We start from the raw sequence: 142,719 nt of genomic DNA, 5'->3' as shown, positions 1-142,719 counted from the left end.
TGAAATGGCAAAGTAGGCATGACAGCTGCCGCCCAAGGAGGCCCTCTCGGTTGCCAAAGCCGTGTTGAGCACCGTTTGATCGCGGAAAACCCCCCCCCCCGTGCCCCGCCCCACGCAAGGGGGAAGAAAAAGTACTGGACTTATTTCACTATGAGAAAGTGCGAGATTGAGAAGAGAAAAGGAGCCATTGAGGGAATGGGTCGAGCAGGTGAGCGGCAGTACACGAGCGCCCCCTGGTGTCCCAGGCTAGCCTATCTCCCGGAGATTCGAACCGGCATCCTTGGAGATTACAGGGTCACAGTCAAACGCTCTGACCTCTAAGCCATCGCCGGGTTCCCGCAAATCCAGTGGCTGGTTTCCCTTGCCCTGTCTTGCGCCAGCGAGGCTTGGATTCTACTAGCGGCTGTGCTGGCATTCAGGATGGAGCCACAGGGTGGCTGCCTTGTCACGTTCATCCTCTCATCTCTGCTGGCCGTCAAGACACCTGGCCCTACTTCAAGCACCCCCTTTTGATGATACGCAACTGCTCTGATCATTGACAATCGGACATTCAATGCCAACTAGGCCAGGTGGGTCAAAGGATACAAACAGGCCTAAATGTTTCTCCTTCAATAGGGATTTCCAAGAGAGAAATATGTACGTGACTTCCATTTGACCCAAAGACATTGCTATCATTTGCTGGCAAGTCAAGATATCATTCCAGGGCCAAAGGCAGGAACCTGCGTGGAAAACCGGACACGCTGGTGTGCAGTGTCCTCTGCAATGTCACCATACAGCATAGCCTTGCCTGCCCTTTTTCTTCCTGGTCACATGGGAACTTCTCATGACTGTGAGGAGCACGGAAGGCCACAAGAGATTCTCACTGGGTTCACAGTGGACCGTGTGTCACGTGCTTACCGTCTTCCCTTGATATCTGTGAACGTGACCCAGTGAAGGAGGGGCACGTCCGTGATTATCCAATACTCACCCTTCTGCTCCTTCATTGCCCCTGCTCCCATGGTCGGGTCAGGATGGTCCTCCAGAGCCTGCGAGAGGGCACCCAAACGCTCCGAATACACGTTTGGACCCAGACACACCTCATTCTTTCTGCAGTGGGTTCAGCAATTTTGCCCTGGGCCTCAAAGGCATAAAGAACCTCCATACCTGCCTCTGGTTTTGATGTCAGTCCTATTTTCGAGAGACTCCGGTGTGTCTACTGCCTCAAAAAGACGTCGGTCCTCCTGCTAGAAAGGGCCACAGGACTCCCTGGTAGCTTCTCACTTCACCTGGAAGCTCTGCATGTCCCATGCGGATGTGACCATTTGAGTCACATGTCTGTCAGGGGCCTGCTTTCCCTAGCACACGGAGTTCTCCTGCCTCTTCGTGGCCTTCTCTCTGGCCAAGAAGCTCCCGATTCTCTAACCTAGGGTGAGAGCAAATGCTATCACCCTAGGTTAGAGAATCGGCTCTCTTCAGAAAAAGGGTCAGATTTACATGATTCACAAAGAATGGCCGACGCACGGCCATGGGCCAGTCCGAGGCCTTCTTGTGGAAAGGGAGCAATTTCTGCAGGTTCACCCCCTCACTTACGACTGCGGAGCCTAGTGGAACGGGACTGTGTGAAATGTGAGGGAGCAGGGCGCGGAGGGTGTGTTTCTCTTGGAATGAGACAGCTCCGCAAAGGTTCCTTTAATTGGCGGCAGGACGAGGGCCTCCCTGAGCGCCAGGCGGGCTGCTAGAGCAGGGGAGCCTGCCTCACATATCCACCGTTCAGAGATTCCAAACTCGTCGAGAACGTCTGAGTCCACGTTGGTGGACTGCTCACTTACCCTTGTCAGTGGTGATGATGAGGGGCCACCTCTTCTGCAAGGTGCGGGGATGCTGGTCGGCGTGTGTTGAGAGAGAGCCTGACAGGTGCAGGACTTCAAAGGAGCGGCGTTTTCTTCCCCCCAATGACAGAGGCGTGAGGACCGTTGCTTGTGGGTTGAAGGCCACTGCGGCAGGCTCTGCAATTCGTTCTTGACCTGTCTTGAATAGGAATTGATTTGCTTCCCTTGTATCGGAATGAAATGGCAAAGTAGGCATGACAGCTGCCGCCCAAGGAGGCCCTCTCGGTTGCCAAAGCCGTGTTGAGCACCGTTTGATCGCGGAAAACCCCCCCCCCCGTGCCCCGCCCCACGCAAGGGGGAAGAAAAAGTACTGGACTTATTTCACTATGAGAAAGTGCGAGATTGAGAAGAGAAAAGGAGCCATTGAGGGAATGGGTCGAGCAGGTGAGCGGCAGTACACGAGCGCCCCCTAGTGTCCCAGGCTAGCCTATCTCCCGGAGATTCGAACCGGCATCCTTGGAGATTACAGGGTCACAGTCAAACGCTCTGACCTCTAAGCCATCGCCGGGTTCCCGCAAATCCAGTGCGCTGGTTTCCCTTGCCCTGTCTTGCGCCAGCGAGGCTTGGATTCTACTAGCGGCTGTGCTGGCATTCAGGATGGAGCCACAGGGTGGCTGCCTTGTCACGTTCATCCTCTCATCTCTGCTGGCCGTCAAGACACCTGGCCCTACTTCAAGCACCCCCTTTTGATGATACGCAACTGCTCTGATCATTGAAAATCGGACATTCAATGCCAACTAGGCCAGGTGGGTCAAAGGATACAAACAGGCCTAAATGTTTCTCCTTCAATAGGGATTTCCAAGAGAGAAATATGTACGTGACTTCCATTTGACCCAAAGACATTGCTATCATTTGCTGGCAAGTCAAGATATCATTCCAGGGCCAAAGGCAGGAACCTGCGTGGAAAACCGGACACGCTGGTGTGCAGTGTCCTCTGCAATGTCACCATACAGCATAGCCTTGCCTGCCCTTTTTCTTCCTGGTCACATGGAAACTTCTCATGACTGTGAGGAGCATGGAAGGCCACAAGAGATTCTCACTGGGTTCGCAGTGCACCGTGTGTCACGTACTTACCGTCTTCCCTTGATATCTGTGAACGTGACCCAGTGAAGGAGGGGCACATCCGTGATTATCCAATACTCACCCTACTGCTCCTTCATTGCCCCCGCTCCCATGGTCGGGTCAGGATGGTCCTCCAGAGCCTGCGAGTTGGCACCCAAACCCTCCGAATACACGTTTGGACCCAGACACACCTCATTCTTTCTGCAATGGGTTCAGCAATTTTGCCCTGGGCCTCAAAGGCATAAAGAACCTCCATACCTGCCTGTGGTTTTGATGTCAGTCCTATTTTCCAGAGACTCCGGAGTGTCTACTGCCTCAAAAAGACGTCGGTCCTCCTGCTAGAAGGGGCCACAGGACTCCCTGGTAGCTTCTCACTTCACCTGGAATCTCTGCATGTCCCATGTGGATGTGACCATTTGAGTCACATGTCTGTCAGGGGCCTGCTTTCCCTAGCACACGGAGTTCTCCTGGCTCTTCGTGGCCTTCTCTCTGGCCAAGAAGCTCCCGATTCTCTAACCTAGGGTGAGAGCAAATGCTATCACCCTAGGTTAGAGAATCGGCTCTCTTCAGAAAAAGGGTCAGATTTACATGATTCACAAAGAATGGCCGGCGCACGGCCATGGGCCAGCCCGAGGCCTTCTTGTGGAAAGGGAGCAATTTCTGCAGGTTCACCCCCTCACTGACGACTGGGGAGCCTAGTGGAACGGGACTGTGTGAAATGTGAGGGAGCAGGGCGCGGAGGGTGTGTTTCTCTTGGAATGAGACAGCTCCGCAAAGGTTCCTTTAATTGGCGGCAGGACGAGGGCCTCCCCGAGCGCCAGGCGGGCTGCTAGAGCAGGGGAGCCTGCCTCACATATCCACCGTTCAGAGATTCCAAACTCGTCGAGAACGGCTGAGTCCACGTTGGTGGACTGCTCACTTACGCTTGTCAGTGGTGATGATGAGGGGCCACCTCTTCTGCAAGGTGCGGGGATGCTGGTCGGCGTGTGTTGAGAGAGAGCCTGACAGGTGCAGGACTTCAAAGGAGCGGCGTTTTCTTCCCCCCAATGACAGAGGCGTGAGGACCGTTGCTTGTGGGTTGAAGGCCACTGCGGCAGGCTCTGCAATTCCTTCTTCACCTGTCTTGAATAGGAATTGATTTGCTTCCCTTGTATCGGAATGAAATGGCAAAGTAGGCATGACAGCTGCCGCCCAAGGAGGCCCTCTCGGATGCCAAAGCCGTGTTGAGCACTGTTTGATCGCGGACACCCCCCCCCCTGCGCCCCGCCCCACGCAAGGGGGAAGAAAAATTACTGGACTTATTTCACTATGAGAGAGAAAGTGCGAGATTGAGAAGAGAAAAGGAGCCATTGAGGGAATGGGTCCAGCAGGTGAGCAGAAGCCCACGAGCGCCCCCTAGTGTCCTGGGCTAGCCTATCTCCCAGAGATTCGAACCGGCATCCTTGCAGATTCCATGATCACAGTCAATGGCTCTGACCTCTAAGCCATCGCCGGGTTCCCGCAAATTCCGTGGCTGGTTTCCCTTGCCCTGTCTTGCACCAGCCAGGCTTGAATTCTACTAGCGGCTGTGCTGGCATTCAGGATGGAGCCACAGGGTGGCTGCCTTGTCACGTTCATCCTCTCATCTCTGCTGGCCGTCAAGGCACCTGTCCCTACTTCAAGCACCCCCTTTTCATGATACTCAACTGCTCTGATCATTGAAAATCGGACATTCAATGCCAACTAGGCCAGGTGGGTCAAAGGATACATACAGGCCTAAATGTTTCTCCTTCAATAGGGATATCCAAGGGAGAAATATGTACGTGACTTCCATTGGACCCAAAGACATTGCTATCATTTGCTGGCAAGTCAAGATATCATTCCAGGGCCAAAGGCAGGAACCTGGTTGGAAAACCCCTGTGATTGAATTCCCTAATTACAATAATATATCTAAAAATGAGCCATTGTTTCCATTAATGGCATGTCCTTTATGGGGGAAACCAAGTGCCATCTAATTGGACTGGAGGCCCGCACCATGGGAGGGACTACATCCCTGATATTGAAAACTTAAAACAGGGGTAGTCATGAGCCCTAGGGGTGTAACATCTACTGCTTTCTGGCTAAAGTATATAGGTTGCTCATCAAACTGCCCAGCAAGCACTTCTCTTAATGTTCATACCCATATATTAATTCTACTCTCACTTTTGGTGTAGAATCTTCTCTTTTCTGACAACAGTAACCTTGGGATGACTCTGAAGGCATCTTGGTGCTGGAAAGAAGTTAGCACAGTGCTCAGTACTGCTATATCTCTATCACACCTTGTAAGGCTCAGGGTCTAATTCAGAAGAGGTGGCAGAAAGAATGTAAGAACCAAAGGAAGGGTAGGACTCCTTACAACGTGCTCCCCCCAGACATAAATGGCCTGGACATCCATGACCTCGCAGGGCCTGACACTACCTACACAAAACCATCATAATAGGAAGAAAAGTTATGACATCAAAATAATATAGAGACTGATATGGGGAGGCGTATGATGGAGAGTGGAGTTTCAAATGGGAATGTAGGGAGAGGGATGGTAATACCATGGGATATCATTTTATAATCATGGAAGTTGTTAACAAATATTTGAAAATAAAATATAACAGAAAGAAAAGTATCCAAGCTGTCTTCCTCAGTGTCTGCTTTCAGGAAATCCAATCCAAGAGCTAAGTAGAGAACTGAAACCAGTCTCTGATTGTCCAGAGATCCACTTGGGGCCGATTTACAACTGGCCATCCAACACAACAGGACCTTCGTAGTGCCGCCTGCCTGATAAGGTCAGCTGCCAACACGCGTCCTGTCTCTCTTACACCCTCACTTCCCTGTGCTGAGCTATCAATTTCATAGTCTCTCTCTCCTCACACTGCCCCCCCCCACATCCCTATCACATTCAAATAACACCTCTTCCAATTTCATTGAGAAATTCGAAATCATCACCTTCGCCTCCTCTCAAAAGGTAGCGCTAGATGCACACACCCTGTGGCATCTTCTGCGCTCACGTCCATGGGGGAAACTGGGTTCCTGGATTCTTGCTCTGGGCCCCCCCCCAAGGCATCCAGGCAACCAGATGGGTGAGCGTGTGACGACAGAAACACTCTGGGGAGAAAGTCGAACAGCTCTCTCAGTTTATTGTCAGTGAAATGGGTCTATAAGCATCTGAGGGTTGTGGGAGGAACCTTAAGGGGATTGGGTGTACCCATTTCATTTCTGATGCCTAATTAGCATATGGGGTCATTCATTCTAGCAAATAGGCAATGTGGGGGGGGGGCAGGTAATCTAGGGTCTCAGGACTGTGTGAAGGCTGATAAGGAGTTTCCTTAGGCAAGTGGCCAAAGTTGCAGGGCTATGTGCAGAGCCTGAGTTCAGGTGTGCTGAGCTTGGAGAGGGAGTGGCCTTCTGTCGCCTGGGGGATCCTCGGCCATGCCTGGCAGCTCAGGCCCGTCTCTTGATGGTTCCAGCCTGGGCCTGGCAGTGCCCGACAGGAATGACCTGGTTCTTATCACGGCCAGCTCTCCCAGCAAACCTCTCCCCACTGGCCGGCTCAGAGGCTCCATTCAGCTACTGCTGATATTCCCTTAAACACCTCCCTCACCCTCGCGTGGTTCCCCAGACACTTCTGACCTCTTGACTAGTCCCAACCTTCTTGAAGGGGAAAGATGTCTCAAACTTTATCACGCTAACCCTAACCCTCACAATTAGCAGGCTCACCTCTAAGAGGCACAGAGAGAAAGTTAGATAGAGTGAGAGAGAATATAGACATGTCAGGCCCTCTGGCCACTACAAATGAACTCCAGATGCATGTACCACTAGGTGCATCTGGCTTTACATGGGTAGCGGGGAATCGAACCCAGGCCGTGAGACTTTGCCAGCAAGCACCTTTAACCACTGACCCATCTCTTCAGCTGCCTCAGGCATTTGCTTTTAATTTTTTAATTTTATTATTTTTTTGTTTTGTTTTTCAAGTTAGGTTCTCATTCTGGTCTGGCTAACCTGGAATTCACTATGTAGTCTCAGGGTGGCCTCGAACTCATGGCGATCCTCCTACCTCTGCCTCCCGAGTGCTGGGATTAAAGGCGTGCGCCACCACGCCTGGCTTTAAAAACTTTTAATATATTTATTTGAGAGAGAGAGAGAGAGAGAGAGAGGCGGGGGGGGGGGCAGGAGGGGACAAGCACCTTTAACCAGTGATCCATCTCTCCACCTGCCTCAGATATTTTTGTTTGTTTGTTTGTTTTTGTTTTTGTTTTTTTTTTTTTTTTTTTCTAAAATATTTTTTTGTTCATTTTTATTTATTTATTTATTTGAGAGTGACAGAGAGAGAGAGAGAAAGAGGCAGATAGATAGAGAGAGAATGGGCGCGCCAGGGCTTCCAGCCTCTGCAAAGGAACTCCAGACGCGTGCGCCCCCTTGTGCATCTGGCTAACGTGGGACCTGGGGAACTGAGCCTCGAACCAGGGTCCTTAGGCTTCACAGGCAAGCGCTTAACCGCTAAGCCATCTCTCCAGCCCTTTTTTTTTTTTTTTTTTTGAGGTAGGGTCTCACTCTGGTCCAGGCTGACCTGGAATTAACTCTGTCATCTCAGGGTGGCCTTGAACTCATGGCAGTCCTCCTACCTCTGCCTCCCAAGTGCTGGGATTAAAGGCGTGTGCCACCACGCGTGGCTAGATATTTTTTTAAAAAAACTTTATTTATTTGAGGGGGGGGCAGAGCGAGGGTGGGGGAGCGACAATGGGCGCGCCAGGGGCATACAGACACTGCAAACAAACTCCAGACGCACACGCTTGTGCATCTGGCTTATGTGGGTCCTGGGGACTCGAACCTAAGTTCTTTGGCTTTGTAGGCAAGTGCCTTAACTGCTCAACCACCTCTCCAGCCCTCAGGTGTTTTTGTTTAAGCTTCTTTCCTAGTCCCCAGAAGATGGAGCCTTGCCATGGGAGGTGTATTTCTGGGGGTGAATCTTGTGGTTGAGGAGTCTAGTGCACCCCCAGGCTTGCAGCTGTCTCTCTGCTGTGGATGTGAGGTGTAATGAGCTAGCTTCCTCTGCCGTGATAAGGGTTTCCCTGAAAGCCTAAAATCAATCCTTTTCTTTCCTCCTATAAGCTGCTTTTGGTCTGGTGTTTCATCCCAGCAATGAGAGGAGCCTAACAGCAACAGTCATCTTTGTGGTTTCATTTTTTTTTTGTTTTTCCAAATTTTTTTTTTAATTTTAAAAAATATTTTATTTAAAGGCCAGGCGTGGTGGCACATGCCTTAATCCCAGCATTCTGGAGGCAGAGGTAGGAGGATGGGCATGAGTTCGAGGCCACCCTGAGACTTCATAGTGAATTCCAGATCAGCCTGAGTTAGAGTGAGACCCTACCTTGAAAAAGTATTTATTTGAGAGATAGAGAGAAAGACAGACAGACAGAGAGAATGGGTGCACTAGGGCCTCCAGCCATTGCCAATGAACTCTAGACACATGCTTCACCACGTGCATCTGGCTTACATGGGTCCTGGGGAATCGAATCTGAGTCCTTTGACTTTTCAGGCAAGCACCTTAACGGCTAAGGCCTCCCTCCAACCCCAACTATTTTTGTTTTTATTTCTTTATTTATGAGAGAGACAGAGAATGGGCAGTCCAGGGCTTCCAGGCACTGCAAACGGAGTCCTGATGCACGCACCACCTCGGGCAGCTGGGTCCTGGGGACTCGAACCTGGGTCCTTAGGCTTCGCAGGTGAGCGCCTTAACCGCTAAGCCATCTCTCCAGCCCGTGGCTTCCTCAACTTCAAGCAGCAGTGAGCAGAAAGTAAGCGTCCTTTCCTTTCTACACACTCCCAGCCTGCTTCCTCTCACATGCTGCCCCTCCCTGGTTGCGCGAGTCCCTCTTTCTCCTCGGCCTCTGTCTGTCTGTGCTGTAGTCCCACAGCCCTCCCTTCCCGTGTTACATAATTAGGCATTCTCAAGCCCGCCCTAGCATTCATATTACACCCCTTGTAGGTGACTCACACAGGTAAAACTTCGGCCCTTGTTTTCCACTGGGTGCTGACAGCGTCTCAAGCACACCTGTGTCTCAGCCCCCAAACCAACTGGCTGCTTCTGCTCCACCCACACTGCTCCAACCTGAGTCTCCTTCAGTCTTTCCTGTTTCTAGTGATTGCGATCACCACCCATCAATCCTATAAGCAGAGAAATGAGCAAGGAAGCACCCCTGTCATGAGCTCTTCACCAAGTACTATTTATTTTATATATATATATATATATATATATATATATATATATATATATATATATATATATTTTAGAGCTGGGCATGCTGGTGCACCCCTTTAATCCCAGCACTCAGGAGGCAGAGGTAGGAGGATCGCCGTGAGTTCGAGGCCACCCTGAGACTACATAGTGAGTTCCAGGTCAGCCTAGGCTAGAGCGAGACCCTATCTTGAAAAGAAGAAGAAGAAAAAGAAGAAGAGGAAGAGGAGGAAGAAGAAACCAAACAATAACAGTTGAAACAGCAACAAAAAGTCCCCCGCCCCCATTAAAATGAGTAGATATTTTGAATAGTCACAAATAAAGGGTGCAATATGATCACCTTATAGGTCTAGCAATTGAATGAGAAGCTCTGAAGCAAAGATCAAAAGTACCAACTGGGGCTGGAGAGATGGCTTAGCAGTTAAGCGCTTGCCTGTGAAGCCTAAGGACCCCAGTTCAAGGCTCAATTCCCCAGGACCCACGTTAGCCAGATGCACAGGGGGCGCACGCGTCTGGAGTTTGTTTGCAGTGGCTGGAGGCCCTGGCGCGCCCATTCTCTCTCTTTCTTTCTCTCTCTCTCAACTACATAAATAAAAATGAATTAAAAAAAAGTAGAAATGGCTCAGTCTGCTCTATGCAGTGTACGGTGGGTGTTGGCATGACAAAAATACCCTAGGCTGAGTGTCTTGACTTATTTTTTTCACAGCTCCAGAGGTTAGGAAGTTCAAAGCTTACCAGTGTTCAGTTCCTTGGTGGCTTGCTCCCCACTCAACACGGTCTTTCCTCTGTCTTTGCGGTGCAGAGGGAAGAGATGGAATGGAAGGAGGAGAGATCTAAACATCCTCACACTGGAGGTTAGGGTTCTAACATGAATCTGGGGAGCAGGGCATGGACATTAAGACGGCAATGTGCACTGCGTTCAGGGTACGCCTTCAGTTTGTGTGGGACAAGCAAAGTCTGGTCTAAACATGGTGGATCTTGAAGGAACTCACACTGGAGAGTGTGGCTGACTTTCCTCTTTGCAACTGCAGCTGAGCAGCTTTTGACATTTCTTTCTTTTCTTTCTTTTTTTGGTTTTTGGAGGTAGGGTCTCAGTCTAGCCCAGGCTGACCTGGAATTCACTATGGAGTGTCTCAGGGTGGCCTTGAACGTGCAGTGGTGATCCTCCTTCCTCTGCCTCCCAGAGCTGGGATTAAAAGTGTGTGTGCCACCATACCCAGCGCTTTTGATATTTCTATTTGTTTGTTTATTTGCATGTGTGGTGGGCGGGGAGCGGCAATGCCAGGGTTTCTTACACTGCAAACTAACACCCACCAATCTGTAAGTGGCTGGGGAAATGAATCAGGATTGAAGCCTTTGCAAAAAAGCCAACAAGATCTTTCTTTTTCTTTTTCTTTCTTTCTTTCTTTATTAATTTATTAATTAATTAATTTATTTATGGGTTTTCAAGGTAGCCCAGGCTGACCTGGAATTCACTATGTAGTCTCACGGCGGCCTCAAACTCACGCATCTGGCTTACATAGGTCCTGGGGAATCACAACTGGGTCCTTTGCCTTTGCAGGCAAGTGCCTTAACCACTAAGCCATCTCTCCAGCCTGTACATTTTCATTTTTCAACACTAAAAAATTTCCATTTATTGACCATTTTCTTTTTTGAGTTGGACTGTTTTTTTTTTTAATTTTTTATTTATTTATTTGAGAGCGACAGACATAGAGAGAAAGACAGATAGAGGGAGAGAGAGAGAATGGGTGCGCCAGGGCTTCCAGCCTCTGCAAACGAACTCCAGACGCGTGCGCCCCCTTGTGCATCTGGCTAACGTGGGACCTGGGGAACCGAGCCTCGAACCGGAGTCCTTAGGCTTCACAGGCAAGCGCTTAACCACTAAGCCATCTCTCCAGCCCTGTTGTTTTTTATTTATTTATTTTTTATTTATTATTTATTTATTTTTTAAATTTTTTTTTAATTTTTTTTTAAATTTATTTATTTGACAGCGACAGACACAGAGAGAAAGACAGATAGAGGGAGAGAGAGAGAATGGGCGCACCAGGGCTTCCAGCCTCTGCAAACGAACTCCAGACGCGTGCGCCCCCTTGTGCATCTGGCTAACGTGGGTCCTGGGGAACCGAGCCTCGAACAGGGGTCCTTAGGCTTCACAGGCAAGCGCTTAACAGCTAAGCCATCTCTCCAGCCCTTTATTTATTTTTTTTGAGGCAAGCTCAACAGACTGGTCTTTTCTTTTATGCAAGAGAGCAAGAACAAAAGAGAATTGGCATTCACCCACTGTAATCAAACTCCAGGTACGTGTGCCACCTTGTGCACTTATGTCCCCTTGTGCATCTGGCTTATGTGGGACCTAGAGAGTTGAACATGGGTCCTTAGGCTTCACAGGCAAACACTTAACCACTAAGCCATCTCTCCAGCCCTCTAAGCCATCTCTTTAACCAGACTTTTGTCCCCAACATTCCTGCCAGTGGTGTGCCCTTCCTGGTATAGACCCTGTGCTCTCTAGACCCCTCACCTGACTTGTTCCTCAATCCCTTCTTCCAGCCTGCCCATCCCCTCAAAGACATGCCTCCCTGCTCACCCAGAAACAGGTTCTAACGTGGCAGCACCCACCTATATCTCTGCCATTCTCTCCATGATGTGTGAGTGCCAGCCTTCAGGAGACTCTCCTGTCTTTCCGTGGGGACTGTCCCTCATCACTAAGGTGGACTTGTGTTTTATAATTACTCTTTTAGGAAAGCTTAGATATTCTTCCTACTGAGCCTCCCTGTTCCTATTTCCTTGCATGGTTTATTGTTCTGGCTGAACCTGAACTGATAGTGAACAGGACTGGCCCCAGTCTAGAAGCTTAGAAGAGTAGATTCGAGGCAGCATCTCACTCTAGTCCTGATCTGTCTTAGGTGGATCCTGGGGAATTGAACCTGGGTCCTTTGGCTTTGCAGGCAAGTGCCTTAACTGCTAAGCCATCCCTCCAGCCTGAAAGAACCTCTTCAAAAGGACAAATAAGGTTACCATTCTCATAGGAGATTAAGGGAGCACTGAGTCCTTTTGCGTATTACTTTCTTCTTATATGAAGTTGCATGTGATACTACGCGACTCTTTGCCAGTGAAGTCACCAGGACCCTAAGCTAACCGCGTGTCGTGTTGTCTCACAGGGTCCAGAATGAACTTTTGTTCCTTTCGCCTTGGCTCCAGGGGCCTCTTGCTGGGCTGGGTCCAAACCTGCCTCTTCTTCCCTTCCTGGCATCACGGGTCACATTGGGAGAACAGCCTTTCCCTTGAAGCTATTGTACATTGTGTTTGACTCAGTGGGGACCTTAAACCTTCTTCCCGTGGTTGAAATGAAGCCCATTTGGTAGCAAGTCAACGTGCGATGTGGATCAAATTCCTCTTGTCAAGTGACATGCTCTGGCTCCAGGCTGACACGCACCTCTTTGTTTCCCAATTGTCACCATGCTTGTGTGCGTGTGTGTGTGTGTGTGTGTCTGTGTCTCTGTGTGTGTGCACCTGTGTACGTGCCTTTTCAGAGCCCATATGCTCACCTGCGGCTGTGGGTTGCTGGCCAGTGGAGGCCGGAGTGGCCAGGGTGTCTCGCTTGGTCGGTTTTTCACCCAGTCATGTTTTGAGCAGGAGTCTCCTTTTACTAATTCCAACGCTTGCAGAGCTCCAAAGATTCTCTGGGTCTCTGATCCCCTGGGGGTGGGGGGCTGAGGTTATAGCAACGGGCAAGGCCTCGACCAACGATTTTTTGTGTCATCTGGAGATTTGAACTTCTGTAGTCCCAGCCCCCCCTCCCCCCAGGCCCTCAAGCTTGCTCAGGAAGCACACATCAACTGCTGAGCCATCTCTCCAGCCTTGCCTGTGGCTTTTAACCTGTAGGATTTTACGTAACAATGATACCGATCTTTTCTCTGGGAATGATAATGATCGTCTCTTCTCCAGAGTGAAACTTCTCGAACCGTACACCACACAGGCTCATTTCAGGTTGATTTCCGGTCTGTCAGCAGCACCAGGGCCCACAGGAAATGGCAGTGAGTGCTTTTTAGCCTTGCTGTCCACAGGATGTTGCAGAGTCTCCACTGATAATTCCTCGAATGGGCCGATGCATCCTTGAAGCATAGCTGTTAGGTAAGGCATGGTAGCTGCCTTATATGCCCATAATCTTAGCTACTCAGGAGACTGGGAGCCAAGGATTGCAGGTTCAAGGCCAACCTGGAGCAACGTACCAAATCTCAAAAGAAAAAATATTCACAAAGGGCTGGAGAGATGGCTTAGCGGTTAAGCGCTTGCCTGTGAAGCCTAAGGACCTCGGTTCGAGGCTCGGTTCCCCAGGTCCCACGTTAGCCAGATGCACAAGGGGCGCACGTGTCTGGAGTTCGTTTGCATTGGCTGGAAGCCCTGGCGCGCCCATTCTCTCTCTCCCTCTATCTGTCTTTCTCTCTATGTCTGTCGCTCTCAAATAAATAAATAAATAATGAACAAAAAAAAATTAAAAAAAAAATATTCACAAAGATGAGGTCTACAGCTCAGTGGTAAAGTAATTGCCTGGTTTACATGAGACCCTCGGTTCAATCTCCAGTACCATAAAAACAAATAATAGTATAATAGATATGTCATTTATATAAGGAAACTGGAGAACAGTATGTTTTCACGTAACTGATGTAGTTCATTTACATATGTTTTGTTTGTTTGGTTGGTTTTGGTTTTGGTTTTTCTGAGGTACAGTCTCACTCTAGCTCAGGCTGACCTGGAATTTACTATGTAGTCTCAGGGTGGCTTTGAACTCATGGTGATCCTCCGACCTTTTCCTCCCGAGTGCTGGGATTAAAAACGTGTGCCACCACACTTGGCTTACATGTGGTCTTTAGACATGAATTCATGAATTAATTGGGATATGTAGCTTTTAACACGCCTTTAATCCCAACACTCAGGAGGCAGAGGTGGGAGGATTTCTGTGAGTTTGAGGCCACTTTGAGACTACATAGTGAATTCCAGGTCAGCCTGAGTCAGAGTGAGACTCTATGTCAACAAAACAAAACAAAACAAAACAAAACAAAAAAATCTATCAATGCTAACTGATGTTATTTTTCATTATAACTATTTTCAAACAGCCCTCTCAAGTCAATAAATAATAAAAAAAAAAATTAAGCTCAAAAAAAAAAAAAAGCAGGAAAAGCACCTGCAGCTATCAGATTACTTCTGGTTTTTATGTTTTTATATGTCCTAAATTTTTTTGGAAGTTTATTTAGTTTAGATGGTTTGATTCACTCATTAATTCAGACCATCTGAAATTGGGTCTGTTACTGATAGGTACTGACTGAACTTTTAGACAACCGCAGCAAAGAATGTGAGGCATTCAGGGAAATACAACCTCATGACTACAACAGCAGTGAGAATGTTTCAAATGTCACTGGAGAGGTGAGTGCAACGTGAAGAGAGGAAGCTGAACGAGGACAAGGCATTCTAAATTTTTCATCTACTTTGACCATCACTGCATAATAACAACATAAAGATCTGTCTGTGGATCAAGGAGAGGTGATCGTTAAGTTCATAGTGGAGGGCTTCAAGGAGCTCAGCTGATAGAACGCTTGCCTAGTATGCATGAAGTCATGGCTTCAATCCTCAGTACTACGTAAAACCATAGCTGTAGTCCTAGCTCTTGGGAGGCAGAGGCAGGAAGATGAGAAGTTAAAGAGGTTATCCTTGACTACATATCAAATTCCAAGGTAGCCGGGCGTGGTGGCGCACGCCTTTGATCCCAGCACTCGGGAGGCAGAGGTAGGAGGATCGCCTTGAGTTCGAGGTCAGCCTGAGACTATATAGTGAATTCCAGATCAGCCTGGGCTAGAGTGAGACCCTACCTCGAAAAACCAAAAATAAAAAATAACAAAATAATTCAAAGATATCTTAGGTTACATGAGACCCTGTCTCAAAATTAAAAAAAAAAAAAAATCAGGGCTGGAGAGATGGCTTAGCTGTTAAGGCATTTGCCTGCAAAGCCACGGGACCTAGGTTTGATTCCTCAGGACTCATGTAAGCCAGTTGCACAAGGTACACATGCATCTGGAGTTTGTTTGCAGTGGCTACCGGCTCTGGTGTGCCCATTCTCTATCTGTCTCTCTTCTCTCCCTCTGCTTGAAAATAAATAATTAAAAATTTCAAACAAACAAACAAAAAAAACAAAGGTTCATGATGGAGAAACCATCCATGTAAGAGGCCATAGACTGAGGGTCACACAAAGCACATTCTGTTTTCTTTGCCTCTGTGACTGAATAAGAGATGGGATGATAAGCCTGAACCCAGTAAAGCTTTACAGAGATGGTGCCATCTAGGAAAACCAGTTTTTATGACAGTAAGTAAACTGGAGGATGTTTGGGTCTGTGGGAGGATTTGAGGTACCCATCTTGTACAGCCTCCACCCATCACCATGGCACCAGTACCCAGGTCTCCAGGATCCATGATGCCTTCGCCGACCTCCAGCAACATGCAGCGCCTTTCATTAGTCAGCCCATACCCCCAGTGGTAACTTTCGCTTAGCAGACACTCACTAATGATTTATTCAATGAACAAAATGATGACATTAGCAATACTAGTCATTTTGACGTTATCAGAATTGGATGACAGCCGTAATACCTATGCAGCTTGACATTGTGTCACTCAGCTGTTTGAGATTGTCCCAAATTTAACGTGTCCAAAACGGAGTTTCTGATCAAAACTCTCAGGTCCATTTACGCAGGTCCTCATTGCTGATTACCCCTCCATCCTTCCTAGTTCCTTGGACTAAGAGTTTGGGGCCCACCTTGGATGGTTATTTCTCTCCTGCTTCAGATGAAATTTGTTCAAAAATAATCCTGTTGGGGCTGGAGAGATGGCTTAGTGGTTAAGGCACTTGCCTGCCAAACCTAAGGACCCATGTTCGAGTCTCCAGATCCCACGTTAGCCAGATCCACCAAGGTGAGGAAGCGCAAGGTTTCACATGACCACTAGAGGGCGCAAGCATCTGGAGTTCCTTTGCAGTGGCTGGAGGCCGTGGCCTGCCCATTCCCTCTCTCTCTGTCTCTTTCTCTCTATCTGTTTCAAATAAAAATAAATTTTAAAATAATAAAAATCCTGTTGGCTCTTCCTGTAGAGTGTCCTCAGAATCTGACCAGGATCATCACCTTCTCTATAGCTGCAATTCAGTTTGCAGCCATGCCTCTGTCTTTATTACCAGTCTTCCACACACTAGACTCCTTCCTTCTAGATTTTTCTACATGCAACCTACCCTTAAACAACCAGAGGTATTCTTTTTTTTAAAATTAATTTGTTTTTTATAACTTTATTATTTATTTATTTATTTGAGAGAGAGAGAGAGAAAGAGGCAGAGAGAGGGAGAGAGACAATGGGCACACCAGGGCCTCCGGCTACTGCAAACAAACTCCAGACACATGCGCCCCCTTATGCATCTGGCTTACATGGGTCCTGGGGAATCAAACCAGGATCCTTTGGATTTGCAAGCAAATGCCTTAACCACTAAGCCATCTCTCTAGCCCTTTTAATTTATTTTTATTTGATACGGACATACTTAGTATGTAAACAGCATATGTTGGTAGCATCCTTTCCCTCCTCCCTGCCCTTTTCCAAAGGGACACTCCTCGTTGCGGATGCAGGTCAACCCCATGGGGATTGTGGGTCATGCATTATGGGGGCAACAATCAGTTATGGGGGAGAGGCAATGTCTCCGGGCCTAATGCCCCAACTTGCGGCTCTAACAATCTTTCCGCTCCCTCTTCCGCACAATTTCCTGAGCCATGCTGGGAGCATTTTAAGTCTACTTCAGTAATGGGCTCTTAGGGGCCAACCGGAGGTATTCTTGGACAACTTAATTCTGCTCAGCATTCCTCTGCCCCTAGCTCAAATAGACTCTTATTTCCCTGACAGGAAGGGCTAAAGCCCCCCCAGAGACACAGGTGTTTATTAGCACCATAACTCAGGACACTCAACAATCAAACAAACAAACAAATAAAAAAAATGACTTGGGCTGGAGACATGGCTTAGTGGTTAAGGTGCTTGCCTGCGAAGCCTAAGGACCCAGGTTCTATTCTCCAGGTCCCACGAAAGCCAGATGCACAAGGTTGCACAGGTGTCTGGAGTTCATTTGCAGTGGCTGGAGGCCCTGGGATGCCCATTCTCTCCCCCACCCCCCGCATTCTTTCCCTCTCTCTAATAAATAAATCTAAAAAATATTCTCCACATGACTGTAACAGCAAACACGTGTCCCATCCACTTGGTGGACTAATATAGTAATGAAATAGAGTGAGGCACTGGCATGTGCTACCAACATTTACATGAAGCACCCAGCATTGGCCAGATTCAGAGACAGAAAGCTCATTAGTGACTACCTAGGGCCCGGTGAGGGGGGGGGGGGTGAGGGGAGGGAGGCCCTGGAGGGGCTGCAATCCGCAGGGAGTGGATGCTCTGTGTCCAGAATGTAGGTTATGGGGGTGACAGAAATATTCTAAATTGACTGTGGCGGTGGTCTGCTTTTCTTTGTGAGTGTATGATACACTGCAAATTGGTGTAGAAATTAGTCTGTGGGTGTAGTTTTGAAAAGGGAGATTTGAGGGCTGGAGAGATGGCTTAGCGGTTAAGGCACTTACCTGTGAAACCTAAGGACATAGCTTTGATTCCCCCAGGACCCACGTACGCCAACTGCACAAGGGGGGCGCACGCATCTGGAGTACGTTTGCAGCGGCTAGAGGCCCTGGCAGCTCCATTCTCTGTCTCTCTCCCTCTTTCTCCTTCTCTTTTTCTTTCAAAGAAATAAATAAATAAAAATTTAAAAAGGAGTACAATAAGAAAAGAAAAAAGGAGAGTTGGATGACAGAAAATAGAGAAATATGAACCCAATAAAAGTGTCATGAAAGGCCCCAGCTTAGGGGCGAGCTTCCCATTTACAAGGAACAGAGAAGGCCAGTGTCCCCAGAGTGTCTGAGTGAGGTAGGGCATCAGCTGCAGAGTTAGATGAGGGACATGCTGTGAAGGGTTTTAAGTTTCATCAGGAAAACAAAAAAAAAAATTCTTCAGGTTTAACAAAACATTAGAAACGCTTTGAAGGGCTGGAGAGATGGCTTAGTGGTTAAGGAGCTTGCCTGCAAAGCCTAAGGACCCACGCTCAACTCTGCAGATCCCACATAAGCCAGATGCACAAGGTGAACCCAAGCACACAAGGTCACACATGTGCATGAGACGGCCTCGTGCACCTGGAGTTCGATTGCCGTGGCTGGAGGCCCTGGTGTGCCAATTTTTTTTCCTCTCTCTCTCTCTCTTTCTCTTTCTTTCTGCCTCTTTATCTTTCCCAAATAAATAAATAAATAATATATTTAAAAAAATAATATGTGGCAGGGCTGGAGGGATGGCTTAGCGGTTAAGGCATTTGCCTGCAAAGCCAAAGGACTCAGGCTCGATTCCCCAGGTCCCACGTTAGCCAGATGCACAAGGGGGCGCACGCGTCTGGAGTTCGTTTGCAGAGGCTGGAGGCCCTGGCGCGCCCATTCTCTCTCTCTCTCTGTCTCTCTCTCTCCCTCTCTGTCTGATAAATAAATAAATAAACAAATAAATAAAAAACACTTAAAAAAATAATATGTGGCTTGACTAGCTGCCGTGGAGAACAGTAAAGACCTGGCAGGCCCGGTGTATAGGAAAATGGCCAGTGTTTGAGTGCTAAGGGCAGAGACTTGCCTCGCAGCATCCCTGAATTCCTGCATCCCACTTTCCACCCGTTTGAGGAAGTGAAAGAGAAACTTTCTGCTGGGTTGAAGAAGATGATGTGTGCAGTCACCCGATGGCTTAGTCTCCTGGGCTCCTTTCACAGTGGTCATGAGCCACAGACACCGACAGTCTCCAAGACCTTGGGGGTGGGGGGCTGTGAAAAGTGCATTCTCCAGAAGGACCATGCTCCTCCCACAGCGTTCTGGGGGGGGGTTTCCCATTGCTTGTCTCTTTCAGCTTCTGGGAGCTCTGTTCCCGGCTACACTGTCCCCGTCTCTGTCTTCATGTGACCTCCCCTGGGTGTCCCCTACCCCCAGTGCTGGGGATAAACTTAGGGCTTGATACATGCTGGTCAAGGGCCCTACTACTGAGCCGAATTCTCAGTTCTCCTCTGCCTCTTGTAAGAACGCGTGGCATGGGAGTTAAAGCCACCAGGTCACCCGGTATGATCTTGTCTAAAAAGTCATAATACTTGGGCTGGAGAGATGGCTTAGCGGTTAAGCGCTTGCCTGTGAAGCCTAAGGACCCCGGTTCGAGGCTCGGTTCCCCAGGTCCCACGTTAGCCAGATGCACAAGGGGGCGCACGCGTCTGGAGTTCGTTTGCAGAGGCTGGAAGCCCTGGCGCACCCATTCTCTCTCTCTCCCTCTATCTGTCTTTCTCTCTGTGTCTGTCTCTCTCAAATAAATAAAAAAAAAAAGTCATAATACTTAATCTAATAGCAACGATAAGGACCTCCGTTTTTTCCAAATAAGGTTGCTCTCAGGTTTTGGCTATTAAGGATGTGAACATATATTATTTTTGGCCTGGATATCCATGGCCTCACAGTGCTTGACACTACCTACACAAGACCATCATAATAGGAGGAAAAGATGATGACATCAAAATAAAACAGAGACTTATTGAGAGGGGGAGGGGATCTGATGGAGAGTGGAGTTCCAAAGGGGAAAGTGGGGGGAGGGAGGGAATTACCATGGGATATTGTCTACAATCATGAGGTTGTCAATAAAACTAAATAAATTGAGCTGGGCGTGGTGGTGCATGTCTTTAATCTCAGCACTCGGGAGGCAGAGGTGGGAGGATTGCCATGAGTTCGAGGCCACCCTGAGACTACATAGTGAGTTCCAGATCAGCCTGAGCTGGAGCAAGACCCTACCTTGCAAAACCAGAAAACAAAAGTATGACTGTGTGTGTGTGCGTGCACACATGCATGTAGTCAGTGTGTGCACAGAGGTAAGTATGCCAGCGGACAGAGTATTATCAGCAGTACAGCTGGTCACATGACCACAGCCATCACTAACGTTACCCAAGAGCAAGATGAGATAACATTTGTTGTAGCATTATCATAACTTAAGTAGGTTGAAACAGTTACTCTCTGTTGAGCAAACATCAAATGTAATAAATGTGAGTAATCGTAAAGACTGGAGCAATTCTTTCTTGCCACTTTTCTCATTTATGCCACACACAGCCATGTTGCATAAGAGTCTTCAACAAGTAGCTGCTGGTGGGCTGGAGAGATGGCTTAGCGGTTAGGCGCTTGCCTGTGAAGCCTAAGGACCCTGGTTCGAGGCTCGATTTCCCAGGACCCACGTTAGCCAGATGCACAAGGGGGCGCACGTGTCTGGAGTTCGTTTGCAGTGGCTGGAGGCCCTGGCGCGCCCATTCTCTCTCTTCCCCTCTCTCTCTCTCTCTCTCTGCCTGTTCTCTGTCTGTTGCTCTCAAATAAATAAAATTGGACAGCAACAAAGTAACAAGAAAAACGTCCCACGTAAGGCAGACATCCGATGTCACACATGTGCACAAGAGGGTGCACATGTCTGGAGTTCAAGTGCAGTGACTGCAGACCCTGGTGTGCCAATTCTCTCTCTCTCGTGTGCATGCAACGGATGCAATCATGACACGTCTGTTATGGGGGAATCAACCCCTCTCTAATTGGACTGGAGGTCCACTCCAGGGGAGGGAATACATCCCTGATACTGAAAACCAACAACAGGGGTAGTCATGAGCCCTAGGGGTGTAATGTCTGCTGCTGTCTGGCTAAGTGTATATACTATGCTCACCAAACTGCCCAGTAAGCACTTCTCTTAATGTTCATACTCTCACTTTTGCTTAGAGAACCTTCTCTTTTCAGATGGCAGTGACCTTGGGATGACTCAGAAGACACCATGGTGCTGAGAAGAAACATCTCTATCACACCTTCCAAGGCTCAGGGTCCATTGTGGGAGAGGTGGTGGAAAGAATGTAAGAGCCAAAGGAAGGGTAGGCCTCCTTACAACATGCTCCTCCAGACACAAAATGGCCTGGATATCTATGACCTCACAGTGCCTGACACTACCTACACAAGACCATCATAAGAGGAGGAAAAGATGATGACATCAAAATAAAAGAGAGACTGATTGAGAGGGGGAGGGGATATGATGGAGAGTGGAGTTGCAAAGGGGAAAGTGTGGGGTGGGGAGAGGAAATTATCATGGGTTATCATGGGTTATTGTGTACAGTTATGGAAGTTGTCAACAAAAAAATAATAAATTGTGCCGGGCGTGGTGGCGCACGCCTTTAATCCCAGCACTTGGGAGGCAGAGGTAGGAGGATCACCATGAGTTCGAGGCCACCCTGAGACTACATAGTAAATTCTAGGTTAGCCTGAGCTAGAGTGAGACCTTACCTCAAAAAACCAATAATAATAATAATGATAATGATAATAAATAAATAAAATTGAAAACTAGAGTTTTGTCTGAAGGACTCATCCTTGCTCTTCTGTGTAATTATTTCATTTTTTCCCCACTTCGTGTGTGTGGCTCCACTGAGCAACACACCCCACGTAGTTAGTTCTTCTAAGCAGTTATTTCCACTCGTGAGCTCTCATGAACGAGGCTGCTGAGAGCTTTTTTGCCTGGGTCTGGAAGTTGGGAGGGCTTGGGGGCATGCTCTGCTATTTGGGTGGGCCTGGCCCTGGGTGGAGGAGCATTGCTGGGCGGCCGAACGGGTGCCGGTTTCCTTTCGGTGAATACTGCTTAAGCGTGGTCCACACCAGCTACGCTCACCTGCACTGCAATTAATCCACGTCTTCGGGCCTTTATGGTTTCAGCCATGCTGATGTGGACAGAGCGCTGTGTCACTGTGACTCCAGTTGGCATTTCCCTAACGAATATTTTGGCGTATGGCTGTGGGTCATGTGCGCATGTTCCGTTGTGAAGTGCCTGGTCAAGACTTTTGCTCCTCTCAAAAAATGCTGGGAAAGGGGCTGGAGAGATGGCTTAGTGGTTAAGCTTCTTGGGTGTGAAGCCTAAGGACCCAGGTTCGATTCCCCAGGACCCACGTAAGCCAGACGCACAAGGTGGCACATGCATCTGGAGTTTGCTGTGGCTGGAGGCCCTGGTGTGCCCATTCTCTCTCTCTCTGTCTCTAATAAATAAATAAATAAATTAGAAAAAAAAATTTTCCTCTAAAAAAAATGCTGGGATGGTACAACCTGCATGAATGTGGCTATGTGTCCATAAGATTTCTTTTTTTCTTTTTCTTTTTGGTTTCTCGAGGTAGGGTCTCACTCTAACCCAGGCTAACCTGGAGTTCACTCCTGTAGTCTCAGGGTGGCCTCAAACTTACTAAGATCCTCCTACCTTTTCTTCCACAGTGCTGGGATCAAAGGCATGCACCACCATGCCCAGTTAGATTTCTGTAAAATTTGAATTTTGCCAGGCATGGGGCTCACTCCTTTCATCCCAGCACTGGGCAGGCAGAGGTAGGAGGATCGTCATGACTTCGAGGCCATTCTGAGACTACAGAGTGAATTCCAGGTCAGTCTAGGCTAAAACGAGACTACCTCAAAACAAATTGAATTTCATATGTATTCCCATCTTATGAAATATTTTCTTCAACTATAGAAAATGTGGGAAAAATAAAAAAAAAAACAAAAAACCACTAAGCCAGGCGTGGTGGCACATGCGTTTAATCTCAGTACTCGGGAAGCAGAGGTAGGAGGATCGCTGTGAGTTCGAGGCCACCCTGAGACTACATAGTGAATTCCAGGTCAGCCTGAGCTAGAGTGAGACCCTACCTTGAAAAACCAAAAACCAAACCAACCAACCAAACAAACAAAAACAAAAAACTAAATCAAAAATTAAACAAGCCACTATTCCTGGTTTACAAGCTGCTCACTGAGCTGTGGCGCTCTAGACGGCTTTGGACCCTCGCCCACAGCTGGGCAAGCTCTGGCGCACTGTGAGGTCAGGGATGCTTGGTTTCATTGTCTCCTCCTGGTTTTCTTTCATCTGCCCTGTCACTGTCTATGGTCCATCTGGGACTGGATTTTCCATGTGGTGTGACGTGAAGTTTGGGACCTTTGCTTCCGTCCACCTAAATTGTCATGTGCCTTAACAAATATATTTTATTTTTACTTATTTATTTGAGAGAGAGAGAGAGAGAGAGAATGGGCGCGCCAGGGCCTCCAGCCACTGCAAACGAACTCCAGACTCGTGTGCGCCCTTGTGCATCTGGCTCACGTGGGTCCTGGGGAATCGAACCTGGGTCCTTTGACTTTGCTGGCAAATGCCTTGACCGCTGAGCCATCTCTCTGGCCCCTCACGTGCCTGTTTTGGATTGGTTAGGCAACCATGATTTTCCTACTCCGTGACCCCTTCCTTAGCGTGGCTATGTTGAATCACGAGTCCCTGCAAGTCATGTTCCTAACAACTTTCTGAAGGCTTATTGCGAAGTGTGAGAGGCTCACAGTGCGAGATTATCGTCTTGCAGAAGAAAGCGACTGAACTTCTGAGGTAGAGTGCAATGAGATCAGTGATGATGTTGTATTTTGCTACGTATTTTCTTGTTTAAAATGAAGTTGCTTGAGGGCTGGAGAGATGGCTTAGCGGTTAAGCGCTTGCCTGTGAAGGCTAAGGACCCCGGTTCAAGGCTCGGTTCCCCAGGTCCCACGTTAGCCAGATGCACAAGGGGGCGCACGCGTCTGGAGTTCGTTTGCAGAGGCTGGAAGCCCTGGCGCGCCCATTCTCTCTCTCTCCCTCTCTCTGTCTTTCTCTCTGTGTCTGTTGCTCTCAAATTAAAAAAAAAAAAAAATTAAAAAAAAAATGAAGTTACTTGAAGAAAGAGATCATGAGGTCTAATTTGGTTATCTTAGTCTTAGGGTGACTTTATTTTTTTGAAGTAGGGTCTTGTTCAAGCTCAGGCTGACCTGGAATTCGCTATGTAGTCTCAGGGTGGCCTCAAACCCATGGCAATCCTCCTACCTCTGCCTCCCGAGTGCTGGGATTAAAGGCATGTGCCACCATGCCCGGCTATTTTTATTTTTAATTTTATTATTATTATTATTATTGGCTTTTCATGGTAGGGTCTTACTTTAGCCCAGGCTGACCTGGAGTCCACTATGTAGTCTCAGGGTGGCCTCAAACTGACTGCAATCCTCCTACCTCTGCCTCCCAAGTGCTGGGATTAAAGGCATGCACCACCACACCTACGGTGACTCCTAACATCACAGAGGTGCTCATGAAAATCTAATGAGCACTAAATGGTCAACACATATATATACATAGATGAGTAAATATACACATAGAATTCAGTGTGCAGAACATGTATGTGTGAGTTCACTGAATGCACCTAAATATGTGTGCTCCTTCGTGCAGACAAAGAATGCTTTCAGGATGGCATGCCTTCCAGTGAGTTGTTGGCCAGGGAGGTCCCTGATGCCCCCAAAACATTATAGGCCATTGCTGAGGCCTTTGGTTTCCCACCAGAAATAGATGATAAGACCCTATTGCTGAAGACTCCACATACTTGGGCTGCAAGGCCACTGAGAAATCCTGCTGGAGCTGAGCTGATAACCTCCTCCATGTAGACCAGCTGACAGAAAGCTGGAAGAAGCCATTGTGCATGCAGTTCAATGGGAGAAAGAGAACTCACCAATGAAGATATGCAACAGTGGACACTGCAAGCCTTGTAATTGGCCAGCCAGGCCAAATGAGCCAACGGGTACAATAGTGGCATGTCTGTCATGGTGGAAACCAACTGCCCTCTGATTGGACTGGAGGCCCACTCCATGGGAGGGAATACATCCCTGATACTGAAAACCTACAACAGGGTTAGTCATGAGCCCTAGGGGTGTAATGTCTGCTGATGTCTGGCTAAATGTATATACTATGCTCATCAAAGGTTTCTTCCAAAATTTTATTAACAACTTCCATAATTATAAAAATACACCATAGTAATACCCTTCCTACCCCATCTTCCCCTTTAAATCTCCATTCTCCATCATATCCCCAAGCACTTCTCTTAATGTTCATACCCATATATTAATGCTACTCTTTCTTTTGGTAGAGAAGCTTCTCTTTTCAGATGACAGTGACCTTGGGATGACTCAGAAGGCACCATGGTGCTGGAAAGAAGTGACTGGAGTGCTCAGCACTGAAATATCTCTATTACACCTTCTGAGGCTCAGGGTCCATTGCGGAAGAGGTGGCGGAAAGAATGTAAGAGCCAAAGGAAGGGTAGGACTCCTTACAACGTGCTCCCTCCAGACACAAAATGGCCTGGATATCCATGACCTCACAGTGCCTGACACTACCTACACAAGACGCTCATCACAGGAGGAAAAGATCATGACATCAAAATAAAAGACTGATTGAGAGGGGAAGGGGACATGATGGAGAGTGGAGTTTCAAAGGGGAAAGTGGGGGGGGGCATTACCATGGGATATTTTTATAATCATGGAAGTTGTTAATAATAAAAATTGAAAAGAAAAAAAAAGAACCCTTTCAGCAACCTGTTCTTCTCTGCGTGCCTCAAAGAGAGCAGTCTGTTGGTTTAGCTTACGGATTAGTCTTGACGTCTCCTGTCTTCCTGGGTTCAAATCCAGCCTTGTCACTTCATAGCCAGTTCGCCTTCAACTAGTTGCTAAGTTCCTGTTGTAAAAACCTCCTTCATATAGTCAGCTAGAATTGAGAAGGGGTTAACGGGCATTACAGTTAGATGGCATAGGCTCCATGAGTATGCATTTGTCTATGTGTCTTCCTTACTGTGATTCCCCTACCCCTGAAGAGTGCTGGCTCATGCGTAATAAATGTCTAGTAAATTACCACTCTCTGGATCATGGACGCCCGCTGAGGGTCATTATCTTACTCTTGTCAGAGAAGTTCTGAATTCCCATCCCAGCCTCTCCCCAGCACCCAACTGGGATTTTTTTCCTCCCCCAGGGAGCCCAAGCACTTTTGTGGCAGGAACACTAGATGGCAGCATGAGTCTCCTTTTGAGTTGGTTTCTTCTTATTTATTTATTTATTTACTTTTTCCAGAGATTCAGCACTCTGCAGCAAGTTTCTCGGCAAGTTTTTTTTCCAGCCGTCCTTAGACCCCTGGTTTTTGGTTACTGGTTTCTTGTTTTTTTTTTTTATTCCCCCACAATGAATATTAATAGTTTGGATGATCAAAAGGTGACCTCCTTGAAGCCCTAATAGCTAGCTAAAGACAGGAGCGTGCCTGCGGGAAGGTGCCAGATGTGACTTCGAGGGACCCTTGAAAGGTATGCTTAAAGTCCTTTCTCTGACGACCACCACCTTGAAAAGGCTTGGCAAGTTACTGATCCAAATCTCTGGTTTCAGAGACATGGAGTGTGACGGGTTTTTTTCTACCGACCTTTTAAGAAAGGACAGAACAGGGCTGGAGAGATGGCTCAGCGGTTAAGGCGCTTGCCTGTGAAGCCTAAGGACCCAGGTTCGATTCTCCAGGTCCCACGTCAGCCAGACGCACATGGTGGTGCATGCATCTGGAGTTTGTTTTCAGTAGCTGGAGGCCCTGGCACACCCATTCTCTCTCCCTCTCTAATAAATAAATAAGTAAATAAATAAAATACTTAAAAAATGAAGAGGCTTCCGGCGGGGTTTCAATACTCTCCCCTCCTCACCTCCATTGCTGAAGCTCAGCAGGTGTCAGTGATGTCTTGACTTTCAACTAGCGCGGATTTATTGACTCTTTATCATGTGTTAGGTCATCTCAACTGTACTATTTCATTTTGCACGCACTCCGAGTCTTCTCCAGAGCCAAAGGAAAATGCACGCCTCGCGGAACAGTTGAGGAAACTTGGGGATCGATGCGGTTACTTGACTTACCTCCAGTCCACTGACAGATCCAAGAGCATCTGACTTCAGATGCCCCACTCCTTCTTGCCTGGCTGGGTCCTGTGGAATCACAAGTTACCAAGTCCAACCTCAAGGCAGCAAGCACCAAAGGTGGGATGTAACAGTTTCAAAGAACTGGATCTATGGGTACTCCTTAGCACCCCCAAACTTACGTGTGTCCTAATTTGTTTTTCACGGCTTAAGACATTTGGCCTCTTTTATTTGGGGGGTGGGTTTCGAGGTATAGTCTCACTTTGGCCCAGGTTAACTGGAATTCACTATGTAGTCTCAGGCTGACCTCAAACTCATGGAGATCCTCCTACCTCTCTGCCTTCCGAGTGCTGGGATTAAAGGCATACACCACCACACCCGGATTTCTGTCTTTTTTTAAAAAAAAACATTTATTTAAAAGAAAGATAGAGAGAGAATGGGCATGCCAGGGCTTCCAGCCACTGCAAACAAACTCCGGATGCATGGGCCACCTTGTGCATCTGGCTTACGTGGGTCCTAAGGAATTGAACCCTGGTCCTTTGGCTCTGCAGGCAAGTGCCTTAACCACTAACCCATCCCTCCAACCCTGGCCTCTGTCTTTTTGAGTACACAATTTTATGTAGAAGGGCTTGAGACTTTTCCTTAAACATTTGTAGAGCCTTTTTAAAATTTTTTGAAGATGATTTAGTAGATGTTAGGGGTAGAAAAAAAGAAGGCTATGGCAATGCAAGCTATTGGTAACGTTGTCATTGTCACATTGAGAAAGTTCCCTTAAAAGGTGTGTATTCCTGCTGATGTGATAGTTTTTTTTTTTTTTGTTGTTGTTGTTGTTTGTTTTTGTTTTTTGAGGCAGGGTCTCACTCTTGCCCAGGGTGACTGGAATTTACTACGGAATCTCAGGGTGGCCTTGAACTCACAGCAATCCTCCTACCTCTGCCTCCGGAGTGGTGGGATTAAAGGCATGTGCCACCACACCGGGATGTTTCTTTTTTTTTTAATTTTTTTTTAAATTATTTATTTATTTGAGAGAGACAGGCACAGAGAGAAAGACAGATAGAGGGAGAGAGAGAGAATGGGCGCGCCGGGGCTTCCAGCCTCTGCAAATGAACTCCAGACGCGTGCGCCCCCTTGTGCATCTGGCTAACGTGGGACCTGGGGAACCGAGCCTCGAACCGAGGTCCTTAGGCTTCACAGGCAAGCGCTTAACCGCTAAGCCATCTCTCCAGCCCGATGTTTTGTTTTTTTGAGGCACGGTCACATTCTAAGCCTAACCCTGCAGCTCACTTGGTATCCCGGGCTGGCCTTGAACTCCTGATGCTCCTCCTACCTCAGCCTCCTGAATGCTGGGATTGTACCTGTGAAATCACCACATCATCGCCTTTTGTTAGTTTTTATAGGATGCGTTGAGTGAGAGAGATGCCATTTTAATGTGTGAGTTTTGATAAGCTATGTTTACCAGCCTTAATTACTTAATTACATCGCTATGACCCAGTTCTGAACTATCAAGTCTATCTCACAGAATTTTATTTGCTGGTAAGGTTGCTCAACTTTCAGGTTTAAAGCCAAAGAGGAGGAGGAATAAAGTAGGTGGTGGTGGTGGTGGGGAAATAAATGGTAAAGCCAAGAATCTTTCGTATTTATCTGTCTGGTTAAGCTGGCTTATCTCTGATGATCTAACCCTTCTCAAGACTGACCATGGCCATATATTTGATGATTCATTTGAGTCAATTTTAATGAACATTTGAGGTATTCTGTTCCCTTGAGAGTTATCCAAATATAATCCTGTTTGCATAGTGCTACATGCATGATTTAGTTATGAAAAATAGCCTGCAAATCCTCGTAAATGAAAGTAGAAAACTCTTCCTTTTAAGCATCCGTTTCTTATCCCTTTAATCTGCTTTTTGGAATCTTAATAAGTTGTTGAGTGTAATCCAGAGAACCTTAAAGTGAAAGAGGCTCCTGGAATTTAGTGCAGCGCAGGTCACAGCCAACAGTCTCCCTCAGTAATTCTTAAAGAAACTCACAATGACAGCGGAGTCATGATGCCATTGAACAATGGAGAAAGGCTGGTTCTTCAAGGTACATCGATTCTTTCACACAAGGCATCTTCCAGCTAGGGGAAAAACAGGCAAGAAATGCAGAGAGCCGTGACTGAAACTCAACTCAGGTACTGTTTGTAGGCCTGGGGATTTTGCTGTTTCTTGAAGGGCAAAAGTTGGCCCACTGTGCAGATTTCTGTGAACTAAGACAGGATGCTAGGCAAAACCTCGGGTGCTCTTGGTGCCGAAGGAGAGAGCGAAGACCAGAGAGGGCGACAGTCTGAAAAAGCTTGCCTTGGCAAACTTACATTAGAATCCCAAGGGCCCGGTTTGGTGACCACAAATTTCAAGAATGATCATAACTATGAAGCAAGTAAAAGACACTGGACCACCCCCTGACTTCCATTTTAGGATGCCATTTATTATGAACTTGGCTGAAAATGGTCTACAAGACCTGTTTTCTTAGATACGTGGGCTTCCTCCCCCCCCCCACCCCGGTGATGGTTGATTGTTTGTGGTCAGCCCCAAAACACTTGCTGTTACCCCATTTCCAAGTTGAGCTGAATTCAGCGGACCCCAACCTTTGAGCTGCCATGAAACTGTAAATATTTTTTAATTCATTTTTTATTTATTTATTTGAGAGTGACAGAGAGAGAGAGGGAAAGAGACAGATAGAGACAGAATGGGCACGCCAGGGCCTCCAGCCACTTCAAATGAACTCCAGACGCGTGTGCCCCCTGGTGCATCTGGCTAACGTGGGTCCTGGGGAATCAAGCCTCGAACCCGGGTCCTTAGGCTTCACAGGCAAGCGCTTAACTGCTAAGCCATCTCTCCAGCCCACTGTTTTCTTTTTTTAATTGTTTTTTCAAGATAGGGTCTCACTCTAGCCCAGGCTGACCTGGAATTCACCATGGAGTCTCAGGGTGGCCTTGAACTCACAGTGATCCTGATACCTCTGCCTCCCAAGGGCTGGGATTAAAGGTGTGTGCCACCAGTTGCTTTTTTATTTTTTAAAGCTCTCTTTCAAATGTCTTATTTACTTATTTGAGAGTGGGGTGTAGATAGAGAGGGAGAGAATGGGCATGCCAGGGACCCCAGCCAGTGCAGATGAACTCCAGACACACGTATCACGTTGTGCATACAGCTTAGGTGGGTCCTGGGGAATCGAACCTGTGTCCTTAGGCTTCACAGGCAAGTGCCTTAATGGCTAAGCCGTCTCTCCAGCCCCAAGACTGATAACTTCATATGGCCAACTGACTAGCTCTTGCTACCTATCAGACCAAAGATAAAGATAAACTCTGTGCAGGAATCAAGAAAGCACCCAGAGAGGAAGTGAAAGTTCACAAAACACCAAGGGTGGAATGGTGTCCGGGTCGGAGAAGGAAGATGTGCATTACGGGAGAGGTGAGAAAGGTAGGAACGTTCAAGGAAGGACCAGTGGTTTGTTGATGGCTGGACATTGTTAGAGGTTGTGGAATCCTCTCACAAGGAGCGTAGGTGACCCATATGGCGTATATCATCACAGAGCTTCACCCATGGCCCTTGAGAATCAGAGACCTTTGGAAGCAATGGACAGTGCGTATTGTGCGGTCAGCCAGGCACAGCGGAGATGTAGGGGAGGTGTGCCAGGGGATGCCCACTCCCATCAGCTAACTCACAGTAATATGCTGGCATTCAAAGGAGAACCTTAGACAGCTTGAAAATGTAGCCCAAGAGCTCTCTTGCTGCTGCTGGTCCAGGGTGGTACAGATCCTCAGGCCAGCTGGACCCTCAGGGCGCTGGCAAGGTGGGAGAAATGCTTACAATCCTCAGTGTGAGTGTGGGGAAACAGAGGCACAGAGAAACAGTCCGCATTCCAGGGTGGGGATGTGGCTCACAGTGCTGAACACACACTCGATGCGGCACAGGGACGGGGCCTGGGTGTTAAGATATAAAGAAAAAGAAAGGAAGGAAGGAAAGAAAGGAGGGAGGAAGGAAAAGAGGAAGGCAGGGAGGAAGGAAGGGAGAAATACTTAGCAGCTAAGGCGTTTGCCTGCAAAACCAAAGGACCCAGTTTCGATTCCCCGGGACCCATTTAAGGCAGATGCACAAGGTGGAGCATGTGCCTGGAATTCGTTAGCAGACACTGGAGGCCCTGGTGCGCCCATTCTCTCTGTCTCTCTGCCTCTTTCTCTCCCTGTCTGTCGCTGTCAAATAAATAAATAAAAAATATTTTAAAAATAAATAAATAAAAATAAACAAAAAAATTATAAAGAGAGAAGGAAAGAAAGTGAAAGAGAAAGAAACAAGAAGGGAGGGAGGAAGGAAGGAAACAAGAAGAGCCATCTTTCCTTGAAAATTGTAAAGATAATACAATTCAGGCTGGAGAGATGTCTTAGTGGTTAAGGCACTTGCCTGAGAAACCTAAGAACCCAGGTTCGATTCCCCAGAACCCACATAAGCCAGCTGCGCATGCACCTGGAGCTCCTTTGCTGTGGCATGCTCTTTTTTTTTTTTTTTTAAAAAAAAGACAATACAATTCACATAAAAATTAAAACTTGGGGGGGGGGCGGGGGAGACTGAAACTTGCAAATAAATTTTAAAACAATGTTCCGGGCGTGGTGGCGCACGCCTTTCATCCCAAAACTCGAAAGGCAGAAGGAAGGGTCGTTGTGAGTTCAAGGCCACCCTGAGGCTATAGAGTGAATTCCAGGTCAGCCTGGGCTAGGACGAGACCTTACCTCCAAAAACAAAAACAGCAACAGAAAAAACAAAACAAAACAAAACAAAACACCCAAGAAAAGGTAGTTTGGCTGTACGTCCCTAACTTTCTTTTTCTTGCCTTATGTAAACCTACAAGAAAAAAAAAAAAAATATATATATATATATTTATGTATGTATAATTTTTTTTTCTCCTTTTGGGACAATGGACCATTCCGAACGCTAGGGGCTCCCTGAGTCTTCTGGTTTGAGAGTTAACTTTTTCCTTTTAGGACTTTTTTTTTTTTTTTTTTTTTGGAAAGGGGAGGGTTGGGCCAATGTGGCCTTCATTATCCCTACGTTTGAGGCCAGCTCCAGGAAGGGGCAGTGCCTCCGGAGCGGGAGGGTGGGGGTGGACGGGTGTGGGTGGGTGTCCCCTGTTGGGTTGGGGAGGGGAGCCCAGCCCTGGAGGTCCCCCTCCTCTCTCCCCCAGTCCCTCCCTCCCTCCCGCCCCCCCCCCCACAATCACCCCACCTCTTGCACTTTAAAAGGAGCTTGGTGGAAGGGCAGCGCTCGCGCAGGCGCGGCGGGCGGAGGCGGGGACCGGGCCCGGGGCTTCGGCGCTGCCCCGAGGAGGAGCTGCGGGGCCCGCGCCGCTCCATTCATTAGCCGGCGGCCGAGCGGAGCGCACGGGCGGAGCGCGCCGGGGCGGGGAGGGCGCGCACGGCCATCCGCGCTTGGGTTTGCGCTGGGCTTCATTTTCATTTCATTTCATTTATTATTATTATTATTTTTTGGACTCTCCTTGCCTCGCTTGGACTTGTGCAAACTTTTGGAGGTTTGCTCGGGGGAGGAGGAAAAAGAAGAGGAAAGAAAGAAAGAAAGAAAGAAAATCCCCCCGTAGGGCACGCGGGGAGCCACGGCGGGGGGTGGTGGTGTGCGACGCCCTCCCCAACCTCCCACCGTCCCGGGATTGCGGCCGGAGCCATGCAGAGCTACAAGTACGACAAGGCGATCGTGCCGGAGAGCAAGAACGGAGGAGGAGGAGGAGGAGGAGGAGGAGGCCCGGCGCTCAGCAACAGCCCGCGCAAGAGCGGCAGCAAGCGGGCGCTGCTCATCTGCCTCGATCTCTTCTGCCTCTTCATGGGTGAGCTCCGCCTGCGCACCCCGGTACCCGCACCCCGCACCCCAACCCTCCATACACCCCCCTCCCCCGGGCCTCCGAGCGCGCGCGGGCCCTGCGTCCGTCCATCCATCTGTCCAGCCATCCGTCCATCCATCCATCCCCCACCACCACATCCACAGCAGCTCCGGGGCGTCCCCCGGGGGCAAAGTCAAGTTTGGCTGTGCGCTCCCGGGGCGGAGACCCTCGGCGGCCAGGGGGGCGGGGTGGGGGTGGGGGGGGCGCGCGACCCCCCACCCCTCCACCCGGGGCTCCGTGCAGCTTGTCAACTCGGCGTCCAGGCCGCGTGGATCGCCGGGGGCCGGTGTGTGGGAGGCGGTTGGGGCTCATCCTCCCCCCCTACCCACCCCACGAGCTGCCCCCTCGGCCAGGGCGGTTTGTAAACATCCAGCCCTTTGCACCGCCGCCGAGCTCCCTGCCTGGCTGCCCCGGAGAGGGTCTGTGTGTGTGTGTGGGGGGGGGTGGTTGCTGCTAGCTGCTGGCCCTGTCAGTTGGAACTCTGCTGGATGTCCCCAGAGCTGCAATAATGCTGTCCTCAGCCTGGCTCTGGCGACTCAAGTCACTCGTGGCTCTGCCGGATGTCCCCCACAGCTGCAACAGACCTGGTCCCCAGCCTGGCTCTGGTAGCCCAGTCGCTTGGGGCTCTACTGGATGTCCCCAGAGCTGTCCCCAGCTTAGCCCTGGTGGCCCGGTCACTCGTGGCTCTGCTGGATGTCCCCAGAGCTGTCCCCAGCTTAGCCCTGGTGGCCCGGTCACTCGTGGCTCTGCCTGATGTCCCCCACAGCTGCAACAGAGCTGGTCCCCAGCCTGAATCTGGTGGCCCAGTTGCTTGGGGCTCTACTGGATGTCCCCAGAGCTGTCCCCAGCCTAGCCCTGGCGGCCCTGTCACTTGTGGCTCTGTTAGATGTCCCCAGAGCTGCAATAATGCTGTCCCCAGCCTAGCCTCGGCGGCCTTATCACTCGGGTGTGGGGGGGTCTCTGCTAGATGTCCCCACAGGTGCAACAGAGCTGTCCCCAGCCTGGCTCTGGTGGCCCGGTCCCTCGTGGCTTTGCGGCGCTGGGACAGGGCTACCCCGAGTTTGGACCTGCCGGCCTTGTCCCTTGTGGCCCTGCCGGACGTCCCTGGGGAGGGACAGTGCAATTCAGGCCTGGCCCTGTGCTCCAAAGCAGGCATTACTTGCTGAGTGCCTACTGTGTGCAGGCGGCAGTGGGCTCCCTCCCTGGTTCAGTGCCCTGCTTCCCTACGAGCCCCTCTCCCCCCCACTGGGAGAGGGAGCCCCCTGGACGGCTGGTTTAATTGCACACTGGCGAAGTGGAGGTGCCCAGGCGGTCAGTGTCTGCTCTGCAGAGCAGCTGGAAGCTGGAGGGAGCTGGACTGGGAGGGAGGATTTATCACTGAACTGGGCGGGAAGAGGGAGAAGTTATTGCCGAATATCCATCGTCTTTCTTAGGCTTGAAGTCAGCGTGGGGTTGTATGTGTGTGTGTGCGCGTGTGCGTAAGTGCGTGTGTTAAGCAACTCTTGGTGTGATGGAAAGGCCACGGAACTTGTCACCAGCACACTGCCGCTCTGCCACTTGCCATTTGACTACCCTCCACCGCCCCTTCTCTCCCCGCCTCCCCCTCTCTTTGGCCTCAGTTTCCACTTCATTTCAGTGAGTGGATTCGAGTAGAGGCTGGGCAAGGCCAGCCCATTAAGGACTCGGATTTGGTCCAGGAGCTGTTCTGCCAACTCCGCTAACTGAAGAAACATCTGTGTTCCCAGCTCAGTCCCCCGAAAATAGAACTCCTGCACGGAAACTTAAGTCCCCTTTGAAAGGGAGCTGGCGGTGCAGATCCTGCAGGCCGGGGGGGAGCTTCCTAGGGCTTGGGGGGAGGGGGTTCAGAGTGCTCTTTTCGTTAGTGTCCTTAGTGAACACTGGTCACTTGTCCTTGCCCAACTGTCCACAGAAGGTTTTGAGACCCAGTGAGTTTCTTTGAGTTTAGAATTAAGAATAACTGTCTTGAGAGAGAGGGAGAGAGCTGAAGCCAAAATTATGCTCTGTGCCGTCCAGGTGGGTCTCCATCCCCAGCTCTCAATATTGATTCAACATTCAGAAGCTCTTGTCACTGTGTGTGTGTGTGTTGGGGGGGGGAGGCTCCTTCCTGGTGGCAGCCTGCTTATTTATGGTTTTCATCTTTGGTGTTTCGAGGTAGGGTCTCGCTCTAGCCCAGGCTGACCTGGAATTCACTGTGTAGTCTCAGGGTGGCCTCGAACTCGCGGCGATCCTCCTACCTCTGCCTCCCGAGTGCTAGGATCAAAGGCGTGTGCCACCACGCCCGGCTCAAGCTGTTGAAGTTTTAAGACCCTCCTAGGTCCTGGGGGAGGAGGGGAGCCCAAGGACACGCTGAGGGGTTGGAAAGTGTGTGTGTTGTAAACTTAGCCTGGATTTCCCAGTGTTGGAGGGTCGTAGCCTCTGTGAGCAGATCAGCTTTGTGTCCGCTGCCTGGGCCGGATAGCCCCCCCGCACCCCCACCTCCTCCTTGGTCATTAGGAAGCAGAGCAGGACCATGCCCGTCAGCCCTTGTCCAGTTGCATAGCTATCCTTCCACTCACAATTGGGGTTTCACATGCAAATCCAACAACTGCTGCTTCCTCACCAAAGGAAGAGAAGTGTGAAGGGATTTGCAAAACATAAAAAAAAAAAAAAAGGAAAAAAAGACCTGTCAGCTGTAGTCCAGGCGGGGCCATAGACACCCAACGTGTCTTGGTGTGTGTTCACGGTGGAAGGGGTGTGTGCATGTGTGCGCGTGCGTGTGTGCACGTGCGCATGTCCTTTGTTGGTGCCAAGGCTAAAATCCTAAACTAATTTCTTGTGTTTGTTCACTGTCTTACTTGTGGACAAATGATTTTGTTTACCTCAAAAATGCAACCACTTAGTAAGACCACCTACTTTTATGCTAAGAGGCACGTAGCTACCTTTTGCAAGGGCACCGTGTCCTGTAGTTTAAAGGAATGGTGTATTGGGCTGGAGAGATGGCTTAGCTGTTAAGATGTTTGCTTGTGAAGCCTAAGGACCCAGGTTCGACTCTCCAGGACCCACGTTAGCCAGATGCACAAGGGGGCGCACGCGTCTGGAGTTCGTTTGCAGTGGCTGGAGGCCCTGGCATGCCCATTCTCTCTCAGAAACAAATAAATAAGTGAAATAATAATAACAATAATGGTATCAGTCATTTTAGTGATTTGGGTTTCCCCCAAGCGCAAACCAAATTACCACTGATTAAGTGCCCCTAACATTTATAATAAGAAAAACAATTTGTGAGATGAACAGATATCTTGAGGTACATTACAGAACCCTGTTTGGCTTCCAAAACAAAAAAAAAGAATTAGTAACGCGACATGTGATTTTAATATTCTACACACTATAGTCCTGAAAAAAAAAAAGTTGTTTCTGCTTGGTTCACTTTTTGCCTAAGACTGTCAGTATGATTTAATTTTTATATAGTTTATTGATCATATGGTCTGCATTACCAGGTACTAATATATTAAGGAGAGAGACAGTTCTCTGTTTATTCTCCCAGAGGAATATCTACCAAGCTTCATGTCCTCCTGTCTGGAAAAAACTGAAAACTGGTGTGCTCTGAAAGTGTTATGTAAGTGGAAATATGCAAGTACTTTAGTTTGCTTCACATCCCCTTCTGGAATGTTAAATTCTGAGTGAAAAAAAAAAGTTCACTCTTGTCTGAAGGCCAAAAGATTCTGGGCTAAGGAAACCTGGCGGAGCGTACCTCCCGTGAAATAGCTATCTGCCAGCTGATGGCTATTAAATGTAATCACGAGTCTGTGCATGGTAGTGTTTATGAAATTCATTCTGTTTTCATTTCAATTAAGTACCAACTATCACCCGAGATTTGCGCGGCACTCCCATGGGAGCCATAGACAAGCTTTCCTAGCGTTGTCCTGAAGCTCCGTGAATCTTCCTTTCAAGATCTAAATCGATGAATATAGTTTCTCACTGCTACCCCAATGAAGCCGTGTCCATCTACTGGACCAGAAGACCAGGTTTCCAAGGAGCGAAGAGAGGATTCCCACTGATGTCAAGTTGCGTTCCTCCTTCATTCCCAGTTTAAGCAGGAGTGGAGTCCATTTGCCCACGCGGAGAATCCCGACGTTCGGATTCTTGTTGGGAAATCCTCAAGTTTAGTTTGCAGGAAGCCCTTTACCTGTTCACGTTCCCAGTGATTCCTTTGCTCAGAAAGCAGGAAGGATAAGGTTCTAACCCTTCTCTAGTCAGCAGTGTAGAGTGTAAGTGATTGGCAGCCACATACATTGTTTAATCTGGTTGCTAATGTTGGCAGTCTACTTGCAATTAAACAGTTGAGGCAGAAATTTCAGAACTGGCTCCACGTATGGGATACACCAAGGGTCATCATGTATGACTATTGTACTGTTTAGTTATGAGAAGGAGGCAGAATGTAGGGGCTGGAGAGATGGCTTAGCGGTTAAGGCGCTTGCCTGCAAAGCCAAAGGATCCAGGTTCGACTCCCCAGGACCCACGTTAGCCAGATGCACAAGGGGGGTGGGGTGCACACCTCTGGAGTTCATTTGCAGTGGCTGGAGGCCTTGGCACGCCCATTCTTTCTCTCTCTCTCTCTGTACCTGTCTATGTCTGTATCTCTCTCTCAAATAAATAAATGAAGAATAAAATATTTTAAGAAGGAGGCAGTGTGTGTAGGCAAGAGAAAAGGGACACTTGGCTGGTCAGTGCCACAGTCCGGTTGCATGTTTGTTGGTTTTTCTCTGGACTTCAGTCTTTTCCATGTGCAAAAAGGTTGGCTGAATGGGGTTGTGTTTAAAAATTGCAGGCCACCGTCTAACTTGTTGCGACCAAGTACACACACACAGAGAGAGAGAGAGAGAGAGAGAGAGAGAGAGAGAGAGGAAGGACACATTTGCTGGTTATCAACCTCAGGCCTTCACGCTGCTGAGCTCTTCACAGGGTTATTTCCTCTGAGCTGGGAGGAATGAGTTCTGCTCATGTCCTGACCTGCTGTTACCGTGTGGTTTGAGGCAAATTCACTTGACCCTTCTTGGCTCAGATTTACTGCTGCAGCGATGGAGAGGGACTGGTGGCTGACCTGACAATTTTGAGTCTTTATTGCTAGCTGATAATTATGACGTAGGAACTTAGTCATTGCTTTCCTGAGACTGTGAAGCATTATTATATTGTCACCAAAGAAATAATGGTGAAAACTAACCCAAGCCGCTGTCCATTCTGGAAGGAAGATAAGCATTGGTTGTTTTTTTTAATATTTTATTTTTATTCATTTATTTATCTGACAATGTAAGAGGAAGAGAGTGTGAGAGAGTGGGTGCACCAGCCTCTCCAAAGAACTCAAGATGCACGTGCCACCTTGTGCATCTGGCTTATGTGGGTCCTGGGGAATTGAACCTGGGTCCTTTGGCTTTAGAGGCAAACGCCTTAACTGCTAAGCCATCCCTCCAACCCAAGCATTTTTTTTTTTAATTAAAATTAATCTAGTATGCTGAGGAACTGGCTAGATTTCTTTCCCTCTGGTCAGCTGTGTCCTTTGACCTGCTTCCTGAAATGCATTGTAATCAAAAGATAGCAAGTAAGCAGACTCCACAGTGGCTTCCTCTAGCTTCTTGCCCAGTTATTATGCTCATTAGATGTATTTTTAAAGGATTAGGCCATTTAATTTTGCTTATTTTTATTTATTTGAGAGCGACAGAGAGAGAGGGGGAGGGAGGGGGAGAAAGAGAGAGAGAGAGAGAGAGAGAGAATGGGTGCACCAGGGCTTCCAGCTGCTGCAAACGAACTCCAGATGTGTGCTCCCCCTTGTGCATCTGGCTAACGTGGTTCGTGGGCAATCAAGCCTCGAACCGGGGTCCTTAGGCTTCACAGGCAAGTGCTTAACTGAACTGTAGACCATATTAATCGGCCGTTGAAAGCCCAGCCTGCGAGGGTTGCCATATATATCAGGCATTTAGTAGGTAAGCTCTGCTCACTTTTCTTTCTCTCTTTTTTTTCCCTTTCCAATTTTATTTGTTTGAGAGAAAGGGAGAGAGCGAGAGAGAATGTGTGCACCAAGGCCTTCAGCAGCTGCAGACAAACATGCGCCACCTTGTGCATCTGGCTTAACATGGGTCATGGGGAATTGAACCTGGGTCTTTTGGCTTTGGCAGACTAGTGCCTTAACCACTAAGCCATCTCTCCAGCCCTCTGCTGGCTTTTCTAAGATAGTGGAAAGACCTCTTGTTTCCCCATAGCCCGAAGTTGCTCAGTTTTTGGTTTTTTTTTTTCATTAGCTGTATTCTTTTTCTTCCTTGACATTTTCTTGAGGAATATACCTTGGAGGTAGCTGCTTGGGTGGGAGATGATTAAAGCCAGAGTTAGGTAGCCCTTGTGACTTTTAGCCCTTTGGAGAGTCTGTCGATTTTAGATTCTCTCTTTAACCTTTCCAGTGCAGTTGTCTAGGCTGCCAAGCCCAGTTGATCACAGCATGATGTTAATGAGACTATAATCAAAGATTTCTTCCTTAACGCGGGCAGTTAGTTCTATTGACAGAAAACCCTACCCGTGTGCAGGTCCATGCTGCACATTACTCGAAGGGTAATCTTTAATTTGGGGAGTGCCTATTATGTTAATATTTTATAAACTCGCCCATGAGAAAACCATCTGTGCGGTATGCATTTTAATTTCCCTCTGGCATTCAGATTACATATGCTTTGGTCAGGGCCTGGGGATCTGTGTTTATTTAAAAAACAACAACAACAAAAAAAGCCCTTTGGCTATTGGGCCCATTTTAGAATTGGTATATTGTGTAACTGTTGATGTTTTAACAAATTTTTGTTTGTGCGCGAAGGTTCCAGCATCTTCTACATGGTGAGGTTAGATGTGCTTTGGATTGTTTGTGGCCAACACGTCTAGGGTTTTTTTGTTTTTGAGATGTCGTAGTTTGTGCACAGGTGAAAGAACAGGAGCGAACCACAGCTTTGAATAAATCTAAGTTAACATGGCAAAGCATTGTGAGACAGTACAGGCTTGCCTGCCTTTGGCATTCATGGTGATATATTAAGCTGTGACCCATAAGTGTGACTTGGACAAAAAAAAGTCACTTAACTTTTGCAGGGCCTTGGTCTCCACATCTGTGAAACCAGCGAACCAGTAATAGCCTTGTGTTCCGAAGCTGAGATGAGACCATGAATCTGAATAGCTTGGAAGGTTCTTTGTCATGGGGTGGGACTGTCCTTGTTCTTAACTGTAGTATTTTCAGATCCCTGAAGGGTTCTATGAAGGTCTCTTTTTCTCTTTTTTTTTTTCAAGGTAGTGTCTCACTCTAGCTCAGGCTGACCTGGAATTCACTATGTCGTCTCAGGGTGGCTTCGAACTCATGGCGATCCTCCTACCTCTGCCTCCCGAGTGCTGGGATTAAAGGTGTGCGCCACCACTCCTGGCTCCCCCCCCCCCCCTCTCTCTCTTTTAAACCGCAGTTTCCTGAAACATATTAAAAGAAAGTCTGAAGGGACTCACACGTTTTCCATTAGCTGAAGAAGCAGCGAGCAGGTTTCTAACGGCCTGGGCAGGTCAGAGGGCAGATGACTCGGTCACCTTTGATGACTGCGGCTCTGCCAAGGCTGTTCTCCCCCTTTGAAGAGGAGATGGCCTTTCCTCTCAGGGAAAGACACACCTACCTTAGGAAGGATGGAGAGAATGGACAAATGATCTGATTTAGATCGTGTGTGTGTGTGTGTGTGTGTGTGTGTGTGTGTGTGTGTGCAGTGACGGTCAAGACCAGCAGCGGCTGTTGGGAATGATCCAGATGTGTGATTCCCAGGGTGCTCTCTGCGTTTGGTAAGTAAGGGTAGCATGGGGCTCCATTACTTACCCCATCCATTCTTCAGGCCGGGTTATAGGGGTGCAATACTTTGTACTGAAGTTGGGGAAACTGTAGCTCAGAGCAGGTGCCCAGTGAACAGGGCAGACGCGACTTTTCCCAAGGCTTTCCAGTTACGTTTTCAGTTCACTTACTCGTTTATTTCGATTTTTATTAAAGCCCAGATGTATGCAGTATTTTCTTTTGGTTTTTTTTAGCTAGGGTCCTCGGTCTAGCTCAGGCTGACCCGGAATTCACTCTGGAGTCTCTGGGTGGCCTCGAACTCACGGCGATCCTCCTACCTCTGCCTCCCGAGTGCTGGGGTTAAAGGCATGTGCCACCACGCCCGGCTTGTATGCAGTATTTTTCTATAGGCCTCAATAGAGAACATAGGGACTCTTAAAGATGATACCAGGCAGCAGAATAGAGAGCCATAACTAAAAAAGTTGTGTAATAGTTTAAAGGGCGGTTAGATTCTCTGTGGCCAAAATAAAGATCTGTCACTGGAGACATTCTTTATTGCGTGTGTTTATGGAACCATCAGGGTTTTGTTGTCAACAATGCTAAGGTTATTTTTTTTTTTTATGTTAGTCAGAAACATGGGTCTTTTGTTGTTGTTTGGTTTTCAAGATAGAGTCTCGGGCTGGAGAGATGGCTTAGCTGTTAAGCGCTTGCCTTTGAAGCCTAAGGACCCCGATTCGAGGCTCGATTCCCCAGGACCCACGTTAGCCAGATGCACAAGGGGGCGCACAGTCTGGAGTTCGTTTGCAATGGCTGGAGGCCCTGGCGCGCCCATTCTCTCTCTCTCTCTGCCTCTTTCTCTGTCTGTCTGTCGCTCTCAAATAAATAAAAGTAAACAAAAAAACAATTAAGATAGGTTCTCCCTCTAGCACAGGCTGACCTGGAATTCACTATGTAGGCTCAGGGTGGTCTCGAACTCAGGGTGATCCTCCTACCTCTGCCTCCCGAGTTGCTGGGATTAAAGGCATGTGCCACCACGCCTGGCTAAAAATATGGTGGTTTTTTTTTTTTTTTTTTTGAGCAAGTGACGTGAGGTGGAAGGTCAGAGAAGAAAAAAAAAGCCCAGGTAGGCTGGGGTAGGCTTTCTGTTCCTGGCAGAGAGAGCTCGGTCGTATTACCTGACCTTGCTGTCTGTTTGCTCATCTGTAAAATGGGATGATGTGTGCATGGTGACACAGGTCACTGATACTGTCCTTCCTTGTTAACCGTGTTCCTGCCAGTGCCCTTGTTTACCTGTGGGCACCTGAGACCTCAACTGGACGCGACTTGCCCAGTGATAACAGAGAAGCAGAGTCCTGCCCCTTTTCTGTGGACTGTCTGAAAATTGGATTCGTGAGGCAGGGCCTGGCCCAGCATCTGATTTCCCTGGCCTGTGACAGTGAAAAGGGGAAACAAGAAAAACAGGTTTCACTTTTAGTCCACATCGCTGTGTGAGGGCATTTGAAGGATTTGATCTATTCCTTTTGTTCTAGAAAGTGCTTGCGCCACCTTCTGTGACATAATCCCAGAAGAGAAACAAGAGAGTTTGCAAAGTTAGGGCTTGTTTAAAAGCCCCCCTGAGCAGCTCTTGAGGTAGAAATTATTCTCATCAGCCCAAGGACAACATGATTTCCTCAAGGTCACACATGAATCGACATGCTGATACAGTTAGTGGGGTCTTAGTTTTGACATACGTTCTTCCCTCAGGCCCAGGTTAATTGTCAGTTCTCATCTCTACACTAAAATATCCAAACAGCAAGCCAGCCCAACAACCATGTTTACCCTTAGGTAACACTCCGCTGGAAACCTTCGACAGATGCTGCTTGATTTCTGTGCTCTTTTCTTTTCTTTCTTTTTTTTTTAAAGTATATATTGCAATCGGCATATTGGTGGTGTGTTTTTGCGGTTTGTCACAAATTAACAAAATTATATGCCTGTGGAGTTTTTGCAGAGAAATGCAGATCAGAATAAGAATCCTGTCGTAATAAGCACTTTGCTCTGGTTCCTGGAATGCCCGTCTGTGCCGGCAGGAGCTAAGCCATTCCCATGATGCCTTTCTCGTATCTGGAACCCCTAGATTTCGTTTGCAGGGTTAAGTCCCTGTGACCTGTACGCAGCCGGTTTGATCAAGTCTGCGTTCATACTTGCTCGTACCTGCCTTTCAAGCGCATACTCTGTCTTCTGCACGTGTTACTGGAGCATCTGGTATGTGACAGCTCCCACCCCCACCCCTGCCAAGTGTGGCCGAAAGGAATTCCCAGGCTGGTGAAAGGGAAGCTTGAGCACTATTTTTATTTTATTTTAGTTAATTATTTTATTTTATTCATTTGCGAGAGAGATACAGAAATAGGCAGCTAGAGAGAGAAAGAGAGAGAGAGAGAATGGGTGCGCCAGGGCCTCCAGCTATTGCAAACGAACTCCAGACGCACGCGCCACCTTGTGCATCTGGCTTATGTGGGTCCTGGGGAGTCGAACCTGGATCCTTTGGCTTTGCAGGCAAATGCCTTAACCGCTAAGCCATCTATCTCTCCAGCCCTTGAACACTATTTTGAAGGATCAAGGAACAAATGGAGTTTTATCTGCGATTTTATCTTTCTTTTTCTTTTCGTTTTTATCTACTTATTTTGGTTTTTCGAGGTAGGGTCTCACTCTAGGCCAGGCTGACCTGGAATTTGAGGGTGGCCTCGAACTCACGGTGATCTTCTTACCTCTGCCACCTGAGTGCTGGTATTAAAGGCATGCGCCACCACACTCAGCTCTTTTTCTTTTCTTTTCTTTTTTTTTTTCGAGGTAGGGTCTCACTCTAGCCCAGGCTGACCTGGAATTCACTATGGAGTGTCTGGGTGGCCTCGAACTCACGGCCATCCTTCTACCTGTGCCTCCCAAGTGCTGGAACGAAAGGCGTGTGCCACCACGCCTGGCTCTTTTTCTTGTTGATGTGTGTGAGAGAGAGAATTGGGGCACCAGAGCCTCCAGCCACTTGCAGTCAAATTCCAGACGTGTGCGACCCCTTGTGTGTGCACGTGCGACCTTGCCTGCCCATGTCACTGTGCATCTGGCTGACGTGGGATCTGGAGGGTCGAACATGAGTCCTTAGGCTTCACAGACAAGTGCCTTCACCACTAAGCCATCTCTCCAGCCCTTACCTTCCTTTTTATTGTGGGATATTTCATACAGAAAACAACGACAGTGTGTGCCTAGGAGAGAAACTGCTGGGTACTGTCCTGTGGTAACTTCGAGGTTTAATACTTTGAAGACCTGCCTCACTGTTTGTTTGTTTTTTTTTTTGTGGTAGCTACAGTATTTTACAAATGTCGTGGTTACAGTTAAACTGTATAATGACGAAAGACAAGAGGTTTACAGATGTCTTTGAAATGAACACATTTGTGGAAAGAAAAAGAAAACACATGGAAGAGGGGATTGATGTGATCTGATTCAGGTTTGGGGGAGAGATCACTGGGTCTGAGGGACTTGGAGGCAGGTCAGCTGAACGGAGGACCCTGGGGTTGGGCAGGCAAAGGATGATGGGAAAGACATCCTAGGTGCTTCCTGGGCCTAGGAACTGTGGTGATGGCATGGCTCCCCAGACACTCTGTGGAAGCCATAGGAAATCCATGTGCTTTGACTAGTAGGTGCTTTAAAAAAAAAAAAAAAAATATATATATATATATATATATATACACACACACACACACACACACACACACACACCGCTTTATTACAGAGATGAAAAAACTATAAATTATTTTGTTTTCCCTCTGAAACTTTAAAGTTTCCAAAATGCCTTTTAAAAACAAATGAACCCGAAACCCTCTTGATTCAGGAAAAGGGTTTTTCCTGTGTTGCAGTGATGTTTTACAACAGGTTTGTGGAGATGTAATTCACATGCCATGTAATACAACCGTGCGAGGCACAAAATTCACTGGCTTCTATTAAAGTCACAGAATTGGACAACTTATTGCCATAACCAATGTCATATATATATATATATATATATATGTAGATATGTATGTATGTATGTATACACACACACACATACATATTTTTTGTTTTTTGAGGTAGGGTCTCACTCTAGCCCAGGCTGACCTGGAATTCACTATGGAGTCTCAGGGTGGCCTCGAACTCATGGCGATCCTCCTACCTCTGCCTCCTTAGTGCTGGGATTCAAGGTGTCTGCCACTACGCCCAGCTGGAATATTTTTTTTAAATGTGTGTGTGCGTGCGTGTGTGCGTGCGTGCACACACGTGCCCCAGCATCTGTGTGGAGGTCAGAGGCCATGAGGAGAGTCTTCTTACAACTTCTGTGGGACGGGGTCTCTTGTCACCAAACAAACTCCACTCTGGTTGGCCTACAAGCTTCCCATTTTCCAGGCCCCACTTACCTCCCCTTGCGACATTGGCGCATTGGAATCACACACATTTGTACCTCTCTGCATCTGCCTCTCTGTGGGTGCCGGCCAATGGAACTTAGGGTCAGCAGACTTTGCAAGCAAGTGCCTTTAACTGCTGACTCATCTCCCAGCCCCCATACCAATTTTGGAATATTTTTTTGTCACTGCAAAAAGAATCAGATCATTCATTGCCCATTTCTGCCCAGCTCCCATCCCACTGGCTGCTACCGACTGATTTATTTTCTGTCTAGAGTTGTTTATTCCAGACACTTCCTGAGCTGTAATCATATAATTTGAGACTTTCTGTGACTGGTTTGTTTCGCGTAAAGTTCTTAAGGCTTGTCCAGATTGTAACCTGTATCAGGACTTCACTAATGGTCACCATCAAATGTGACTCCGTCATACGGACGCTCCAGTTGTGGTTCATGTGCTTGTCACTTGGTGGATTTTGAGTTATTTCTGTATGTGAGCATTCACACACTTATATTTTTCAGTTCTCTTGAGTCTATATATTTAAGAATGGAATTGCTGGATCATATTAATAACTGCCCAGCAATTTTCCATAGCGCTGATACCAGTTTGGAAATATCGTAAGATTAAATTTACTTATGTGGGCTGGAGAGATGGCTTAGTGGTTAAGGCACTTACCTGCAAAGCCAGAGGACCCAGGTTCAATCCCCCAGGTCCCACGTAAGCCAGATGCACAAGGGGGCGCACGCGTCTGGAGTTCAGTTGCAGTGGCTGGAGGCCCTGGTGAGCCCATTCTCTCTCTCTCTCTCTCTCTCTCTCTCACTCTCTCTCTTTCTCTCTCTGCCTCTTTCTCTCTCAAGTAAGTAAATAAAAGTAAGCTAACCTTTAGTAAAAATTAAAATATGTAAGACAAAATAGAAAAGCTTTTACACAAATCTTGGGAATTAACATATTAACGAAGTCACTATAGTGTGACTTTGTTCTTTTTCTTCACAAGGAAACAGTTTTTGTAAATCCCCTTTATATTTATTATTTTTATAACTTTATTATTTTTTAAAGTTTCATTTGTTAGAGAGGCAGTAAGTGAAGAGGAAAGGTACACATCTTCACTGTGAGCAAGTGAGGTGAAGTTGGAGGAAAGGTGCCAATCTCTATTGCTAACTCCATATCTCATTAATGTGCACAGCAGATGATGTCGTCAATGCTAGTTAGTAGGTTTTTTCGGCTCAGTGGAAATGGATTTACCTACGTTCACTTAGGTAACGTGTGTGGAAGTTTAGACTCAAGCCTGAGGAATAGTCGCGGTTGTTTGTACCAATTGACTCTCACGGGGTTAAGCACTGTGCATGCATCCTGATGTAATCCACCATTGAACCTACAAAGAGCTGGTCACTTTTAGTTACATTTCATAGAGGGTAAATATCTTTTTTCTTGTTTTTCGAGGTAGGGTCTCACTCTGGTCCAGGCCGACCTGGAATTCACTGTGTAGTCTCAGGGTGGCCTCGAACTCACGGCGATGCTCCTACCTCTGCCTCCCGTGTGCTGGGATGGAAGGCGTTCTCTCAGTTATTCATAAAGTCTCAGGGCTGCCTTCCAAAGGTTTAGTTCTGGAGAGTGAATTCAAACACCCTGTGTTCTCTGAACCCGTGAATGTCTCTGAGGTCAATCCTGGCTAATCTAGGGGCTGTGTGCAGTACCCTCAAGTTACTGTTGTGCACTGTCCTGGGAGAAGAACCCATGGATCCTGGAGTCCTGTGCCAAGGAAGAGAGGAGGGTTCTCAGCCAGGCTGATGTCCCTCGTACAAGACATCTGCCACGGGTCACTGTGCCCGTGAACTTTCTTTGGACCACAGGCTCGGTCTGCTGGCGTGTGGTTTGGTGCGAACTTTGGGTCACATGAGAGCTATTGAGCTTTTCTGGTTAGAGGCTGAGGATGGAGCCCGTTCTTTAAATGGCAGTTAAGTAGGACTTCCCCCCAGTACCCTGTTCCCCACAAACGACCCACGTTCTTATGTAGTTGGTCACCTCTAACAGGAAGTGGTAGAAATACTTCTCAGCCGCACGGCAGATCTCATTAGACACTGGAGCTGTTTTGGGCATTTTGGCCTCTGTAGGTTTCTAGGGAGGAGTGGCCCGACCCGTGATTTCTCGTCGCTGCATTTGGCGACGTCTTTGCTCACTGGCGGGGGCTTTGGTTTGCAGCTGGGGCGCTGTGCTGTGCTCAGAGAGGAAAGCTTCATAGAAAGCTGAAATTTTTGTTTTAATTTTTTTTTTTTTTGCTTATTTGTATTTATTTAATTAAGGGCAACAGAGAGAGAGAGAGAGAGAGAGAGAGAATGGGCGTGCCAGGGCCTCCAGCCACTGCAAACGAACTCCAGATGTGTGCGCCCCCTTGTGCGTCTGGCTTATGTGGGTCCTGGGGGATCGAACCTGGGTCCTTTGGCTTTGCAGGCGAGTTCCTTAACCGTTAAGCCATCTCTTCAGCCTGAAAGCTGAGACTTTACACAAACAAACAAACAAAAAAATTCCAGAGGTGTTGCCAACTCACTGGAGAGCCTTTGTCGAGGGGTTTCTCACTGAGTCTGTTCAGAAGGCATTTCCAATGGCAAGGCGGGTGGGCCGGTGGGCTCCTGTCACCTCGGTGACTGATGGCTTTGAGAGGTCTGTGCTTGAAGCAGTGTATGAATGCAGACTCCCAGGGGGTGGGGGTGCTTGCTGCGACATTGAAAGATAGATCTCGAGTTCAAGTGCTGAAAAAGTACAGGCTTGATGATCTCTGGGGCAAATAAGCTTTTAGGTTCCCTTTCTCTAAGTCCATCGATTGGCTGAGCAACGTTTCTTTAGGATTAAAAAATTTATTTATTTTTATTTGAGACAGAGAGAGGGGGACAGAGAGAAAGAGAGAATGGGCGCGGCAGAGCCTCCAGCCACTGCAGATGAACTCCAGACGCATGCATGCGCCCCCTCGTGCATCTGGTTGACGTGGGACCTGGAGAATCGAACCTGGGTCCTTGGGCTTCGCAGGCAAGCGCCTTAACCGCTAAGCCATCTCTCTAGCCCTGGTTTACGATTTTTGTTTCAGTTGACTGCTGGGATGCTTGCTCCAGCTGTGAAATCGGGGCTCGATTATTCTCTCACCATCCCTTTCACTGAAGCTTCCTGCCGGTGACAATGCGTGCGAGTGAGAGCTTGAACTGAGACGTCCTTCCTCGCTTCAGTTAACTTCTTCTTCCTCATCGTAGCTCTCCCTAAGCCCCCAGCGCAAACAAAACCACCCTGTCATGACACCTATAGTCGCCTTCTCCACAGCTGACTACAAAGGGGCAGCGGAGTGAATGCTTTTGAACGCGTCCTTTGAGGCCAGGCATGCTGAGAGTCTCCTCCGATCTAACAACCTAGAAGGGGCGACCTTCTTTTTTTTTTTTTTTTTTTAATTTTTATTTGTTCATTTGAGAGTGACAGACACAGAGAGAAAGACAGATAGAGGGAGAGAGAGAGAGAATGGGCGCGCCAGGGCTTCTAGCCTCTGCAAACGAACTCCAGACGCGTGCGCCCCCTTGTGCATCCGGCTAACGTGGGACCTGGGGAACCGAGCCTCGAACCGGGGTCCTTAGGCTTCACAGGCAAGCGCTTAACCGCTAAGCCATCTCTCCAGCCCAGGGGTGACCTTCTTGATGGATGGAGGAGGCATCAAGAGACATTGTGACCGGTTTTGGGACAGAGGGCAGTGGAACTCTCTGATGGGAACTAACCTACGCTCTTTCCTCTAAGAATGAAGACTTGGTTTTGAATTCCCACTGAGTGCTGTTTTTAATAACCGACATTAAAAAAAAAAGCAAGCCAAGTCAGAATTTGTTAAAATAAAACTATTTTATCACTATTTATTATTATTATTATAATATTAAAATTGGCAGTTAAGGCACTTGCCCGTTAATCCGGAGGACCCAGGTTCGATTCCCCAGAACCCACAAGATGGATGCACAATTTGGCACATGTGCTTGGAGTTCATTTACAGTGGACGAAGGCCCTGGCGTGCCCATTCTCTCAAATAAATACATTAATTAAAGCTTAAGAAAATATGTGAAAATAAATTATCAGGCTTTGTAAAGTGTTCACATTTCATTTGAGACTTAGAGTTCTTTGCTCATTTCAGCAATTCTTTTTAAATTTTTGGTTTATTTTTATTTACTTATTTGAGAGCTACAGACAAAGAGGGAAAGAGGCAGATAGAGAGAGAGAGAAAATGGGCACACCAGGGCCTCTAGCCCCTGCAAACAAACTCCAGACCTGTGTGCCCCCTTGTGCATCTGACTCACGTGGGTCCTGGTGAGTTGAACCTGGGTCCTTCGCTTTGCAGGCAAATGGCTTAACCGCTAGGCCATCTCTCCAGCCCCTCAGCAAATTCATGAGAGGATGGAGGTTAGACTCCAGGCTTCATGAGGCTGGAAGAGAGAGACATGAGCTTTCTGAATCCCTCACTACATGGTGGGCAGTGTGCTGTGACATTTCACGCGTTATTAACTTGCTTGAATTTCACGACAACCCTGGGAAGGAGGAGGCTGGAGTTCCTTAGTGCAGTCTTCCCAGAAAGTCAGCAATGCTGGTCTCCACTCTGACTGTGGTCGATGGTGACCACTGCCCAAATCATTTGACTAGTTAATCTCTAGTGGCGATCATTTACTAAGATTCCCAGGCAAGTGCCTTCAGAGACTCTGCATTGAGCCTGCTCTCCAGGTCCTGTGTCCACTTTTTATTTTAAATTTTTTTTTGTTATTTATTTGAGAGTGACAGAGAGAGAGAGAGAGAGAGAGAAAGAGGCAGATAGATAGAGAATGGGCACGCCAGGGCCTCCAGCCTCTGCAAACGAACTCCAAACGCGTGCGCCCCCTTGTGCATCTGGCTAACGTGGGACCTGAGGAACCAAGCCTCGAACCGGGGTCCTTAGGCTTCACAGGCAAGCGCTTAACTGCTAAGCCATCTCTCCAGCCCTGTGTCCACCTTTAGCGCCAGTACAACAAAGAGAAAATCCCCTCCCAATCCACGTTGCCTCTGAAAGGTCCAGGGCATGATAGGAGAATACTTTTATTTCCTGAAGGCATGGAATGACTTTTCTGCAGGGGGATAGCAGCTCTGGATCCTACTTACCAGTCTCCGCCAAAGGAGTTAAAACGCAAGAGCGTCCAGGCAGGCGCTTTGCAAAAGGCTGCATGTGTTTCCCAGGCTATTGTAGAACCTCCTATTCAGCTGGGATTTCAATGGGGCTGCAATTACCATGAGACCCACTGTATAAAGTAGGTCTTTCTACCCTTCCCTAAAAGAAGTTTTGTGCCATTTGTTTCTGAGGGAGTTGGCATGAAACTTTGACGAACACAGGCCCATGGAGAAGTTAAATAGGTCTGCGCACAAGCCTTCTTTGAACACATCCTCTGTACTTCGAATGCAGAGAGGTGAAGTGAAGCCCAGAGGATCCTGTACCCATAGGGATCTTAAGACAGGCTCTTCCTGCCCCTGGCCTGTATGTAGGTGAGCAGAAAATGCCCACAAGGCCACTGGGACCATCCATGGGTCCCTTGCTGGTGACCATTCTCTGATGTGTCAGGAAGCCAGAGAAAAGGGCACTGGAGAGTTGGCTTAGTGGTTAAGGCACTCACCTGCAAAGCCAAAGGATCCTAGTTCAATTCCCCAGGACCCACATCAGCGAGATGCTCAAGGTGGCACATGCATCTGGAGTTCATATGCTGCGGCTGAAGGCTCCTGCATGCCCATTCTCTCTCTCCTTTTTAATCTCTCTCTCAAATTAAGAAATAAAATATATTTTAAAAAAGGAAACTGTGGCTGGAGGGATGGCTTAGTGGTTAAGGGGCTTGCCTGCGAAGCCTAAAAACCCAGGTTTGATTCTCCAGGTCCCACGTTAGCCAGATGCACATCGTGGTGCATGCTTCTGGAGTTTGTTTGCAGTGGCTACAGGCTCTGGGGTGCCCGTTCTCTCTCTCTCTCTCTCTCTCTCTCTCTCTCTCTCTCTCCCTGTGTCCCTCTGTTTGTAATAAATAAATAAAATGAGAAAAACATTAAAAAAAAGAGAGCCAGAGGGGAAAAAATCCCTGAGAATCAACTGTCTATTCCTGCCACCTCTCTCTCTCTCTTTCTCTCTCTCTCTCTTTTTCCCTCTCTGTGTGTGAATTTATTGAGACAAATACAATATGCTGGGGAAAATATAGAGAAATGTCCTGAGGAAGGGATCCTGCTTCCAAGCAGCAGGTGAGGAGACAAGAAGATAGAGCCAGTTTTTTTCTTCAAATTTTTATTAACAACTTCCATGATTGTAAACAATATCCCATGGTAATACCCTCCCTCCCCCACTTTCCCCTTTGAAACTCCACTCTCCATCATATCCCCTCCCCCTCTCACTCAGACTCTCTTTTATTTTGATGTCAGGATATTTTCCTCCTATTATGAGGGTCTTGTGTAGGTAGTGTCAGGCACTGTGAGGTCATGGATATGCAGGCCATTTTGTGTCTGGAGGAGCACGTTGTAAGGAGTCCTACCCTTCCTTTGGCTCTTACATCCTTTCCCCCACCTCTTCCGCAATGGACGCTGAGCCTTGGAAGGTGTGATAGAGATGTTTCAGTGCTGAGCACTCCTCTGTCACTTCTTTCCAGCATCATGATGCCTTCTGAGTCATCCCAAGGTCACTGTCATCTGAAAAGAGAAGGTTCTCTAAGCAAAAGTGAGAGTAGCATTGATATATGGGTATGAACATTAAGAGAAGTGCTTACTGGTTAGTTTGATAAGCATAGTATATACATTTAGCCAGACAGCAGCAGATGTTACACCCCTAGGGCTCATGACTCCCCCTGTTGTAGGTTTTCAGAATCAGGCATGTATTCCCTCCCATGGAGCGGGCCTCCAGTCCAATTAGAGGGCAGTTGGTTTCCATCATAACAAATGTTCCACTATTGCACCCGTTGGCTCATTTGGCCTGGTTGGCTAAATATAAGGCTTGCAATGTCCACTGTGGAGTTCTTCACTGGTGATTTCTCTCTCTCCCATTGAGCTGCATGTTGAATGGCTTTTTCCAGATTTCTGTCAGCTGGTCTACATGGAGGAGGTTATCAGCTCAGCTCCAGCAGGATTTCTCAGTGGCCTTGCAGCCCAAGTATGTGGAGTCTTCAGCAATAGGTTCTTACCATCGATTCCTGGTGGGAAAACAAGGGCCTGGGCAATGGCCTGTAATGTTTTGGGGGCATCAGGGACCTCCCTGGCCAACAACTCACTGGAAGGTATCCCATCCCTGGCACTGAAAATTTTCTAGTAACAATCTGTGTCTCCTGAGTGTTCCATTGTCCAGAAAAGTAGGTTTCCATATGACTTACTCATACCCTCTTAGATTTTGAAAGGCCCTCCCTCCACCTTTTTACTGAATCTCTTCCCCTGACCTCATGTAGGCCTTTTCACCCCAGATGTGGTTTTTTTTCCCCTTCTCTATTATCCCTATTTTTACTCAAAGTCGAGTATATGCTATCTCTAGACATGAGAAGCATTCATTACAAACTTTATTTGAAGGTGATGGTTTGGTGTCGTCTTTCCCATAGATTCTCTGTGTACAGTCAGTAGTCAGCAGTCATTTCTCATAGCTGAGGTTCTGAGCACACAGTCAGTAGTCAGCAGCCATTTCTCATAGCTGAGGTTCCAAGCAGAACAAAACTATGACCACAGAATGTATTTCTCAGCCTGTTTGAGACCCTTCCACCTCTCATTCCATTCCTTCCCATTGTCGGGCCTCCCACACTGAATACCTTGGCCCCAAACACTTGCATTCTGTGGCTTCCCGAGGTACCTTCTTATTTATGCAGGATTTCTCTCTCTCTCTCTTTCTCTCTCTGTGTGTGTGTGTGTATGTGTGTGTGTGTGTAACTTAGTTCAGAATCCAAGTGCTCTGTGAAGCCTTCCTACTTTCCTCTGGGCAACATTCATCCTTCTTTGGGTTCATCCTATTTTATATTGATCTTTCTACTATTTTTTTAAAATTTTATTTATTTATTTATTTATTTGAGAGTGACAGACACAGAGAGAAAGGCAGATAGAGGGAGAGAGAGAGAATGGGCGCGCCAGGGCTTCCAGCCTCTGCAAACGAACTCCAGACGCGTGCGCCCCCTTGTGCATCTGGCTAACGTGGGACCTGGGGAACCGAGCCTCGAACCGGGGTCCTTAGGCTTCACAGGCAAGCGCTTGACCGCTAAGCCATCTCTCCAGCCCTTGATCTTTCTACTATTAAAACAGTTAATTGTCTTACAGTTTCACACGTGGTCTTACTAAATATCAAGTCTCTGGTATAAAATAAGAGCTCTAACATCTTGATTGAAAAAAATACGTACGTACAAAGTAGTTTTAGGGCTGAGGAGATGGCTCAGTGGTTAAAGGTGCTTGCTTGCAAAGACTGCCAGCCCAGGTTTGATTCCCCAGTACCCATGTAAAGCCAGACACACTAAGTAGTGCATACAACTGGAGTTTGTAACAGCAAGAGTCCCTGGCGTAACTACACACACACACACACACACTCTGTCTCTTAAGTTTTGAATCAAATATTTTTAAAAAGTAATTTTAGAAAGTAAAGATATAAATCAAAAAGAAAAAGAAGGGCTAGAGAGATGGTTCAGTGGTTAAGGCACTTGCCTATAAAGCCTGACAATCTGGGTTTGATTTCTCAGTACCTATGTAAAGCCAGATGCACAGAGGGGCACATGATTTCAGCAGTTAGAGGCCCTGGCATGACCATATTTTCATTCTTTCTCTCTCTCTCTGGTCTGTCTGTCTGTCTGTCTCTGCTTGCAAATAAATAATTTTTTTTTTTTAAATTTGTTGCCTATAGTCTCAAAATCATGAAGTAGCCAGTGGCTCAAGATCTTTTTTTTCTCCAAATAGCTGAATTATTAAGTGTAATTATAAAGCTGAGTCGTGCTTAATAGGTACTTCCTGTATGTCAGAGTGATGAAATGGAAAAAACCTTCCCTTGCTGGCGTCTGTAACAGTCCATAATGAAGTATTAAGCGCCTGAGAGAATTGGGAGTATGTCTCTAACTTAAAGACGCTCAAGCATTTGAAATTCAGTTGTGCATTGCTCCTATGATGTGTTAAATTTGGTCAGCAATGCTGAATTTGTGCTAACCATGGTAGTCTCTATGGATTTAGGAGTGACTTTTCTCATCCTCGCCTTACCTTACAAAAAGATCCGATGAAATGCGAAAAAACCAAGAAGCAAATTCCTTGTACTTCCAGGGATTGAAAGCAATGTTAGGCAAACCCACCACACCCTGAGCGGTGGCCCCTAGGCTTGGATAACCTGCGCTAGAGAAGATACTTAAGCAGGGAGACAAGAAATCTGGGTTTTTGTTCTCTTTCTAAAAAGTGATTTATGGGCTGGGTAGATGGCTTAGCAGTTAAGGCGGTTGCCTGCAAAGCCAAAGGACCCAGGTTCGATTCCCCCAGGAGCCACATAAGTCAGATGCACAAGGGGAGCATACGTGTGGAGTTTGTTTGCAGTGGTTGGTGACCCTGGAGGGCCCATTCTCTCTCTCCCCCATCCCTCTTTCTTTGTCAAATAAATAAATAACTAAATAATTAAAAAAAAATAGTTCTCTACCTTATTTTATAGAAGGGAAAATGATACTTGGAGATGGTAATTGTCTTAGAAAATAGCTGGGCGTGGTGGCGCACGCCTTTAATCCTAGCACTCGGGAGGCAGAGGTAGGAGGGTCGCCGTGAGTTCGAGGCCACACTGAGACCCCATAGTGACTTCCAGGTCAGCCTGGGCTAGAGTGAGACCCTACCTCAAAAAAAAAAAAAAAAAAAATCAGTCCTCTTAGCTCCACAGAACAAATTTTTTTAATTGAGGCGACAGAGAAAGAGGCAGAGAGAAAGAGAGAAAGAGAAAGAATGGACACCCCTGGGCCTCCAGCCACTGCAAATGAACTCCAGTCGTGTGCGCCCCCTTGTGCATCTGGCTAACGTGGGTCCTGGGGAATCGAGCCTTGAACCGGGGTCTTTAGGCTTCACAGGCAAGCGCTTAACCGTTAAGCCATCTCTCCAGTCCTGCAAGCCTTATTTTGACTGAATGTGTATTCTCATTGACATTGATCTTCAACACACTGGTATCATGGCTTCCAGGAAACAACTAACAGTTAACTGTATTCTGGCCTCCTTTCCCTCACGTCCCATTTCTCTGCCTTTGGGAGAGAGAACATTCTTCAAGCTTCTCTATTCATGCCATATTGTGGTCGCTGTTCTTTCTGAGGGACTGTCATATCCTGACCTCAAGCCGGGTGCGGTGGCGCACACCTTAATATCAGCCCTCCGGAGGCAGAGGTAGGAGGATCACTGTGAGTTCGAGGCCACCCTGAGACTGCCATCGTTAATTCCAGCTCTGGTGCCAGCCAGTTTAGGGACCTGAACAAGTCACTCCCACTCTTGTCTAAATGTCCTGAGCTAAATGAGGCGATTAACTTAGGTAATCTTTAGTATCTTCAGGGGTCCTCAGGGGTAAATGACTGCACCCCAAAGATAGTATTCACTTGCTGGGGAGGGTGTCTTGAATTGATGGATATCGTTGCCACCCCCCGGGAGGGCAGAGAAGATTCTCCATCATAAATTCTCACAATCAGAAAGCTCTAACTGTTAAGCAACAGCACGCCACAACAGAAAGATATGTCTTAGGGCCGGACAGTTCTTTCTCTTGTTATCTGCTCCCTTTACAACCGGTCCTTTCTAAGGGTCGGTTTCCCCATCTATAAAATGAGGACTCTAATCAGATCTGGAGATCGGGAGGTGCCTGGGAGATAGCAGGGTCTTTGGTGGCACTTGTGCCCTGGCCCGGAAGTGTGTGGCAACAGTAAGCTGTCCTAGATGGCTGGCAGGGTTTTTGGAACAAGTAAGTGTAGGCAGGAGTGTGCAACCAGCATGTGCGGCGTGTGTGGTGTGTGTAAGGTGCAATTGGACACAGTGTATCTATGAAACCTCTCAGAGACTCCCGTGGCAGCTGTCACCCCCCCCCCATCCTGCCCCCTTCTGTCTGTACCTGCTGAAGGTGCATTGCAAGGGTGTGGGCTGCGGGGTGCAGACATGTTGGAAATTTATCTTCAACCCATTCCAGGGTTCTGATGCAAAGCCTGCCTGAGCGATTGGGCAAAACATATTAACCAATATCATTTCAAGTTGATTAAAACTCGCATCTTATATTACGTACAAAAGAACAAGACATTCCTAGTCCTCGGGTAGCAATTAAAGACTATCAAGAGTCAATTTGAAGTTGTTTCCTTTTTTTTTTTTTTTTTTTTTTTGCACCTCTTAAAAGAATACTCCTGGGCTGGAGAGATGGCATAGTGGTTAAGCGCTTGCCTGTGAAGCCTAAGGACCCCGGTTTGAGGCTCGGTTCCCCAGGTCCCACGTTAGCCAGATGCACAAGGGGGCGCACGCGTCTGGAGTTCGTTTGCAGAGGCTGGAAGCCCTGGCGCGCCCATTCTCTCTCTCTCCCTCTATCTGTCTTTCTCTCTCTGTCTGTCGCTCTCAATTAAATAAAATAAAAAAAAATAAAAATTAAAAAGAATACTCCTGGCCCTCCTTCCCATGCAAAGGATTCTTAGCTTGCAGACCCCCCCTCGCATTGAGGCCTTGAAAGCTATGAGGGACCTCGGCTCCGGAGCTCTCAGAAGCTAGGGGTTCAAGTGCAAGGTATGCTCTGGCCGATTGGGAAAGAAGAGTCCAAACAAAGGGCCTTTTTGAGGCAGGAAACCGGGCTTTTTGGCTTTCGCACAGAGCGCTGTGGGATTGGAAGAGCGCCCTGGGGCTTGCTGAGCCGAGGGGCTGGGTGATGGATGGAGGAAGTGTAACGTTTCTCCCTACAGTGAGGGGTTATGTTTCCAAACCCTCGAAAGTTGGTTTTCAGAAGCCGCCTCTTCTCTACCAGCCAGGACAGCATGTGTGTGACTCGGGGACCGTGCATGTGTTTGAGCAGGAAAAAGGAATGAATGGTCCATGAAGACCCGTAGACATTGCCTTTTAAAAAAAATTTTTTTTTCTCAATTTTTATTAACATCTTCCATGATTATAAAAAATACCCCATGGTAATCCCCTCCCTCCCCCCACTTTCCCTTTTGAAATTCCATTCTCCATCATATCCCCACCCCATCTCAATCAGTCTCTCTTTTATTTTGATGTCATGATCTTTTCCTTCTATCAAGATGGTCTTGTGTAGGTAGTGTCAGGCACTGTGAGGTCCTGGATATCCAGGCCATTTTGTGTCTGGAGGAGCACGTTGTAAGGAGTCCTACCCTTCCTTTGGCTCTTACATTTTTTCTACCACCTCTTCTGCATTAGACCCTGAGCCTTGGAAGGTGTGATCGAGATGTTGCTCAGTACTCCAGCCAGGATAGCATATGTGTGACTTCGTGACTGTTCATGTGTTTGAGCAGGAAAGGGAATGAATGGTCCATGAAGACCTGTAGACATTGCCTTTTAAAAAGATATTTTTTTCTTCTTTATTTATTTGAGAGACAGAGCGAGTGGCAGATAGAGAGAGATAATGGACACTTCAGGGCCTTCAGCCACTGCAAATGGACTCCAGATGCATGCGCCATCTTGTGCATCTGCCTTACATGGGTCCTGGGGAATTGAACCTGGATCCTTAGGCTTCACAGCCTTAACTGCTAAGCCATCTCTCCATCCCAACCTTGTCTTTTTTTTTTTTTTTTTTTTTGAGTTTTTGAGGTAGGGTCCACTGTAGACCATGCTGACCTGGAATTCACTATGGAGTCTCAGGGCGGCCTTGAACTCATGGTGCTCCACCTACCTCTGCCTCCCTAGTGCTGGGATTAAAGGCGTGTGCCACCACGCCCGGTTCTGACCTTGTCTTTTTAATGAGGATGTCTGCCCAGGAGACCAGTGTTTCCTCACAAGGCTCAACACAGCCATGGTAGTCGATGCATTTATCGGTGGGGTGCTCTAGTCTATCCAGTGAAGCTGAGACACAGACAGGCACCGTGCCTGCGCCGCGAGCTGAAGACCCAGGTGGCTGGGATTTGGGGATGGCCAATGCAGCAGATGGGTTTCTGGAAGGGCCTTCCTGCTGCTGGGACTCACACCCCGCCTCGCTCCCCCACCCCAAGGGGGTTTTACATTTGGTCTTGAGGAAGAGCTTGTAATGAGCATCACCATGCATTCTAATGAGCATCATTATTATTTATTTGAGAGAGAGAAAGAAGGGGAGAGAATGGGTGTGTCAGGGCCTCTAGCAGACAAACTTGAGACACGTGCGCCCCCTTGTACATCTGGCTTACGTGGGTCCTGGAGAATCGAACTAGGGTCCTTTGGCTTTGCAGGCAAACGCCTTAAGCGCTAAGCCATCTCTCCAGCTCCTGTTCCTCATTTTCTTCTGTCCTATATAAGTATACACACACAGGTTTTTACTTAATAAACGGAAATATCCACCTATTTGTTAAGATACATGGTGCAGAACGCTAGGAATGGCCTTAAGGAGAAGGGTGGGTTTGGCAGAACCATGGGCACTGGGCTTATTGCGGAAGGGTCCACTGGGCAATGACATTAGTCACATATATGAAAACGGATCCTCTGAACAGATGGGGCGCAGGTATGAAGGGACATCTTTTCATAAATGAGTGATCTCACATGTTCCCTCCATGCCCTAAGCGCCGTTGGTGTTGGCAAAGAGGAACTCCTTGCGTTCAGAAGTACCAGGGCCTAGAATCTGCCAACGGATGCCCACCTCATATGAGTTAGGTGTCGTCAGGAGAAGCGCAGTTTGGATTCACGCTGTAGGGAGCATTTTGACAGCTGTGCCTCGGATTGGCTGACTAGGGTTATCGAGTAACTTCTAAGAGTTTCTCCTATGCTTGTGTCCACCAGTTAAAGACAGAACTAACTCGCTGTGTCTCTCCTCAATTATCATATCTGTGTGACAGATAAAAAGTTTGGAGGAAATGTTACATTTCTTTGTGTATTTAGAGGGGCATAAATAATGTGCCAGGGTTAGGGAGAATCCTGTCAGGGAAATCTGAGCTCTGTACCTCATCTTTTTACTATATTCCTAGTACAGTGTGTGTGTGTTGTTAAATAAAAATTGAACAGGGCTGGAGAGATGGCTTAGCGGTTAAGGACCCCGGTTCGAGGCTCGGTTCCCCAGGTCCCACGTTAGCCATATGCACAAGGGGGCGCACGCGTCTGGAGTTCGTTTGCAGAGGCTGGAAGCCCTGGCGCGCCCATTCTCTCTCTTTCCCTCTATCTGTCTTTCTCTCTGTGTCTGTTGCTCTCAAATAAATAAATTAAAAAAAATTGAACAAAAATAAAATACCCAAATCATTTTTGACACTAGCTGTATTTTTGGCATTTTCTTTTCTTTTCTTGGTTTTTCGAGGTCGAGTCTCACTGTAGCCCAGGCTGACCTGGAATTCACTGTGGAGTCTCAGGGTGGCCTCGAACTCACGGCGATCTTCCTACCTCTGCCTCCCGAGTGCTGGGATTAAAAGTGTGCGCCACCACGCCTGGCTTCCCCCCCCCGACCCCCGTGTTTCCCCAAGCAAAGGTCTAGGGGAGAGGCTGCTGTATTGAAGCCCAGATAGAGTGGCTTGTGCACCCGAAGTTGGCTCTTTCGGCTCTGAAGGTAGACGTTCCCTACGGGGGGAGTCAAGAAGGCTTCTTCCTGGTCTGCATGCAGGGCCCTATGGCTGATTCTCCCATTTCTGCTACAAGTAGTAAAAGCAGTAAGCAATGAATGTAGCTGCCCGTCCTGGGGTGCTCAGCTCTCCAGAAGAAGGCAGGGGTCAGTGTCAATAGCATCATCTTCATCTAACTGAAATTGAAGGCTTGAATGGCACCCTTGGAGTTGGACAGTGCATCCACATCCCGAGAGGTCATCCTGGATCAGAGTGAGACCCTACCTCACCTCACCCTCCAAATGCACACACAAAAAGAAAAACTGAAGGAGGGCTGGAGAAATGGCTTAGTGGTTAAGGCACTTGCCTGCAAAGCCTAAGGACCATGGCTCGATTCCCCAGGACTCACGTAAGCCAGATGCACGAGGGGGCGCACGCATCTGGAGTTCGTTTGCAGTGGTTGGAGGCCCTGGCGTGCCCATTCTCTCTCTCTCCACCTCTCTCTGAGATAAATAAATAAATAAGAGTATTTATTAAAATAATTCTGCATATACCTGCTTCACAACCTTCTCCATAACTGCCACACCACACCAAGTCATCTTTCTTCTTTCTAGTGTATTGTATAGGGAAGACCATGGATGAATTAAATATATATAACACACAAACACTATTCCATAGTTGTGTATCTCTCAGCTTTATAGGAACCCTTAGTAACCCTTCAAGGTGATTGTACTAGCCCAATCGTTTTAGAGAAGCATGTTTCTTGCTCAGTGGCATGAAATTAAAACAAAGTAGGTCAAAGCTTCAAACTAAAAGCCACTTGACCCTGAAAGCTGTGCTGTTTCTAATACCTGTATTTTCCGTCATCCACTTGGGCTTCATTTAAAGAGCCAAGGCAATTTGTCAATAAAAATTATACTATTCCAAAAAGCTAAGTGCTGGAGAGATGGCTTAGTGGTTACAGACACTTGCCTGTAAAGCTCAAAGACCCAGCTTCAGTTCCCCAGTACCCACGTTAGCCAGATGCACAAGGTAGTGCATGCTTCTGGAGTTCGTTTGCAGTGGCTGGAGGCCCTGGTGTGCACATTCTCTCTGTCTCTTTTCTCTTTCTCTCTCTCTCTGTGCTTGAAAATAAATAAAAGCAATTTTTTTAATAGCTAAAGCTTGTGAACTCTCATAACACATTTAGTATCTACATGTGAAATAAATGAGAGAATCTTCTTAAAAAACCAAGCAAACACTGGCTATTCTTATGGAAGGTACACTGTCCTATACTCTCAAAAGTAAGTTGCTGGGTGGGAGAGATGGCTCAGTGGTAAAAAGGGACTTACTTGCAAAGCCTGACAGCCCAGGTTCAATTCCCCTGTTCCTACATAAAGATAGATGTACAAAGTGGTTTGTTTGCAGTGGCAAGAGCACCTGGTGTATCAATTCTTTCTCTCTGTCTCTCACTCTGTCCCCTTTTGTTATTGCAGACAAATAAATAAGATATTTTTGAGAAGTGTTAAAATGTAAGCTGCTGAGCTTTCTCTGTGTACCAGGCATTGTGCAAAACACCGTCGCACACTGGCTCGTGAAGAGTTATTGAGGCGTCGTGACTCTAAATTCAACACACTCGCAGGTCCGTCATTCTACTGTTTGCTTTTATGTCTCAGTTCAAACTGGTCCATTACCCATGTCATCCCAACCTGGACCTAGTACTGCCTAAGGGACTGTACATAGTGGGATTATAGCAGTCAGCATAGGAAGTGTGTGAGGCAAGGATGGCTCAATCTCCGGGTGCTCCGTGTTTATTTGAGTGTGCTGCCCAGGACCTGCCCTGTGTCTTGGCTGAGAGAGGCCTTAACACATTTCATTTCTGGTGCATGGGGATGTGTCTGCTCATGCCAAGCACTGTTCGATGGAAGGTGATTGGTCAGTTAGCTGAACCCAGCTGACTCTCAACTCCCTTTGCTGCAGAGAGCCCTTCCTTCCTCAACACACCCTGGCTGGCCATTCCCAGTTCCTTGGAGGTGTGTGCACACTTAAACACCAGCCTTGCTTGTCAGCAAGGAGCATGGTCTGGTTCTGGATGATCCGTGGTCTTCAGAGCTGTGCAATGCAACAGTGGACTTGCCTAAAGTCTCTGGTGAAATGCCCGTGCGGAGCCCTGGCTAGTTCAACCTTCTCTGTCAATGAGATAAAGAGCTTGGTGAGGCAAAGGGATTTGAAGTCACAAAGGACTCTTGTGTTGGGCTCCCAAGCTGTGGCCTCGGCTCTTCCTGCCACAGAGATGTCCATTTAGTGTTCCTTTTTTTCTTTCAAAAACGAGAGAGAGAGGGAGGGAGAGAATTGGCACACCAGGGCCTCTAGCCATTGCAGGCAAGCTCCAGATGCGTGTACCACCTTGTATACATGCGTGACTTTGTGCGCATGTGTCACCTTCTGCGTCTGGCTTACGTGGGTTCCGGGGTGTTGAACCCAGGTCCTTTGGCTTTGCAGGCAAGTGCCTGAACCGCTAAGCCATCTCCAGCCCCTCCTTGCCAGCCTTACTGTGGGGAGAGGTTATCTCAGGGACCATGCGTTCTCCTATGTCTTTTAAAGCCATGTGTTGCTCAGCCTTTAATTTCTCTTTCTAAATAGGCTGCTGATGTCTGGCTGCTGGAATCGTCCCCATTTCTTTCTGGAACCTGTTCTACATACATAGTCACTGGAAAGCTTAGTTCATAGCTAGGCCAACAAGGAAGGATAGAAGGAAGGAAGAAAGGAAGGGAAGTAAGAGAGACAGGCAAGGAGGGAGGGAGAAGGAAGAAAGGGAGGGGAAAAAGGGATGGAGGGAAGGAAGAAATCCTTAGTTTAAGTCAGACATGGAAAATAAGCACAAGCTTTCGGGTCTGGAGTCTTAGCACACAAGGCCAGTGGGCATAGGGATATAGAAAGGATCTGTCTAGAACAATCGGCCAGTATACCTTGTGTCAGATTGTGAGGGGGCATGGACAGAAATGATTTGCAAGCCTAATTAGGCTTGTTCCCCAGTTCTCAAACCTGCAGCTCCAAGCCCCCTGCTAATTGGCAGTCCCTTAATAGATTAGGACTTGGCATTGGGTTTGCATGTTATTATAAACCACACACAGAAAAAAAAAAAAAATCCAGTGGCTGATGAACTCTTGCCAAACCCAGGCCTGGTTTTATGTGTGTGTGTGTGTGTGTGTGAGAGAGAGAGAGAGAGAGAGAGAGAGAGAGAGAAAGAGAGAGAGAGAGAAAGAGAGGCTTTTGAAGTGTACTGGACTTCCAGTATTTGGTATAGTCGGTGTATTGAAAGGAATGAAACCATTCCTTGGGCTGGGATTTGCGAAGGGCAAGTTGTTGAATAATTCCTCCAGACCCATTCCGTTGTCTTGACACACAAGCAGCCATTTTCATATGTGGCTCACTCTGGGCAGTACTTGGGAGTCTGCCCCATTCCTATGGTGTGCCCCCTTCCCTTGTGATTTTGGACGGGGCATCGGGGAGAGAGAGAGAGAGGCGTGGGCACTGCCCATGCTACCCGCCAGGCTGCCCAGCACTCCGTCTCAGGAAATGCCCACTGCAGCCCTTCACCACTGCCCACGAGGAAGCTGGGGTCCTGAGAATTCGGCAGGCACTGATGTGTATGTAGGTCTGAAGTTTGTTTGTTTTCCTTTTTTTTTTTCTTTTCTATTCATTTTTGCCTCCTCAGCTGCTTAGTTTTTTTTTTATTTAATTTTTATATATTTGATTTACTTACTTGAGAGAGACGGAGGGAGAGAGAGAGAGAGAGAGAGAATGGGCGCACCAGGGCCTCTAGCCACTGCAAATGAACTCCAGACACATGCACCCCCTTGTGCATTTGGCTAACGTGGGTCCTGGGGAATTGAACCTGGGTCCTTTGGCCTTGCAGGCAAATTCCTGCCTTAAACCACCAAGCCATCTCTCCAGCCCTGAAGTTTGAATTTTGAGTTTTCTTGCTCTTAGGGGTTCGGGCAGTTTTCTGCAATCCTTTGTGTGCTCCAAGCCCTCACTTCTCAGCTCACATTATAGGGTCCCCATTCTGAGCTCAGCTACCAGTGGCAGAGTTCAGCATTGTTCTGGGGGGCTGGTGGGAAGCTGAACTTTGGAAGTACAATGGCCTTGCAGCCGTTTGCATACGCCATGGGCTCTCAGAAGCACACTGTGAGGTGTCCTTTTATCTCTGCATTTCCCTCTTCTCCTTCAGGTCCTTTTCCATAAAGAGGGAGTTCTAATGGAAGCTGAGATTTCCACACAAACACACACACACACACAAAAGAAAACTTTCCATTTCTCAGACAAATACCAGGCCGCTCTCATGGCAATGCCATGGTGAAGGGAAATATTGTTATTTGGCATTTTGCCTTTTAAACTCTGTGTGTGTGTCTGTGTGTATGTGTGTTGGGCATGGGGATTGATGGTGAGAGGGGCAGGATGGGCAAAATGAACAGTGGGGGCTTTGTAATTTAGGACTATCATGGGCCAGGTGGGCAGGGACATGAGGGAGGAGGGCGCTAGAGAAAGCCTGAGACACCTCCCTTGGGCATCGCCGTCCCCTTTGCGCCTCTGGCTGATGCACACTCTTGGAGAGGTCGCAGAAGGGTGGGTACAAAGGAGTTTCCCTGTTTCCATTTGAAAGAAGGACTCTAGACGTTTGAGTCCCTCCGAGAGAAGCTGGCTCCTTAGCTGCCCTGTGAGGATTAAGGGCCTGGCTTCCAGAAACCATTGAAGAAACATCTCAAGAGCCTCTCCTCTCGTTGTCCCCAGATGAAAAAGGCATAACAGGGCAGAGGCTTCCTGGAGATTTTGGATATGGAGCCTCCCCTGGACCGGCAGGGCTCCCATAGCAAGCTACCTGGAGTCAGGGAGTGAAGGACCTGGCATTTTGATGTCCCCGTCCTGAGGGAATGGAGACACTTCCAGAGCCACCGGGGGGGGGGGGGGGGGTTGACTCCAAAGCACCCCGACTTCTAGGAAGAGAGCTTCCCCTTCAGGAGAGGCATCCAGGCACTTCCTGTTAAAGGCACCCTAAAGGTAGAGAGGAAAATGGTGATGGCTGGGCAGTTGTGAGAACAGTCAGCCTGACCCATGCTGCTGCCCTGGGACTTGCTTCTCAGCCTGAGCTGTGGCCTTGGTTGCAACTGCGTTCTGAGAAGGATTGAATGGGAGCAGTCAGAGAATGCAATTGTAATGTATTCCCACCCCCTGAAGTCCAGTCCATCCCCCACCCCCTCCCCACCTCCCACCCCGCCACCAGCTTGGCCGGGACCCAGCCGAGAGCTGCAAGCAAGCATCCCGAGAGCTGCAAGCAAGCATCCCGAGAGCTGCAAGCAAGCATCCCGAGAGCTGCAAGCAAGCATCCCGAGAGCTGCAAGCAAGCATCCCGAGAGCTGCAAGCAAGCATCCCGTGGCCCTTCTGTCTGTCAGAGGTCTGCAGAGTCCTTTGGAAGTGGGTCATCCTTTGACTTCTGGAGGCTTCTGGCTGGCCGTTTACCTTCCCTGCTGTGAACCTGTTTCCCAAGCTAGGGTTGGGTGCTTGGTAAAAGCCCACCTGTTCTGTAAAGATGCTCTGGAAACCAAGTCTTCTTTTTAAAAACAAATAAATAAAGCCGGGCGTGGTGGCGCACGCCTTTCAATCCCAGCTCTCTGGAGGCAGAGGTGGGAGGATCACCGTGAGTTCGAGGCCAGCCCGAGACTACAGAGTGAATTCCAGGTCAGCCTGAGCCAGAGGGAGACCCTACCTCGAAAAAAACAAAAACAAAAAACTAAGAGTCCACATACCTTGAATGCCACCTTAAACTCCTGCAATTAGGTCTGTGAGACACAAGGCTTAGAGCACGCCACTCATTCATTTTGCAAATGCAAAAAGGGCCCCCCCTCCTGCAAAGAGCGGGAGTGAAAACAGGGCCCTTGGGTCACCCAGCTGGTTCCCTCACAGCCCCAGAGCGGGACACCCAAGATCGTCTCAGGGACTGTTGACCACTCTCGAATTTTTTTATTTTAACTTCACGTGGCCACAGAAACTTAGCTGATAGTCCCAGACTCACTTGTAGAGTCGTATGAATAGCAAGTATTTCTTCCACTGAGCCAGAAACGAGTGGTGGATTCTTCCAGAATGTTGGCTGAACCAGCCTGCTCGGATGCTCAGAGAGTCAGAATGCTCAGTAGGTGAAAGGTGAACCAGTTTGTTAGACTGGATGCAAAAGCAGAGTGAACAGCTTGAGTGGATCGCAGAATCGCCTTAAGCCCGGTGGTGAATCAAGCAGGAACTATTTTTTTTTTCCCCAAGAAAGAAAATTCTTGTGGATTCGGGACTTTTTAAACAACCAGTTTATTTACTTATTTATTTATTTATTTATATTTATTATTTTTATTTATTTATTTATTTTGGTTTTTTCAAGGTAGGGTCTCACTCTAGCCCAGGCTGACCTGGAATTCACTCTGTAGTCTCAGGGTGGCCTCGAACTCACGGCGATCCTCCTACCTCTGCCTCCTGCTAAAGGGATTAAAGGCGTGCGCCACCACGCCCGGCTTTTATTTATTTATTTTTTGCTGTGCATCTTTTCCACATTCATGTTTGAGGAGCTAGATGGACTCCACATTTCTTTCCTCACGGGATGGGAGTGGGATAGCCCTTCGGATGTTTCTTTTTCTGTTTTATTTTTATTTTATTTTATTTATTCATTTTTGCTCTGTTCTGTTTGAATATAGCCTTTTGTGCCTCGTTGGTATTTGGGCTAACCAGTAAAGAGGTGGCTGCTACTGGCCATGTCTGGCAGGTATAGTCATACCTTCATTTATATATATATATATATATATATATATATATATGTGTGTGTGTGTGTGTGTGTGTGTGTGTGTGTGTGTGTGTGTATATACATATTATATATATATATAATATATATATATATTATATATAAATATATATATATTTATATATATATATAAATGAAGCAAGCGCTCTCTCCCCCACTTTCCTGCCCACCCAGGGCCTTTTTGAAAACTCAGTCAGGCGTGGACCAAGCCTTAGATGCCTGGGAAGGAAGTTGGGGTTATGCTTTTAATCAGGTAATGCCACGCACTCCCTGGATGCTTCTGAAATGACAACGTGACCCTAAGGACGGCTCACGGACAGGAGATATACTGCAGGTGACAAAAGTGATTAGTGAGTGACTATTTAGGCCGTAGGTCCAGGAGATTAACTGCGGACTTCAAACTTCTCGGCTCCCAGGGCCCTGGATTCAGTTACAAAATCACATCCCTGAGTTATTTATGGAGGTGGCAGCTGTCAGCCTGGAAGAAGGTCTCTGTGTTTTACTAAGGGAACAGAGCTGGGAAGGAGGAACTGTGCTCCTGGGGTGAGGGTTGTCTTACCCCTAGCACCCCGAAATAGCTCGTCTTGCCTAGGGAGCGACACTCCTGATAGGAGCAGACCTGGCCCTGTCTGGATTAGTCCGGCCACCTTCGGGAGGAAACCAGTGACTCCAGTTGACCGGGCATCATGCCAACAGGAGGATGACAGGTTTTTAGACAAGAGAGGGATGGAGCTCGGTTCGATCCCTGTCCACCGAGAGGCCTCGGGCCTCGCTGCTCAGTCTCCTGTCTACTGTGGATGCCCAGAGTACTTGGAGCAACTTGCTGCAGATCACGGAGATTATAAGTGGCCAGACTGGTTTCCAACTTCGGTTGGAGTGACTTTGCAGAGATCTGTCATGTCCCTGTTCCTTGAAGCTTTCTTTCTTTTTTCAAATTTTTGTTAACAACTTCCATGATTATAAAAAATACCCCATGGTAATTCCCTTCCTCCCCCACCTTCCCCTTTGAAATTCCATTCTCCATCATATCCCCTCCCCATCTCAATCAGTCTCTCTTTTATTTTGATGTCATCATCTTTTCCTCCTCTTATGATGGTCTTGTGTAGGTAGTGTCAGGCACTATGAGGTCATGGCTATCCAGGCCACTTTGTGTCTGGAGGAGCACGTTGTAAGGAGTCCTACCCTTCCTTTGGTTCTTACGTTCTTTCCACCACCTCTTCCGCAATGGACCCTGAGCCTTGGAAGGTGTGATCGAGATGTTTCAGTGCTAAGCACTCCGGTCACTCCTTGAAGCTTTCTTTAAGCGTGGCATGGATCCCTTAGCCCAGGGAAAGGTGGGGTGGGGGGGACCCGAGGGTGAGACACAGTGGCTGAATCACAGGTTCACGGCCTGCCTTTCTGGGAGTCCTGCACAGTGTTCTTAATAGTTGCACTCTGAGGCACGGGTCAGGAAACTGGAAATTACTGGGTTTAAGGACTTGCAGTTTTTTTTTTGTTTGTTTGTTTGTTTTTTAATCCATCCATTGAAACTGGAAGCTGGTTAGGTTCCTCTTAAATAATTCTTAGATGGGGTCTGTGTACTAAAATGAATTGTTTGGGGGGAACCCAGTTTCAAGAACAGGACTGATAATGTGAGGCATACTAGATTCTTTTCAGAAGGGGGGAGGAAGTGAGAGTATACTTGATGGGGAGAAAATTCTTCCGAATTTTGTTTCACTTCCCCAATATTTAATCAGGACACACATGTTGAGCACTGCCATGCACTGGGAATGAACCTTTATTTTGGGTAGACAAAAGATGGATTCTTTTTTTTTTTTTAATTGTTGTTCATTTTTATTTATCTATTTGAGAGCGACAGACAGAGAGATAAAGAGAGAGAGAGAGAGAGAATGGGTGCGCCAGGGCCTCCAGCCACTGCAAATGAACTCCAGACACGTGCGCCCCCGTGTGCATCTGGCTAACGTGGGTCCTGGGGAATCAAGCCTCGAACCAGGGTCCTTAGGCTTCACAAGCAAGCGCTTAACCGCTAAGCCATCTCTCCAGCCCGGATGGATTCTTTTCTGAAGCGACCCCAGTGCGGGAGGACTGCAGGAGATGCAAAGCACTGAGGTAGTATGATGGAGCCATGTTCTTGCCCAGGGAATGGGGCTCTAGCATCTAAGATTCCAGAATGTGCCATGTGCGTGTCCAGCTCCCTTGGGAGTAACATTCATGACACCAATCAATAGCGGATGCGCCTTAACTTCTTAGGGCTCCTCTCACCTGGCTTTTAACGAGGCTTTATCAGATGAAGGCTGTTTTGTTTTCTGCTTCAGATAACCATTACCTTTGAAAACAGTGCCTTTTGATAACACCGCTAAGTATGTATAAATGGACACAAGTGTCCCTCAGCCGTGTTTTCTGCGGTGTATCTTGACACACCTCGCCTACCCAACCGGCTGAGACAAGTCTCCTGCTACTCACACCGGCGGCCTGAGGGGTAAACTGGTGAGCCTCACACACACACTTCTAGAACACTTGCCTTCAGATCTCTACTCCTTTTGCCAGTGACCCGTGGTGGTGATTCGCTTAGCTACTGGGCCTCAGTGTCCCTGCGTCGAAAACGCAAGACTGAGCCTGGCGTGGTGGCGCATCCCGGCACTCAGGAGGCAGAGGTAGGAGGATCGCTGTGAGTTCGAGGCCAGCCTGAGACTCCATAGTGAATTCCAGGTCAGCCTGGGCTACAGCGAGACACTATACTGAAAAACTAAAAGAAAAGAAGAGAAAATGCAAAACTACCCCATGCTGGTGACTTACATCTTTTTTGTTGTTGTTGTTGTTGTTTTAGGTAGGGTCTCACTCTGGCTCAGGCTGACCAGGAATTCACTATGTAGTCTCAGGGTGGCCTCGAACTCACGGCAATCCTCCTTCCTCTGCCTCCTGTGTGCTGGGATTAAAGGCGTGCGCCACCACGCCCAGCGACTTAAGTCATTTTTAAGATGTGTAATAACACAGACAGTAGCTTGGCTTCAGATTAAGGCATGAATGCAGCAGCTCATGTCCCAGTGCCCACAACCACATGTCTGACGTAGCCATTGCTCACTTACTGTACAGGACGTTGTTGAATCAAGAGCTATTCCTGGGGCTGAAGGGATTGCTTAGTGGTTAAGGCGTTTGCCTGCAAAGCCAAAGGATCCTGGTTCGACTCCCCAGGACCCACGTTAGCCAGATGCACAAGGGGGCGCACGCGTCTGGAGTTTGTTTACAGTGGCTAGAAGCCTTGGTGTGCCCATTCTCTCCCTCTCTCTCTCAAATAAATAAATAATTTTTTTTTAAAAGAAAGGTTACCTGGGCTGGAGAGATGGCTAAGCGGTTAAGCACTTGCCTGTGAAGTCTAAGGACCCCGGTTCGAGGCTCGGTTCCCCACGTTAGCCAGATGCACAAGGGGGCGCACGCGTCTGGAGTTCGTTTGCAGAGGCTGGAAGCCCTGGCGCGCCCATTCTCTCTCTCTCTCCCTCTATCTGTCTTTCTCTCTGTGTCTGTCACTCTCAAATAAATAAATAAATTTTTTTTTTTAAAAAAAAAAGGGTACCTGCTCATTCATACAGGTATAGGCTTACATTATTGGAACCCCCTTTATTGTTTAATGCAGTGGCAGAAAAGCCAGTTATCCACACATGCAGGTCAGTAACATACATTTTCAGAGGGACAAAGTGTCCGTGATAAGGGCAGTTGGGCACCTAGCCCTAGAGGGGACACAGTGAGGCCAGTGGTCCCTGGAGGGCCTGGTCCGTGTCTGATGGAAGGCAGCCCAACTTCACATTCCTTGCCATGCGGTGGCTTCGGAAACTAGAAATCTAGGTATTAGGTTAGATTAAATGTTAACACTATTTATTTTTTTTTTTTAATTTAAGCTTTCAGTGGGCCCAACAGAGCATCTATGCAGGACAGATTTAGCTGTGAAAGCATGAATTTCGGCCTAGGGCTTAGACCGGGTAGTTTTGGGTCGCCCTCCGGATGGCTGTGTTTCCACAGGGTGCGCAGAGGTGGTCTCTCAGCTGGCTCCAATCTTGCCTTTTGACGGTCTTGAACTTTGGCCTTTCCAGGTTTCTGATCTCCTGCCAGTCCACGCTGTTTGCTCTAGCACCGTGTGAACGTGGTGTTTTTCATACACCTGGCCAGCAGGGCTTGGGTGAGAGCCCACATGCTGACAAACGCGTGTTTTACCACTGGAAAAATAAGTAGAAACGGTCTTTCTTCTTCTTTTTTCCTCATCTTCATTATAGACTCGACTCCCATACAGCCTTGGAGGAGGGGAGCAGGTCTTGTTAGCAAATGCTGAGGCCGTGTCAAAAGCCTGGTTTTGCTCAATCCTAAAAAAGCCCCTGGGATTACAGGCTTTTTTATATGCATGCTTTTCCTTTGGGATCAGACTGCGTTTTTTGGGGAAGTGATAGGTAGGTCATCTGCTGCTTTGAATAAGCTCTCAAGAACTGATCACATCTTCACATCTTACCCCTCCGTAAAGTGGTCTCAATAGGCTCCGTGCCAGTTGGCTTCCCCCCCCCCCCCCCGCCAACCCCCGTCACACACACAGGAGCAAGAACAAAACGTTTATTGGGCCAGGCAATTATAGGATATGTTATAAAAATCAACCCTATGCACTAAGGACTATATTATACAAAGTCTTGTTGAATGGGAATCAAGATGAAATCCAGGGAGGTAAGGTGACTTCCCTAGGGCCAGACAGCAGTTCCAATGAGTGAGTAGTGTGGGACATGAAAGTCTGTCTGTCTGACTGCAAGCGTAAGCTAGGAAAAGGAAGGGGTCACCGAGCCCGTTCAAGTGGGCTCCGTGGTTCAGTGAATCCTTTGTAGGAGCGAGAGATTTAACTCTTGGCAGGCAAGTAGGCGTTTGCTGATAGCGTTTGCTACGAGTGTTCAAAGCATCCCTTCGTAGCTTTGGCAGGCAGAGCAGGCTGGTGAGGTAGGTAGGAGCTGTGCCCATGGCCTCATTACAGCAGCCATTCTGGGAACAGACCTTGGGACCTACCAGAGATCGAGATGTGTTGGATCTATGTAACACCGTCTTAACATGTAAGGTGGGGAGGGGACCCTGGTTTCTGTCCTTGTTCACGTCAGATCCACTTTTAAGAGCTCTGCGGTTCACATTCCAGGTTGTTAATGTCAACGTAGACGTTGTTCGTGGGCTTTTTGCAAGAGAGGCTTATTGGCCCCTTAGCCAATGATTGGGGTCGGGCTGTTCTGTTATATGTCTTGGTTATTCTTTTCTTTAAAAAAAAAATTGTATTGATTTATTTGAGAGACAGAGGCAGATAGATAGAGAGAGAGAGAGAATGGGTACGCCAGGGCTTCCAGCCACTGCAGACGAACTCCGGATGTATGTGCCACCTTGTGCATCTGGCTTACGTGGGACCTGGAGAATGGAACCTGGGGCAAGTGCCTTAACTGCTGAGCCATCTCTCCAGCCCAATTTAGAGGATTTTAAAAGTTCAATCAGCTAGCTCACCCCAAACGCATAGTAAGTGCAGAAAAGTGGTCTTGGGAAGTGACTCAACTTCAGCTAAGACTGAAAGATTGTAAGCCCCCTTGACTCTGGGTACTTGCATTTTGCTGTAAACAAAAAGGTCGCATTTGGGAAAGTCATAACGCTGACAAGGAGCCTGGAACTGAGCTCTCTTGATGGAAAGTACAGAGCATGGATTGCTGGTTTGTTAGTTTTATTTGTAGGTGAACGTGGCAACCCTTTTAAAATCCAACTGCAAAGGCCCAGGCAGCCAGAGCCGGGAGCACGGGGAAGGCTAATGATAGCTTGAAAGAATCAGGGGCTGAGAGTGTGCGTGTGTTTGCCAGCATGAACAAGCTCTGGAAAAAGAAAAAAAATACGTTTTTACTGTAAGCACTTTCAAGCCAAGTTCTGCTTAACACCCAGGATGGGGCTGCAGAAAGGTTTCTCTTTGTCACGGAACCTGAGACTTCTCGAAGTGGGGAACACGCAGGCAGTGGGTGTGGGGGGGTCTTGCTCATCTTTTGTGTGCCCCCCACCCAACACAGTGCCCAGTCACAAGGGCGTGCTGTGTAGTTGAACTGAACTTAAAAACCTCAGATCCAGGGTCAGGAAATTTAAGCAGTGGGACCAACTCGGCTTGTGTGCTTGTTTTTGGTCTTAAAAGTCTTCTTTTTGTGAAGAAGAGGCCTGAACTTTCTAATGCTCTGGAATGAGCATTCGCCTGGGGCTGGAGAGATGGCTCAGCAGTTAAGGCACCTGCCTGCGAAGCCGAAGGACCTGGGTTCGACTCCGCAGAACCCGTGTAAGCCTGACGCCCAAGGTGACGTGTGTACATTAGGGTCACGCATAGGCACAAGGTGATGCACGTGTCTGGATTTCAGTAGCAGTGGCTAGAGGCTCTGGCATACCGATTCTGTCTCTATCACAAAACAATAAAAAACAAAATAAAATAAAAAGAACGAGTTTTTGTCAAGGATGAGAGCCTTCCGCCCAGAATGTTGCCTGTTCACAGCAGCAAGTGTTTTTTATGGCCGTCAGTTTGACGGCCAAAGAAACGCCTGCATAGTAAACTCAAGACCCAGCTCATCTGGACTGTGTCCAGTTGAAAAATCTGGACAAATATCGTAAACTCAAGAAAGTTTGCACACTTCTAAGACCAGTAGCAATTAATTACTTTAAATAGAAAGGCTGTCACTTACAAGCAGCATAAATATTTGTAGTTTGAGCCTCTAAGTAGTAGTTGGGTTGACCATCCTGACCTTAAGTGATTAAAAAAACAACAACAACGCACAGTTGGTCATATTTTAACAGGGAATACATTTATAAAGCAAGGGTCAGGTCAGGGAGGAAGAAAACATGTACCAAAAGAAAGACAGAGCTGGGTTCAAATCCCAGTGACCTATTTATTCACTTCTGACTTGGATTTCTGCTGGAGTGCAAATGAAAATAATAGCCCACAATATTTCATAGTTATTGGAATGCTCCACTATGGTCCTTACAGAACAGCCCAGTTGCCTTTTTCTGGATTTCCGGTACCTGGTCCAGATCAATGTGGTTCTCTAGCCTGCGCTTGATGTGAGCTTCATGACCTTTCTTTTTTTTTAGGTTTTTTTTTTTGTTGTTGTTGTTGTTGTTGTTGTTACTTTTATTTATTTACTTGAGAGCGACAGAGAGAGAAAGAGCCAAAAAAAAAAGAAAGACAGAGAGAGAGAATGGGCGCGCCAGGGCCTCCAGCCACTGCAAATGAACTCCAGACGCATGCGCCCCCTTGTGCATCTGGCTAACATGGGTCCTGGGGAATCGAACCTGGGTCCTTTGGTTTCGCAGGCAAACACCTTAACTGCTAAGCCACCCCTCCATCCCGCTGCATGACCTTTCTGAAACATTTGCCAAATGGCTCGGATGGCATCCACACTTGACCCTGGGCCATAGACAAGATGTACGGAGGCCCTGCCACAGGGTCCTGATACTGCTAAATTCAGATGGCTACACATGTGCCCCGTGTCCCTTTGGGGGTCAGCCTGTAAGGTGCTTTGGCACGTGTGGGCTTAAGTTGCCTTGCAGATCCCACACTTTGTTAATCTTCGGATAACTCCAGTCACTTCTCAGCCTCCTGGCTTAAGAGCAAGCGCAGATTGCTTCAGAGGGTGTCAGTAGTGAATTGGTCCAGTGTTTTCAGAGAGCACCCTCTCTGGATTTTAATCATGCAGAAAGCGTCATCATATTTTTATTTATTTATTTTTTTCCCCTCCCAGCCAACGCTCCCTACCTGACCGACAGCTTTCTAGAAAGCTCTGTTGAGAGAGCAGGGCTGTGTTTAATTTTGCCAACATGAAGCCAGGGCCTCAGGGAGCACACTGAGGCCAGGTCAGTCGGTCACACTTCCCACATGACTTGATCAATGGGTGGGCCGCGAAAACTTATCCCGTGTTTTCTTACACCCCACCCCCCAAACCACCCACCCTGCCCAAGTGTTAGCTTTTCAAAGCCAGAGAAGTTTCAAAGGCCTCAACCCAACACAGGGGCCTTTCTTTGCGCTTTGATTTTCTGCCCATTAAGTGTTTGTCAGTGAGTTCTTATTTCGCCTTCTCTGCAGTCTACGCGTCCCCAAAAAATGTCCCCAGAGGTATGGAAAAGCTAATTGATCCTTGATTAAAAGAGGGAGAGATCTCTGAGTCTGGGTCTAAAGTCGCTATATTATTCTCTCTCTCTCTCTCTCTTTTTTTTAGTTTTGGCGCTACTTTATTTTTAAAAAAAGCTCGTAATGCATATTTTATTATCAATAAACCTAAATTCCAGGATATTGGCTCAGAATTTTGATCAAATTAGACACGTGTGTGTCTAATTAGCATGCGTGTGGTACACAGGGAGCCTTCAATGAACATTAGCTAGGGTTGTTGCCTGGTCTGACCCAAAGCGCACTTCTTTCTCTCTCTCTTTCTTTCTTTCTTTCTTCCTTCCTTCCTTCCTTCCTTCCTTCCTTTCTTTCTTTCTTTCTTTCTTTCTTCTTTCCCTCCTTCCTCCCTCCCTGCTTCCCTCTCTTCTTCTCTCCCTTCCTTCTTCCCCTTTTTCCCCCTTCTCACTCTCTTTCTTTCTTTCTTTCTTTCTTTCTTTCTTTCTTTCTTTCTTTCTTTCTTTCTTTCTTTCTTTCTTTCTTTCCTACAGAGGCTTAATAAGACTTACTGCACTTCAAATCAATTGTCAATTCTCATAGGCGCTTTATTTGAGTTGACTCACTCGAGAAAAGTACCCACATTTGGAATCAGGTTCATTTGAACTCTGTCCAGCTCTGTGATTTACTCACAGAGTGACTCTGGTGGGTGAGTTACTTTAATCTCTTTGAACCATAGGGTGGGTTTAATATACTAGGTGGATTTTTTGTTTGGTTGTTTGTTTGTGTTTTTCTGGTGTGGCTGTTTCTTCTATTAGCTGTTGGACCACTTGGAGGTCTCTAACCTAGGAAGAAGCCACAATGTCAGACCACAACACTGTGTGGGGACCCTCTGCGTAGTTCAAGCACCACGTACCCCTTGTCAGTGAATGACAGTTGTCAATAATATTCGTCTTGGAGCCGCCTTCCCCGCCCCCTTCCTTCTGATTGTCCGTTAGGCTGTCTCTTCCAGCCCTGTATTGCAGTTTCAAATTGTGACTTTAGAATAGCTGTCAAGGGCTGGAGAGATGGCTTAGCGGTTAAGCGCTTGCCTGTGAAGCCTAAGGACCCCGGTTCGAGGCTCGGTTCCCCAGGTCCCACGTTAGCCAGATGCACAAGGGGGCGCACGCGTCTGGAGTTCGTTTGCAGAGGCTGGAGGCCCTGGCGCGCCCATTCTCTCTCTCTCCCTCCATCTGTCTTTCTCTCTGTGTCTGTTGTTCTCAAATAAATAAATAAATAAATAAAAATTAAAAAAAAAAAGAATAGCTGTCAAAGTGACCGCTCTTGAAAGGGTTAACACAAGTACCCATTCCCTGTGGTATCCCTGGGGGAGGGGGGTGGGTCTTGTGCCCTCCCTGCCCTGCACACCAATGCCAGTTACCGCACCAGCTGTATTTCAGGGCACCTTCTTAGAGCCCCGTGGATGTCTCCAGGGCAGGAGCCATGGTGACATTTATCTCTAGCACTGGGAACTGATAGGGGACCATAGTGGAAGGTAATAAAGATGATGCCAAAGATAGAAATAGAGATGCTGTTTTAAGAAAAAAAGCCAGGCGTGGTGGTGCACGCCTTTCATCCCAGCACTCAGGAGGCAGAGGTAGGAGGATCACTGTGAGTTCGAGGCCACCCTGAGACTACAGAGTGGATTCCAGGTCAGCCTGCACCCTACCTCGAAAAACAAAACCAAAAAAAAAAAAAAGAAGAAGAAAAGAAAGAACAAGGAAAAAAGTCCCCTTCTCTGTGCCCTGGAGAAAACAAAGCACAGACTTTTCTCTCATAAAGACCAACTGCCCAGTTCATGAAGTCTTGATTCATTTTTCCATCAGCTGAGGGGCCTCTCTACTTGGAGTCAAGTCAAGATGTGACTGGCATCACCCCCAGTAGTACCACAAGTTTGTTGGGGAGACTGAAAAACAGCCATTGGGGTGTTCTTCTTTTTGTTTTTTTCCTAAATGCAATCTCCACGCCTTTCAAGAAAATAAACAGGCCCTTTTCCCATCCAACTTCTGGTCTTTGTGGTCATCATTCATATAATCAGAACCGGAAGCCTCCCTCAAGCCGTAGGCAAATAAGAATTTGTCTTGTTTCCAGTTAGAGAGAGGGCAAAGGAACTGATCAGACAGGTTTCTTTCCTAGCCATCACTGTGGGCTTTTGTCTTCTTCCTTTTAACATGGACTGAAGGTCCCCAGCATGTGTTGAAGCTCTGAGATAGGATTCCTACCCCATGTGTTGATCTGGAATCTCTTTCAGCAAAACTACAGCTTCCAGACTGTGTCTTCAATGACTAGAAGCTCCCTGAGGGCAGAGTCTGGGCCATGTTTGTATTTCTGTACTGGACAAATGTTAAGTCAATAAATATTTGTTGAGTGAACAAGCATCAATTATTACATCTTCCCAGCAAGAGTGAAGGTACATTTTCATTCCTGGGAGCTTTTGAAGACCTGACATAACTCGTTCAAGTCCTCGAGAGAGCCAACATCAGGATCATTAACCAAGCCCTGTCTAATGCCAAAACTCTTTTTTTTATGTGTGTTTTATTGTCCTTAGAAACATGTGTTTTACAGGCCTATCATGTGGGCACTATTAAATATAGATCCCTAGTCCCTTCCTGCGTTTATTAGCATCACTGACTCCAGGCACCGCAGAGCCTACAGCCCAGTTAGGAACCAGGAGCTCAACATGTCTCTCCCGATGTGTGCGGGACTTCAAAGGCGGACTATTAATATCATCTTGCTGGCTCTGCAGTTACTTTTCATAGCCAACTTGGTCCCATTTCAAAATCTTCAGGCTGCAGAATGAAGATGGTTTGGACCCCGTAGGATATTTCTGCCAGATCCCCAACCCAGAAAGATCAGTGGGCTTCCGTCCCTTGCAGAAGTCCTCCCCCCACCCCGAAATCCCCTCTACTGCACAGGCAGAGAGAGTTTTCCAAAGTTAATGGTTACTGCCTCTCTGGGCCCCTCTGTGTTTACTTAGAGAAGGTCAGGCACAATGCTGTGGTGTGGCGTGTTTCTCTTCTTCCCTTTCAAAGCACCAGTATGAATTTGATAAAGTAAATTGTTGTTCTATAGCAGGAAGCAGTTAGGGGGTCACAAAATAAATAGCCGTAGAATTCAAATAAATCCAAAGAATAAAACCAAATAAATCCATGCGTGTACGCACAATGATATATAAATATACTCTGTAGAAAGTGAACGTTTTTATCGCTGCTGGTCTGCACCAAAGTAATTGAAAAATTGTGGAGTTCATGGTAATTTCTTTTTCCCAGAGGCGGTCTGGGGCTTTAAGCAACGTGACATGAATGTAATTCTTTTTGGGAGGAAAAAAAAAAAAAACATGGATATGGAATTTTATCTTTTAAACAACTGCTTATGTAGGGATTTTTTTTTTTTTTTTGGCTAATGAATTTCACATTTGGATTAAACCAATTTGCAAAGTTAAAAATAAGGGTTTAGGTACTTAAAAGTGTGGACGGCAAGCTCCTAAATGAGTTAAATATTCTGAATCTTTTGGGTTTTTTAATCCCCCTTAAAGAGGGTGAGATTTGTGGCTTAAATAATGTTTTAAACTGACATCTCTGTTCATCGCAAAAATAGAGGGTACCTCACTTGCTGTGTGCCATCAAATGTGGTTGCTATTTCTGAAATTTTTTTAAGTCTTTTTTTAAAAAATGTATTTATTTATTTGTAAGCACAAAGAGAGAGGGAAGAGAGACAGAGAGAATAGGAAGGCCAGGGCCTCCAGCCACTGCAAATGAACTCCAGATGCATGTGCCCCTTGTGCATCTGGCTTACGTGGGTCCTGGGGAATCGAACCTGGGTCCTTTGGCTTTGCAGGCAACTGCCTTAACCGCTAAGCCATCTCTCCAGCCCCTGAAATCTTTATGCTTATTTATTTATTTGGTTTTGCAAGGTAGGGTCTCACTCTAACCCAGATTGACCTGGAATTCCCTATGTAGTTTCAAGCCTCTCTCGAACTCACAGAGATCCTCCTACCTCTGCCTTCTGAGTACCGGGATTAAAGGCATGCGCCACCATGCCTGGCTCTTTATTTTGTTTTATTTATTTATTTATTTTTATTAAAAGGTGCATACATGGACACCCTGTCTCCCTCCCAGATTCTGCTGAGTGTCTTCACTGAAGTAATAGGTATTCCCTGTGGGTGCCAAGGGGCCTCCTTCAGTCTCTGCAGGGATGGGGGAAACATCGCCTCTCCCTTCAAGGCTCTTGCAATCCTTCCACCTCCTCTTCCTCCCTGCCTTGGTGGGCAAGCTAGAGGTCTGATTTAGTGTTGCTTTCTTTGTAGACTCTAGATCTCTTGTTTTGATGAGGTTTGCGTGACCACAGTGTCTGTCACCATCTCCCTGGAACTGGCTGCAGGCTCACCGTGAGAGCAGTACCCATGTCACCATTTCTGCTGCAGTGACTTCTGGGCCTGGGCAGACGAGGTGGGGGTGACCTGTCCCCTGGTAGACAGTCGGCTCTCTTTTCTTCATATGTGGATGTATCCTCGTTCTACCCACCTCTCCACCTGTAAAATAGAACAGACTCTCCAACCAAAAGTGAGAACAGTTTGACTAAAGGGGGATAAGCGTGCTCATTAGAAAGACATATTGGGGCTGGGGAAATGGCTTAGCGGTTAAGGCGTTTGCCTGCGAAGCCTAAGGACCTCGGTTCGATTCCCCAGGACCCGTGTAAGCCAGCTGCACGTGGGTGTGCATGCGTCTAGAGTCCGTTTGCAGTGGCCAGAGGCCCTGACGTGCCCTTTCTATCTGCCTCTTCCTCTCTCTCAAATAAATAAATTTATATTTTTTAGAAAGATATATCAATGGGTGTATCCATTCTTAGTTAGAGCAGTGAAGGTTCTGTCTGGAGCCCATTGGTTTCCTGTCTTAGGGAATCTGGCTTGGGTCCCAGATACAGGCATGAGTTCACCACCCCCTGAGTGGGTCTCACGGCCAATCTGTGAGAGTTTGGTTACCTCCATTAGCTGTGTGCCACTGATACCCAAGTGTCTATTTCGTGCCCGGCGGGTTGATCTTGTAACTGGCAGGACCTCCTGCTTCATCCACCAGTTGGCAACTGTTATTTATTTTCAAGGAGGGCGAGGGGCACAGGGGCGCATGGAGAGCATGGGGATACACCAGGGCATCCTGCCGCCACGCAAAACTCCACAGAGCATGCTCCGCCTGTGCCTCTGCATTTACCTAGGTACTGGGGAATTGAACTCGGGCTGGCAGGCTTTGTAAGCAAATTCTTTAAGGCCCCAGGCCATAATATGTTGGCTTTTTTTTTTTGTTATTGTTGTTTGTTTTGTTTTTGTTTTCTTTTTGGTTTCTCAAGGAAGGGTCTCACTCTGATCTAGGCTGACCTGGAATTCACTCTGTAGTGTCAGGGTGGCCTTGAACTCACGGCGATCCTCCTACCTCTGCCTCCCGAGTGCTGGGATTAAAGGCATGCGCCACCACGCCCCACTGTTTTGCTGTTTCTTGATGGCCCCTCATGCTGAGATTCAGTAAGTCTTAGGCTGTCACTTTACAAGGTGGCATTGGAACCTGTTACTGCAATCGGGTAGGAGTTCAAGGTGTACTTTCAGTCTGGGAGCTTAGCTTGGACCACTGCAGGCTGTCTGCGGGCTGTCTTCCTGGGTGGGTGTGAAGCTAAGAAGCCAGAAAGGTTCAGAGCTTGGGGGCTGGAGAGCTGGCCTAGCGGTTAAGGCGCTTGCCTGGGAAGCATAAGTGTCCGGCTTCGATGCTCCAGGTCCCACGTGAGGTCCAAGTTTGGGTTCCCCTGTGCCCAGGCCAGGCTTAGACGCTTTGTCTTACCGTGTGTGGTGGGAAATCATTGAGGGCTGTGGAACCAGGCGGCGATGTGTCTGTCCATAGGATCCCTGGGGAGATAAACCGGCAGACATACTTAGGAGATCCTGGGGACCCAGAACCCTATTGGGAGGTTACTATAGCGTATACCTAACACTTACTATGGGCATTGGCTTTTGGCCTTAGGGTTTTCAGAACTTCCTGGGCAGGTGATGAAGTGCATTAGCCATGACCTTTAAGAGAATGGCATCTTAGCTGGTCCTTGATGGCCTCCAGCAGCTGCGCGAGCCACCGGGCGCTCCCAGGACCCTTGGGGCTCTTGCCCAGGACTGCGGGCAACAGGGCTGAGCTCTGCTCTGTAGTCTCATCCATGCCGCCGACCAGTGGAAGAAAGGACTGGAAAATGGCCCTTCCGTGAGGCAGCCAGATGTCTCAGTGGATAAAAGCGCTTACCAGTCTAGCATGAAGATAGAAGTCTGGGTTCCTCTGTGCCCACAGAAATGCCGGGCGAACATGGAAGCCCACCTATAATCCCAGCGATCAGCAGATAGGGACCCTTTGGGTAAGCTGGCTAGGTGGACTAGCCAAATTGATAGGTTCAAGTATATGAGGCCTCAGTATATGAAGTCAGGAGTAATTAAGGAAGACATCCGGGACTGGAGAGATGGCTTAGCGGTTAAGGCACTTGCTTGCAAAGCTCAAGACCCAGGTTCAATTCTCCAGGACCCACATAAGGCAGATGCACAAGACGGCGAATGCACTCGGAGTTTGTTTGTTTTTGCAGCGGCTGAAGGCCCTGGCGCATCCATTCTCCCTCTCTGCTAGCCTCTTTCTCTCTCAAATAAACAAAGTAAAATAAAAAATAATAAAGGTATGAGTCACCATGCCCTAAAAAAAAATATGTCTATACACACAAACTTATTTGTCAATGTTAGATAAAAGAGAAAGGGGACTGGAGAGATGGCCCAGCGGTTAAGGCATTTATCTGGGAAGCCTAAGGATACAGGTTCGACTCTCCAGGTCCCACATAAGCCAGATGCATGCACCTGGAGTTCGTTTGCAGTGGCCATAGGCCCTGGCGCACCCGTTCTCTGTTTCTCTCTCTGTCTCAAATAAATAAATAAAAATAAACCTTTTTTTAAAGGAGTTAAAAAAAAAAAAGAAAAAGAAAGGAAGAAAAAAGGAGAATGGCATTTTTCTTGTGTGGCAAAAGGAAGGGAGGGGTGAAGCTCTGTGTAGGCTGCGGACCGGACCGCCACAAAAGAGATTTGTATTTCAGGCCAGGCGTGGTGGTGCATGCCTTTAATCCCAGCACTCGGAAGCAGAGGTAGGAGGATCTCCGTGAGTTCGAGGCCACCCTGAGACTCCATAGTGAATTCCAGGTCAGCCTGAGCCAGAATGAGACCCTACCTCGAAAAAACCCCCCGAAAGACAGAGAGAGAGAGACTTGCATTCCGATCTGTGTTATTTGGGATGTCCCCCTTGCGCTTCCTGACACTGACGTCTCCCCCTTTTTGTCCGTGGTTCCAGCGGCCCTGCCCTTCCTCATCATGGAGACGAGCACCATCAAGCCTTACCGCAGAGGGTTTTACTGCAATGACGAGAGCATCAAATACCCCCTAAAGGTCAGCGAGACCATCAATGACGCCGTGCTCTGTGCAGTGGGCATCGTCATCGCCATCCTTGCGGTAAGTGTCCGCGCTCTGCCCGGCTCTGCCCGGCTCACCTGCTCTCTGTTGTAAACCTGAAGCCACAGAGGTACCCACCCAGCCAACGGCGTAAGCCATGCGCTGACTACCAAATCAAACGTCATTCGATGCAATTTTTCTCCTGAAAGCCAACATGTCCTGGGCGATAAATAAATGCTGAGCAGCCCCTTGTAAAATATTTTTTAAAGAGTTTATTTATTTATTAGAGTCCAAGAGAGAGGGGAGAGAGAGAGAGAAAAAATGGGTATGTCAGGGCCTCCAGCCACTGCAAATGAACTTGAGACCTGTACGTCCCCTTGTGCATCTGGCTTTACGTGGGTCGTGGGGTCTCGAACCTGGATCCTTTGGCTTTGTAGGCAAGCACCTTAACTGCTAAGCCATCCCTCCAGCTCTTCCCCTCCCGAAATATTTTCACATGCATGTTCCTTACAGCAATCCAGTGGATTTTAATTTAATTTAATTGTAAATATTGCTTCGTATTTTCTTCTACAAACTAAGAAACCAAAGTTCAAGGAGTAAGACATGTGCTGAAGGTTAGTTAGTTAATAAGTTGTAGCTCTGGGGCTGGTTAAGGTGCTTGCCTGTGAAGCCTAAGGTCCCAGGTTCGCCTCTCCAGGTCCCACATAAGGCAGGCTCACAATGTGGTGCAGGTGCCCAAGGTTGTTGCACATGCCCACTAGGTGGCGCATGCATCTGGAATTCGATTACAGTGGCTGGAGGTCTCCCTCTCTCTCTCTCTCTCTCTCTCTCTCTCTCTCTCTCTCTCTCCCCCTCTCTCTCAAAAAAGAACAATAGGTTGTAGATGGTCCTACATGTTTCCTGTCCCAGTGTCTGGGCTCCGAGCACTATGCTATAAACTTAAGCAGCAAAGAAAGGGAAATGCTTTGCCAAGTAGCCCAAAATTTTTCTGAGTGCTTTCCACGCCTTCGCTGAGCCACAGCAGCAGTGGCTCCTGTCATGGAGGTCTCTGTCATGGTGGTTAGCTTTTCTGCACAGTGGCTGTCGTGGGAAGATAAATGGGACTTGGAATGCAGAGCAGTCGTTCTAGAACGGGCTCTGCACCAACCCGCTGTGCACCTTGGAAGCAGAGGCTGGATGCCTTACTTCATGGCATAGCAATAAGATGTAAAAGACACTGTGAAAGGCAGGCGTGGTGGCGCACGCCTTTAATCCCAGCACCCGGGAGGCAGAGGTAGGAGGATCACCATGAGTTCGAGGCCAGTCTGAGACTCCATAGTGAATTCCAGGTCAGCCTGCGCTAGAGCAAGACCCTACCTCAAAAACAAAACAAAAAAAAAAAGATTTATATTTATTTATTTGGGAGAGAGAAAAAGGCAGAGAGAGGGTGAAGGAGGGAGAGAGAGAGAGAGAGAGAGAGAGAGAGAGAGAGAGAGAGAGAGAGAGAGAGAGAACGGGCACATCAGGGCCTCCAGCCTTTGCAAATGAACTCCAGACACCTGCGTCCCTTTTGGGCATCTGGCTAACGTGGGTCCTGGGGATCAAACCTGGATCCTTTGGCTTTTCAGGCCAGTGCCTTAACCACCATCTCATGGATTTTTTTTTTTTTTTTACAACCCTGTCCTATTCTCTATATCTCACTTTCTATGAAACATAAACTGGTAATAGTTGTCGACTTAAAAAACTAAATAAAGCCGGGCATGGTGGCGCATGCCTTTAATCCCAGCACTCTGGAGGCAGAGGTAGGAGGATTGCCGAGAGTTCGAGGCCACCCTGAGACTCCATAGTGAATTCCAGGTCAGCCTGAGCCAGAGTGAGACCCTACCTCGAAAAACCAAAAAAAAAAACAACTAAATAAAGAAAGGGCACAGTTGTTCCCCATGAACGACTTTGCAGAATTTTGCTGTGAACTTTTTTAAACAGGATCCAGAATTACTTTGAGCCATGGTTGTTCATGGGAACTCGGCTGTGGCCTGCCTGGAAGGTCACCTCTTCTTTGGCGTGTCCCTTTGAGGTGGGACAGGGTGGCGGGGGTTGGGTGGGTCATCAAAAACCAGTCGTAGAATTTATGAGGCTCATTTTCACAGCTGTTCACAGCACCTCTCCAGTATTTTCTAAATTTATACTCTGCCCTTGAACCCTTGCCATGTGGGTGAAAGGCAACGTGGCCACTAGGATTATGAGTTCTCTTTGTGACTCTTTATTTGCAAGCAGAGAGAGAGAGACAGAGAGAGAATGGGCGCACCAGGGCCTCCAGCCACTGCAAACGAACCCCAGACGCGTGCGCCCCCTTGTGCATCTGGCTTACATGGATCCTGGATCCTTTGGCTTCATGGGCTTAACTGCTAAACCTATCTTTCCAGCCCTGTTTGTAGACTCTTGAATCACTCTTCCGCGGAGCCTAGCCTTGGAATTTATCTTTGTATGCATTAGGAAGCCATGGAGAAGGACAGGTGGCCTTGAGAGCCCTAAGCGTGACGCGTCTGCTGTCACCCCCACTATGCAGACGGAAAATGTAAAGGCCAGGGAGATTAGATGCGTGGCATGCTCAGAGTGTTGCACAGCTGGTTAAAACTGGGGTTCAAGCCTGTCCCTGGTGGATTTCAAACCTCCTGTCCGTCTTGCAGACTTGCTAACCTATCCGGACGCACTGTTGGAGGAGATGGGCCGTTACCTTCTCTTGCCTGCTCCGGGTCATGTGTAAGAGGCTGGCTGATAATATATTTTTATTTATTTGAGAGAGAAAGAGAGAGAGAGAGAGAGAGAGAATGGGGGCTCCAGGGCTTCCAGCCACTGCAAACGAACTCCAGATGTGTGCACCACCTTGAGCAGTCGGTTTACGTGGGTCCTGGGGAATCGAACCAGGGTCCTTTGGCTTTGCAGGCGAATGCCTTAACCACTAAGCCGTCCCTCCAGCCCTCAACAATGGTTTTCTTCTGACTTGACCACTCTGGGGCCTGGTTGTAAGCTTTGAGACCCTCCTTTGTTTCTTCAATAACATCATAAACCCGTCACACAATGAACAGTTTGAGTTTGGGTCGCAGGAAGGGTAACTAGTCGAATTCTTTCCAAACTTTAAAAGAAAACAGTCCGTTGGCAGCTGTGGCGCTTTCCTAAGGATGAACTGAAGATCTTTGTGTTCAAAACCTGAGAAATTCAAAGGTTGAACTTAGCTCCTGGCCCCAAATGGATGGTTGTGGGAATGAGTTCTCTAGGAAGAATAACTTCTGAAAAAGACATTTGCTGCGGAAGGTAGATGACTGCACAGCATCTTGCGGCTACAGGGCTTCAACAGGCATTTTGGCAGCCAGAGGACCGGCTGACTGCTTTAAGGCAGTGCTGATATCATCTTGCAGTAGTGAGATAAGAATGGTGCTGGACCTCCCAAGGCTCAGGGTCCATTGCAGAAGAGGTGGCGGAAAGAATGTAAGAGCCAAAGGAAGGGTAGGACTCCTTACAACGTGATCCTCCAGACACAAAATGGCCTGGATATCCATGACCTCACAGTGCCTCACACTACCTACACAAGACCCTCATAAGAGGAGGAAAAGATGATGACATCAAAATAAAAGAGAGACTGGTTGAGAGGGGGAGGGGATATGATGGAGAGTGGAGTTTCAAAGGGGAAAGTGGGAGGAGGGAAGGAATTACCATGGGATATAGCGGTTAAGGCGTTTGCCTGCGAAGCCTAAGGACCTCGGTTCGATTCCCCAGGACCCGTGTAAGCCAGCTGCACGTGGGTGTGCATGCGTCTAGAGTCCGTTTGCAGTGGCCAGAGGCCCTGACGTGCCCTTTCTATCTGCCTCTTCCTCTCTCTCAAATAAATAAATTAAATTTATATTTTTTAGAAAGATATATCAATGGGTGTATCCATTCTTAGTTAGAGCAGTGAAGGTTCTGTCTGGAGCCCATTGGTTTCCTGTCTTAGGGAATCTGGCTTGGGTCCCAGATACAGGCATGAGTTCACCACCCCCTGAGTGGGTCTCACGGCCAATCTGTGAGAGTTTGGTTACCTCCATTAGCTGTGTGCCACTGATACCCAAGTGTCTATTTTGTGCCCGGCGGGTTGATCTTGTAACTGGCAGGACCTCCTGCTTCATCCACCAGTTGGCAACTGTTATTTATTTTCAAGGAGGGCGAGGGGCACAGGGGCGCATGGAGAGCATGGGGGTACACCAGGGCATCCTGCCGCCACGCAAAACTCCACAGAGCATGCTCCGCCTGTGCCTCTGCATTTACCTAGGTACTGGGGAATTGAACTCGGGCTGGCAGGCTTTGTAAGCAAATTCTTTAAGGCCCCAGGCCATAATATGTTGGCTTTTTTTTGTTATTGTTGTTTGTTTTGTTTTTGTTTTCTTTTTGGTTTCTCAAGGAAGGGTCTCACTCTGGTCCAGGCTGACCCGGAATTCACTATGTAGTCTCAGGGTGGCCTTGAACTCACGGCGATCCTCCTACCTCTGCCTCCCGAGTGCTGGGATTAAAGGCATGCGCCACCACGCCCCACTGTTTTGCTGTTTCTTGATGGCCCCTCATGCTGAGATTCAGTAAGTCTTAGGCTGTCACTTTACAAGGTGGCATTGGAACCTGTTACCGCAATCGGGTAGGAGTTCAAGGTGTACTTTCAGTCTGGGAGCTTAGCTTGGACCACTGCGGGCTGTCTGCGGGCTGTCTTCCTGGGTGGGTGTGAAGCTAAGAAGCCAGAAAGGTTCAGAGCTTGGGGGCTGGAGAGCTGGCCTAGCGGTTAAGGCGCTTGCCTGGGAAGCATAAGTGTCCGGCTTCGATGCTCCAGGTCCCACGTGAGGTCCAAGTTTGGGTTCCCCTGTGCCCAGGCCAGGCTTAGACGCTTTGTCTTACCGTGTGTGGTGGGAAATTGTTGAGGGCTGTGGAACCAGGCGGCGATGTGTCTGTCCATAGGGTCCCTGGGGAGATAAACCGGCAGACATACTTAGGAGACCCTGGGGACCCAGAACCCTATTGGGAGGTTACTATAGCGTATACCTAACACTTACTATGGGCATTGGCTTTTGGCCTTAGGGTTTTCAGAACTTCCTGGGCAGGTGATGAACTGCATTAGCCATGACCTTTAAGAGAATGGCATCTTAGCTGGTCCTTGATGGCCTCCAGCAGCTGCGCGAGCCACCGGGCGCTCCCAGGACCCTGGGGCTCTTGCCCAGGACTGCGGGCAACAGGGCTGAGCTCTGCTCTGTAGTCTCATCCATGCCACCGACCAGTGGAAGAAAGGACTGGAAAATGGCCCTTCCGTGAGGCAGCCAGGCCGGGCAGATGTCTCAGTGGATAAAAGCGCTTACCAGTCTAGCATGAAGATAGAAGTCTGGGTTCCTCTGTGCCCACAGAAATGCCGGGCGAACATGGAAGCCCACCTATAATCCCAGCGATCAGCAGATAGGGACCCTTTGGGTAAGCTGGCTAGGTGGACTAGCCAAATTGATAGGTTCAAGTATATGAGGCCTCAGTATATGAAGTCAGGAGTAATTAAGGAAGACATCCAGGACTGGAGAGATGGCTTAGCGGTTAAGGCACTTGCTTGCAAAGCTCAAGACCCAGGTTCAATTCTCCAGGACCCACATAAGGCAGATGCACAAGACGGCGCATGCACTCGGAGTTTGTTTGTTTTTGCAGTGGCTGAAGGCCCTGGCGCATCCATTCTCCCTCTCTGCTAGCCTCTTTCTCTCTCAAATAAACAAAGTAAAATAAAAAATAATAAAGGTATGAGTCACCATGCCCTAAAAAAAAATATGTCTATACACACAAACTTATTTGTCAATGTTAGATCAAAGAGAAAGGGGGCTGGAGAGATGGCCCAGCGGTTAAGGCATTTATCTGGGAAGCCTAAGGATACAGGTTCAACTCTCCAGGTCCCACATAAGCCAGATGCATGCACCTGGAGTTCATTTGCAGTGGCCATAGGCCCTGGCACACCCGTTCTCTGTTTCTCTCTCTGTCTCAAATAAATAAATAAAAATAAACCTTTTTTTAAAGGAGTTAAAAAAAAAAAAAGAAAAAGAAAGGAAGAAAAAAGGAGAATGGCATTTTTCTTGTGTGGTAAAAGGAAGGGAGGGGTGAAGCTCTGTGTAGGCTGCGGACCGGACCGCCACAAAAGAGATTTGTATTTCAGGCCAGGCGTGGTGGCGCACGCCTTTAATCCCAGCACTCGGAAGCAGAGGTAGGAGGATCTCCGTGAGTTCGAGGCCACCCTGAGACTCCATAGTGAATTCCAGGTCAGCCTGAGCCAGAATGAGACCCTACCTCGAAAAAACCCCCCGAAAGACAGAGAGAGAGAGACTTGCATTCCGATCTGTGTTATTTGGGATGTCCCCCTTGCGCTTCCTGACACTGACGTCTCCCCCTTTTTGTCCGTGGTTCCAGCGGCCCTGCCCTTCCTCATCATGGAGACGAGCACCATCAAGCCTTACCGCAGAGGGTTTTACTGCAATGACGAGAGCATCAAATACCCCCTAAAGGTCAGCGAGACCATCAATGACGCCGTGCTCTGTGCAGTGGGCATCGTCATCGCCATCCTTGCGGTAAGTGTCTGCGCTCTGCCCGGCTCTGCCCGGCTCGCCTGCTCTCTGTTGTAAACCTGTAGCCACAGAGGTACCCACCCAGCCAACGGCGTAAGCCATGCGCTGACTACCAAATCAAACGTCATTCGATGCAATTTTTCTCCTGAAAGCCAACATGTCCTGGGCGATAAATAAATGCTGAGCAGCCCCTTGTAAAATATTTTTTAAAGACTTTATTTATTTATTAGAGTCCAAGAGAGAGGGGAGAGAGAGAGAAAAAAAAAAATGGGTATGTCAGGGCCTCCAGCCACTGCAAATGAACTTGAGACCTGTATGCCCCCTTGTGCATCTGGCTTTACGTGGGTCATGGGGAATCGAACCTGGATCCTTTGGCTTTGCAGGCAAGCACCTTAACTGCTAAGCCATCCCTCCAGCTCTCCCCCCCCCCACCGAAATATTTTTACATGCATGATCCTTACAGCAATCCGGTGGATTTTAATTTAATTTAATTGTAAATATTGCTTCGCATTTTCTTCTACAAACTAAGAAACCAAAGTTCAAGGAGTAAGACACGTGCTGAAGGTTAGTTAGTTAATAAGTTGTAGCTCTGGGGCTGGTTAAGGTGCTTGCCTGTGAAGCCTAAGGTCCCAGGTTCGCCTCTCCAGGTCCCACATAAGGCAGGCTCACAATGTGGTGCAGGTGCCCAAGGTTGCACATGCCCACTAGGTGGTGCATGCATCTGGAATTCGATTACAGTGGCTGGAGGTCTCCCTCCCTCCCTCTCTCTCTCTCTCTCTCTCTCTCTCTCTCTCTCTCTCTCTCCCTCTCTCCCTCCCTCCCTCCCTCCCTCCCTCTCTCTCTCTCTCTCTCTCTCTCTCTCCCTCTCTCTCAAAAAAGAACAATAGGTTGTAGATGGTCCTACATGTTTCCTGTCCCAGTGTCTGGGCTCCGAGCACTATGCTATAAACTTAAGCAGCAAAGAAAGGGAAATGCTTTGCCAAGTAGCCCAAAATTTTTCTGAGTGCTTTCCACGCCTTCGCTGAGCCACAGCAGCAGTGGCTCCTGTCATGGAGGTCTCTGTCATGGTGGTTAGCTTTTCTGCACAGTGGCTGTCGTGGGAAGATAAATGGGACTTGGAATGCAGAGCAGTCGTTCTAGAACGGGCTCTGCACCAACCCGCTGTGCACCTTGGAAGCAGAGGCTGGATGCCTTACTTCATGGCATAGCAATAAGATGTAAAAGACACTGTGAAAGGCAGGCGTGGTGGCGCACGCCTTTAATCCCAGCACCCGGGAGGCAGAGGTAGGAGGATCACCATGAGTTCGAGGCCAGTCTGAGACTCCATAGTGAATTCCAGGTCAGCCTGCGCTAGAGCAAGACCCTACCTCAAAAACAAAACAAAAAAAAAAAGATTTATATTTATTTATTTGGGAGAGAGAAAAAGGCAGAGAGAGGGTGAAGGAGGGAGAGAGAGAGAGAGAGAGAGAGAGAGAGAGAGAGAGAGAGAGAGAGAGAGAACGGGCACGTCAGGGCCTCCAGCCTTTGCAAATGAACTCCAGACACCTGCGTCCCTTTTGGACATCTGGCTAACGTGGGTCCTGGGGATCAAACCTGGATCCTTTGGCTTTTCAGGCCAGTGCCTTAACCACCATCTCATGGATTTTTTTTTTTTTTTACAACCCTGTCCTATTCTCTATATCTCACTTTCTATGAAACATAAACTGGTAATAGTTGTCGACTTAAAAAAACTAAATAAAGCCGGGCATGGTGGCGCATGCCTTTAATCCCAGCACTCTGGAGGCAGAGGTAGGAGGATTGCCGAGAGTTCGAGGCCACCCTGAGACTCCATAGTGAATTCCAGGTCAGCCTGAGCCAGAGTGAGACCCTACCTCGAAAAACCAAAAAAAAAAACTAAATAAAGAAAGGGCACAGTTGTTCCCCATGAACGACGTTGCAGAATTTTGCCGTGAACTTTTTTAAACAGGATCCAGAATTACTTTGAGCCATGGTTGTTCATGGGAACTCGGCTGTGGCCTGCCTGGAAGGTCACCTCTTCTTTGGCGTGTCCCTTTGAGGTGGGACAGGGTGGCGGGGGTCGGGTGGGTCATCGAAAACCAGTCGTAGAATTTATGAGGCTCATTTTCACAGCTGTTCACAGCACCTCTCCAGTATTTTCTAAATTTATACTCTGCCCTTGAACCCTTGCCATGTGGGTGAAAGGCAACGTGGCCACTAGGATTATGAGTTCTCTTTGTGACTCTTTATTTGCAAGCAGAGAGAGAGAGACAGATAGAGAATGGGCGCACCAGGGCCTCCAGCCACTGCAAACGAACCCCAGACGCGTGCGCCCCCTTGTGCATCTGGCTTACATGGATCCTGGATCCTTTGGCTTCATGGGCTTAACTGCTAAACCTATCTTTCCAGCCCTGTTTGTAGACTCTTGAATCACTCTTCCGCGGAGCCTAGCCTTGGAATTTATCTTTGTATGCATTAGGAAGCCATGGAGAAGGACAGGTGGCCTTGAGAGCCCTAAGCGTGACGCGTCTGCTGTCACCCCCACTATGCAGACGGAAAATGTAAAGGCCAGGGAGAGTAGATGCGTGGCATGCTCAGAGTGTTGCACAGCTGGTTAAAACTGGGGTTCAAGCCTGTCCCTGGTGGATTTCAAACCTCCTGTCCGTCTTGCAGACTTGCTAACCTATCCGGACGCACTGTTGGAGGAGATGGGCCGTTACCTTCTCTTGCCTGCTCCGGGTCATGTGTAAGAGGCTGGCTGATAATATATTTTTATTTATTTGAGAGAGAAAGAAAGAGAGAGAGAGAGGGAATGGGGGCTCCAGGGCTTCCAGCCACTGCAAACGAACTCCAGATGTGTGCACCACCTTGAGCAGTCGGCTTACGTGGGTCCTGGGGAACCGAACCAGGGTCCTTTGGCTTTGCAGGCGAATGCCTTAACCACTAAGCCGTCCCTCCAGCCCTCAACGATGGTTTTCTTCTGACTTGACCACTCTGGGGCCTGGTTGTAAGCTTTGAGACCCTCCTTTGTTTCTTCAATAACATCATAAACCCGTCACACAATGAACAGTTTGAGTTTGGGTCGCAGGAAGGGTAACTAGTCGAATTCTTTCCAAACTTTAAAAGAAAACAGTCCATTGGCAGCTGTGGCGCTTTCCTAAGGATGAACTGAAGATCTTTGTGTTCAAAACCTGAGAAATTCAAAGGTTGAACTTAGCTCCTGGCCCCAAATGGATGGTTGTGGGAATGAGTTCTCTAGGAAGAATAACTTCTGAAAAAGACATTTGCTGCGGAAGGTAGATGACTGCACAGCATCTTGTGGCTACAGGGCTTCAACAGGCATTTTGGCAGCCAGAGGACCGGCTGACTGCTTTAAGGCAGCGCTGCTATCATTTTGCAGTAGTGAGATAAGAATGGTGCTGGACCTCCCAAGGCTCAGGGTCCATTGCAGAAGAGGTGGCGGAAAGAATGTAAGAGCCAAAGGAAGGGTAGGACTCCTTACAACGTGCTCCTCCAGACACAAAATGGCCTGGATATCCATGACCTCACAGTGCCTGACACTCCCTACACAAGACCCTCATAAGAGGAGGAAAAGATCATGACATCAAAATAAAAGAGAGACTGGTTGAGAGGGGGAGGGGATATGATGGAGAGTGGAGTTTCAAAGGGGAATGTGGCAGGAGGGGATATATTCCATGGGATATTGTTTACAAATCATGGAAGTTGTTAATAATATATATATAAAGAACAGGCCAGGGCTGGAGAGATGGCTTAGCGGTTAAGCGCTTGCCTGTGAAGCCTAAGGACCCCGGTTCAAGGCTCGGTTCCCCAGGTCCCACGTTAGCCAGATGCACAAGGGGGCGCACGCATCTGGAGTTCGTTTGCAGAGGCTGGAGGCCCTGGCGCGCCCATTCTCAATCTCCCTCTCTCTCTCTGTCACTTTCAGATAAATAAAGAATGGGTGGGTTGTGGTGGCTCACACTGGTAGGATATTGCTGAAGAGGCGGAGGCAGGAGGATCAGAAGTTGGAGGGCAGCCTGGGCTACACAGTTAAAATACCTGCCGGGTGTAGGGTGGTAAAGGTGGCGCACGCCTTTAATCCCAGCACTCGGGAAGCAGAGGTAGGAGGATCACCATGAGTTTGAGGCCACCCTGAGATTACTGAGTGAATTCCAGGTCAGCCTGGGCTAGAGTGAGACCCTACCTCAAAAAAAAAAAAAAAAAAAGTACTGTCCCCCATAAACTCCGGAGTTCAGAATGCTAGGTTCCCAGCTGATGGAGATTTGGGAATTAGCGCCCCCTGGAGGCGGTGTAGTGTTGGGGGCGGGCTTATGGGTGTTACAGCCAGTGTCCCCTTGCCAGTGTTTGGCACACTCTCCTGTTGCTGTTGTCCACCTGATATTGGCCAGGGGGTGATGTCTGCCCTCTGCCCATGCCATCGTTTTCCCTGCCATCGTGGAGCTTCCCCTTGAGTCTGTAAGCCAAAAATAAATTCTTTTTTTTCCCAAAAGCTGCTCTTGGTTGGGTGATTTCTACCAGCAATGCGAACCTGACTGCAACATACAATGTGTGTGTGTGTGTGTGTGTGTGTGTGTGTGTGTGTGTGTGTGTGTGTGTGTGAGAGAGAGAGAGAGAGAGAGATTCAGTGCCTGCCACCTGGAGACTGCTCATTAAACAGTAGCAGTCTTCATTACAAATGAGGACACAATCAAAACTTAGCCAAGACAACATGCTTTATAAGAATCAAAAAAAAAAGGAACCCCACCTCTGTCAGTGTGCTGGCCATGATTTCCATGTCGCCTGTTAGATTTGAGACTGTTTGATTGTCGCCCCACTTTGAAGTGGGACTTCCCCTCCTGATCCGGCCGCTGTGGCTTTTCAGCCGGAGGTGTGTGTGTGTGTGACTCACGGGCTCCTTTTGAAGTCCACCAGCCTGCTGAACCTTCCATCCTTGACAAGAGTGCCCACGGGAAGAGTAGAGCCAAGACCACAGAGACGGATGGAGCAGCTCCGTTCCATCCAGGACCTCCACCAGCCGAGAACACACCTTCCACCTGCCCACCCTCACTGTGCCTGTGAACCTGGCCAGCTTTACCTAGAACTGACTTCGCACCGCAGGGCCTCAGGGGCAGTCACGCAAGGCTGGGAGCTGGGGATCGAACCAGCTTACAACCCGCTGCCTGGGGCTTTCTGCTAAATGTCAGGTTTCTTTCAGACCGTGACCCAAGACTCGACCCATGTGAATAAGGTTGGGCGGTCCCCACGACATAGGCAGGGTGGTTTGACATACACAAATCATCAGAAAATATAGCGAAAGCAGACATCTTTCTGTGACATAATCATGGGGAAAAAAACAATACAACAGCAACAACAACAACAAAAAAACCTAGTCATCTTGACCTCTTTTTCAGATGTATCTCAGATTCTCGAATTATAGCATAAAGGGAATTCCTTCCAAATCCACAAAGCAATGAGGGTTCCTATATCTGCCTTGTGAAGAACTCTTCATGACTCTAGCAGGAGTGAGGTCAGGAGCTGGATAGTAAAACACCATCTCCTACTTATAGCCTGTTCAGGGGGCCTTGCATTGCCCTGTGAAATGTATCATATATATGTACAGACATGATATATAGAACATAATTACTTATATAATATATATTTAGATAAGATATATTTATATAATATCTAATATACATCTAAATATATTTTAAGTAATTTATATATATGTAATATATATGATATATATTATATATATCACATGTGATATATAATATAATGTACAATAATATATAATTTACATAATGTATATTTAGATAAGACATATTTATATAATATATATCATGTATATGGTATATATAAGCAAATATATAATTTATATAAGATATAAATTTATATAAGAAATAAATTAGATTTAGATAAAATATAAATATATATAAGCAATAAGTTATATTTAGATAAGATATATTTACATAATATACATTTAAATATATTTTATATAATATATATTTAGATACAATATATAATATACATCTAAATATGGCCAAAAAAATGCACACTATTGTGCTTGAATAAACATGGGCCGCACACTTGCCTTGGTCAGAGCCCAAGATGGATTTGCGTGGATTTTTTTTTTTCCTACCTGGGAATGGACACACGGGTGAGTCATGGCCAGTCCCCTCCCCCAGTGGCCATAAACATTGCTACTTTCCCCCTCCTAGGTCAGCTGAGATCTGACCTCCACGAAATAGTTCAACCTCAAGAAAGGGCTCAGACTTCAGTGCCATCCTACCAACTTAGGCTCATGTCCTAGCGTCAGAGTTTTTAGTTTAGTTGAGTTTTGTTTTCTTTTTACTTGTGCTAAACCTGGGTGAGCCTTGGAGCTACCGCCAAGGGAGCCCCCGTGAACGGCCTCTGCGGGCTCTTCGGTCCTACCGTCAAGTGACATTACGTGTGAAGTCCATCCGCAAGGCCCACACTCAGCGTTTCTGTCATTTCACACGGCTTACAAAGTGGCCTCTCTGTGACACGCCCTGGTTTGCTCTTAAAAGTCATCTGGGGAGGTTGATCGTTAGGAAGAGCTGAGACATACGGTGACTTTTCCATAGCTGGCGAGGCCAAGCCGGCCAGCCTTTAAATCCATCACCAAGGCTTTGAGAGTCATAACAACACCACTGACCTCTGCACCCTACGTGCATTACACTGCTGTTTATCAGATACCCCTGGGGTGCCAGGCAGCCGGGACAGGCCGGTGATTTAGTTGTACATTGTGTTATGATACCAAGTGGCCAGCTAGTATCTCATCTTGAGGCTCCTTTACTACCCAGAGCCTGTCTAGGCTTTGCCTACCAGAGAGGTAAGGGGTGGCTGGCAGACAGAGGCCGAGGGTTACGGAGCACATGGTTCCTGCTACATAGATAAGAGCCGACATCTTCAGCAGGCATTGATTGGCTGCCTCCTTCCCCAACCTTGTGAAGACCCCAGAGGTCTCTGGGCCCGCCTCTGTCCTTGCAAGAGGCCGTGCTGAACTTGGGAGGTGCTGGCAAGTCCATTTTCATGCCCATCCTGCTAGTGCCAGCTGGGTGGGGAGTGTTCGGATTTGATTGGATATTGCCCATGCCAGGCACAGACAATAGAGCTCAACACATGCTTATAAAAGTCACCAGAGGAGCCGGGCATGGTGGCACACGCCTTTAATCCCAGCACTTGTGAGGCAGAAGTAGGAAGATCGCCATGAGTTCCAGGTCAGCCTGAGACTACATAGTGAATTCCAGGTCAGCCTGAGCAAGCCTACCTTGAAAAACAAAAACAAAACCAGAAAAGCAAAAATCACCAAAGAGGACTGGGAAATGGCTCAGCAGTTAAGGCATTTGCCTGAGAAGCCTAAGAACCCAGGTTCAATTCCCCAGGACCCACATAAGCCAGATGCACCAGGTGGTGCATGCATCTGGAGTTTGTTTTCAGTGGCTGGAGGCCCTGGCATGCCTATTCTCTCTTTCTCTCTGCCTCTTCTTCTCTCTGTCAAAAAAAAAATTAAAAAATAGATCCTTTTTAAAAATCACCAGAGAAGGAAAAGATAATGACATCAAAATAAGATCATGACATCAAAATAAAAGAGAGACTGAGAAGGGTAGGGGATATGATGGAGAATGGAGTTTCAAAGGGGAAAGTGGGATGGAGGACATTACCATGGGATATTGTTTACAATCATGGAAGTTGCTAATAAAAAAATATATATATAAATAAAAAAAAAATCACCAGAAAGGTCTTACATTGTGAGCAGAAAACCAAAAGCTTTAGGTCAAATGATGTCAAAGGCTCTATGGAGCAAGGGAGAACTTTTTTTAAAAAAAATATTTTATATTTATTATTTATTTGACAGAGATAATGGGCGTACCAGGGCCTCCAGCCACTGCAAACGAACTCCAGACGCGTGCACCCCCTTGTGCCTCTGGCTTACGTGGGTCCTGGGGAATCGAACCTGGGTCTTTTGGTTTTGGAGGCAAACGCGTTATCTGCTAAGCCATCCCTCCAGCCCATGTTTTCCTCCAATCTTAAATGTGCTCCATGTGCCAACATGGGAAACACCCTCCTGTATGGCATGCAAATGTCTTGCTGGAGAGACAAGAAGAGGAGTTCAGTACCCCCAAGACTTGTTTATTCAGGATCAGGTTTCAGTTTGCTCACATCTGGACTTTATTATTTTTCCCCCACTCCCATCTGCCTTTATCTGCAAGAGTTCTGCCAAGAAAACAAGGTTCCCCAACGTTGCTCCTCATTAAAGGTTAGTCGAATTTTCAACCGAAAAAGAAAAAGAAAAAAAAAAAAAAACAGGTCCAGCGCTGCGTTAGTGGGAGACGCGGTCCCCCAGTTTACAATCCAGTCCATCTGTGCAATTACCAAGACCACCAACAGAGAGAGGCTGCATTAATCCTTCAGCTGTGGGATTCTTCGGAGACCCCCGCATCCCTGGGCGCTGGTGGGAGGGGGCATCGATTTGTGATTTAACAAACACAAGCGCTGGGAAGAGATGAGGCTTGCTAACGGTTCTCTCCGGGGTTACGCACGGTCCTCGGGGTTCACAGTGATTTGAAAACCGTTTCTGATGTGAAGGTGACAATACATTACACATTTTAAGTGACAGCGCTTAAGAGACCAGTCAATGCATTCTGCATGCACCAGCGCATTGTAGGGTGGGGTGGACAATCAGATTACTTTTTTTTTTTTAATTTTATTTATTTATTTATTTGAGAGTGACAGACACAGAGAGAAAGACAGATAGAGGGAGAGAGAGAATGGGCGCGCCAGGGCTTCCAGCCTCTGCAAACGAACTCCAGATGCGTGCGCCCCCTTGTGCATCTGGCTAACGTGGGACCTGGGGAACCGAGCCTCGAACCGGGGTCCTTAGGCTTCACAGGCAAGCGCTTAACCGCTAAGCCATCTCTCCAGCCCCAATCAGATTGCTTTTATGAGTGAGAGAATGGACCAGAAACTGATAGCCCTTATCTTACGTCCTCAACAGCCACTTAAGGGGGGCATCATTGATTGCATTTTACAAGTGGGAGAGGACACTGAGACTGAAACAGGCCAAGTAATTAGTCCAAGGTTATGCTACTGAATGCAAGGGTCTGAGATGGGGAATGGAGAGATGGCTCAGCAGTTAAGGCGCTTGCCTGAGAAGCCCAAGGACCCTAGTTCGATTCTCCAGGTCCCACATAAGCCAGATACAGATTGTGGCGTCTGGAATTCATTCTCAGTGGCTAGAGTTGTGGCATTCTCTCCCTCTCTGCCCTGCCTTTTCTGTCAAATAAGTAAAATAAATTTTAAAAAAAGAAAGAAAGAAAGGGGAGACGGGAAGTAAAACTTAACATCTAACCTTGAAAGCCCAGGTGTTTTAACAGTGTGTGTGTGTGTGTGTGTGTGTTTAAGTCCACAATGTATTTGGTGTGGTGCAGAAGGCTCCTTAATTAGCCATAAAAGCTTTTATTAAGTTCTTGGCCCTGGCAAGCTATATAATGTATGAAGAGAAAACATCCAGGCTACTAGGCAAGTGACCATCGAAGATGCCCATTCTACAGCAGCTGTTTTGTGTCGTTGACAACCTAAGCACAAGGTCCTGAGTTCAATTCCCAGTCTTAAAAAAAAATAAGGTGACAACCTACTGTGTTACACGGCGTATGTAGGTAGACGCTTAGTAGGTCCCTCCCTGATACCATGCACTGTGGTAGACACTGGTATGTAAAACCCAGCTTAGAGCTTAGAGTTTAAAAGAGGTGCCATGTTAATGTAAAACTAGAAGAGTGATTGGCCAGAGGAGAGGAATTAGAGATGAATACCATGAGGTCGTAGGGATGAGAGAGAGAGAGAGAGAGAGAGAGAGACAGAGAGTCAGCTTTTAAGAACAAAATATTGCTGGGTGTGGTGGTGCACATCTTTAATCCCAGCACCTGGGAAGCAGAGGTAGGAGGATCTCTGTGAGTTCGAGTCCACCCTGAGACTAGAGAGTGAATTCCAAGTCAGCCTGAGCTATAGTGAAATCCTATCTCGAAAAACAAAACAAACAATAATAACAAAAAAAAGACAATGTAGAAATTTCCTTTCATTCTCCATCCTCAAATATAGATGAAGTGTGAATGAAGTTGGGGGTGGGGGGTGTTTCAGAGGTTGGGGACTTAAGGAGATTTCCATATGCATTAACACTGATCCTCCTCACTAATGAGCATTTGTCCCCTGGCTGTTGATCCCAGGGGTCACCCCCATGTTTGTGGGTGAGGAAGCAAGGCCTCTGTTTCCCAAGACATGTAAATGAGCCAGAACCAAGCCAGTACCCACGTGGGCACTTCAGCTCTACTTTTTTTATTTGTTTTTTGAGGTAGGGTCTCACTAGCTCAGGCTGACCTGGAATTCACTATGTAGTCTCAGGGTGGCCTCGAACTCACGATGATCTTCCTACCTCTGCCTCCCGAGTGCTGGGATTAAAGGCGTGCACCACCACACCCGACTTCAGCTCTACATTTTTTTTTTAACAAAATTATTTATTTGAGAGAGAGAATGGGCACACCAGGGCCTTCGGCTGCTGCAAACGAACTCCAAACATGTGTGCCCCTGGCGCACGTGTGCAGCTTTGCACACCTGCATCAGTGTGCGTGTGGCTTATGTGGGACCTGGAGATTCAAACACGGATCCTTGGGCTTCACAGGCAAGCTGAGCCATCTCTCCAGCCCTTGAACTTCACGCTGGAGGAGAAGATTTGGGGTTTCCCTCAGCGATCTTGGTCTTCTGGGTAGAAGAGATTGCTGTAACAATGGAAGAGATTTTGCAACCATAGTGCGCTTTCAAGAAAGGCAGACCAGACCTGTTTGGCTGGAGAAATGGAATGTAAGGGAGCTGGCAAGTTCAGTTAGGAAAAGATGACTGAGGCAAGATTGCAGAGGAAATGTTGCTCCTTGTAAACAAAAATTAAATAAATTCTAGTAGTCACTGACAAGGCTGTCAAGTTATCTTGGTTAGTTCTCAAACCAAGGTAAGGACCAGGCTTAAGCCACAGCGGCGACAATTCAAGAGGGGAACAGGAGAAAAAGCTGACAAGAGAGACCTGGCAGTTTCTGGGTCTTTGCTGTTCCACGTTTGGTGGCACCTGGGGCAGAAATCGAGGGAAAAGAAGGGCTTCGGGGTGGGATTGGGTGTACCCTTATGCCTGGTGAGTTCAGCCTGCCTATGACATGGGTTTCATGCCCAGTTGGGTGATTTAGCAAAAGACAGAAACAAGGATTGGGTGGGGGTGAGGGGATCCCCGTTTGCAGCTTACCTTCACAGACGTGGTAATTGAAGTTTGAAGCAGCTGAGATCACAGCAGAAAGACTGAGAAGCCACGTGTATTGGATGGGACAGATGTGGAAATACAGGAAAGAGGACGGAGCCTAGGAAAGGGAAGGGAAACTCCCTGGGGCATCAAGGAGCCAGGAGGACTCACATTCACAAAGGAGTGTGAGGTGGGCAGAGTGCGGTGCTGTGGAGAGAACTTTCCAGAAGCGGTTGTGTGCACAGGGGAGTGGAGCTGGTCTTCTGGGAGGCCTTTGGCTGTGAAGTCCTTACGTTTTGGGAAAATTCTATTCCATGCTGTAAACTCTGTTCCCCGTAAGGTCTATGGGCACAGGCTAGATACCGCTGATCCCTGAGTCATTTCTAGGGCCTCTTTTCCATCCATATCTTAGACATCTGAGTCTTGTCACTCTCGTAACAGCCCAGAATCTTCCTTGGTGGCATTGGACAGATCTGTGTCCTTATTTTTTCCTAGACAGTGACCCACTAAAGTGCCAAAATGTTTTAAAAAGAAATGTCGGGCTGGAGAGATGGCTTAGTGGTTAAGCACTTGCCTGTGAAGCCTAAGGACCCCGGTTCAAGGCTCAACTCCGCAGGACCCACATTAGCCAGATGCACAAGGGGGCGCACGCGTCTGGATTTATTTTGCAGTGGAGGCCCTGGCGCACCCATTCTTTCTCTCTCTCTGCCTCTTTCTCTGTCTGTCACTGTCAAATAAATAAATCAAAATAAACAAAAAAAAAAAATGTCAACTGTTACTGCTTAAATCACTTCTACTTACCAAAGATAGGCTAACCACTACCTCACAGTTCACTCCAGAGAACGTATAGCTATACTGCAACTCCGTCTTTGGAAGCAGAGCCCCATATGCATACGGTATTTTTTTTTCTGTCCTCTGGGACCGAGAAATAAGTGTGAAAAATGATTCTCCCTTTATGATTCTTCACCATCAAGTGTTTGATGAATGACTGTCTTCTGGGTACGCAGGAGTTTGTTAGCTCCCATGAATGAAGCGTGAAAACAAATTCAACAACTTGGCTGTGGGTCCAGCAAGGATATAGATATACACGCACCTTCTGTGATTACAGGGCCTTAGCGCCTGTACATCTTCCTGAGGTGGGAATTGTAGTTTTATTTATTTATTTGAGAGAGTCAGAGAGAAAGAGGGAGGGAGAAAGAGAGAATAGGCACGCCAGGGCCTCTAGCCACTGCAGACGAACTCCAGACGCGTGCACCATCTTGTGCATCTGGCTTACATGGGTCCTGGGGAATTGAACCGAGGTCCTTTGGCTTTGCAGGCAAATGCCTTAACCACTAAGCCATCTCTCCAGCCCGTATTTTAATTTATTTATTTATTTGACAGAGAAAGAAGGAGAGAGAGAGAGAATGGGCGCGCCAGGGCCTCTAGCCACTGCAAATGAACTCCAGGCGCGTGCTCCCCCTTGTGCATCTGGCTAACGTGGGGCCTGGGGAGTCGAACCTGGGTCCTTTGGCTTTGCAGGCAAATGCCTTAACCACTAAGCCATCCCCCCAGCCCGAGCTGGAAATTTTAACAGCCGGCCAGCTTGGTACCACCAGGAAAAGCATAGCAGTGAGACCCCACCAGGGACTATGCCATGACATGCCTCATGTTTGAATGAAGGTGACTCTGGCCCTCCCCACTCTCCCTTCAAAGTGTTGGTAGTAACACAGTGAACCTGGGGTGCTGGGCAGCAGGCAGCGGGGTCCCTGGGAGAGAGCTGTCCACACTGTAAAGACGCTGTGCAAATATTACCAGAGCAAGAACAGAATGCTGGGAAGTTTGTTCCTCCGAGCCCAGCAGGGGAGGAACGGGCCTCTGTCTCCAAGAGAGGAATTGCTGGGGGCAATGATGCGATTAAAAAATTTTTTTTATTTTTCTTAGGTAATTTGTTTCTAGAGCAAAATGTTAAAAATAACAAAACGGGAAAACGGGACGGTCCTTTAATTTCCTTGTTTTGTTCCCTTGATAAAGATGTCCTTGATAAAACATGGTCATAACCAACAGCACACACATACTTTCTTCTTCCTTGGGACTGTGTTGCTTCCCAAATCTTTGGAATGTTTTCCTCAAAGGAACTCTTGGAAGAGACATGTGCATGTGATATTTGGACTTTTTTTTTTTATGTTACTTCAATGTACAGTTCTTAATTTCTTAAACGTTTTATTGACAACCTCCATGCACATAGACAATATATGTAATGAAACATGATCACACCCTCTTCACACTAACTATCCTCCCCTCCCTTTCTCAATTGCCCATGTCCGCTGACTCCTCCCTGTTGCTTTCCAACTTGTCCCTATTATATTTTGATCACGTCATTTTTCAAATATTTTATTTATTTTTTAAACTTAAATGGCTTTTAATATTTTAATGTATACTTAAATGGTTTTATATATAAATATATAATATATGATATATTTATTATTATATTTTATATAACATATAATATATATTTATTATTATATATTTATATAATTATATATGTTATATACATTCATTATACACACACACACACACAAGTTCTATACTTACAGACAACAAACCACGGCATTTTCCTCCCCTCCCCCGCTTTCCCCGTCATAACTCCGCTCTCCATCATATCCCCTCCCTCTCTCCATTAGTCTCTCTTTTAATCTGATGTCATTGTCTTTTTCTCCTATTATGAGGGTCTTGTGTGGGTATTGCTAGGCACTGCGAGGTCTTGGATATCGAGGCCAAATTTTGTCCGGACAGTTGTACGTAAGGAGTGGTACCCTTCCTTTGGCTCTTACATTCTTTCCGCCACCTCTTCCGCAGTGGACCCCGAGCCTTGGAGGGTGTGAGATGCTTCAGTGCTGGACACTCCTCCGTCCCTTCTTCTCAGCACTATGTTGCCTTTTGGGTCATCCCAGTGGTCATCACCATCTGAAGAGAGAAGCTTCTCTAACCAGAAGTGAGAGTAGCATTAATATATGAATATGAACATTAAGTGTAGTGCTTTCAGGGCGATTTGGTGAGAGTAATATTTGCATTTATCCAGACAAGAGCAGGCTTTATACCCCCCCCACACACACTGAAGTCCAGGTAGTCCTATGAGGTAGTATTCTGGATGGCATCTTACAGATGAGGATGCTCAGCCCAGACAGATGAAGGCATTCATGGAAAGTAGAAAATGGCAGGAGAGCTGGAGGGATGGCTTAGCGGTTAAGGCGTGTGCCTGTGAACCCTAAGGACCCAGGTTCGATTCTCCAGGTCCCACGTAAGCCAGATGCACAAGGTGGCGCATGCATCTGGAGTTCGTTTGCAGTGGCTAGAAGCCCTGGCATGCCCATTCTCACTCTCTCTCTCTCTGACTGTAATAAATATATTATAAACAAATAAATAGATCAAATATTTTTAAAACTGAGAGAGAAAAGAAAATGCCAGCAAAGGGCTTTCGCTTACCTTTGGAGACGACTTCCCACCCATGCAGCGCCTGGCTCCGTGGCCAGGAGTGTCTCTGTCCTTCCTGCAGCTCACTTAGTTCCCTTTTCTCTTCACAAGTTTCCAGACACTGGGCCAAGCGCATTAAAGGACAGGTAGGGAAGAGTTCTCTGCATTCCTGGCAGCTGGCCATCATCCTTAGATCTGCTTGCTTTTTTTTTTTGAAAGAGGGCTCAAACATGAAAGGCATTTTTCTCTGCTGGTGAAATTTGCTTATCAGAACCTTGCTGACTAAAGCAGAAATCTGGTCCCTGTGGGGTGAGGCTAGAGCCTTTGGAGGGGCCGGAGAGGGAAGAGGTCCTGTTAAGATCCAGGAATGAAAACTCCATGAGTAACGAATACAGCAGTAAGTCCAGCACCCCAGAGTTAGGTGTGTAACGTCGGGGAACAATATAAGTCGCACCCCACACCCCCACCCCCGGCCTCTGTCTGGAGGTGCCCTATCAGCTTGCCTTTCACAGTGAGGAGAATTTCATTAAATGGCCTTTAAGGGTTAGGATTACAAGCAACTGGGTCCGGCTGGTTCACAATGATGATTTATGGCTATGTTGGTAACTCCCTCCCCCACCGATCCTTCTGTAGTAGGGGAGGACGGAGAAAATACATCATTTGCTGCCCATTAACTCCCAAATCTGTCAGGACTGCCTGCCCCCTGAGAAGCCACATGGTTCCCGAAGTCGCATGTCCTGGTGCTAAGTGCAAAATTGCTTCTCCACTGTGGAGAATGGTGTCAGTAGCAGACTCATCTATAACCCAGGTCGTCTGCTGTGTGTCCCAGCACTCGGCAGGCAGAGATGGCAGGATCACCGTGAGTTCGAAACCACCCTGAGACTACAGAGTGAATTCCTACCTTGATAAACAAAACAAAACAAAACAAAAAAGGAGCTATAAGAAATGGCTGCTGGGTGTCCCGCTGGCTCAGTGGCTAAAAGCGCTGCATCCTTTGTCCAGAGGTTGCCGGTTCGACACTGCTGTCTGGCTTTTGCGGGTTGTGGTGGCGCACGGTAGAATGTTACTGAAGAGGCAGAGGCAGGAGGATCAGGAGTTCAAGGCCAGCCTGGGCTACACATTTTTTATGGCTGGAGGGATGGCTTTGCGGTTAAGGCATTTGCCTGCAAAGCCAAAGTACCCAGGTTCGATTCCCCAGAACCCACGTTACTCAGATGCACAAGGGGCGCACGCGTCTGGAGTTCGTTTGCAGTGGCTGGAAGCCCTGGCGCGCCCATTCTCTTTCCCTCTTTCTCTGTCAAATAAATAAATAAATACAAATATTTTTTGAAATCACCAAGTCAGACCTGAGTCACTAGAACTTGATTCTAGAACTGGCCTGTTGTTCACTGACCCATGAGACCAAGAGCATGCTTATCATGAGTTCTGAGCTCTTGTTTCCTTATGTCTCTTGGATTATTTGTCATCCCCACCTACCTCAGAAATACTAGATGTAAAGGACAGTATGAAAAGCAACACGCTACATAAAACGTAAGCAAGACTGTTGATACCAGTTTCTCAACATAGAGAAACTCCAATGTCATCAGCTGTCATTTCTCGACCACTTGTTACTTTCTCGATACTGTTTCTAGTTGAGCCGTTTTGGTCTTTAGGTCTTTTGAGTTTTTTTTTAAGAATCAAATGTCTGCATGGCTCCAGTGAAAGTGATGTGATAAGTTGTTTCTTAAAAGATCTGTAGGGTGCTTTCTGCAATAAAGGGAAAAGATATTCAAAGAATTAAAAAAAATAATAAATGGCTGCTGGGCCAGAGAGATACCTTTGAGGTTAAAGCATTTTGCCTTCCAAGCCAAAGGACCCAGGTTCAATTTCTCCAGGACCCACGTAAGCCCAGATGCACAAGGAGGCACATGCATCTGAGATTCATTTACAGTGGCTGAAGGCCCTGGAGTGCCCATTCTCTCTCTCCCCTCTCTCTCTCTGAAATAAACTTAATAAAAATTTTAAAAAAGCAAGAAATGACTGCTAATGCCATTGTCAGGAATTTGAGGTGTCTGGATATTCTCTTTAGCTGTTGATCTCCTCTCTGGGGGATTTTTTTCTCTCAATTTTTATTAACATCTTCCATGATTATAAAAAATATCCCATCCCTCCCTTCCCCCCCACTTTCCCCTTTGAAATTCCACTCTCCATCACATCCCCTCCCCCTCTCAATCAGTCTCTCTTTCATTTTGATGTCATGATCTTTTCCTCCTCTTATGATGGTCTTGTATAGGTAGTGTCAGGCACTGTGAGGTCATACATATCCAGGCCATTTTATGCCTAGAGGTCTGGAGGATTTTTTGTCATAGTTCACTCCGACAACGGAAGTTTTAAAATGATGGGAAGAGAGTCGTCCCATTGTGATCAAACCCTTCCTCCGTGTGCCTGAGGCAAATCAATAAAGTGACAAGAAAAAGCTGCTCATTTGTAGTGAAAACCCACGGGTTCTTCGTCCTGAGCATTCTGTGGGAAATCACAGTGATTTGATGTTTAAACCTGGGTTCCTCCATATCCAAGGCGGTGGCTTGGGAACTCAGAGCAATGCAAGGCCTTGGTACCGCGTCATATTCCCCAGTAGCTTCTCTTTATTTTGTTTGTTTCCCCCCCTCCCCCCGAGGTAAGATCGGTCTCACTCTAGACCAGGCTGACCTGGAATTCACTGTGTCGTCTCAGGGTGGCCTCGAACTCACGACATCCGCCCCTGTTACCGTTGCTGGTGGTGGAGGCAGCGGGGGAGGGTGGCAGAGGGGGGGAGGGGACACAGGATTCTGGCCACTTGAGGCCGAATTCAGCATTCTTCACCTGCCTACGATTTCCAAATGAGGGAGAGTAAGGTGGCGGTCGTAAACATCTGGATCTTGTTAGACTGAAGGGTTACGTGAGGTAAAAGTCCAAACAGGTTCAAAAGGGGCATTAGATCAAGAGTTAGAGGAAAGAATGCCGGGTGGGGAGTTCACCTGGGTTCAATCTCGGGCTGTCAGTTAATTCTTCGGACCTCCGTTTCTTCTTACACAATGGTCCCTTTCATTTCAGACTTGTCATGCGTCTCAGATTTTAGTCTGTGCCACACGTGACTCAGAGTAGGTAGGATTTGGGGGGATATTGTCAATTCTGCAAGGAGGCATCATCTCTGCCCTGTCACTTATTTACGGCTTGGGTGCCAGAGCCGTAGCATCCCCACACAGGGTTGGCTGTCCCCTCTGCTGCCCTGGCCTTTGACTGGGTCCCTCTCCTGTGGACGCACACCCAGTGAGACCTGGAAAGACGGCGTGACACTTACCAGGGCGACAGCATTGGGGTTGGTCCCCGTCCTGCCTGCGCTCACTAGTCTCCGGGGCCGGCTCTCACCCTACACGCCACCCTTCCCCCGGACCTGGATCTAGGGCTTGGTGACTTCCCCTGCTGTCGAGAAAGGACACGGCTCCTGCAAAGGAGTGCCCCGGATGTGCCCGTCTATTGCTTCCCTTGTGGTGGCTGTGACCGGTCTCCCTGCTTGTTGAAAGGGCAAGTGTGGCTCATGGTCCTCCTCAAGGAGGAGGAAGTGTGAAAGGGAATTTTGCGGCCAACAGATAAGCTGAGGGTCACTGTCCTGGGGACAGCCAGGAAGTGGGCAGGGCTGTGCTGCAGAGCAGAGACAAGCTGCCCAGCCTCGAGGTCGGGCATCTAAGATGAAGCCACGAAGCAGTGGCTGGCCCTGCGCTTAGCCCAAAGCAGGTGGTTTCAGCAAAAATGCACAGTGGCCTTGAACGTGCAGCCTGCCCACATGAGCCTCCGAGGGCTGAAATGTAGGCCACCATGCCCAGTTTAGACCAATGGTTTTTTTGTTTGTTTGTTTGTTTTTTCGGGTTTTTGTTGTTGTTGCTATTTTGGTTTTTCGAGGTAGGGTCTCACTCTGGTCCAGGCTGACCTGGAATTCACTCTGTAATCTCAGGGTGGCTTCAAACTCACGGTGATCCTCCTTCCTACCTCCGCCTCCTGAGTGCTGGGATTGAAGGTGTGCACCACCATGCCTGGCTCTTTTTTTTTTTTTTTTTAATCATAGAAGACTTTTAAAAAGTAAAATGGGGAGCTGGAGGGATGGCTTAGTGGTGAAGACATTTGCCTGCAAAGCCAAGGAAGCCAGGTTTGATTCCCCAGGACCCACATTATTAGCCAGATGCACAAGGGGTCACATGCCTCTGGAGTTCATGGGCAGTGGTAGAGGCCCTGGTGCCCCCATTCTCTCTCTCTCCCTCCCTCTTTCTCTCTGTCAAATAAAAAATAATATATATTTTTTAAAAAAGTAAAATGGGAGCTGGAGAGATGGCTTAGCGTTAAGGAGGTTGCCTGCAAAGCCAAAGGATCGATTCCTTGAAACCCACATATGCGTCTGGAATAAGTTTGCAGCAGCTGGAGGCCCGGGTGTGCCCATTCTCCCCCACCTCTCTCTTTCAAATAAAAATTAAAAAAAAAATTTTAAAGTAAAATGGGGTGGGGGTCTGGAGAGATGGCTCAGCTGTTAAGGTGCTTGCCTGCAAAGCTTAGCAGCCTGGGTTTGGACCCGAGTTGGGTTCCCCATTACCCGTTTAAAGCTGGGATGCACAAAGTGCATACATCTGGAGTTTGTTGGAGTTTGTTGGTAGTGGCTAGAGGCCCTGGCTTGACCATTCTCTCTCTTTCTCTCAAATAATGAATAATTTTTTAAACAAAAGGAAAATAGGGCTAGAAATGTATGGAGCCCTAGTTCAGCCCTCAGCACAGAGAATAAATAGCAAATAAAAATATCTTAGAGTCGGGAGTGGTGGCACACACCTTTAATCCCGGCACTTGGAGGCAGAGGTAGGAGGATCACCATGAGTTCAAGGCCACCCTGAGACTACCATAGTGAATTCCAGGCCAGCCTGGGCTAGAGTGAGACCCTACCTCGAAAAACAAAAGCAAAAACAAACAAATATATATATATATATATCTTGTATGTATGTGTTTAAGTATACATATATATACATAAAATATGTGTGTGTGTGTATCTTGGGCTGGAGAGATGGCTTCGTGGTTAAAGCACTTGTCCCCAAAGGCAAAGGACTCAGGTTCAATGATTCCCCAGGACCTGTGTAAGCCAGATGCACAGGATGGTGCATGCATCTGGAGTTGGTTTGCAAGAGATCCCCTTTACATTCACATAAGGAAAAGTCTAAGAGAAAGTAAAGGACTGTGGGAATCATGCAAGAAAGCATCCAAAACAAGAAAAGAAAAAAATCCTACCTCCTTTCCATAAGGGGAGAGCTTACCATCGCAAGGACCCATTGAGTCAGGCACCAGGCACCGGTGTATAAGGGAAGAGACCCGATTGGTCGGTGGACTTACGAGGCCGATTCCGGCAGTGGGGCAGGGCACACACGTGGTGGGCAGCCACCCAGGGTGAGCTGAGCTGAGGAAGGAACAGGAAGCTGCCGCCAGGGAGTGTTGCTTACAAGCCATCTTGTATGAGGATGGACCGGCTCCAGATTCTAGTCCTACCCAGACAGGCCCATGCTCTGCTTGGTCCTCTGGCCCTGGCTGACTTGTCTATAAAAAGCCATCTTGGGCTGGAGAGATGGCTTAGCGGTTAAAGCATTTGCTTGCAAAGCCAAAGGATCCCAGTTTGATTCTCCAGGACTCACGTGAGCCAGATGCACAAGGTGATGCATGCATCTGGAGTTCTTTTGCAGCGGCTGGAGGCCCCGGTGTTCCCAATCCCTCTCTCTCTCTGCCTCTTTATCTCCCTCAAATAAATAAGTAAATGGGCTGGAGAGATGGATTAGCAGTTAGCGCTTGTCTGTGAAGCCTAAGGACCCTGGTTCAAGACTCAATTCCCCAGGACCCATGTTAACCAGATGCACAAGGAGGCGCACGCATCTGGAGTTCGTTTGCAGTGGTTGAAGGCCCTGGCGCACCCATTCTCTCTCTCTCTCTGTCTCTTTCTCTGTCTATCACTCTCAAATAAATAAGTAAAAAATAATAAATAAGTAAAATATATATCTTTTAAAAAGCCATCTTCATCACTGTAGTAGTTTGAATAGATGGCCCCCAATATACTCAGTGTTTGATGAGTTTGTAGTTTGCATCTGCAGCCACCTGGCTGGAGGCGGTGTCACTGGGCGGATCTTAAGGTGTGGTGGTGCAGTTGAGATTTCTGTCTAAAGTTATGCAAAGTGGTCCTAGCTGGAGTTCCTGAAGTGTGCTGTGCTGTGTGGCTTTTGGCTTGTGGCTTGTGTCTCTCTGCTTCGACCTGTGAAGGCAGGCCAGCTTCTTCTGCCACTCTGGAACTTCCCCTGGATCTGGAAGCTTCCATAAACATCCCTGCCTCCATCACGCTGCCTGGACTAGAAGTTCGTCCCAGCGGACCTGAGGCTGTCTGCCACAGCTACCCTAATGCCCGTCCGTGTGTCCTTTCAGATCATCACGGGGGAGTTCTACCGGATCTACTACCTGAAGGAGGCGACGCGGTCCACCATCCAGAACCCCTACGTGGCTGCCCTGTACAAGCAAGTGGGCTGTTTTCTCTTCGGCTGCGCCATCAGCCAGTCCTTCACGGACATCGCCAAAGTGTCCATCGGGCGCCTGCGGCCTCACTTCCTGAGTGTCTGTGACCCCGATTTCAGCCAGATCAACTGCTCCGAGGGCTACATTGAAAACTACAGGTGCAGAGGGGAAGACAGCAAGGTCCAGGAGGCCAGGTGAGATGCCCCCCTGCTTCTGCGGACACAGCGTGCACCCCTTTGAGGCACTGCAGCTCACTGAGCAGCGACTACCGAGTGCCCACAAGTGTTGGGGTCTGGTTTGGATGCGGGAAGAAGCATAGCATCTAGTCTTTTTTTTTTGTCTTTTTTTTTTTTTGAGAGAGAGAGGAGGAGGCAAATAGAAAGAAAGAGTGCACCAGAGCCTCCAGCCACTGCAAACGAACTCCAGATGCACGCACCCCCTTGTGCACCTGGCTTACGTGGGTCCTGGGGAATCGAACCAGGGTCCTTAGGCTTCACAGGCAAACGCCTTAACCACTAAGCCATTTTCCCAGCCCTCTATTCTTTTTGTTGTTGTTAATATTTTATTTATTTATTTGAGAAAGAGAGAGAAAGAAATAGATAAAGAGGTAGAGAATGGGCACACCAGAGCCTCCAGCCACCACAAACAAACTCCAGATGCATGGGTCCCCTGTGCAACTGGCTGATCGTGGGTCCTGGGAAATCGTACCAGGGTCCTTAGGCTTTGCAGGCAAATGCCTTAACTGCTAAGCCATCTCTCAAGCCCTGCATAGTGTCTGTTTTTGTTTGTTTCCAAGGTAGGGTCCTCACTGTAGCTCTGGAACTCACTCTGTAGTCTCAGGGTGGCCTCGAACTCATGGCGATCCTCCTACCTCCGCCTCCCGAGTGCTGGGGTTAAAGGTGTGCGCCACCGCGCCCGGCTTGTATCTACTCTTTATTTTTTTATTTTTAAATTATTTATTTATTTATTTGAGAGCGACAGACACAGAGAGAAAGACAGATAGAGGGAGAGAGAGAGAGAATGGGCGCGCCAGGGCTTCCAGCCTCTGTAAACGAACTCCAGACGCGTGCGCCCCCTTGTGCATCTGGCTAACGTGGGACCTGGGGAACCGAGCCTCGAACCGGGGTCCTTAGGCTTCACAGGCAAGCCCTTAACCGCTAAGCCATCTCTCCAGCCCCTGTATCTGCTCTTAAAGCGCTCACAGTCAAATGGGTGAGGCTGATATGTCAGTGTAACAATACACTGTAGCGTTGGTAAGCCCATTCATTTCTTCCTTCTCTTCGCTCTTCACGCACACCTGCTATGTTCCAGGCGTGTGTCCAAATCATTTACGAAAAGCTGCGGAACTGGGCAGGACCCGGCACGCCCATGCTCTTGGGGTCCCAGCCCAGGGAGGGAAGACAGATGGGTGACTATCTCAGCTGTGCGGGTGACCCTCTCATGGCCCTCCCTTGCTCTTGCAGGAAGTCCTTCTTCTCTGGCCACGCCTCCTTCTCCATGTATACCATGCTGTATCTGGTGGTAAGTACCTACTGTCCCAGACAGAGTCCTTGGCACACAGATGTACTTGGCTGTGAGATCCTTGCAAAAGAAGCTAGTCGGGAGAGTTAGATTGCATTCGGAGCTCACCGCTGCCGCGGTGGGAGTGCCTTAACTTTCTGGCCTGCTTCTAACTCTTCAGATGCAAGAGGCGTTCATCACGCTGTTTGCATCTTTATTGTGTGCCCGTTTTGAAATTATAGACTGATGAAAGGCAATCGGTGTCATTGCTTATGGTATTTGATTTATAGAATAATCTGTTTTGTTTTGTTTTGTTTCATCTTTTTTTTCGAGGGAGGGTGTCACTGTGGCCCAGGCTGACCTGGAATTCACTATGGCGTCTCAGGGTGGCCTCGAACTCATGGCGATCCTCCTACCTCTGCCTCCCGGAGTGCTGGGATTAAAGGCGTGCGCCACCACGCCCAGCTTGATTTGTAGAGTAATCTTAAATCATAGATGCTATGGTCGGTGGGGAAAGAGTACCTGGCAAGATCCAAAGAATCCGTGGGAACTGTCAGAATTTATGCCTCGCAGTCCAAGGCTTGTGGTCCAGTTCCTCACCCCGATGTCTCTCTCTTAAGAATCACCGCTTTAAAAAGCCGGGCACGACATTAATCCCAGCACTCGGGAGGCAGAGGTAGAAGGATCGCCGTGAGTTCGAGGCCACCCTGAGACGCCATAGTGAATTCCTGGTCTGCCTGGACTAGAGTGAGACCCTACCTCAAAAAAAAACAGAAAAAAAAAAAAAAAAGAAGAAGAAGAATCACTGTTTATCTCACCGCTGGGAGTGGTTCTGAGTTTACAGAACACTCCTGTGCCCAAGACACAAGGGGCCTAAAGAATCCATACCCCTCTCCCCTTCTTGGATCCAATGAGATTGCGGAGCGGTCTGAGATCCTTCGGGGGGGGGGGGAGCAGCCCTTCCCTGGCTGTTTTGCAGGTGGACAGCCAGCTCCCCTCCAGCTGCCCAGCAGACAACGGGGCTGCTGTGTCCCTTACTACCTTTTGCGAGGTCCCTCTGATCTGAGGTCATGTGCCAAGGGACTTCCTGTGTTGGGCCCGCAGTGAAGTTCAGAGTGAGAATTTGTTTTGAGAGGTCAGAGGTAGCTCAGAAAGAGCTGTTTGGGGCGTGGGGGGAAGCAACATTTGGACTGCAACTTATTTAAAAAAAAAAAAAAACATAATTAGGGATTGGAAAAAAAAAAACCAACAACAACAGGGTTTGTTTTGTTTTGCTAACCCCCCACCCCCAATCCTTTCCAAGTTTGGAGGCCTCTGACTCCCCGTCTTACCTAGGACGCCCCGCTGAAAGGTAGGCCCCCAACTTATAAAAACATAAGACCTGGATCTTATTTATTCACAAGCAACAGCCCCCGCCCCCCAACCGTGCTTCATGTGCTTGTTTTGAAGGGATAATTCAGCAAAGCAAAGGTATTTATGTTCCTGCTCCGTGTGTATATTTTACCAGGGCTGGAAGCAATTTCACAAATGTAATTTCAGTATTTTGTAAAAGTGCTTAGGGGAACTGGATGTGTTTTCTCCCCGCCCGCCCCCTCTTTCATTTCCCTTCATTTTATTCCAAGAGAAAAATAGTGATTTTTTTTTTTTTTTTTTTTTTGAAGCCAGCACTGGGCAGGAGGAAGTCCTTAGCAGCTGCCCACAAGGTTGTAGCTGATATGTGGGTGTCAGGTCTCGATGGGTGTCTTTTGCCAGGCACTAGGTCTAACTCACACCAAAACCTTTGCTTCTCGAAGTAGCCCGTGGGTTTTGATTATCTTGTTTGTTGAATCTGAGAAGTGAGATACCAGTATTGTAACGCAAGAGACACGCAGTAGGTACTGGAAAGGTAGTTTCTTCACCTGCTCTCTGTGTCTTCCTAGGAGAATCCAAAAGCACACTTCCCCAGAGTAAGCTTAGGGGATGTAATCCGTGACCCCGGGTTTAATTCCACTTTATGGAGACCTTATGGGGATCAGTTCCACCTTAAGGACATCTGCCTTTCCTCAGATCTTGGTAGGGACTGGGGATTGCTTCTATAGCTGTCTGCCACGGCCCCCCCACTCTGTGGCGCCCTTAACCACTTGTAGGTACAGCAAGGAATCTTGCAATCCCTCTGAGGGAGGGAAAATTGGTAGTGCCATCTTTATTCCTGGAAGGAAGACCTGGAACAGGGGATGTGGGGAGAAAGAAGAAAGGAGAGTGCCTCCCTGGTCTGGGTCTCCTTTGTTCTATGGTGTTCCTACCTCTGGCAATTCATATTTCATATACCGTCCCGCTCTTGAATACTCTCAACATTCACAACTCATGTGTGCCTATGCGTATCTATGCATGCAACTTGATGTTTACTCCTGAGGTGCTAATCTTGTCCTGAAACAACCCTAGAAGCAATGAGAATTCTTTTTTTTTAATGTTATTTATTTATTTTTAATTTTCTTTTTGTTCATTTTTATTTATTTATTTGAGAGTGACAGAGAGAGAAAGAGGCAGATAGAGACAGAGAGAGAATGGGCGCGCCAGGGCCTCCAGCCACTGCAAACGAACTGCAGACGCGTGCGCCCACTTGTGCGTCTGGCTAACGTGGGTCCTGGGGAATCAAGCCTCGAACCTGGGTCCTTAGGCTCCACAGGCAAGCACTTAACCGCTAAGCCATCTCTCCAGCCCTAGTTTTTTTTTTTTTTGAGTCAGGTCAAGGACTCCAAAAGGCCAACTTTCAAGTAACTCATGGTTGTTGCCTTGATCTGCATTGAGCTCTGTAGCATGGGCATCCTCGTGCCCACCCAACACGATGATTGAGGTAATACGGGTGATGGGATTGGTGCTAAAGCACAGGGTCTGCAGAAGTGGTTCATGAGATGGTAGCTTCCTTCCTTTTCTTTGATAATGTGAAACTTGATTTTCTGAAAAGGAAGAGAAATGTCAACTAAAAACACTAATTTTGGGGGCTGGAAAGATGGCTTAGCAATTAAGGCAGTTGCCTGTGAAACCTCAGGACCCAGGTTCGATTCCCCAGTACCCACATAAGCTAGATGTACAAGATGGCACTTACATCTGGAGTTCGTTCGCAGTGGCTAGAGGTCCTGATGAACCCATTCTCTCTCTCCCTTTCTTTCCCTCTCTCTCTCTCTCTCTCTCTCAAAATAATATTATTATTAGACAAATAGCCAGGCATGGTGGCGCACGCCTTTAATCCCAGCACTGGGGAGGCAGAGGTAGGAGGATCGCTGTGAGTTCGAGGCCAGCCTGAGATGACATAGTGAATTCCAGGTCAGCCTGGGCCGGAGTAAGACCATACCTCAAAACAAAGAAAGAAACAAAAAGATAAATAAATAAAACTTTTTAAAAAACACTACTTTTGTCTTGAAAAGCAGTTAAGTAACTTCAGAGAGGGGAATTCTGCGCCTACCTTGTATTGCAAGTGAGAGCCTTGGAGACTGGAAAGGGAGGAAATTTCCCACTCTGGCTGTGGCGGTGACCTGCCTTCCAGGAAGAGTGGAGGAGGGAGGACAAAAGCTGTATTTTCACTCGTAACCCACCTGTCCCTAGAGCAATGGAAATGAAGGCAAGGGACAGTCCAGACCTGTTTCACCAGTATGCAAATCACAGAATGAAACAAGGGACTTTAGCAAGAATGAGGGAGTGACATTGCACGCGCGCACACACACACACACACACACACACACACACCACCTGCCAGACCCAAGCAGAGAGCTGTGGCTGGAACACAGTCGAAGGAAGTCTCCTTGCAATTCCAATTTTGAAGCTAGGGCCAGGAGTGAGTTCTGTGTGGCCCGGGATTCACATCATTGCTTTGCTGGGTGGATGGGGTGGGCCAGAGGCGATACATGACGCAAACAGAACTTTCCAGAGAATTCCAGGGACTTGCCCTGGGCCCTCCTGCAGCTGCCATCTAGTTTCTCTGGCCACAGAGCTTGCTCTTTGTACAGTGTCCTAAGGATGCTTTGCAAGTTAGTCCTGAGTACTGGTTCATTGGCCCAGGGACCTCCACAAAGATGGGGAAGCGAGGGCTGGAGAAATGGCTTAGCGGTTAAGGCATTTGCCTGTGAAGCCAAAGGACCCAAGTTCGATTCCCCAGGACCCACGTAAGCCAGATGCACAAGGGGTCGCACGCATCTGGAGTTCGTTTACAGTGGCTGGCGGCCCTGGCGCACCCATTCTCTCTGTGTGTCTCTTTCTGTCTCTCAAATAAATAAATAAATAAAATTTAAATATATTTTTAAAAAACTAAAACAAGTAAATAAAAGGAAAAATATATGTAATAAAAAAGATGGGGAAGCAAGCTCAGAGGGGATATTAGGAGTGGACCGAGGGGTCAGCATGACTTAGTCTTTCTGCTTCTGTCCCATTCTGCTTACACTTGTCCTGTTCGTTAGTTTTGTAATGTTGAGGAGCTTGCTGAGGCCCTTAAAGGTATTCTAGTGCTGGGAATGCCTGTTCTGGTCCAAGATTGGGGGCGAGGGGACTTGGCTTGATTTCACTGTGGTCAGCGGGGATTAAATCCCTCTCTTGAGTAAGACATACCGGACCCTTTGGATTAGGAACACATCTAAATACCGTTGTCCCCAGGTTCCAGCATGTAGTCAAGGAGGCTCTTGAGACTCGAACCACTGTCCTGCACTGGCTCTTGTGAATCAGACTAGGCGCCAGAAAATTCCCATCCATTGTATATACGGTGGGATTGATTGATTTAATTTTGGTTTTTCGAGGTAGGGTCTCCCTCTAGCTCAGGCTGACCTGGAATTCACTATGGAGTCTCAGGGTGGCCTCGAACTCACGGCAATCCTCCTACCTCTGCCTCCCGAGTGCTGGAATGCAAGGCGTGCGCCACCACGCCTGGCTGTGGACGGCGGGATTTACTGGAGCGGCCCCAGAGCCTATGGCCCCCATCTTACTTTCCAAAGCCACTTAGTGGAAAGTCTCGGCTCAGTGTCCTTTAGTCATTTACTTGCTTGGGTGAGATCACCACACTCATGGAGTAATTCTCCTTAAGTCAGAGCAAAGGGGGTTGTCGTGTCCCCCAGCTGTGAGGCCATGGGGGAATTCCTGGGCCTGAGGCTGCTCTCCATGGATGCAGGAGCTCCTGGTGGATATGGGGAGAGCAAGCTGCCATTCCCAGTCTATTCACTTCATGCATTCTTTTCTCCCATGGCCCGTGCTCCTTCCCCATTCATACACACTCCGAGCCTCCCTTCCTGGAGCTATGCGGAGGCTTGCCCTCCTTCCTCCCAAGTTCCGCTCCCCGTGAGAGCCTCTGTGAAGCCTCTGAGTCAGTGGTCCGGGAAGGCCTAGCCCACCCTTCCTCTGCCCCACCCCACCTTCTGAGGCCTGTGACCTGAAGTCTGCAGGCGGCAAGCAAGCGGAGGGACCGCAGGACTCTGCACAAGCATTGTCTGATGTGTCCTGCAGCTTTATCAGTGAAGGAAATTGGAAAATCTTGGAGCTCCTTCAAGAAAAGAAGCTAGAGAATAGAATCGTCAATTACTTTTCTTTTTCTTTTTTATAGTTAACAACCTCCATGATTGTAAACTCTCTCCCATGGTAATGCCCTCCCCCCCCCCCCACTTTCCCCTTTGAAACTCCACTCTCCATCATATCCCCTCCCCCTCTCAATCAGTCTCTCTTTTATTCGGATGTCATCATCTTTTCCTCCTATTATCCTATTATGATGGTCTTGTGTAGGTAGCGTCAGGCACTGTGAGGTCATGGATATCCAGGCCATTTTGTGTCTGGGGGGAGCACGTTGTAAGGAGTCCTGCCCTTCCTTTGGCTCTTACGTTCTTTCCGCCACCTCTTCCGCAATGGACCCTGAGCCTTGGAGGGTGTGATAGAGATATTGCAGTGCTGAGCACTCCTCTGTCACTTCTTCTCAGCACCATGGTGCCTTCTGAGTCATCCCAAGGTCACTGCCATCTGAAAAGAGAAAGTTCTGTAATGAAAAAAGTGAGAGTAACAGTAATATATGGGTATGAACATTAAGAAAAGTGCTTATTGGCCAGTTAGAGAATCATCACTTTCTTGTATTGTGCATTGAGCTGTGTGTCCTGCCTGCGTCCAACATCCATCCCACAGCAGTGGTCATGACACACTTGTGCCTGTGGAGAAATAGGCATAGTGAGGGTTTTCTCCTTTTTAAAAAATATTTTATTATATTTACTTACTTATGTATTTGACAGGGAAAGAGGGAGAGAGAGAGAATGGGCGCGCCAGGGCCTCCAGCCACTGCAAACGAACTCCAGACACATGTGCCACCTTGTGCATCTGGTTTACATGGGTCCTCGGGAATTGAACCTGGGTCCTTTGGCTTTGTAGGCAAACGCCTTTGTAGGCAAACTGCTAAGCCATCCCTCCAGCCCAGAGCGAGGATTTTCTGATGAAAAGCTATGTGTTTTCTGTGATCTGCTCCTCTCCTGTCCACAGCTAAAAGTAACTAGAGGAAGGCCAGACGTTAGCGGGCACACTGCACTGTACTTATGTTCCTTTTGAGACAGGCCATCATCATTTCTGTCCCCATTCCTGGAGGAGAGGGATTTGTGTTGATTTATTTTGAGACAGGAGCTCAGCATATAGCCCAGGCTGGCTTTGAACTCACGATCCATCTGCCTCAGCCTCCCAAGTGCTGGGATTATGGGATGCGCCATATGGGCTAAGGGTAAGCTGTTTTGATTCCGTGATGGCAGAGGGTATTTTAGCAGAAAAGGAGGGCATAACCTGTGGCCGGAAGCCCAGGCTCACAGTGACACATCGCCTGTAGTGACCCCATTTGTTTTACAGCCCTTAAAAAGCGTCCACTGGTTTTTACGATGCTTTCCGTAAAACTAATTTTCATCACTGCTTATGGTAATAATTTCCTATATGATTTAATAGGTATGTATCCTGTAAAAAAGAAAAATAGTGATTTCAAGCTTAATCTTTCTCCTATCAGGATTCAGAGCTCTCGGTAATTTTGTAAGCATGAAGAACTTAGTCAACAACAGTCATAATTGCCTTAAAGACCCTTAGTATACAATGCAGTACAGTTGGCAGAAAGTGTGCTGTCCAAGAGAGAAGCTTCCCTTGTTAGACACCCATGGCCCATTCCAGCATCACCCTGTTTTCCACCACTGCTGACCCACAGGGAGTCTCTGGGAGGACTGGTGGCTGCCCTCCAAGCCACCTGCCCTGGGACTCACCATCTCTTGCCACTCTCCCTTCACTAACAGCAAGTACCCAGTTTTCTTGATGGTTCAAGGCCAGTAGCCCTTGCCCTTGGCCTTCCGACTTTTTTTTTTTAATTTTAATTAATTTATTTATTTATTTGAGAGCGACAGACACAGAGGAAAGACAGATAGAGGGAGAGGGAGAGAATGGGCGCGCCAGGGCTTCCAGCCTCTGCAAACGAACTCCAGACGCGTGCGCCCCCTTGTGCATCTGGCTAACGTGGGACCTGGGGAACCGAGCCTCGAACCGGGGTCCTTAGGCTTCACAGGCAAGCGCTTAACCGCTAAGCCATCTCTCCAACTTTCATAGCTTCTGTGAAACATATCACTTACATCCTACAGGGTGGGAATTACAACGTCTCTTTTCGGGGATCCCCTCACACCTGCAATACACCCCATGTCCCTGCCTGATCCACAAGCTTGATCTTTTAGGGTCTTATGTCCTTTACTTAAGTAAAGTTTCTGCACAGATTTTTTAAAAAATTTAAATTTAAATTTTATTTATTTATTTATTTGAGAGAGCAAGACAGAGAGAGACAGATTTGCCAGGGCCTCCAGCCACTGTAAACGAACTCCAGATGCATGCACCCCCTTGTGCATTTGGCTTATATGGGTCTTGGGGAATCGAACCTGGGTCCTTTGGGCCTTGCAGGCAGACGCCTTAACCGCCAAGCCATCTCTCTCCAGCTCCTCCACAGCTCTTGATGTGTTGATCAGCATTTATTTAATCATCTTTGCCGGTAGGATGGTGATCTTTATGTTGCTTTTGCATTTTTTTTTTTCACGTATATAATCGTCTGTTCATCCCTTCATTTAGTGGCCCAGTGGCGGGCATCCATGCGGTCTCTCAGCAGTTTCTCATTCGGCACCCTCCGATGCCCAGGGCAGCATCGCGTCGCGTCAAGGTGAACCTTGCAAGGCCACCTGTTCTTTTCTGTGTGGGCCACTTTGGACTGATTTTTCTAAGTAGTTCAGGATCGTATCCTAGACACGGTTCCAACATGGCCCCGGGACTGCCTCTGGGATCTTCCACTCTCTGTCCTCTCAGCCTGGTTGCCCGGCCACCAAAACAGAGGCGTCCCTTTGTCTTAGGAAGGGCAGGTCTGCCCTGCCATTGCCTTGAGTCTGCGCTGCAGCCCGCAGCCCCGCCCTTTACTGGTCCCCATTCCCCTGGCCTGTCCCCTGCGGTGATTTGTAGTCCGAAGTTCCCTTGGTCCCTTTGCCTCTTCCTCCTCACTTCCCAAGTTCCCACAGGAACCTGGGAAGTAGGTTGTGCCCAGAGGTTAAAAAACGGAAACTCTAGCAAGATAACTCTAAGGGGACAATGCCCAGTTGACGTCATTTCAACTTTCCTTGGGCCAGAGATAGTCCTTGGGCTTTTTTTTTTTTTTTAATATTTTATTGAGCTGGAGGGATGGCTTAGCAGTGAAGGCATTTGCCTGCAAAGCCAAAGGACCCAGGTTCGGTTCCCCAGTAAGCCCGATGCACAAGGGGGCACGCAGGTCTGAAGTTCGTTTGCAGTGGCTGGAGTCCCTGGTGCACCATTCTCTCTCTCTCCCTCTCTTTCTCCCTCTTTCTCTCTGACAAATAAATAAAAATAAAACAAGAATTTTAAAAAAAATTATTTGAGGGAGAGAGAGAGAGAGAGAATGGGAGTGCTACGGTCTCCAACCACTGCAAAGGAACTCCAGATGCACGCACCACCTGGCTTACATGGGGACTAGGGAACCGAACCCGCATCTTTCGGCTTCACAGGCAGATGCCTTAACTGCTGATCCATCTCTCCAGGCCTGTCCATTTTTCATCAGGTTATTTCTTCTCTCCTACCCAGCACAGTCTGTGCCAACCCGTACTCAAAAGCTGCCATTCCTTGTCCGGCTGGTTTGTGTGTTTTGTTTGTGAATCCAAAGTCCAGAGTGCCCAAACCCTAACTGTGACTTGGAAACTTGCTCTTCCGTAGAGGTGCATCCCTTTTTTGTTTGTTTGTTTGTTTTTGGTTTTTCGAGATAGGGTCTCACTCTAGCTCAGGCTGACCTAGAATTCACTCTGTAGTCTCAGGGTGGCCTCGAACTCACGGCGATCCTCCTACCTCTGCCTCCCGAGTGCTGGGATCAAAAAGGCATTGTGCCACCATCAGAAGGAAACCCCTTGTGATTGCCAGGGGAACTTCCCCGCTCCTCGAGGATTTTTATTTCTCCGGCAGAGGTGTGAGGCTGGTAGCTAGGGTTATCTATCTGCAAGGCCTCAGACACTCACTGGGGTGCCAGGGCGTTACCATTGGTTTTATAACAAAGGCTGTTCAGACCCTGGGTACAGTGTTCTACATGGTGTCGAGCAGGAATTGGGGAGGAAGCGCCATTTATTAAGTGCTTACCAAGGACCAAGGAGTGTGTAAAATCTGTGTACCTGTATTGTCTTACACGGCTTGCCTTCGCTCATCTCCCTAGCTGAAGTCTATTTATCTTCTGTTTTTTTTATATTTTTTTAATTAACAACTTCCATGATTATTAAAAAACTCCCATGGTAATACCCCCCACACACACACTTTCTCCTTTGTATCTCCACTCTCCATCACATCCCCTCCCCATCTCAATCAGTCTCTCTTTTATTTTGATGTCATCATCTTGTCCTCCTCTTATGAGGGTCTTGTGTAGGTAGTGTCAGGCACTGCGAGGTCATGGATATCCAGGCCATTTTGTGTCTGGAGGAGCACGTTGTAAGGAGTCCTACCCTTCCTTTGGCTCTTACATTCTTCCTGACACCTCTTCCGCAATGGACCCTGAGCCTTGGAAGGTGTTTTGTTTGTTTTTTTGTTTTTCTTTTGTTTTGTTACTCCCCCACCCCCAGGTAAGCTCCGCTCTAGCTCAGCCTGACCTGGAATTCACTTTGTAGTCTCAGGCTGGCCTCGAACTCATGGCGATCCTCCTACCTCTTGCCTCCCGAGTGCTGGGGTGAAAGGTGTGCGCCACCACGCCCGGTTTTCATCTTTCTTCTTACTATTATTATTGTTGTTGTTGTTTTTAGTATGAAAACTTAAAAGCTCAGCATTGACTTGTCCGGGGTCACATCTAAATTAAATGCTTCACCTAGTATATGTCACATAAGGTCTGGATGGTTCCACTTAGCAGAAATATGTAGTAGATGCTGACCTGGCGTTGCAGTGCCTCTGGGTGCTGTGTCACCTAAATGGTGTTTTTGTCTCTTCCCTCCAGCTATACCTGCAAGCCCGCTTCACCTGGAGAGGAGCCCGCCTCCTCCGGCCCCTTCTGCAGTTCACCTTGATTATGATGGCCTTTTATACGGGACTGTCGCGCATATCTGACTATAAGCACCACCCCGGTGATGTCCTGGCCGGGTTTGTTCAAGGAGCCCTGGTGGCCTGCTGCATCGTAAGTAGCCTTTTGTCCCCAGAGTGCCTGCAGAGCCCTGGATTGTGGCTTGTTAAATGTTTCCAGCTCAGTGACTAAAGCCATGGGATCCTCAGTTCTCCTCTCCCCTTGGTGCCTGAAGAGCCCTCGGCAAACGAGAATCCTTTGAGAAGGACCTGTAAATTAAATTATCCTCTGTAAGAACAAGAACGCAGAAAGTTTGGGCTCGTACAAATATCGCGGTTGGAAGAGAGACCTCCTGTCTCGTCCAGCTGACGCCTTGGATGAAGACCCACCCTGGGGATCAGAAAGTTGCCCCCCCCCCCAGGTCACATGCAAATGAATGGCAGAGTTGGTGTCCCTGACTCATGAGACCCTTTGGTGGCTGTTAGCTATTCAGGGGCCTCCAGTGAGTCCTGCTTCCCCCTCGGTGGTCTCGGGGGACACTCAAAGCATCGGGGTTCCGCAGAGAACTGAACTCGAAGTGGGCTGCTTATTGGTTTCATTCACGCGTATGGGTTAACCTTTCCATACTTTTTTTTTTTTTTTTTTTTTTAATTCGTGGTAGGGTCTCACTCTAGCCAAGGCTGACCTGGAATTCACTGTGAAGTCTCAGGGTGGCCTCGAACTCACAGTGATCCTCCCACCTCTGTCTCCCTAGTGCTGGGATTAAAGGCGTGCACCTGGCTGAACCCCTTTATAAAAAATATATTTTATTTGTTTATTTATTTGAGAGAGAGAAAGAGGCAAGGAGGGGGGGAGAATGGGCGTGCCAGGGTTTCCAGCCACTGCAAATGAACTCCAGATGCATGCGCCCCCTTGTGCATCTGGCTTCTGTGGGTCCTGGGGAGTCCAACCAGGGTCCTTAGGGTTCTCAGGCAAGTGCCTTAACCGCTATGCCATCTCTCCAGCCCTGAACCCTTTCTTGAAATCACTGTAGAGAACATTCGCTTGAAGGCCTGTGGGATGTCAAGAGCTTAGTCCTTGCTCTCAAAGACATCCCATTCTGGTTGGATGCATGGCCAAGCCAGGTGTGGATCTCGGCGGCACCAGGCGGGGGGTAAGGCTGCAGGAGATACTTGGACTGGGCCTCAGTAGTTGAGCAAGGGCCACCTGCCTGCCTAGATATGGGAGGTGCAGCCTATGGGACCATTGTCACGTTTTATTTACTTATTTATATTTCAGAGAGAGAGAGGGACAGAGAGAATGGGCGCGCCAGGGCCTCCGGCCACTGCAAACGAACTCCAGCTGCGTGCGCCCCCTTGTGCATCTGGCTTACGTGGGCCCTGGGGAATTGAACCTGGGTCCTTTGGCTTTGCAGGCGAAAGGCCTTAACCACTAAGCCATCTTTTCCAACCCCACACCACTGTCTAACTGGCTATCTCTAAGGCTTGCTTTTCATTTTTCTTTTTCCTTTTCTTTCTTTTTAAACTAAAGACCGGCAGGGAGCAAACCATTAATGAGAGCAGCTGTCACCATCCAGTTCGTTCCCTGGCTCCTGGCTCTTTAATGTGCGGTGACAGTGGGGGTGGGTGTTTGCACTGAGGGGTAACCCTTTGCTGCCTGCCCTGCTGAGAGCTTTGCCAATGCAGGGGGGCGGGACACAGCCTCTGGGGTCTCTTCCTCTGTTTCCTTCTCTGTGGCGCCACTGTCCTAATTGGAGTCTCCTGCACCCCCCAATTAAAAACAAAAAAATTAAGAGGTGTGGGGTTCATTCCTAGCTTTCCTCCCTCCCTCCCTCCCTCCCTCTCTCTCTCTCTCTCTCTCTCTCTTTTTAATACCTCAGAGCACTGAATAATTAGGCAAAGCGTTCAGGAGCACCCAGGCTTACTTTCCAGAGGGAAATGAGGGCCAGGGAGGGGGGGAGGTGTGACTTTTCTCCTCTTTGGCTCTTGTCGACTGTATGATGGGGGCTTCTGTGCACTTTACCTTGCGTCTCCTTTTCGACCCATGGGGCCATTGAGCAGGTGAGGTAAGTTGAGGTTGGAGCGGTGACATAGGTCATTCAAGACCAACAAGCTAGTGGAGGAGCTGAGACGATTCACGGCGATGCCCACTGTGCTTGGCAGGGCCCAAGGCTAGCCGCTGACCCCCGGATGCAGACGCCACACGGCCACCTGTCCAAAGAGTGTCATTTTAAGTGTGCCTCTGTCGCAGTCATCACATAGAGCCTGGGAGCCCACCTTCAACAGGCAGATACTTTGGGGAGAAGGTGTTTATTCCTATCATCTGCCCCTTTGTCCTGTGAACTTGGCAGGGACAGGGACTCGGCCATTTCTTTTCCAAGTACCTAGCCCTCAGCCTGGAGCACAGTGGATCTTCTTTTTTTTAAATATTTTTTGTTCATTTTTATTTATTTATTTGAGAGTGACAGAGAGAGAGAGAAAGAGGCAGAGAGAGAATGGGCGCGCCAGGACCTCCAGCTACTGCAAATGAACTCCAGACACATGTGCCCCCTTGTGCATCTGGCTAACGTGGGTCCTGGGGAATCGAGCCTCGAACCAGGATCCTTAGGCTTCACAGGCAAGCGCTTAACCACTAAGCCATCTCTCGAGCCCACAGTGGACCTTCCTGGGGACACCAGTTAGCTTGGAACACTGTACGGAGTGGTTGATGTCACCTGTCTAGCTTGCTGCAGTTGCCTGCATTCCTTGGTGAAGGGTCCTCTCTTCAAAATCAGCAGTATCGTGTCTTAAGATTTTTCTCTCAAAACATAAAATAAATAAATAAATAAAAGAAACAAAGGAAGAAAGGAAACCAGACATGAGCCAGGCATGGTGGTGCACACCTTTAATCTCAGCACTCAGGAGACAGAGGTAGGAGGATCGCCGTGAGTTCGAGGCTACCCTGAGACTACATAGTGAATTCCACATCAGCCTGGGCTACAGCGAGACCCTACCTTGTTGCGGGGGAGGAAGGAGCAAGAAAGAAAGAAAAGATTTTTCTTTCTCTTTCTAGCCTCTGCTTCTGCCATCTCATCTCCTGTGACTTGGTCCCTCCCACTCCCTTGCACTCCCCAGGGTCCCGTGGTGGCGTTGGCAACCCAAGGTCGCCCATCCATCGCAGGAGATGTCACTTCGCCTCGCCTGCGCAGGCCGTTTTGGCAGCCCCTGAGCACTTCGCTTGGCCATGGCTTCTAGCCTGTTCTGGCAAGTGCCTGCCTGCTCATTGGTCTGGGCTCCCCAACTAGATTGTCAGTGTCCCGACAGCAGAATCCATGGCTCAGTTTTCTGGGGGTCTGTAGTGGGTGTTGCGGTCAGGTTCGCATTGCTGGCAGAAATCACCCAACCAAGAGCAGCTTGTGAGGATAAAAAAGGGAGGGGAGTTATTTTGGCTTACAGACTCGAGGGGAAGCTCCATGATGGCAGGGGAAAACGATGGCATGAGCAGAGGGTGGACATCACCCCCTGGCCAACATCAGGTGGACCATAGCAACAGGAGAGTGTGCCAAACACTGGCAAGGGGACACTGGCTATAACACCCATAAGCCCGCCCCCAACAATACACTGCCTTCCAGGAGGCGTTCCTTCCCAAATCTCCATCAGCTGGGAACCTAACATTCAGAACACCTGAGTTCATGGGGGACACCTGGATCAAACCACCACAGTGGGGTGACGTATAATAATAGGTGCTTGGCCGGGCGCGGTGGCACATGCCTTTAATCCCAGCACTCGGGAGGCAGAAGTAGGAGGATCGCCATGAGTTTGAGGACACCCTGAGACTCCATAGTGAATTCCAGGTCAGCTTGGGCTAGAGTGAGACCCTACCTCAACAACAACAACAACAACAATAATAATAATAATAATAGGTGCTTGATCTGCATTGGCAAAGTCATGAATGATGAACTGGCTGTGGCCTTATGTAAGACTTCCTCTCTGAGCCGCCTCCTCATTTGTGAATGGAATGAGGAGATCCTGCAGCCCAAGGACCTTTTTATATAGAGGGTTCTGTGGCAGGGTCTTAAACTAAGCGGGGCCTGTCTTCTCGTGTGGAACCATCACCTTGCACAGCCTATGACAGTGTCCGGAATCTGGAGACCATCCCCTGCCCTTAGGTCCCGGGTGTGTTGGCCTCGAGTTGGTTCGCTCCATGCAGAGCCTTGATCGCTGGGCTGTGACAGCCAAGGACTTTCAGCCAGGTCTCTGCAAGTGTCGGAACAGCAAGAGAAACTGTCTAGACAAAAGACACATGCCTGGGTGCGCTGAGCTGGGTCGCCTCCCTGCCTGCTTACTGGTTGAACGCTTTCCAGAAAGGGGAGACGGCGGGGGGCTGAGGAGCTGGCACCCACACAGCTCTGTGGACGCAGCACGGAGACATCAGGGCTTGAGGTGGTCACAGGGTGCTGGGGGTCCAGGAAGGCCCTTGCACCCCAAACCCTGGGATCGTTTCTAATTTTAGTCAAAGAATTGGATAAGAAAAGAAAGCTGATGGGGGCTGGAGAGATGGCTTAGCGGGTAAGACGCTTGCCTGTGAAGCCTGAGGACCTCGGTTCAATTCCCTAGGACCCACGTAAGCCAGATGCACAAGGTGGTGCATGCGTCTGGAGTTTGTTTATGGTGGCTGGAAGCCCTGGTACACCCATTCTCTCTCTCTAACTGCCTCTTTCTCTCTCTCTCTCTCAAATAAATAAATTAAAAATAAAAAAAAAAATTTAAAAAAAAACGGATGGACTGGAGAGGTGGCTTAATGGTTAAGGTGCTTGCCTGCAAAGCCAAAGGACCCAGATTCAATTCCCCAGGACCCACGTAAGCCAGATGCACAAGGTGGCGCATGCCTCTGGAGTTTGTTTACGGTGGCTGGAGGCCCTGGGGCACCCATTCTCTTTCTCTCTCTCTCTCTCTCTCTCTCTCTCTGCCTCTTTCCCTCTCTCAAATAAATAAAAGTAAAGTATTTTAAAAAAAGAAAAAGAAAACTGAGAAGGATAGTTACTAAATTATTGTGTTTATTGATGGAAGTACAGAGCCAAGGAAGGGCACCCATCTGGCTAGAGATCATACGTGGAGGGCCTGTTGGAGGGAAGTGTGGAAAGAAAGTTCAAGGAGCTCCTGCCATGTGGGGAGCCCAAGGGGATAAAGAACCCATGCAGAGGAAGGGGGAGTCCCCCCCATCCTTCCAATCCAGGCCCAGTGGAGGGAAAAACTCACCCACAGCTGGAAGGTCCCAAGGGAGCCACACTGCCCTCCCCTTGCAAAGGCATTTATTTATAACCTAAGGGTGGTGGGCTGTCTTCTGGCTCAGGTGAACCAGAGGGCCAGCTGGTTGGTTAGGGCCAGGGGCTGACTCAGGAAGAGACTAATTCTGGCACCAAGTTCCAGGGTCTGAACTTGACCAAGCACAATGTTTAAATCCTATGAAAGAAAGGCCTCCCTCCCAGGAGGGGACCCAGGTTGTTTGTGGAAAAAACAGGTCTAGGGGAACTAGGCACGAGATAAGTCAGGTCATCTTGGATTTCTGGCAGGTGGAAACTTTCCTGCTTTTCACCTTCAGGGGTCCAGTCACCCTAACTCTAACACCCCTTCACCCACCCACCCTGTCAAGATCAGACAGGCAGTGTACACCTTTGCAGATGTGGGCAGTGGGCACTGGAATGCTGTAGACAGCCACAGCCCAGACACACCTTGCACCTGCATATTTACAACCCCCCCCCCCCCCGTTCCCCCACCATGCCAAAGATGCCACCCCTACATCCAGGCTCACCCAGGGACTGGAACAGAGGGGTGGACGTCAGTTCGTTTCCTGCCTAGTGATAACTTGCCTCTCTGGTCACCTTCTTGCTGACCCTGTAACAGATGGCAAATTAGGGGGCCCAGGGAGGGGGTCAGAGGACGGCCAGGCCGCCATGGCTGCTGGTTCCACAGAGGAAACAGCTGCTCCCAACAGCAGTCCTTCCTGCTGGGTGTGGCCCGGCCACCAGCGGCTGCGGATCTTCCTCCAGGATACAGGGAAAGGCAAAAGCATTCTTTTGTCCCTGCCCCAGGCCGGTGACCTTGGGAAGACAGAGCTTCAAGAATGCTACTGTGAGGAAGAGTTCAGCCGTGGATGTCCACCCTGGCCAGAGGAAACTGTGCAAGGGGGGGGGGGGGAGCGTGGCGCACACCCAGCGGCCCCAGAACACATTCAGAACCAGCACCCCCCGCCCCCCATCTCTGGATGTGTCTCCTGGGGACTGAAATGGCAGTTGCAAAACGTAGGTGGTCTATGCCAAGAATTTGCCAGATTCTCCCCTCCTCCAATAGGAGATTCCCATCTATTGCCTCCCAATGTATTCCAATGTGGCCAGGGCAGTGGAAGACGTGACCTCTCAAATGTCTCTTGGCCATAGGCAAGTCTGGCAGGAAGGCCCAGAGGCTGACCCAGCCACCCTGTCCCCTACTGTCAGGGACACAGGACCGTGGACGTAGCCGGGGGAAAGGAAGGAAAGGGATCACCGGTAACTTTGGCTGTCAGGACTTGGTAACAGTATATTCCCAGCGCTGCACAGTTTGCAGAATACATTAAAAATCTCCTCACTTTCTTTGCCAAGAGGGATGAGGGTGGGTGACCAGAAAGAGACCCCAAACGGGGGGTTAATGCGCTTTACACTTGCTAATTGGGCCTATCCAGCAATGAATCCCACACACACACTTTTTTATTTTTTTAGGCTAGCCCAACAGACTGGCCATTTATTTATTTATTTACTTTTGTTTTTCAAGATAGGGTCTCACTCTAGCCCAGGCTGACCTGTGGAGTCTCAGGGTGGCCTCGAACTCACAGCGACCCTCCTACCTCAGCCTCCCCAGTGCTGGTATTAAAGGCATGTGCCACCACAACCAGCCTTTGTTTTTGTTGTTGTTGTTGTTGTTTGTTTGTTTGTTTTCAATATTTTTATTTATTTATTTGAGACAGAGAAGGAGAGATCCAATGACAGTTCAGGGCCTCCAGCCACTGCAAACAAACTTCAGATGCGTGCGCCCCCTTGTGCATCTGGTTTACGTGGGGTCCTGGGGAATCGAACCTGGGTCCTTTGGCTTTGCAGGCAAGCACCTTAGCTACTAAGCCATCCCTCTAGCCCTCCCCCCTTTTTTATGAAAGGGAGAGCGAGAAAGAAAGACAATTGGCACACCAGGGCCTCCAGACTAGTTGAACTCTGGAGCATGCGCCACCTTGTGCGTCTGGCTTATGCAGGACCTGGAGAGCTGAACATGGGTCCTTGGGCTTCGCAGCAAGCACATTAACTGCTGAGCCTGACTTTCCTCCTAACCTGTGTTTGTTTGTTTGTTTGGGGGTTGAAGTTCCAGTGACTGAAAGAATGGATTTTGTGCCTGAGGAAGAACAGCACAGAAATGGGAGAGGAGAAAGAACAGGGAATGGTTTCTGACCCCGGGGACCCAGAACAGGGACGTTGGTTGAAATAGTGGGGGAGAGGGTGGGTTTGTTGAAAAGTCATCTGCGCTCCCTTTTGGCTTCAAATCTGGGGCTTTCTAGAAATGATAACTCGTCCTCTGTCACCCATGGGTGCCCCCTTCCTGAGCTCGGGGCTCCTGTTGGGTCCAACATCTGATGCTGAGCTGTGGCCTTCTCCTGAGTCCTCTCTGCCAAGTGCCTTCTTGGTACCAGCCTAGGTGCCATCCTGGGAGCTGCTCAGCAGGGACCATGACATTCTATCCTCCCCCCTTTTTTTAAGGTAGGGTCTCCCTCTAGCCCAGGCTGACCTGGAATTTACTATGCAGTCTCAGGGTGGCCTTGAACTCACAGTGATCCTCCCACCTCTGCCTCCCGAGTGCTGGGATTAAAAGTGTGCGCCACCACGCCTGGTTCACATTCTCTACCCTTGATGGTAACTTCTCTCAAAGGCTATCATTTTGTGCTCTGAGCAGAGGTGACGCAACAATCATTGCCCTTAAGTAACTCCCAGACTAGGGGGAGAAGCACGACGTGGCTTTATTTATTCGTGGGAGGGGGGAGAAAATGGGCACTACAGGGTCTCCAGCCACTGCAAACGAACTCCAGAAGCATGCGGTGCCATATGCATCTGGCTCACGTGGGTTCTGGGGATTCGAACCTGGGTTCTTAGGCTTTGGAGGCAAGCGCCTTAACCGCTGAGCCGTCTCTCCAGCCCATGACATGGCATTTAAGACATCCCACACAAAGCCCACTGTGTGATGCTGAGGTGGAAGGCCATTGAAGGGACCGGACCAAAGGGGAGTGAGGGTAGCTCACCTCACTGACGCTGGCATTGTGATGCCAAGGCCACGGGTTCAGTAGATACAGACAGATAGGCACACTATGGTAGGTGCAGGATTTGAAGCCATGTTCATTCCACTGAGTGTCCTCTGGGTAGCTTTGGCCACGCCACAAACACCCATGACAGTTTGTTAAAATACACGTTCCAGGCTGCTCTCCCGGCAGCATCTGCCTTCTCAAAACAGCACCCAGAGGGGCTGGAGGGATGGCTGAGCAGTTAAGGCATTTGCCTGCAAAGCCAAAGGACCCAGGTTTGATTCCCCAGGACCCACGTAAAGCCAGATGCACAAGGTGGCACGTGTGTCTGGAGTTTGTTTGCAGTGGCTGGAGGCCCTGGTGTGCCCATTTCCTCTTTCTTTCTCATTCCCAAATAAATAAATAAATTTAACAAAAGAAAAGTACCCAGATAGTTTAAGGGCTAAACTTTGAGAAACCCTGTAGTAAATAGCTCTTGTTTTCTCCCGTCTCAAGAGATTCTCAAAGTCATTTTCATTGCTGATAATCCTCTCTGCACCAGTCTCTTAAGCTCACTGGGAGCTTATAAAAAGCTCAGTGTATGAGGCCTGATTCTTTTTTTAAAAACATTTTATTTGTTTGAGAGAGACAGAAAAATAAGCAGATAGAGAGAATACAGTGGCCACCCCGAGTGGCCTCCAGCCACTGCAAATGAACTCCAGACACGTACGCCTCCTTGTGCATCTGGCTTTACGTGGGTCCTGGGGAATCAAACCTGGGTCCTTTGGCTTTGCAGGCAAATGCCTTAACCACTAAGCCATCCCTCCAGCCCTTGATTCTTATCTCAGAGGAAGGAGCTCACTTAATGCATTCTCAGGAAGGGAAATGTGCAAGGACTCCAGAACGTCTAAAGTCAGTTTGGTTGTCATGATGGACTCCTGACTAAGTGTCGTTCAAAGTTTGCCGACTCAAGCCGGGGCGTGGTGGCGCACGCCTTTAATCCCAGCACTCGGGAGGCAGAGGTAGGAGGATCGCCGGGAGTTCGAGGCCACCCTGAGACTACATAGGGGGTTCCGGGTCAGCCTGGGCTAGAGTGAGACCCTGCTTCAAATAACTAGTAAATTAAATTAATAACTAAATAAATAAGTAAAATTGTGGACTCAGCCAACCACCATGGTGGGAGTGGAAACCTAGCGACTGGCCAACTTCTTGTTCCTGGCCTGTGGGGGACTCGGTTGGTGAGTAATTTCTAGCTGGGCAGCATGTGGCTGTGTGCTCTAGGGACAGACTGCAGGTGAAAGCTAATGATAAGACATCAGAAGCACCTTTTATTATTAGCATTTTTAAAATATTTTTATTTATCTATGTATTTATTTGACAGAGAAAGAGGGAGAGAGAGAATGGGCACATCAGGGCCTCCAGCCACTTCAAACTTACTCCAGATGCACGCACCCCCTTGTGCATCTGGCTAACGTGGGTCCTGGGGAATCGAACCTGGGTCCTTTGGCTTTGCAGGTAAACTCCTTAACTGCTAAGCCATCCTCTCCAGCCCTTCCTTCTTTCTTTCTTTCTTTCTTTTTTTCTTTTCTTTTCTTTTCTTTTCTTTTCTTTTCTTTTTTTTTTTTTGTGTTGATTCACGCTCCAAAATAGCTCCTGAGAGGCTGGAGAGATGGCTTAGCGGTTAAGCACTTGCCCGTGAAGCCTAAGGATCCCAGTTCGAGGCTTAATTCCCCAGGACCCATGTTAGCCAGATGCACACGGGGATGCATGCACGTCTGGAGTTCTTTTGCAGTGGCTGGAGGCCCTGGTGCACCCATTCTCTCTCTCTGCCTCTTTCTCTCTCTGTCTGTCACTCTCAAATAAATAAATAAAAATAAATTGACTACTTCCATAAATATAAACAATATATCACAATCATAATTGCCTCCCACCACTGCTATTTCCCTCTTCCCATTCCCCTCCCTCCACTGAATCTCTTCTATTTTTTTTTAATTTTAAAAATTTATTTGAGAGAGCTAGAAAGAAACAGAAAGAGACAGAGAAAGAGATAGAGGCAGATAAAGAGAGCACGGGCACCCCAGGGCCTCCAGCCACTGCAAATGAACTCCAGATGTGTGTGTCCCCTTGTGCATCTGGCTTACATGAGTTCTGGGGAATAGAACCTGGGTCCTTTGGCTTTGCAGGCAAGTACCTTAACCCACTAAGCCATCTCTGCAGCCCTAGGATATATTCTTATATCTTTTCTCTCCCACCCACCATGCAGTGAAGGCCCACCTCTGTGTGGTTACTGATGTTCCCTATGGGGTCATGAATCCACCCCTCTGTTTCTATGCCTGGCTTTCTCCCTTTATTTAGTGTGAACCCTGAGGTAGGTATTGTACCCCCCCCCACACACACACACACACAAGTACTTGATCTGGCAAGTCTGTTCAACTTTTATTTATTTATTTATTGAGGTAGGGTCTCACTCTAGCCCAGGCTGACCTGGAATTCACTATGGAGTCTCAGGGTGGCCTCGAACTCACGGCGATCCTCCTACCTCTGCCTCCCGAGTGCTGGGATGAAAGGTGTGCGCCACCACGCCCAGCTTCTGTCCAACTTTTAAAGAGCAGAGCTTTGTGCCCGCACCACAGTGTGCTTGGGTGTGGGGAGCAGGAGAGATGGCGATGGTGGAAAAATACAGAGAGTTACCATCTGTAAGGTAGCTCTGCAAGCTGCTTAACTCCCCATGCTGTGAATGGCGCCCTTCAGCCCAGAGCTTCCCTATTTGCATGTAGTCTTGCCCTTCGAGGGGAAGCTAGGGGCATTGTCCAGAGTGTTTAGATAAACGAGAGGGGCCTTCCGCCCGTGCATCCTATCTAGCAGACTGGCCTGACTTCGTACAGCAGCAGCAGCTCAGGATCATTTCCCCAGGACAGTGTCAGAGGGAACTAAACTATTAGAAAGTGGAAGAAGGGCTCTTTATTTTTCCCTAGCCTAAATATTCCAATTTTAAGAGTTTGGTGTTTTTTTTTTTTTAAATGGGAACCAATGTATACATTTGTAGAACTGAAAGCAAAACTGAAAAGTACTTGTTTCCCCTCCCTAAACTCATACCTCGACACACTCGCTGCTTCTGTCAGCCCCATTGTGAGTCAGCATCTCTTTTTTGTTCCTTTCTCAATTTTTATTAACATTTTCCATGATTATAAAAAATATCCCATGGTAATACCCTCCCCCCCCACTTTCCCCTTTGAAATTCCATTCTCCATCATATCCCCTCCCCATCTCAATCAGTCTCTCTTTTATTTTGATGTCATGATCTTTTCCTCCTCTTATGATGGTCTTGTGTAGGTAGTGTCAGGCATTGTGAGGTCATGGACATCCAGGCCATTTTATGTCTGGAAGGAGCACGCTTTAAGGAGTCCTACCCTTCCTTTGGCTCTTACATTCTTTCTGCCACCTCTTCCGCATTAGACCCTGAGCCTTGGAAGGTGTGATCGAGATGTTACTCAGTACTCCAGTCACTTCTTTCCAACACTATGATACCTTCTGAGTCGTCCCAAGGTCACTGTCATCTGAAAAGAGAAGATTCGCTACCCAAAGTGAGAGTAGCATTAATATAAGGGTATGAATATTAAGAGAAGTGCTTACTGGGCAGTTTGATTAGCATAGTATATACATTTACCCAGACATCAGCAGATGTTACACCCCTAGGGCTCATGACTACCCCTGTTTTAAGCTTTCAGTATCAGGGATGTGTTCCCCCGCCCCCTCCCCCCCCCCCCCCCCGCCATGGAGCGGGCCTCCAGTCCAATTGGAGGGCACTAACCATCTCTTTTTTATTAGGATGATTTTATTTTATTTTTTTATTTTTCGAAGTAGGGTTGTTCCTGCGCCTTCTCTGACTTCTCCTACGTTCTAGATACAAACCTCCCCGGTAAGCAGACTCCCCTGCTTACACCGTGACACCCGATGTCTGTAGCCAAAAGAGCCGAGGTCTGGGCTGGTCCACAAGTCCAGGGTTTGAGCCCTCCTCCCCTGCAGCCTCCCTGAGCCCAGAACTACTGGGCTGCTCTTACCCCAGCAGTTGGCCAGGCTTCTGCCTCTGCTTATAATAGCATTCCTGGGACTCGCTACCAGGCCATCTCCCCCTGGAGTATTCAGAGCCAAGCTCAATTATTCACTCTTGGGGGAACATACCTTCACGCAGCCCTCCAGTAGGGGTGAAACGCCTCTTTCTCAGTGTTTAATGCCCCGGCCTCCCTGTTTCACGGTGCTGTGGCTAGCTGCTTACGTGGGTCTCCCTCAGTGGCCTCTGAGCTCCTTAAGGTAATGAGGTCTATCCTGTGTATATTCCTTTTTATATTCTTAGGGCTTAACCCGCACCAGGAATTTAATCAGTGTTTATTGATTGCATTTGTTCCTTTTTTTTTTTTTTTTTTTTTTGGTCAAGACAGGTAGTTTTACAGAACTCAAAGAGTTGGAGCCATAAAGTTGAAAGGGGATGCTCTGAGCAGTGCCTTACACATCCCCTCGGGGCTTGGGATCCGGTTTTCTTGCTGGTCCCAGGCTGGTTCCTGGGTTGTGAATGCTTCCCTGAGAGCAAGAGAAGGGCCATGGTGCAGAGATGTGGGCCGGGCATGGGTTTGTCCCGTAGATGAAGAGGACACAGCTCTGAATGCGGCCAGAGCCTTCCCAAGCTGGGCCTCCCGGGTTTTCTTTGTGGGTGGAGAACCATTCCCCGTAGGAAGTGGAACCGGTCCAAGCCAGGGTATTTCCACTTCGACTCATCCTTTTGGGGTTCTGCTGTTCAAGCATTAAAAGGATGGGTTCCTTGGGCTGGAGAGATGGCTTGGCAGTTAAGGCTCTCGCCTGCAAAGCAAAAGGAACCAGGTTCAATTCTCCAGGACTCACATAAGCCAAATGCACAAGGAGATGCATGCATCTGAGGTTCGTTTGCAGTGGATGGAGGCCCTAACATGCCCATTCTCTCTCTTTCTCTCTCTCTCTCTCACTTTTTGTCTCTATCTCTCATAAATAAAGAAATAAAAGTTTTTTTTTTTTTAAATGACTGGGGCTGGAGAGATAGCTTAGCAGTTAAGGTGCTTGTTTGTCTGCGAAGCCAAAGGACCCAGGTTCTATTCCTCAGGACCCACATAAGCCAGATGCACAAGGGACACATGTGTCTGGAGTTCATTGGCAGTGGCTGGAGGCCCTGGTGTGCCCATTATCTCTGTCTGTCTCTCTCTTCTCTCTCTGTCTGTCCTTGCACATAAATTAAAATTTTTTTTAATTATTAAAAAGAAAAAAAGGACAGCCAGGCGGGGTGGTACATGCCATTAATACCAGCACTCAGGAGGCAGAGGTAGGAGGATCGCCGTGAGTTCAAGGCCACCCTGAGGCTACACAGTGAATTCCAAGTCAGCCTGGGGCCAGAGTGAGACCCTACCTCGAAAAACAAAAAGAAATAAAACAAACAAACAAACGAAAAAGGACAGATCCTCTTCTGAGTCATGATGGGTTTCTGACATCATCGATCCTTAAAGTCTTTATAAAGCGACACATAGAGATTGAATTTTGCTAGACATGGCATGCGTGGGTGGATTTGAGTCCATGAAATGCGCCAGATTGAGGGGAGAAAGGCTCAGCACTTTAAAAAGGGGTCTTGTCTCCTTATAACGTGCTCCTCCAGGCATAAAATGGCCTGGATATCCATGACCTCACATCGCCTGACACTACCTACACAAGACCCTCATAAGAGGAGGAAAAGATGATGACATCAAAATAAAAGAGAGGCTGATTGAGAGGGGGAGGGGATATGATGGAGAGTGGAGTTTCAAAGGGGAAAGTGGAGGGGGGGGGCATTACCATGGGATTTTTTTTTATAATCATGGAAGTTGTTAATGAAAAAAAAATTTGAAAAGAACAGAAAAGGGGTCTTGCTGGGGATGGGGCAGTTCTTCCCTGCTACATTACATGCCTGTGGAAGAAAGAAATACGTGGAGTAAGTCTCCAGGCATCAGAGCCGTGAGGACAGTGGCCCTTGTCCCTGGCGTCTCAAGGGTCACGTGGAAGTGAGCAAGGCAGGCGAGGCATGCGGTTTTCAGGTCGAGTAGGTGGCCACTGTCCTCTGCACCTGCCTGGTGACAGCAGGTCACTTCAGTGTGGGGAAGAGACGCCACTGAGGGCGGTCAGAGCAGAGAGGCCAAGTTTCATCACTGAACGCCCCGAAACTTAACCGCGTATGTTAACGTCTCGTTCTGCCGGACACACCGGGCCCCCGCAGGTGGTGGACAGGTGATCTGCTCCCGGCCTCTCTTGAGCTTGACTGTTTGGCAGTAACCCTTACCACAGCATGCCACACACTTCCTGCAAAGAAGGGAGGAAAAGTTGTTTTTTATTTTTATTTTTTTCCCCTTACAAAATAATGCTTTCAATGGCACTCGGGATGTAAATGTATTAGAGTATTATTAAATATTATTTTTAAACTTTTATATTTTACTTATTTATTTGAGAGAGAGAGAAAAATAATGGGCACACCAGGGCTTCTAACCACTGCGAATGAACTCCAGCTGCGTGCGCCCCCTTGTGCATCTGGCCTACGTGGGTCCTGGGGAATGGAACCTGGGTCCTTTGGCTTTGCAGGCAAATGCCTTAACCGCTAAGCCATCCCTCCAGCCCTTAAATATTTTTGTTTTTCAAGGTAGGGTCTTGTTCTAGCCCAGGCTGACCTGGAATTCACTATGGAGTCTCAGGGTGGCCTCGAACTCATGGCGATCTTTTTACCTCTGCCTCTCCAGTGCTGGGATTAAAGGCGTGTGCCAACATGCCTGGCAAATATTGTTATTATAATTATTACTGAGGAGGCTATGGCTTCATTTTCTTTTTGCAGCATAGAAACAGCCTAACTTTCTTTTTTTAAAAACTCTTTTTAACCAAAAAAAAAAAAATTTTTTTTTTTAGTCCCCTTCTGAAATAACCAGCATTACCACTTTTTATAGCACTTTGTGGAAATCAATCCAATAAATAAACTGCTGCCTTGCTATAGCCCGGACCTGACTGCTCAGAGTTAGTCTTGTGCTCAGAGTGAAGTCTTGTAACGAACACTATTTTTATTTATTTATTTATTTATTTTGAGGTAGGGTCTCGCTCTGGCCCAGGCTGACCTGGAATTCGCTATGGAGTCTCAGGCTGGCTTAGAACTCACGGCAATCCTCCTACCTCTGCCTCCCGAGTGCTGGGATCAAAGGTGTGTGCCACCACGCCCAGCTACGAACACCATTTTTATTTTTATTTATTTATTTTGCCAGTCAGGCCTGATTATTAGTGAGTGCACTACTGTCTGCGGATGATAGAGCTGAGGGACACGGGAACAGGACATGGTGTCACCCGGTGTTGCGCAGGGCCGTATACGTGTTGTTGCCTGGCATTGCACGGCACCCTACCCACAGTACCGATCTTACGTTGGATCCTCCAGTTTGGGCTCGCTCGCGTAGCTCCCATTAGATCCCGTGACCGACAGCTGCCACTGACAATTATTTAATTCAGAGTCCTGTAGCTACATGTCCCCAGCGGCTGTGGACGTAATTCGCCTTCCCATTTAACATGGGCATATTGATTTTTCTTAACTCCAAGTGGTCCATCGGGTTCTCATTCATTACAAGCTGGCAGACAGACAGCCACAGTATCTGAGCCATCCTTAAGCTCTCCCAAGCGGGTTTTTTATTTGTTTATTTAGTTATTTTGGTTTTTGGTTTTTCAACGTAGGGTCTCACTCTAGCCCAGGCTGACCCGGAATTCACTATGGAGTCTCAGGCTGGCCTCGAACTCACAGCGATCCTCCTACCTCTGCCTCCCTGAGTGCTGGGGATTAAAGGCGTGCGCTGCCACGCCCAGCTCCTGAGTGGGCATTTTTTTTTGTAAATGTTTCTCAGTTGTTGTGAAAAGGCCTCTCGTTGAGGTCACAGGCCAGGGAGGAAGACAATGCTGGGAATGGAGACAGGAGATTGCTCAGAGCAAGGAAGGCACTAACTAACTCCCTCAGCACAAGACCCTGTTTTCTTGATCTGTCTCCCCCCCTCCCCCCCCCCCACCATCAAGTGGCTGCTATCAGGGGCTTCCAGGAAAAAGTGGTCACATCGTTTCCTTACTTTGCCTTCTGCGGATTGGGATTTGTACTGGCTTTTTTTTTTTTTTTTTTTTGGTTACACCCTGACCTCTTTTCGTAAGGAAAGGGAAAGTAGTGGATTAATAAGTGAGTAATCATGACTTGTTTCCCCTGTGAGGAATTTCTCTGTCACTGCACATTTGTCTTGAGAAATAGGAAGTGTAGATTGCAGACGCAGCACTAGGCTGAATGCATGAAAACCTGATTTTGACTCCTGCACATAATGTGTAGGTGACGACCTTTCTCCGGGCTCCGGTTTCCTCATCCGCACAATGAGCATTAGGCGATATGATCCTCTCTCTCTCTCTTTCTTTTCTTTTCTTTTTTCAAGGTAGGGTCTCACGCTGGTTCAGGCTGACCTGGAATTCACTGTAAAGTTTCAGGGTAGCTTCGAACTCACTGCGATCCTCCTTCCTCTGTCTCCCCTGAGTGCTGGGATTAAAGGCGTGCGCCACCACGCCCGACCACTGTTTCTTTCTCTTATCAAAGAACCGTGGAGATGGCTCAGTGGGTAAGGGTCTTTAAGTATCTGAGTTTGGATCCCCAGGACCCTTGTAGAATGTCAGATGTGGTGGTATGCACCTGTAACCATCAGTATTTTCTTAAGGTTCCATTGTGTAAACAGAATAATGTTCAAAGACTTTTGTAGCATTGTTACAAAGCGAGAACTTGTATGTGCAAAACTATACTTGTATGAGTGTGCTTTTTTCTTTTAATCAAAGCTTATAACACAACTAATTAAGGCTTTGAAGCCTGGACTGTCTGAGGGGTAGTGGCGGGGGGGGAGGAAGAAAGGAAGGGCTGTGGGTAGGAGGCGTGGGCAGAGGCAGGGGGGTCCCTTGGCACACACTATCTGGTTAGTCTAAAGAAATCCGTAAGCTGGGCTGGAGAGATGGCTTAGCGGTTAAGCGCTTGCCTGTGAAGCCTAAGGACCCCGGTTCGAGGCTCGGTTCCCCAGGTCCCACGTTAGCCAGATGCACAAGGGGGCGCACGCGTCTGGAGTTCGTTTGCAGTGGCTGGAGGCCCTGGCGCGCCCATTCTCTCTCTCTCTCCCTCTATCTGTCTTTCTCTCTGTAGCTTTCAAATAAATAATGAACAAAAACAAAAATTTAAAACACTCTGTCATGACAAGACACCCTTTAAAAAAAAAAAAAGAATCCTTAAGCTAAGTGCTGTGTGAGAGAGTTCTGTCTCAAAAGAATAAAAACGAGGGCTGGAGGGACTTTGCCTGCAAAGTCAAAGGACCCAGGTTTGATTCCCCATGACCCATGTAAACCAGATGCACAATGTGGCGCATGCATCTGGAGTTCGTTTGCAGAGGCTAGAGGCCCTGGAATGCCCATTTTCTCTTTCTCTCTCTCTCCCTCTCTCTCTGCCTCTTTATCTCTCTGTGCCTTAAACACGTACCCACACAGGCACGAGTACAAGACTAATTTGGAGCCAGGCATGGTGGTGGCGCACGTCTTTAATCCCAGCACTTGGGGAGGCAGAGGTAGGAGGATCGCTGCGAGTTCGAGGCCACCCTGAGATTCCATAGTGAATTCCAGGCCAGCCTGGGCTAGAGCAAGGACCCTACCTCAAAAAACAAAACCAAACAAACAAACTAAACAAGACTGTAATTTGGGGACCCCCCCCCTCTTCCCTGTCCCCAGGGCCCGGATGGCTGTTGCTAACCTGAGTTTCTGGTTTGTGCTTCCCAGGTGTTCTTCGTGTCTGATCTCTTTAAGACCAACAGGACCCTTGCTCTGCCCACACCTGCCCTGAGGAGGGAGATCCTATCCCCCGTGGACATTATCGACAGGAACAATCACCACAACATGGTGTAGGTGCTGAGGACCCCCCGCGAGCTGTTTGCAAAGCACCCCGACTGCTGACGGCCGGCCCGTGCTGCTCTGCGCTCTCATCAGACAGTAGAATGTAGGGAAAACCTTTTTTGCCCCGACTGATTTTGAAAACTTATTAAAAAAAAAAAGAAAAAAAGGGGAAAAAAAAAAAAACCCACCAGAAACAACAAACTCTTACCTTGTGGCCTTCCAGAATACGGACCACCCCCCCACCCCCGCTCCACCTGCTTGAGGCTCGGCTGTGGCGTGCAGCTGTCTTAAGTGTGTATGTCCTTGTCAGAAACGACACTGGCATTCTGTCACCTTTCTTTTTTTGTGACCAGAGGAGTCCCAGGCCGATGAGAAGAGCACAAATTCATCCCATAGTGCCCAACACCAGGACACCCCCCCGCCCCCGTCATCCCCTCTGCCCATTCCTCTCTACTGTGACACTTTGGTTCAGAAAGTCCCATTCTGTTTCATTTTTTGAAACAGCAGCAGTTGGACGCATTGGCTCAGCGAAGTGAGCAGAGCCTGAATCCAAATCCTTCATCCCGAGGCCTTGATGTTCCAAGGTCACCCACCACAGCGCCTCACTTCTGAGATCACTCTTTGCAGAAGAGTAAACTTCACAAGAAGGAAAAAAAAAAAAAAAAAAAAAAAAGCACAACTTTGAAAGAAATGGAGGGTTCAGACAACACCCCCGTGCACACACACACAAACACACACTTATCCCCTTCTGATGCGCTGTCCTGTGACCTCGATCGCGGGATGCTGATGTCCCATCAGGCACTTGCACATTTAGAATGGTTAGATTTCCTGGGAGGGCCAGGGATGAGCACAGGTGTGACCAGCTACCTGCTGGTGGAAAGAGACCAGGAGATGGAGGGCAGAATGAAAAAAAAAAAAAAGAAAGAAAGTAAATGAATAAAGCGATCCAACCTTTCGGCTCCTCAAGGTCAGAGGGGGCCAGATGTCTCCTGGCCTGAGGGGCCGGCTGCCCTCCAGGATGCCAGAGGGGACAGACCCCTTCGTTGGAGTGGTTCTTGCTAAGCCGTGTGAAGCACTAATATCTTGGGGTTGAACCCCGAGACAGTTCTTGGTGGGTTCTGCTGGGCAGAACATACAGGGAGAGGTCAGATATCCGCAGAGAGCTTTCCCTCATCCTCTATCCACAAGTGTCCTTCCGAGCTGAGTCTTACTGTAGACAGGGACCCCTTTACTGAAGCTCTGGGGAGAGGAGGGAGAGAAAGAAATGCTTTTCAACCTCCGATGCAAATCTTTCAAAGGGCTACGTGTCCCCCACCCGGATCAACCGGCACGCGCACATTACTACGGAACCCGTCCTTTCATTTCAACATATAGCAAGCTATGATTTTATATATAAATATTATATAAATAATGTATAAAACATTAAAAGTTAACTATGTAAGATATTATTTCTGAAACAAGTTTAGCTATATCCACTATGATTATAAAACTGTGTCTCGACCTGTGTTATTTTTACTTAGGCTGCTTAAAGAAGCATTGAGTTAATGTTCTTTTTGTCTGTTTGTTTGTTTGTTTTTTTGTTTTAATCTCAACTAAAATGTCATAGTTCTGTGGTAGCCACTGTTCTACAATGAGAGAAATAACTACAACTAGAGAAAAGCTGTATAAAAACATTGAACCGTCAGTATTTTTGTAAGGTTGCATTTTTGTAAAGAGAATAATATTCAAAGACTTTTGTAGTATACAAAGTGAAAACTTGTATCTGCGAAACTATACTTGTATGAAGTGTGCTTTTTTAAATAAAAGCTCATAACACAACTAATTAAGGCTTTGATGCCTGCGCTGTCAGAGGGATGGGTTGTGGGGGGTGGGGACGAAGGAATGGCAGGTGGGTCTCTGGGTGGGCTTGCCTAACCCGGGTCCCGCCTCCTGATTCTCCATGGGAGACGTGGTGGCCCTTTCATCTTCAAAAACCTGTTTGCCGAGGCAGGCTCTGCGTTTGTTCTCACCTCCCTTTCCTAAAGAGCTTTTGTATTCTAAAGGAGGTTTCACAAGGCAGGTGGGCGCTATGGGTCCCCCCAAAGGCAGATAAGGATGATAGCCCCAGATCAGGGAAACTGAAGTCACAGGTACCAGCACCTGTGTGCCTGGCAGTTCTGCCCACTGCGGGTCTCAGCTTGCCTCAGAGAGCAAAGATGCAGGCACTTGCCCGGGCGTGGTGGCACACGCCTTTAATCTCAGCATGGATGGGAGGACCGCCATGAGTTCGAGGCCAGCCTGAGACTACATAGTGAAGTCCAGGTCAGCCTGGACTAGAGAGACCCT

The 142,719-nt window shown here is 48.0% G+C and overlaps 1 protein-coding gene across 2 annotated transcripts; it reads left to right on the top strand.

Annotated features, from left to right (window-relative positions):
- The first annotated feature begins 32,455 nt into the window (after nt 1-32,455).
- On the top strand, nt 32,456-142,216 carry Plpp3 (phospholipid phosphatase 3). Of its 2 annotated transcripts, XM_045139278.1 has the most exons (6): nt 32,456-32,903; nt 82,165-82,322; nt 110,046-110,326; nt 111,596-111,653; nt 122,098-122,274; nt 140,281-142,216. In XM_045139278.1, exons 1-6 carry the CDS (start codon nt 32,744-32,746, stop codon nt 140,404-140,406), a joined length of 960 nt encoding a protein of 319 aa, XP_044995213.1. In that variant the 5' UTR covers nt 32,456-32,743; the 3' UTR covers nt 140,407-142,216. The 2 variants fall into 2 exon arrangements, with proteins under 2 accessions (XP_044995213.1, XP_044995212.1); XM_045139277.1 differs by lacking the exons at nt 32,456-32,903; nt 82,165-82,322 and adding an exon at nt 88,694-88,846.
- The last annotated feature ends 503 nt before the right edge of the window (nt 142,217-142,719 follow it).

The sequence above is a fragment of the Jaculus jaculus genome, chromosome 21 (genome assembly GCF_020740685.1).
Source record: "Jaculus jaculus isolate mJacJac1 chromosome 21, mJacJac1.mat.Y.cur, whole genome shotgun sequence".
NCBI classification, from domain to species: Eukaryota; Metazoa; Chordata; class Mammalia; order Rodentia; family Dipodidae; genus Jaculus; species Jaculus jaculus.
The sequence above is the reverse complement of the archived record's forward strand: the minus strand, read 5'-3'. Positions and strand labels throughout refer to the sequence as shown.

Coding starts and splice junctions, on each gene's coding strand:
- Plpp3 (XM_045139278.1), top strand. CDS start 32,744: ATGCAGAGCTACAAGTACGACAAGGCGATCGTGCCGGAGAGCAAGAAC. Junction 82,323..110,045: donor TCGTCATCGCCATCCTTGCG/GTAAGTGTCCGC, acceptor GTGTCCTTTCAG/ATCATCACGGGGGAGTTCTA. Junction 122,275..140,280: donor CCCTGGTGGCCTGCTGCATC/GTAAGTAGCCTT, acceptor TGTGCTTCCCAG/GTGTTCTTCGTGTCTGATCT.